Consider the following 144,179-nt stretch of genomic DNA (forward strand, 5'->3'; position numbering starts at 1 on the left):
AAAACTGAAAAATCAGACAGCTCAATAAAAGTATCATAATGGCTGTTTTGTTGTTTTGATGAAAACATTATTAAACCGCTTCCGATTCATTTGTGTTATTTGGATTGTTTTGTCACGAAATGGCAGTTGGCAAAAAAAATAGATATGAAGAAATGGAATCATGTTTATTCTGTTACGAGGCCGCCAGGACTGACTCCAAATGAGTGATGTGTTCATTTAGAAATGTTCTTTCTACAGTAACAATTATCTCGGATGTCAAAGATTAATGGTGTGTAAATCAACAGAATACTCTAGATAGGTTCCCAAACGAAAATGAGCGCAGTGTAATTGAATTTGAAGAAGTGCATTAACATTTTTATTTATTTTTAAGTGGCAAAAACTAAGACTCATTCACTAAATCTAAGATGATAGCCATTTCCACATAACTTGCTTAAAACTTTTTATTTATTTATTTATTCAAGAAAATGATTCTAGGCTATATACCCATCAGCATTCTGTGATTGCTTAACACACACACCCACACAAACATGCACGCATGCACACACACACACACACACACGGAGACACACGTCCACACCCACACCCACACAGGCACACACAAGCATGCACGCACGCACACACACACATACACACACACAGACCCACCCCCCACACACACACGTACATGCACACACAGACCCACACATGCGCATACACACAGACACACACAACACTTGTACCACACACACACACACACACACACTGACACCACTGCACCCACCATTTTAACTGAACCTTTATTGTTCATGGCATGTATAGATATTTCAGTCATGATGTGATTTAAGAGGGCAAATAGTCCCTCTGAACATGAAAGGCTTATTAAAATTCTGGCATTGTGATTGTTGCTGGCACAAACCAGCATATGCAGGAATGAGATTCAGAACCGCTGCCCTAGACAAGACCACTTCAAAATTTTATTCATTTCTTTGCGCATTACTCACACCAGCCTCTTGGTGGCGCCGGAACATTTCAGACAGGGGCTAAGAAATGTCTTTTTTTTTTTTTTTCCCCCTTTGCGAAACAACTATCATTTTTCTTCCCACGTAGAAACGGTGCCGTTACATTTGTCTCGGACCAATCATGCAAAGCGAGGCTACCCGAGAAATGTAGAACGGCTTACTTTAGTCTGCGGCGACTTCGTGCTCGTACGGCGCCGCTATGCATTTATTTATTTAGCCATCTCTCTGGGGTTCTGCGGCGGTTTCGTTTTCCGCGTGATTACGGATGCAGATGCGCGGCTGCGACAGCGAGGGACGTGTAGGCGCAGGTCACCGTTTCAACGCCCGTACCGATGAGGACTATAAGGAGCTAGCGTGAGGCGACCCGATCTCCATTTCAGAAGATGGAATTCAGGCGCGCATCCTGTTTTTTTTTTTTTTGTTTTTTTATTATCGGTTATAATGTGGGGTTCTCTGACAAACTTGCAGGCAGCTTGCACGGTGTATTCGGCTGATTAACAAAGTCAGGTGAATTTAATAATTACTCTCAGCGATGTCTCTGAAGCAGTACTCTAATCACACTAATCACGCGTTAATTTGGGTTACACACTTGTAACAGCTCATCAGAGAAGGTTTTCCTTGTGGATGAGGACTGTACTTATTATTGCTGTTGCACTCTGACAACAGTTAAATTACCTGTAATTAACTTTTTTTTTTTCTTTAAATAATGAATTTGAAAGTCGTAGATGGGGCTCTGAACTTTCACAAATGATGTAAAAACAATCCATTCTAATAATTTTTTTAAAAAGAATAATAATTACGCGACATTAAAATAGATATAGAAGGTGTGGTTACAGTTCACAGAGGCTTTTATCCCGAGCGGTTAGCACGTGGCACTTCCTTTAACACACAATGCACTTACAGCTGGGTATTTTACTGAAGCGATTGAGGTTAAGTGCTTTGCTCGAGGGTACCAGGGCAGCACTCCCGCTGCGCATGAAGCCCACTGCCGCGCTCGTTACTTCTGACTTACGAACGCCGCCGCCAAGTGCGCGTGCGGTGTCAAATGTGACTAATCGGGGATAAGACAGCACGAGCTCTTCAAACAGACTTCATGGCAAGCACCGCTATGGAGAAAAAATTAATAAATAAAATAAAGGAAATAAAAAAAATAAAAAAAACAAATCCCCGAAATACTTGAATCACAACAGCATTATAGCTATTTGAAGTGGCTAGCCTGCTGAGAAATAGCATCCGTGGAGTGGAATTGTAGGAGAGTGTGAATTCTGTGAGAACACGTTTGATTGCTTTGCCAGAATGAGAAGCTACTTAGCTGAAATGTTGCTACTTAAAGAGTTCCATAACTGTAGCACACTTCATCCGCAGTAAACAGATCAGTGTTAATTCTAATGTATTGGATGTTTTTATATGCTTTCCAAAAAAAAATTAGAGTTGGCTTAAAACTGACAATATTATTTAATAACTGATCAAGTGGTTCAGATTGTTTCAAGGAAGCATAAGCTTGGAATGTAAATAAATAAATATATAAATAGAGCATGTATTATATCAAATACTCAGTGCAGCAATATTGCCCTCTTAGTATGAGCTTGAGCTATGTTTTTTAGTTGACTGGGAGTCTGCTTTGTCCTGTTAAAGAAAAACACACGGTCAAAGGACAAAGGAACTCTGCAGACACTCCCAGCCACATGACCACAGCCCACAGGCTGCAAGTTTTCATCAGTGAATATAAATATGAAAACATGTTCTTGGCTGGCCGAGTCAATTACCTGACCTGGATCCGACTGAACGAACATGTGTTTCACTTGCTGAAAACGACTGAAGGCTAAAAGTCCCCCACCCCCAAAACAAACAGTGGCAGAAGATGGCTGCGGTACAGGCCTGGCAGCGCGTCGTCAGGGGGAAGGTAGCCAGCATCTGGTGATGTCCGTGGGTCGCTGACTTCAGGCACACATCAAATGCCACCAAGTATTTAATATTCATTTGGGAAATTACTTTCGGACACCCTAAAACGAGCAGACTGCATAAGAAAAAAAGGTCTGTAATTCCTACACGCGAATTTGACTATAATATTCCAATTACACGTGCCTGAGTGCTTATTTCAACCACTGAAATATACAGTATCACAGACAGTCCTGGTAGTGTGGTATTATAGTGCATTTAAGACTTTCTCAGACGTTTGCATGTTTGAAAGGACGTGCAATCACGCCCCAGTTTTGACACAATTTGTGGTTCATTAGACTGGGAGACAGAAACGGCAGTCCTCAATGGCTTTAAAATTAGCTGCGCCCAGGAATGGGGCAGAGTCGATCTAGTCAGGCTTTCACTGGAAGCTGTTGCTTACGGATCTCCCAGCAACTCGCCAGGCGCCTACGGGTCACGTGCTATCGGCTGCCATCGACGTGGCTCTCCTCCGATCGGTGCTAGCTCTCCTGTAGCACGTCGCATCGCTTATAGTGTATTAAATGTTCCCTCGCTGGTGAGTGTATCTCGGGAGCGCCCGTGCCGTCCCGCAGCGTTCCATACGTTGGCGGATTAAAGGCCCAAAATGTGCTGTTCCAGACTGGGGAATCGCCTCTCTCACCCATCATCCATGCAAATAGAGATTTCTCTTGTTTATGAATGAGGCGGGCTGTGCATTCACGATTTCTTCCCCGGGGGGCATAATTATCGACGGGCTTTAGCCGAGAGATACGGGCCTGACAGGCCGCCTGAAAAGAGATGCATGCGCGCGAAAAGCGGAGGAAAAATAGCGGTTGCCGTTTCTCAATCCGCGCGTTCCTTCCTTCCTTCCTTCCAGAGGAAGGCCCGCCGCTATCGATCATGAGAAAACTGGAGCCGGGCTAGTCATATCAATGCTGATATACTGCCGCCTTCAGTGTAATGTAAGATTTATATTACACACCGGCACCGACAGCGCCTCGTATTTTTTCCCTCCTGTTTTCCGCTCCGCATTTTAAAGCTGTTCTCTTACAGTAGTTAGGCCTCAAAATCCAGCGCCTGAACCCGTTATACTTCAGAGCGCTACATTCTAAACTGAACTCGCACGACATAGATACTGCTCTGAGAGGGTTTAATGACGACAGTTTACGTGATATACACAGTATGTCTACATAGTTAATCGTATTTTTTTTTTTACATTCTGCCCCATTAAGAGCAGGGTAAGCTTCCATCCATCCATCCATTATCTATACCCACTTATTCCTGGTAAGGGTCGTGAGATGTGCTGGAGCCTATCCCAGCATGCAATGCATGCGCAAGGCACAAATAGGGTTGGTTAGGGTAAGGGTTCAACCAAAAATATGTAAGATAATTAATAAACAAATAAATGAACAAATGCACTGGTAAATGCATCAAGTTGTCATTTGACCTATTTGAATCATGAGCCATTCATACCTCAGCCACAGTATGCTTATCTGAATCTTAAGTGACTTTAACCACGATGACTACACACACACACACACAGGATGGAGGCTGTTATGCAACATGTCATGTGACATGCGCAGTGTGTGCCGTGAACTCTGCACCACGATTCCAGGGGGGTTTAAATTGAAGTCAAATGCGGGGGCGGTGGTTGGCCAATCAATAATTAAGCACCTGAAACAGAAATAACAGGAAGTAATACTCTCTCTCTCTCTCTGCTGCTAATGCTCTCCCTGGAAGAAACACGAGGTGACAGATGTTCTTTTGATCAATACAATAACTCTGAATAACTGATTGTGTGTATGTGCGGAAAATAATGAAATGCTAAATATTGAATACATATTTCTCCCTGTGGCGGGCGCGATGGCGGGATGGCGGGATGTACAATCGCGGTCGGCTTTTATTTATTCATTAGCCCTGCGTTATTTTGGCGGAGATAAGTCCCCCGTTATTAGAAAATTCGCACCTTGGAATGGAGAGTCCCAGTTGCTCCATCCAATTTACAAGTCTCTATAGCTCCGACTGATGGGCCCTGACCTGATACACTCTGCCGACGCCTGATTAGATTTCGCTCAAAAGCGCCTGTTCAGCTGCGAACAATGCGGCAGAAAAACTGAACCCGGGGTGCTGATGAAAAGCGGGCTTGTCTTCACTCTTTCCGAGGTGTGTATCACATGACCCCCATCTGACTTTCGTTCTGCTACACTAGCGTTTTATTTATTTATTTATTTATTCATTTATTTATTTTTGTAGTTAGCTGCGCTGTCTGGTTAGCAGTCACCGTGGGACGACTGCAACGTCGCCAAACCTTAAAACACGGTAAACCGTAGTTACGTCTGTCTTAGGAAAGCTATTTCCACAGGTACTGGTGCAGTTGTGTCTGTGCCATTGGAAGCATAGATATTCACATTATTGGCAATACAAATCCTGGGTTTACATTTGTACTGTTAGCAGCTAAGGGTTTTGGCGCGTCCGCTATGAGTTCAGCAGCCGAATCACCGTGTGCATACAGAAGAATCTATAAGCGCCTGAGAATCTATGACTCATCAACAAATTCATTATAGCTGTAGGTCATTGTTTGGTTAAAGCCCCCCGCCCCCCCCCAACATCAACAGCAAAATAGCCCTTTGTAAAAGAAACGATTGATAAACTAGCAGCCTGACCCTGGTTCATGTAACCACTTTTAAATTTTTTTTATTTGTTTGTTTGTTTGTTTGTTTGTTTGCTTGCGTGCTTGTTTAGCTGTTATCGCCCAAGATTTCGCACCCGCTCTCCGTTAGCATCGCTGGCGCACCGCGCGCTGTTATTTACAGTCGGACAGCGCCGCGCGCCGCATATGGCGCGGCTGCTACAGGTGATCAATAAAGACCGCGGCCCCCCCCTCCTCGTAATGCAGAGCGGTGGAGGGCATTATGGGGACTCATGTACCTCCCGCGGGATAATGACTCAGACTGCTACGAAACGTACAGCGCGCGATTGGATTTACGAGGGCGGGCGGGGGACGGGGGACGGGGGACGGGGGGGGGGGAACAGAAGGAGAGATTAAAGTTATAGATTGGACGTATCAGTCCGCACGGCGGGAGACCAGTCAAATTATATTTATTGACTCCGGATGGTGCCGAGAAAACTGGTTCATTACGGAATCTAACAGATGCTATGAAGAATGGATGTTAAAAAAAAAATATATATATCTATATATATAAAAATAAAAAAAGATGCCAGATGTGGAAAGGAATGATTCAGAGGTGATATAAAATGTGCATGTTTACAGATGTGTGTGTGTGTGTGTGTGTGTGTACGGTGCAGTCCAAATTTATTGGGACAATATAACAATTTATGTTGTTTTGGACAAATTAACGTAATATTAAATAAAGTGGTAATATCTAGTACCCGGTTGAAAATACTTGCATTTGATGACAGCCTGAAGTCTGCAACTTATGGACATCAACAGATGCTACACAGGTACCTTCCCCTGTTGATTCTCTGCCAGGCCTGTTCTGCAGCAATCTTCAGTTTCTGTCGGGTGATTTTTGCCTTCAGTCTTATCTTCAACAAGTGGAACCCTCGCTCAGTTGGATTCAGGATGGGCGATTGGCTTAGCCAGTCAAGAACATTCCACTTAAATGACTTATATAGGCTCATAGGAAACGTTACCAAATAAGACATTTTTGTCAAAGGTAAGGGCACCTTTTTAATGAAACCTTGACGTGCATGGAGAAACAGAAACCGATAAGGAAGAATTTGTTGAGTTTTTTTTATTAAAAATAATTATAAAAATATAAATATAAAACAATATGACTCAGCATTCAAACAACATGAATTCAGTGTATGACAAGTGTTCTATAGGGTACACATCCTTATTACATTTTTACATCTATGTGATGAAATGAGTTCACAGTTTGATGAAGAAATCATTTGAACCATCCACATGATCGTTCCCTGTCGAAGGAATAGATAATGAACAGTATAGGGCAGTCATTGAAAAACATTTTATACACGAATCTATTTTTAAAATCTGGTTTACAGTAGAAGCTTGTTTTTTTTTTTGTTTTGTTTTTTCTTTTGTTTACATAAACATTGATAGTATACAAGACTACCATTGCTCTCTGTAGTTACAAAACACGTTGTCCACACTATAGTCCACACAAAAAATCCTAAAATCCGAAGGCATCGTTTACCAATTACAAAAAAAAAAGCAAAAAAGAAAAAAAAAAAAGCCATCAGGTAAAAAACCAGTGTGAAAAAAATGTGATTTCAGTAGTTGAATATACTCAAGTTTCCACGGGTTCTATTTTAAAAGTCAAAAGAGAAGCCCCTCCCCCGCCTACGCATGTATAATTCTTAAGGGGGGGCGTGTTGTAGGACCGAGCCGGTTACGAAGCTTCCTCATTCCAGCTGAGCGTCTCGCTTTTTAATCTGTGGTCTTGGCTATGTACATGTCGGCCAGCTTTTTGAACTGCGGGCCCCAGCCGCTGAGGTAATCGTAGTCCTGGTCGCCGTCGGCGACGGCGGACTCCAGCGAGCTGAGGGACTCCGCCAGCGAGCCGGTGCCCTCGTAGGCGTAGGTGGCCAGCGAGTCGTAGGGGGGCGCCGTGGGGTCCGCGTCGTTCTCCTGCAGGCGGCCGGCGATGAAGTCGCGCACGTCGGCGTTGTCCTTGATGGGCGACGCGCGGCGGAAGGGGAACAGCATCTCCGGGATGATGTCCCGCCGGAGCTTGTTGCCCTCGATCACCTCGGGGTTCCGCAGCGTGCCGATGTCGAAGGCCTGCGTGTCCTCCTCCCCGCCCCCCTCGTCGTTGTAGCTCACCACGTTGTCCCGCACGTCCTCCTTGGAGATGATCAGCGGCTCCTTCTTCTTCTGTCTCCTCAGGGCGGCGAAGAGAACCACGATCACTGCAACACACACACACACACAAAAACATTAATATGTATGCGTTTACTGTGTATATAAAATACATACACATGTTTAATACACACAGGCACATTGATATAGGCATGCATTTACTGTACATATACAATACATACACGTTTAATACACACACAGGCACATTCATTTGCATCTACGTATTTACGGTGTATATACAGAACATACATGTTTAATGTACACATTTATATTAATCTGTACAGTGCATTCTTATATAAATACAGTACATATGCATGTTTAATACTCATATGTACATTGCTATGTACAGTGCATGCGCAGTACGAGCACGCATTTACTACACACATTTGCATTCAGCTGTACAACGCGAGCACGCGTGTTTATATTAAACTGTAAAAATGTGCCAGCACTGCAACCCACTCTGAGAAAAATAGGGAGGGAGAGAGGGACGAAATGCATCACAATCACCACAACACACATTTATATTTATATATACAGTGCACACGCATGTTTGTCGTACTTTAAAAATGTGTTAACACCACCATTACTCAGAGAGAGAGAGAGAGAGGGGTGGGGGGGAGGCAATGGAAGAGCTATAGCCAACATGCGATATAAATTGTGTGTGTGTGTGAACCTTTTTCCAATACAGCCAGAACAACACACACAATGAACTTATTTAGAAAGCATCGCTGGTGTAGCCATTCCTGCAGCACAATGCAATTATTGCTTTTTTCATGAAAATGAAAAGACTCCAGAAAGACACCAGATGGTGACTATGAACAAAGTGCCGATGTTGTTCTGCAAAAAAAAAAAAAATTACAAAAATAAATAAAAAAATAAGAACTTCTAACAAGCGTTTCCCAATCGAGAACATTCCTCCCATGACAACGAAAAGGCAAACGTGGAGCAGGTGCGCCGGCGGCCACCCACCACCCACTCAGGTGTTAATTACAAGGTCGGGCAGACGCCTGGTGGGAGGCCTTTTTAGAATCATTTTTTTTTCCCTTTTTTCCTTTTATTTTCAAAACCTCTCCCACGGAAAAAAGGAGACCCGGCCTGGCGGGCGGGGCCCCGGAACGTTCCGGCTCGCTGCCCTTCTGTCCGCGCTGGACGGGAGGTGAATGAGACAGTTTGTCAGGGGGCCCGGGCGAGACGACCAATCGGATAATGAGCAGCTGTCATGATATTTCGCACTCGAGCCGCGGGTCCATTGTTTTCCCAGCACCTCCTGCAACCCCCCCCCCCCCCCCTCCCACCACCCCCCTCCCCCTACCCACAATTCAATCTCTCAGATTGGATCACATCTGAGCAGAATGAGCACTGCTGTGAAATGGCTGCCTATTGAGGAAGGTTCTGGAAGGCAGAGAAGCCAGGGGTGGAGGCAGGTAGAGGTGGGGTTGGGGGGGGGGGGTCGGGGGGGTGGGGGCTAGGGGGTTATGGCTGCTCAATACTCCATTTACTGCTGCTGGTGCACTGCTTGCCCATTGTTACCAGTGTAGATTTTAGACAAACAGAGAAGGGCTGCTCTGGGGAGAGAATTGAAGAAAAGACGGCAATGGACTGAGCTGCCGCTATGCATTCTAGTTCTGCTGTAATTTCACACGTATTCACACACACACACACACACAAAGACTCATATGTACGCGCAACATGAACTACACGCAGGCACACGTGCACACACACGCTCTGCTCATTTGCAAGCAAGCCAAGCATATATTAGGGGACTACTATTTATAAATACACTATATCACACGTGTAAGTTTGCGGGGAGACGGAGAGAGATGTCACCTCCAATATTTTCATATGAATTAATTGCTAGACGAGCTACACTACATGAGACTAGGTTATCCAGCATTGTGTCTCCCCCAAAGTTGAAATGAAACCTACACCTATGCAATATATACTGTATATATATATATACTACACGCACGCATATCTATAGTACATGTGTATACACATGACATGCGTGACCTTGGTTGTATTTGTTCAGAGTGCATGTCTGCTGTAAAACAGGCGCTTGTGTATTTGAGAGGCCGCTGCACTCCAGAAAATAGAAAACAAGCCCAGAGGATCGTATGTACACAGGCTAAGTGGCAGACCGGTGGCTCTTTCAGCAGGCACATTAAATAATTACATCAGGAATGTCACAATGCGCCATGCGACCTGCAAACCCCCCCCGCCCTCCCCCCCCCGGACCGCGTAAGCTCCTCTGCAGGTCGGTGTGCGTCGAGCGCTAAACGCAATTACCCTCCTCCATTTCGCCCGCGGACGGAGGGGAAACGAGATCAGCGGTAACGCTAAGTGCTGCGCGTTTAAGCGGCGACGCTACCTCCGGCCGCCTTTCAAAAAAAAAAAAAACAACGGCCACGCTTTCAGCCCGCTCCGCGCGTCCGGGTACAAAAAGGCCAAAAGGGCAGCTTGCCATTTTTCGCAATTATCCCCCTTCCCCACCCCCCCCCATCTCCGGTCTTCAGTGAAACCTGTAGCCTTTTAGAACCCTGCTGTCTGGCTGCCAGTTTGACATTCGAGGTGGGGGGGGAAAAAAAAAGGCATATTTTTGCAGACAGACACATGGACGGACAGATGGACAGACTTTCCCCTGGGTGACCGAGCATTCTGAACGGAGGGATTAGTGAAGATTAGATGAATAAATAAATAAATAAATAAATAAAACAACAGTGAGCACACCGCTTATTTGGGGAAAGCATATCACAACACGCATCGCTTCTGTTTCGATGGCACGCCCACATTGCCTGCACACTCTTAAATAAGAAAGCTGTTAAAATGGGGTTTCTATTTAAGCAGAGGGGGAGAGAGACAGACAGAAGGGAGGGCAGGTTAATGGACTTTCTTCAGATGGCGAATCCCTGAACCAATTCCAACGGGTTTGTCTCGACCTCTTTGCTTCCACCTGGCTTAATCGTGCCTGTTCCTGCTGTGTCACAAAAAAAATCCACCGACCGAGGTTTCCACTCAAATCAGAGTTTCATGTTCCACAAGTTTTCAATGATATTTCAATGGCAGTCCGGACTACTTTCAGTTACAGGGGTACTTCTGTATGAATGGCTCATTACTTTCAAAGTATTCCCTTTCCAATGACCTCTGAGTTTTTAGGGTATTTTAAAATATATATATATATATATATTTTTTAAAACCAATAAGCTGTCCAATTAGCGAGAAGAATTGACTAATTTTGCTCTCTGCAGAAGTTGAAAATCATTTCAAGGACACCAGATTTCATGACTTGCCAGGGGGAAAATATTTTCAAGGGATGTACAGGGCCTCTCCACAGTGGACGGGGGAAGGGGAGATAATTGTGTAGAGGGTTGTGGATAAGCGTAGGGTAGTGTTGGGGAGGGTTAGGGTCGGCGTTGAGGTTAGGTAAGGATTTTAAAGAAAGAATTCCCAACGTTTTGCATAACATATGCTTCTTGACAGGTTAGGGTTAGGGTTGAGGTTGAGACGGTGAGGCATTCACTGAGGAGGATGATGACGCAGAGTAAGATGGTCACCAGGACCCCGGTGCTGAGTCCGTGTTGGCGTTAACGTTAGGGTCAGGGTGGGGTTTAGGGTTAGTGTTAGGGTTAGTGTGGAGGTTGGGACAGAGAGACACTCACTGAGGAGGATGATGACGCAGAGTAAGATGGCTACCAGCCCTCTGGTGCTGAGTCCGGGTTGGGGTTAGCGTCAGGGTCAGTGTTAGGGTTAGGGTTAAGGTCAGGGTTAGCGTTAGGTTTAGGTTTAGCGTTAGGGTTAGGGTCAGGGTTAGGGTTAGCGTTAGGGTTAGGGTTAGTGTTGGGGTCAGGGTTAGTGTGGAGGTTGGGACAGAGAGACACTCACTGAGGAGGATGATGACGCAGAGTAAGATGGCCACCAGGACCCCGGTGCTGAGTCCGTGTTGGCGTTAGCGTTAGGGTCAGGGTGGGGTTTAGGGTTAGTGTCAGGGTTAGTGTGGAGGTTGGGACAGAGAGACACTCACTGAGGAGGATGATGACGCAGAGTAAGATGGCCACCAGGGCCCCGGTGCTGAGCCCGGCGGACAGGGCGTAGGCCTCGGCGCTGCAGGACTGCACGTTTCCACGGCTGTCGCAGGCACACACGCGCACCGTCAGCGTGCTGGTGCTGCTCTGGATCGGGTAGTCGTTGTCCGAGATCACCACGGGCAGCAGGTAGGAGCTCTGCTCTCTCCGGCTGAACCCGGCTCGCCTGGTCAGGATCCGCGCCGTGTTGTCTGCAGGCGAGAACAGAGAACACGGTCAGGGCCGGCTCTGCCCAACGTGGAACACAGCGTGTGCGATGTTACTGGTGTTACGGTCGGTATTCACCTTCATTGTCTGAGATTGTGAAGTTGGGATTCTGGGTACTGAGGCTGAAGGCAAATTTGTGTCCGATGAGAGGATCGTCTGTGTCGACCGCGCTTATGGTCTGTATCAGCTGTGAGTTGGGGGAAAATTTGTAAAAGGAATGGCATCAAAATATGGCATTAGGGATGCTGGCATCAAAATATAGCATTAGGAAAACTGGCATCAGACTATAGCATTAGTAATGCTGGCATCAGACTATGGCATTAGGTCTTACAGCACTGGTGCAACGCCCCACCCACACCCCACTGGCTGAAAACTCATTGGAAGTGCTGCTAGAAATAGGCAACAGCATCTCACTGGACTGAGTTCACAACAAAGCCAGTTCATATGACATAAATAACATTAAGAATACAAAAACTTGTCGGTTATCTTTCAGTGTAGGCACAGATGTAACGCATGCACTGTATAGATGTTGCATTGATATAAAGCTGTTAAATACACTGTTACCGGCATTTAGCAGACACTCTTATCCAGAGCGACTTGCACAACTTTTTTTTACGTAGCATTTACATTGCATCCATTTATACAGCTGGATATATACTGAAGCAATGCAGGTTAAGTACCTTGCTCAAGGGTACAGCGGCAGTGTCCTGCCCATAAATCGAACCTATGACCTTTCGGTTACAAGCCCAATTCCTCACGCACTATGCTACACTGCCGCCACGCTGTGTACACAGTCGTTTGTGCTTACAGACTCCTACACAGGTAGACACTCGCTAGTGCGAGCGCTGGTACTGCGTTAAACTGTGCCGAAATAGTAAGGAAGCAGAAGGGCGGGAGAAGCCACTCGAATGTAACCGATCACCTGTCCCACTTTCACTCTCTCGCAGACGAATGTAACCGATCACCTGTCCCACTTTCACTCTCTCGCAGACGAATGTAACCGATCACCTGTCCCACTTTCACTCTCTCGCAGACGAATGTAACCGATCACCTGTCCCACTTTCACTCTCTCGCAGACGAATGTAACCGATCACCTGTCCCACTTTCACTCGCTCGCAGACGAACGTCTCGTAAATCATGGCGAATTCCGGCGCGTTGTCGTTGACATCCAGGACCTTAATGAACACCGGGACGCGAGCGGCCTGCCGTCGGTTGCCTAGGAGAGAGCAGGCGGGAGTCCGCGGTTACAAGGGGGAACGATATCGCGGAACGGCAGAAGCCATTAGGGTAGCCCTTAAACTAATCTGTGCCTTTGTGATGCAGGCAAATCATTTCACACTCCAGAATTAATTCACCGAAAGCAAAAAAAAATACACCTTAAATGTCTTGAGATGAAATATTAATTGATGGCAAAGCTAGTTGCATTGCGCGCCAGCGTTTTGTCGTCGCTTGGTAAAATTTTGGCGGCGCGTTGAAATTCAGCTCGCATGTTGGGCTCAACCCTGTGGGCAGGATCTGCACGAAGGCGTATTGGCTAGTCTACTTTGGCGTAACGGTTAGGCTACACATACTGGTCATTCCTTACGAGAGACTGAAAGTCAATAATTATTATTATTTTTTTTAAAATAATACAAGTGTTTTGGATGGCAAAAACATGCTGCAGCAGAAATATGTTCAAAAAAACATTATTTACTATACTTTTCGTGAATGCCTTTTTAAGTGTAGTGTAGTCATAACATAACACATGGTTCTTGAGATTAAGACCAAAGACACACGTGGCCTACAGGGAAAAAAAAAAAAAGAATAGTTGGGTCTCAGGAGGACGAGTAAACTTAGAACGCAATTTCATGCCAAACACTCCAAGGAGAGACTCACTTATTTCCGTGGCGATGACGGAAATGTTGTGCCATTTTGACATCTCCCTGTCGAGGGCCTGCAGGGTGGTGATGGACCCGTTGTTGGTGTCGATGTTGAAGAGCCGGTCCAGGTCGGTGTGTCGGTCGATGGAATACCTGGGGGGGGGAGACGTGAGAGGTGAGCCTTACTGCGCAACGACTGAGGTTTGGAGGAAGTTGATCAACTAGCAGCGGCAAAAAGGCAGGAACCTGCCCTCTTTTACTAGCCTTGACGAATAATAATTAAAAAAAATATATATTATGATTATTATTCTTATTACGATAACACTTTACAATAACGTCACATGAATTGGCATTAAGTAATGTAGTTAACTACTAACTACTGAAACGTTAATATGTACGGCTTTGTTAAAGTATTCATACACCATTAATTCATCTTAACAACTACATTAGTTGATGTCAGCTCAAAAAATTATCCGTGAGCCACAATTAAAAGTAACAGAATTGTGATTACTTGCAAGTGGATAATTAAAATAATTATCAGACCTGTTATTATTAATCAAGAAAAAATAATGAGAACAGGTTGATACCATAAGTCGCTGCTATTTTTCATTCTTACCCTCTAATCGGGGCTGGTTCAAACCTGGGACACCAGGTGAAGTACATCTCTGGCCAATAAGTGGCAGTAATCGATCAATTACCTATCGGTTAGAAAAGTAAACCTGCAGTACTACTGGCTTCAAGGGCCAGATTTGAGTATCTGTGGCATAAGTTGTCAAGGTAATATTGCAACTTCCTCTATTTCAAAGTCACAAGCTCGAAATAGTGCAGCACATTATAATATCCGTTTGTTTATCTGACATTTATATAGTTTAGCTTTAGCTGCATTTGCGTTGGCTCAAATCTTAAAGCACATGTCTTTCACAATTTGGTGACCAGCAATCACAAAATAATTTCCGAAATTAAAGAATTTTTTTATACTACCATTTTAAAAAAAATAAACATAAAGGGGACATACAGTACATGTGCATAATTGCATGAAAGCTAGTCATATAGCTGAGCAGAATCTTATTTGAGCTGTTTTTGAGAGCTCAGTTCTCTTAGTAACAATACAACAGTGTAAGAACAACAGGGTTCTGATACATGGCTGATTGCTGGCAGCGCATAACATCCTGCCATGTGTCCGTGTTTTTTCGAAAGCGGTCTCCAATCCAACCACAAAAAGTGCAACATGCTCTCGATGCCCTACGCAAGCCGCCAAGCCCACGACTCACACATTCCCGCAAGCGTTTGCCAACATAATAATTTAGAAAATGATATGTAATTGGGTGTTAAGTGGATGAATCTGGTTAATCATTATGCATCGTTTAACATGAAGGTGGAGAAAGTACTAAAGTAATTGTTATTGTCTGTCAGCATGCTGATTACCTCACTTTATTTATTTATTTGTCTGTGCGCGTGAGTGTGTGTGTGTGTGTGTGCATATGTGTGTGTGTGTGTTTCTGTGTTTATGCGCACACGCGTGTGGGTGTGTGAGTGTGTAGGTGTGTGTGTGTGTGTGTGTGTGTGTGTTTCTGGTAGCCCTAAGCTTCGGATCTGGGTATGAGTCTCCCTCATGACCTCTTGGTGTTGGAGCTGAGGCTTTGGCTTTAGGAATCCTAGATTCAGTCGAGCACAAGCCTCTGGAGACTTTCGATACTGATGTTCACCTCTAAGGTAACGCCATGAGCGAAATCCACACAACCGGACTGGACGCAGCACTTAGCATTACAGCACGCGGCTCCAGCGCCACTCACTTGACGGGATTGTTGGCGGCGTCCGGGTCCTGGGCGGTTACCACGCCGATGAAGCTTCCCGCCGACTTGTCCTCGTGCACCTCGATGACGTACGGGCTGACGCTGAAGACGGGCGGCTCGTCCACGTCCTGGACGGTGATCCGCACCGACGCCGTGTCCTTAAACGGACCCAGGTAACTGAAGCGGCTGTCCAGGTGGGTGTTGCTGGCCTCCACTTTTAACGTGTACACCCTTTTTGCTTCATAGTCCAGCGGCTGCTCGTTAGAGAGAGAGAGAGTGTACAAGAGAGTGTGTTTGTGTGAGAGGAGAAAATAGAGAAGGAAGGTAGTGAAAAAGAGGTTAGGGAAATAGAGAGGGGAGGTTAAAGGAAAATATATTTTTCAGGAGACTGCTTTTTTTTATAAGTTTCCCCAATCACTGTGCTCAACAACAAGCTGCACTCTCACAATTGCCTTTCTTATCAAAGCCGTAACAGTACCATAGCTAAATCTTACACCCCGAGAGCAGCATCAGATGCAGAACATGTGCTATGGCACTAGCCACTAGAATAAATGATATCTGACTAATACTCAGACAGAAAGTCAGAGAGAGAGAAAGAGAGAGAGAGAGCAAACACTTTTACCTGACAAGACCTTTGCTTATCAATTTCCTTTACTCTGGCAAACTTTCACAGCTCATATTTTACATATTATCTAACTGATATCCTCTTACTATTCAATGGCTATTGACTGAAAAAGCTCTGAAGGACTGGGAGTGAAACCTGCAACCCCCCACACAGACACTTATGAGACCCATTAATTATCTGCTAATGCCACACAGTGCAGGGAGGCATAGCCGTTCCTCCTCGCACAGGTTCAAATGAGAGCTGGAGCACTTTGTTTTTCTTCTTTAATTATTAAATTAATTAATTAATTTCTGTTTCTTTTTTTTTTTTTTTTTTTTTTTTACTTTGTGATTGAACTTCGGTCCGACACAATTATCCTGAAAAGCTTTTAACACCCCCGTTGTCCACGGGTAGAGCTCATGACGTTCTGAGAGTTCTTTGAAATTGCCTGGCACACAGAACCGACTTATCACCGACACAGGCACCTTTGTAAAGTTAATAGGACAATCATTTGCTGGAAAGTTTCGGGAGTTTAAATTTCTCCACACGTCTCTCTCCACTCTCCGGTCGTCGTGTCCTTCGTGGAAGGCGGAGGGGGGCGAGGGGGGTTGAGGGGGGTGGTGAAGGGGGGCGGCTCACCTCTCTCACGGTTATGACGCCCTCCTGCGTGGCCCTGTCGGTGAAGATGGCGAAGGCGCTCCGCCCGTCTCCGTCCACGATGCTGTACTGCATCTCGGCATTCTCTCCCAGGTCCGGGTCGTTGGCCCGGACCCGGCCCACCGCGGAGCCCACTTCCGCCGACTCCGACGTGGAGAGGTGGTAGGAGCCTTCAAAGACAAATCTATTTGTACTGTGGATTCAGGCTTCATACTAATGCTAATAATAATGCTAATGCTAATAATAATAATAATAATAATAATAATAATAAATAAATAAATAAATAAATAAAAAATCTTCCCAGAATGCTGTGCTCTCAATGCTAGACTGGGAAAGAAGGGGGATAGCAATCACAGCAGCATTAAAGAGCGGGCTTCAGGGAGCACTTCCGAGTTCCTCTGAATCTCCGTTCCTCTCTTCCCCACTGCGTGTCAAATTATATTGCTTCTCTAACTAGGGGGGAAGCCACATTGTGAAAAGAAAAGAAGGAAATAAAAGAGAGACAAGGTAAAGCATTCCCCTCTTCTTTTTTTGTCTCAGTGCAGCTTTATCTAGCCTCTCCCGCTTAATCACACCTGGACACACATCCCTGAAGTGGTCAGCTCGACAGAGGAGCATCCAGGTAATGCGTTCGGCTATAACCGCAACGGGGACGGTCACAGCTTGCCGCTGAAAAGCCAGGCAGTTTACTGATTAGACCTGGAGCTGCAGTTTGGCGACTGTAGCTCAGAGATTGCAGACGCGTGTGGATTCAGAGACGGAGGCTGCATCTCTTTCTCACGTAGCATGCTGGCACACAGCTATGAGCTAACACTTTACACTAAAGTCACATGGATTGGGATTAACACATGTAATTGTTGTCTGCTAACAACTAAAAAGTTAATCTGTACAGTTTTGCTAATGTATTAATTCATGTTAACAACTACATTAGTCATGCCAATTCATATTGGAATATAAAATAAATAAAAATTAATGAATGAGTTAATAGTTAACTTTCATTTATAAGTAAACTTAATTAGTGCATCCTATGTTTGAGTAATGAAAAGTTAATTTCATGCTTAATGCATTTGTACATAAATTCATTTTAACAACTACATTTGTGAATGGCAATTAATGTGAACTTATTATGAAGTGTTGCCAGTTATGCTAAGTAGCATAGCCCAATTCTAATTGACAATGTCATATAGTACCTATTATTAATTTATGTATACATTTATTATGGGCATAACAACACTATCCACCTTTAATTAGCCACACACACTGTTACTAAAACCCATAATGCAACATTCAATTTATATAAATGAACCGCAAACTCAGAACACTGTATGAAGGAACAGAAGAAAGAGTAATTAAGCTCACCCGAAACTACAAAAAGGAACAAGCAAACCCTTTTTTTTATTTTTTATTTTTTGCATATGAACATCTGATTTGTTCATATGCACACGCGTTTCTTTGTGTTTTTAAACGCGTTTAAAGCTGATAAGCCTGAAACTCTAACACCATGCTGTTTCTCCCAGTTCGTTCGAGCAGCGATGATTGACGCTCTCCATTTATAGCCTAAACCACATAATTTAGCCGGAATGAAGCGTGCTATTGTCTGCCTATGAAAGGCCCACAAGGCCCCCCACCTGTTGCAGCGGGTTTCTGAAATTGCAGACCTGTAGCAGCTTTTATCCATAACGACCAAGGTAAATACATATGTGCTTCTGTGCTTTGAACTGCATCCTCTTAGCAACCGTAACGGGCAGTGGGGAATTTCAGAAGCTTTTTCAGCTCATCACATGCTAGCGGGGAAGACTGTCTGTCCTGTTTCACTGTCGAAATGCTTGACTTCCAGCTAAAATTAAAAAAAATAAAATCAAGTAAACAAACACATAAATAAAATATGCATAATAGCGATTGGTAGCATACTGGAGATCGACCTAGAACTTCCACTTCAATTTCTTTCTCATGCTCTTGAACTGAATATCTTTAAGGCCCCCATAAATAAATAAATAAATAAATAAGTACTAATAATTACACATGAATATGCTGAATTGTTTAAAAAAGTGTCCTGATGGCAGATTCCTAAAAAAAGCCAAAGAAAAGGAAATGGGTAGAGCAGATTCCGGGGGTGTGGGGATGGCGGGGGGGGGGGGGCCTACTGTGGGGGAAGCGGGGGGGACTGTCGTTGACGTCGGTGAGGGTGATGTTGACAGTGGTGGTGCCGGAGAGGCCGCCCATCTGTCCCGCCATGTCTTTGGCCTGGATCACCACGTGGTACTTCTCCTTGTTCTCCCGATCCATGTTGGGCAAAGCTGTTCTGATGGTGCCTGCAGAAATGGGAACATCACAATTTTTTATAGCACATCAGTGAGCGATGTTGCAGCCAAGCAGAGCAATAAAGCTCCTCTGTGTTAAATTAAATCCAGCAGAGTTCATTTGAGCCCAGTAACGAGGGAAAAAAAAACTGTATTTAGTGGACCATTTAGTGCGGTAGAGAAGATATATAGTGAGTCCACAATGTATTGTGGGTGCTGTTTTTTTTTTCCCCACTGATATCATGATCAAGAAGATGCATGGGTAATTTGCGCTATCCGGCACCATCTGAAATACCAGTGGCTGGAACAAATGCTTTTATGTTTCTTTTATATTTTTTCTCTCTACGCACGCACTTAATGCATCGAAAATAATTGCCGAACCATTCCATGACAAATGTTGCTTTGAATGCATTTCTGTTTCAAACTTTCAATCAATTATTTCACTGAAAGCGCTATTTGTATTGAGGATTTTGGCCTAATACTAATGCTAATAACAGCAATAATAATGATGATGATGATGATAATAATAATAATAATAATGGAAGCTATCTGTCGTCAATGGTTCTCTAAATATTCTTATTTATAAAGATAGAAAAGATCTATCTATGGAAAAGAAACAAAATTAGACTAATCTACCCACACAGATACCGTGTCATTTTGATTGAATTAGGGCGTTTATCCACGATGAGCAACTGTGCAAAAAACACTCGCTTGTTTAATTATGAAACGCCATCCGTCAGACGTACAGCGGTGCCCGAAGCTGAAGGGAAGAGCCATGCATCATCCCGCTAACCCGCCAAACAAACACCGCGGAGCGGTCCCGACGGCCGTGCTCGAACGCGGACGTGCCGCCGCGCACAAATAAACACGCTCAGACACGCCTGTCTCCGGACTTCTCCACAGCCTTCGCTCAACGATCTGCTGGGGAATACCGGCCCGTACGTTACCCCATACCTGCCCCCCCCCCACCCCCCCGTTGTCGCATTACCCAGTCCCCCAATGCACGAGCCTGTGTTCAATCAACACGTCTCTCTCTCTCTCTCTCTCTCACCGTGACTTGACAATTTAATTACCGAAGATTGTTTATTCAAACTAAGTCACCGTGGGCCTCCGCGCTTAATGCAACGGCTTACGAATGAAACCCAGCACTTATCTTTTTCTTCATGAATGCAGCTCAGAACGCATGCGTTTATTGTTCAGCCCGGGATACGGACCCGTATCGATCGAATCCGGGTTGGATTAATATGAGGGGCGGTGCCTTTGCTCCGCAGAGCAGGGTACTTCATCTGAATTGCTTTATTAAATACCCAGTTGTATTTAAATCGATGGAGTGCAAAAATTTTAATTTTGAGGAGCGAGCCTGGGTACATGCAATGCCCAACCTACGCATTGCGCAGTAAGCATTTACCCTTCACGTCCTTGGTCCACCACCCCGACCCATTACAACACATTGCATTCAATTTAGCAGATGCTGTAATGCAGGGACTCCTACAGTGTTAAAGAACATAAGTGCATCAATCTGTGGTACATGGGCGATGTGCCAGACCCGGCCACCAACACTCCCAGACTACCAAGTGCATACACAACCCCGCTAAAGCAAAAATGCTAATTACCCAAGTGCAATGTTATCCAAGAACCACAATTCAAATTCTGAATACGCATGAATTGCATCCAAAAAGAAATTAAACCAGCATAGAATGTACCTGTGTCTTGAAAAGGACACTGCATGTGTTTCTTTGAGAGTATCACACTGAGAAATGCCATTTGCCATCTTTGTATCAGAGCTTGTATAACAGGCACAGCTATAAAATACGACTTATTTGAAAACCATACAATACCACCATAATTGGAATTAGTACAAAAGACAGCGGTGCTTGGGTTTGGGGATTGGCGGGAAGCCTAGTTGAAGCAAGGGTCTTCAGTTCTTCAGATTGGCCCCGCTTTCCCAGCATGCTTTGCATGTGCACAATTCAGCCCACATTTCCCAGCATGCACTGCACGCAGATGTCTTCAGCCCACGTTTCCCAGCATGCCATGCACACGCACATCTTCAACCCACGTTTCCCAGCATGCTTTGCACATACCTGTTTCTGGCTCCACTGAGAAGTAGGGCTGGCCCTCCAGGATGCTGTACACCAGCTTGGCGCTGTTCCCGTAGGTCTCGTCGTCCGCGTCCGAGGCGGTCACGTTCAGCACGTACGTCCCTGCGGATGGTTCGAGGAGAGAAGAGGAGAGCAACAGGATGAACGCTCAGCCCAGAGAGTGATTCCAGAAGAGGACTAAAAAGGGAAAATGAAGACTAAGAAGTAAAGAAAAAGACTTCATTATGTCATCAGCATCGAGTGAGTGAGCTCATTCACTGTCTCTTGTGATCTAAAGAAGAAGAAAAAAAGGGAAACTAAGACTAAGTAGGAGAAGTAGAGAACAGGACTTTACAATATGCTGCCAGTATTGAACTCATTCACAGTCACTTGTAATCTGTTCTCTGCTTAGCGTGCATGATGCATTTAGACACGCATATCACCGCCGTTATGCATAAACCAAAATGTACAAAAATGTTAAGATGCAATGAAAGTTCTCATTGGCCATATGCTATCTTAGTTTCGTAAATTCTACCAGTTATACAGTTGGTTCAAAACCCAAATTCAAAAACGCAAGCTGTTCTTAAATTTATGTATTTTTTGCTGTTCCTGAGAATTCCATTTTGTTTAACAGATGTGAGTGAATATAGGTTAAGTGCGTCTGACGTTGCTTAAAACTAAAATAAATACAATGTACAAAAATTATAAGTAAATATTTATTTGAGGTACACAAGTTCAGGTTTATATATATATATATATATATAGAGAGAGAGAGCGAGAGAGAGAGAGAGAGATCAATAGCTATCATAGAGAACAATGGCTCTCATGCGGAACAGAATGCATGGCAGAAGTACACTTGTGGTAATGAAACGGCTCCCACCACAGTGTAAAAACCTGAAAAAGATGGAAAGTGCAGCTGTTGAATATGATTAGTTCTGCAAAAAGACTCAACATTTTATTACTTTTGAGAGCATTTATTTATTTATTTATTTTGTGAGAGCAACTGTATTACCCAGAAGTACCCACAAGCCAGAATGACTAGGTTATGTATGTGTAAGTCTGAGTTCTCCCCTAAAAAGGTATTACACTCTCTCTCTCTCACACACACACACACACACACACACACACACACACACACACACAAAGTAATATACAGGGGTGTGTGCAGGATTTTATAATCAGCCTGTCATGGGGGTGCCAAAGCAAAAAAAAAGAGATTAGCAGGGCTGGGGAAGGAGGTAATGTGTAATCACAGTTAGTAATAAAAACATAAAATAGAATAAATTATTCTTGACTTAGCCAGGCCCTGGCGTGCTGTTTAAAGTCAGAGTCGTTTCCCTAGCATACTCCCCCATTACTTTGCATGTAGGCTACTGCTTTCAAATTAGCATTTGCTATGTCTTACTGATTTTCACAGTTTTGTGGGTTTAAGTTAATGTCAGTATTTGTAATAAAGAATTTTAACGATTAACCAGATATGGTACAGTAGAGAATGCAAATTGGAGAGCAATGATGTCAGGGTAGCCACTATGAATAAGAACGATGCCCTTATTACACTAAGTCATAGATGCATATTCTAAGCATATAATTATTATATTTGGGTAAGAATAATAAAGTAACTAAATAAAATAGGGAGATGGTGATAAGTGTCCCATATGATCGCAAGCTCCAGTGCGCACACATATACAAACTCGCTCATTAGAACATAGCGTATAGCCTATAACGCAGAACCATACTCTCTCATAAGAACATAGCGTATAGCCTGTAATGCAGAGCCATACTCACTCATAAGAACATAGCGTATAGCTTATAACGCAGAACGATACTCGCTCATAAGAACATAGCGTATAGCCTGTAATGCAGAGCCATACTCACTCATAAGAACATAGCGTATAGCTTATAACGCAGAACGATACTCGCTCATAAGTACATAGCGTGTAGCCTATAACGCAGAACGATACTCGCTCATAAGAACATAGCATATAGCCTATAAGGCAGAACCATGCTTGGTCATAAGAACATAGCGTATGGCCTGTAATGCAGAACCATGCTCGCTCATAAGAACATAGCATATAGCCTATAACGCAGGACCATACGTGGTCACAAGGCGGCAGGCAGCGCTGTACGTTTTAACAAGCTGAGATGTGTAACTGTGCAGAAATGGGCTGCGGTTGGGAGCAGGCCTCCCCGCTCTCACTCTCTTTCTCCCCCGTCTCCTCCTGCTCGAGCTCTCCGCTGTCCGCCTTCATTACCTCCCCGTCTCTGGAAGGCTGGCAGGAAGCCACAGGATAACACAGCGAGCGGTGGAATTACCGGCCATCTCTCTGCTCCCGGGGTATCTTCAGGTCTGAACTGACACACTGAATATATGACCGGATTTGTTGTTTATTATTTTTGTCTGTCGTGAAGTTTCTTGTTATACTTTATTATTATTTTTTATTTTATTTTTTGTTACTGTTCTTCCGGATTAAGGTTCTCTGCTTGTGCGGCTGTCGGTCGGTCTTAGTCTTAATGCCTGTGGTGCTTGATTTTCACACAACAAAGTGTCAACATTTTTACATAAGAACATATGAATGTATGAGGATGAGAACACGTGATTAAGCTAATCTAGAAACACCATTTCCCTACAAACTAGAGAGCATCCAGCACTCAATAAAGTCTGGAGGTTCTCTGCCTCTACGCCATGACCTGGACAGCTAATCCACCCAATTATTGTACACAAATAAATAATAATAATAATAATAATAATAATATAACTTTCTGTGTGGACTATAGTCTTCACACATCCTCTTTGGTCTACAGACAGATTTCAGATGCTGTTACAGCTGTTGTAGCTCAGTTTGCAAACACCACATACCCACGAAAATGAGTTGCATGTTGCTGCTGAAAGCCCTTTTTTATGAGTTTGAAAAACCCTGATTAAATCTGGCCCCATTGTGCTCTGTCTTCCACTTGCAGCAGAGAACGTAAAAGGTGGACATTCCCTTATTCCAACTTTGTGTTTCTCTATATTTCTCTGCAATAGCGCTAACGACAACAAGCAAGTGTAAATTAGCTGCCCGTGTGTATGCTCGCTTATTCATCAGTCAGAATTAGAAGTTCATTTAGCAGAAGCTTATCCATATCAATTTACATTGAATGAGAACACAAGTGCATCTGCCAGTGTTGTGTGCACCGACCTGGCTAACAGCATTACCGGTATGCATAAGAAAATGTTGTTCAAACAACATGAAGAGTAGACTAACGCTAAAGACCAAGGCAAGTCAAATATAATTGCTATGGCTCTGTCACTCTCTCCTGAACTATGTCATGCCAGTGCTTTCGAACCATTCAGACTGCGTTTAAAACAATAGCACTGACTGTGTGAGAATCCATTTCTCATAACGCCTACAGTAAATAAAACATCTGTTCACCCATTCTCATGTACTTACTTATCTATGTATTTATTTACTGCGGGCCATCGGGGTGGAGAACAATCAGACTATGCAAGGCGGAAGATGCAAGGCTGAAGCCTTCATTTATTTGGCCACAAGGGTGGTGACCAACCACCATTAGAACACATTACGGTTTCCTTTCTGAAAGTGCCTAGCCCCCCTCCCTCCCTCCCTCCCTCCCTACAAACAGCGAGGCCTGAATTGTTATGCTCAAGACACACACTTAAGAACACGGTACGGTTTCTGCTGAGGATCCAAAGATGTCCACCCGCAGCATGTTAAGCAGTGCTTCATTGACAAGCTGTGATTATCGCCACACTATTAAGTGCGCTGGTTTTAATACAAGATCTCTTCTTTGGTTGTTTCTGTGGATGACAATGTCGTGTTTTCTGCACATATCGTATCGTAGGCTATGCATTTCTGGGGGTCTTGCTCTTTCACAGAACATTCACAGACAAACAACGATATCGGAAATGGCAACTGTCCCACATAGCTTAGTGATGCGCACCAACATCAGTAACACATTCTGTATTCATCCTTGGGTGTCTTGAAAATGATACAGATTAGATTACCCAAGCCTATGACTCATGACCACAAAATACCAGTTTTCACTCAAAAAGAGGTAAATCACAAAGCCCTCTATCAGTATTAAATCTTAAGTAAAAGTGGATTGTCTTCATGTCTGCCTTTAAGATAAAACATTAAAAAAAACAGAATAGCAGATCAAGGCTGTCCAGTAGCTGCATTAAGAAAATAGTCACATTAAACTTCATTCACATTCACATCTTTAGGAAAGATGAGGTTAACAGTTGAAACATTTCAGTAGTTTTATATGCTGAAGGCAACCTTACTTGAACAAATTTCAAGATATTCCCATAAGTATATATGAGAACTCTTTGTAAATCAGGCTTTCGGGCCATAAACACACACACACACTATACATGGGATTTTAACAAACTGGCTTTTAACAACATTGTTCATATTATACCTGTAAGGCACAGAGAAAGAGCAATGTATTAAATACCACCTCTGTCCAAGCATAGTCACAATAAATTCACCAGAACTATTGCAACGGGTGACATTTGGCCTCAATCTAGCTTCCATTCATAACAACAAACACTTTTCCCCCAGCGCATAGTTAATTTGCTTTGTAGCAAGATAACCCCTGCCAGAACAATGCGATGGAAAAAAAAGAAAGAAAAACATTAGACAATATCATTGCACTTTGCCATGCACAAAGGCTTGCAATTCAATATGGCTGTAAAACAAATAGATGAACAAATCCCAAGCATGGATTCGATTATCAAACTTTGTTTGTGGTATAAATAAATGTTCTGTTTGTAAATAAATCAATAAATAATTTAAAGTGTGCCAGAAATTTGTACAAGCTGAATTTTCATGGAAGATGATTCACCGCGTAAGCTGAAGATATCATCGGCACATCACGGGCTTGTCACAAGAAAACTAAAGGAGACGTTCAAACTAGCATCTGCACAATGCCGCCATGTTCCATCTCTGTTGGAATGTTTCACAAACGAATCGCAGTTTTGTTTCACGAATGCAGTCGTATGATAAATGGCAATGTTTCAATGGCTCCTAGGCTTTCCATTCGCAGAGAACAGGTCTGGCGAACGCTCGTAAAATGGCAATCGTGTTTTCCTGAGTGAGACCATGGAAATATTTGCGCTTGTGGAAAGTGTTGGCTCCTTGATCCCCGCCTCCCCTGTACAAGGAACGCCAGCGCCGTACCTGTCAGGTGAGGGTGGGTTCACGGTAACCAATCATTGTGTTTTTTTTTTCTTTTATTTTTGCAAATGACTTTGGTAAAATGGGTCTCAGACAAATATGGACACGATTATGGTATGTGTTTACTTCTTCTGATTCTGCTCTTTCCTGCATCCCTTATGATCTGGGGTCATAACTCACCACCATCCTCAATGGTAATTTTCCCGTTTTTTTAGGCTAAATCCAAACAAATCAGCGCTTTTCACCAGGGCCCACAGTCATTATGAGAAGGTACCCGAGTCTATCATTCATGTTCAGACTACATCTTTGCGTGGTCCGTAAGGTGGCCATAAAAAAAACACGGCATCAATTCATTCAGAAAGAAAGTCCTTGTCGGAAAGATCAATGGCCTCTTCCTGTATTGCAGAACATCACTTAGTACAGAAATGTGTACCGCGGTGACAAGGCAATTATACTGCAAGATGTGAAGATATGATCATTACTTTGATCTCCTCTCTGCTCATCTATTTCTACTGCCCTTTGAAATTGCTTTTATAATCTTGCCACGAGATCTATTTCATTAGCAACAACATTGCATACATTGAAAAAAAGAAAATGTTGTAAAATTTGAAAATAGCCTGAACTCTGTACAAAGCCAGGCCTAATGAGTAAAGTAGTCAAAAGTGTCAAAAGTGTCATTGAACTGGTTGAAAGTTTTTTTTTTTTTTGTTGTTCTTCGTCTTCAGTTTTTATGTTTCTGTTTGCAACAGGAATAAAATAATATAGCTTTACAAGAACCAAGCTGCAAATCAAACATGAACATACACAGATTGCATTCATAAAAATAATACATAAATTGGAATGGAAATACAAACATACAAACAAGAGAGATAAATAAATGAACAAAGCAATAAATACATATTCTGTTCACTAAAGTGCACTAAAATAACGACCAAAATGAGGTTGTTTTTTGCTGGCAAAATTTCCAGTTTCCCTCTTTCTTTCATGACACTCATTTCTTGTCCTTGAGAAGCTTAATGAGCTGATTTTATGTTTTGTGTTATTTATGTATTTATTTTTGTGGATCTTTATTTATTTATTTATTTTTTTTCCTGTCCAGTTTACCATCTATATAACTGACAGTGATTTCTTGACTCTGCTTGTTTGTGAATGTCTCAATCCACAGCGTATTGGATTTCTCTCTCTCTCTCTTTCTTTCTCCCTCCCTCCCTCCCTCCCTCCCTGTCCCTCTCTCTCTCCCCCCTCCCTCTGTCTCTCTTTCTCTGGGTTTCTAGACGGTGGAATTTGTCGCACCGATGAATGCATCTTACTCATGTCGGCACCCGTTAACACTGTAATTATGCTCAGCAATACACCCTGGAAAATAGTTTAGATTTAAGGCCCAGATTATGTTTGATTTTCAGTGATTCTTCTCAGAGAAGCAGATGGTGAACCCCTGCTGGTAATGTAGACAGGATAAGCCAATGCACAAACTTGTTGTTCGGAAAATTCAAGTATTGATTTTGCATCTGGTGTATTCTCTTTGTGTCCTCGTACGCCATTCTATCCCAAAAATACCTGACAAGCTAATAGAGGCAGGTTCTGTGTCTGGTGGTTCACATGGAATGAAACCCACTCAAAGCTCCATTTTAAGCCGGTAAAGAACACCATTAAGCATTGATTTTCATTCTTATTTTCCATTCTTCAGTTTGTTTTCATACTAGTCCCCCAAGGTGGAGCTTTTCACCATGGGAGTCGAGGTTATCTGACGTGGGTCGAGATCCAAATTTAGAGCCTCATTTCCGGTTTGCTCTAGTGGGCATTGGTGGCCCAGTAGTAGAGCTTCCACCTGCCACGCCGGCGGCCCGGGTTCGTATCCCACGAAGCCAATGCCCCAAAAGCCCAGCCACTGGAGATGCGCAAGCCAGTGCATTCTAGTACCGGTCCCAAGCCTGGATAAATGGGAGGGTTGCGTCAGGAAGGGCATCCGGCGTAAAAACATATGCCAAATCAAATATGCGGATCTGATCCGCTGTGGCGACCCCGAACGGGAACATCCGAAAGAAGAAGAAGAAGAAGAAGAAAAAAATTCTGGTTTGCATGGGTTTGTACCACCAGGGTTTCTTAAAGGATTTTAACACATTTGACATAGTTCATGTTCTTCTGAGGTGAACTTGGAGGACGGGTCAAAAGGATGTTTTGCTGCTGTTCCCAGTGGGGATTCTTGTTTTTCCAGTTATTTTCAGCCAAGCGTATTTGGATAATATCTGATCCTTCTCGTGTGGTGTCAAAACTTGAAACTTGTCTCCATTTTTTGTCAAACAACTCCTGGATTGTAAGATCTAAACATTTGATATTGACTGTTACCAATTTTGATCCAGACCATGACAGAACATGATGCTGGCACTGTCTAAGCAGTTGAAGACTTGTCAAGTGGCAGAAATACCTTGAAACCGAAGTGGGATCTGCCATAATGTAGTGGTTCAACAATGATACAAATATGCTAATTCTTCTTCTTCCTCTTAAATTCAGTTTTGGTAACCCACTTACCAATCTTCAGATCACACGCGCACACTCATTGTACGCAGGCCTACTCGCACACGCACACACAGAGACACACACGCAAACACACATATATTTAATATATTTTATGTCATTTTTTACAAATAAAAAATGACATAAAAATAAAAATAGAACATATACTGAAACAAGAACAGTTGGAAGAAATTGTTAAATGTTTTAAATGCATGCAGTGACTTCACTATTGGATGTCTTTTAAAAATGGAGGCTATCTAATTTTCTTTTGTAAGCATGTCATGGCCACAAGAAATGTCAAAAAGTGCACAGCCAGAAAATAAGTAAGCAGGTAAATAAATAAATAAATAAATTTGTAATCTGTTATGTGACATTTCCTTTTGACAGAACGAAGTCCGCAGCGTCTCATGCATATTTGTACTGGCTGCGCTGGCCGCACGCACCGTCTTCGCCGTGACCTAATGAAGTCCTTGGCAGTCCGTGAGACCCCTGGCCGCCTCGCGTCGGAGCGTCGGAGTCTCCGGGAATACTAATGAACGACGAAACATCTGCCGCGTTCAAATTTTTTGCGTCCTTCCCAGAAAAAAAGAGTCGGTCCGCCTTCACGGACTGCGGCTTTGATTAACGGTTTCCGCGTTCCATCTCGCCGATGGCCGCTCTCCTGTAGGACTTGACCGTCAAAAAATGCCTGTGTCGAACCGCATCGCACCCCCCCCCCCCCAAACCCCCCCCCCCCCCCCCCCCCCCCCCACCCACCGCGCCATAATACAAGCCCGGGACTAAAATTAAAACAGCATGACTACTTAAATTCTATGGGATGATTATTATGAGTGTAGGACACCGTGTCACTACTCTCTGTAGAGGACAGTGCTGAGGAAGAGGTCTTAAAAAAAAAAAAAAAAACAGTTTTCTGCTTCAAGGGCAAGGAAGGGAATAGTTGTTCAGGTGTGCTGTACAGCGTAGCATGTCAATGACCTCTACATGGCTTCTTCATTAATGCTTATACTGTAAGAGTCACTGATTCTTTTTACTGTCGCTAACACCCTGTGACTGTCACTAACACTGTTCAACTGTCACTAACATCCTGTGACTGTCACTAACACTGTTCAACTGTCACTAACACCCTGTGACTGCCACTAACACTGTTCAACTGTCACTGACACCCTGTGACTGTCATTAACACTGTTCAACTGTCACTGACACCCTGTGACTGTCATTAACACTGTTCAACTGTCACTAACACCCTGTGACTGCCACTAACACTGCTCAACTGTCACTAACACCCTGTGACTGTCATTAACACCGTTCAACTGTCATTAACACCATAGTCACAACCACACTGTGACTGTCACTAAGATCCTTCAACGGTCAATGAGGTCCTAAAACGGTCAATAACACCCTGTAACTGTCACTAACACCGTTCAACTGGCACTAACACCTTGAAACTGTCACTAACACTCTGAAACAGTCACTAACACCCTGTAACTGTCATTAGCACCATTCACGCGTCACAAACACCCTGAAACGCTCACTAACACAATGCACCTGTCACTAGCAACCTGCAACTGCGACTAACCCGCTTCAGTTGTCATCGTGACCACCTGTTTAAAGTAGGTGTTTTTTCTCTCACTCTCTCTCTCTCTTATTCTTTTAGACTTGGTTTGAAAAATGTTCAGTTTTTTAAAAATGTTTTATAGAAGGCTGGCCAAGCTCTGACACATTTTCAAGATCAGTCACTTCCCACTTAGCAGAACCCACACAGCACTGGCCCGAACGCTCATGGGAAAGCAAGCCTACATATCTGTCAGAGGAATAATCTCTATTCAATGCACAGGCACTGTTTTGACGCTGCCGGCCAGCAGCAAATTGTTCTCACGCCATGAAATCTCATTTCCCAATTGAGCTCGGGCATAATTACAGGGACACCATTTCTACCTTTTTTCTGCTAGCTTTAATGGCATGGCTTTATTGTAGTAATCTTTAATGTCCATTATACATGCAGAGTCGCGTCGGCTATTTTAGCAGAGGCTGAATTGCCTGGGTATCCGGATCAATCCCGTCTACTTTACAGTAGTGTTCATTTGGCTGGCTGAAGGTAATTTTAGTGAGAGGATTGAGCGCTGAATTAGAGTGACAGATTCGCCACCCCTGTTTGTCGCGGGAAAGTACCGCGGGACTTTAAAGGGCCACGTTCCTCAGAGACGAACTTCAGGTGAACTTAGCGACGCTGGTTGTGGGCCCTGCCGTTAGCGAACCTTTAAAACTTCTTTAAAAATTAATTTCCGTTTGCCAGTTAGCGTTTGTGGGACAGATGCTGTCTTTAGCCATTCATGAATTAAAGATACTTGAATCAGTCCAAGAGGGCGCAATGTGGTAAAATGCCTCTCTGTCTTATATTCTATTCAGTGTTATTCTTAGCTGAGTGCCCTTAATCTTTGCCAACTGGAATGCCAAGAACATTTTAATCATTAGCAATCCAATGGAGGTCATGCCCACTCTATTATTTAAATAAAAGTCATATATATATATATATATATATATATATATTTTTTTTTTAAAATGTATGTATATATATTCATGCACACGTGCTGTACATATGCAACAGCCACTGTTGGCATCAGGTGTGGCTTGGATTCGGACCTCCATGGAAGAAAATACCACGCCAGCCACAACACTAAAGATTAAGTGTTAGCGCTGCGCTAACCACTACACTAAAGACAAATTCACCGTTAGCGCTGCGCTAACCACTGCGCTAAAGACGAATTCACCGTTAGCGCTGCGCTAACCACTGCGCTAAAGACGAATTCACCGTTAGCGCTGCGCTAACCACTGCACTAAAGACGAATTTACCGTTAGCGCTGCGCTAACCACTGCGCTAAAGATGAATTCACCGTTAGCGCTGCGCTAACCACTGCACTAAAGACGAATTCACCGTTAGCGCTGTGCTAACCACTGCGCTAAAGACGAATTCACCGTTAGCGCTGCGCTAACCACTGCACTAAGGACGAATTCACCGTTAGCACCGTGGTTACGCAGCCTCAGCAATGTATCGCTGCACGACTCCCCACAGACCCCCAGAGTGTGCCCTCTTGCTCACAGGCCACAGGCCATTTATTCTCCCCCCCCCCCCGAGTCAACTGCTGTACAACTGCTGCATTACCACTTCCGGCGGCATTACCACTTCCGGCGCTGTGAGAGACGGCAGCCTTTCCAGTTGCTCCACAGCACCGTGTTTGTTTGGTTCAGTTTTTGCTATTATTGCTATTTCTTTTTATTTTAAAATTGTATCGTAAGTTTTCTGTTATCTTTGCTATTCCTGCTCGTCTGTGTAGTGTGTTTTTTTCTATATCCTGTGGATATGTGTAACCTATCAACACATCCAAGAACCAGCTCGCTTGTGTATTCAAGAGAGGAACTGCTGGCTCTGAAGATGTCGCAAGCCGGAGTAAGACATCACATTCCGGCAGAACTAAGGAGGAAATACCGAGGCTGCAAGGCTGGCGCTAAGGTTAAGGCTAGGCTAACGGACAAGCGAAGGCGTTTTAAACCATCGATACCCTCCATAATGATGGGGAATGTTAACGCACTGGCGAATAAGATGGACGAGTTGTCAGCGCTCATCAACCACCAGCGGATTTATCGGGAGAGCAGCTTGTTTCTCTTCACGGAGACGTGGCTAACCTGCTGCACACCAGATACTAACGTGGACTTGCCGGGTTTCAGCTCAGTGAGAGCCGATAGAGACACGAAAGCCTGCGGAAAAAGCAAAGGTGGGGGTCTCATTTTATACATTAACAACCGATGGTGTAACCCAGGACATGTTAATACGAAGGTGATCTTATGTTGCCGGGATCTAGAGCTGCTAGCCGTTAGCCTGCGGCCATACTATCTACCGAGGGAGTTCAGTCACGTGATGGCCGTCTGTGTTTACATTCCTCCGAGAGCTGACGCAGCCACTGCCTGTGAGAAGATACATTCAATCACAGCTAGGCTGCAGACACAACATCCAGAGGCGTTTATCGCCATTTCAGGTGACTTTAATCATGTCACCTTGGAATCCACACTGACTGCATTCCACCAGTTTGTGGATTGTCCCACAAGGAACAACAGGACAATAGACCTACTTTATGCTAATGTGAGAGAGGCATACAGGGCCACCCCCCTCCCCCCACTGGGGAAATCTGACCACAACCTGGTTTACCTGCAGCCACAGTACACCCCCCTGGTGAAAAGACAACCAGCCACAAAACACACTTTTAGGAGATGGTCTCCTGAAGTGGAGGATGCCCTAAGAGACTGTTTTGAAACCACGGACTGGAGTGTGCTACAGAGTTCGCATGGAGAGGACATAGAGGGACTGACACACTGCCTGGCGGATTACCTTAATTTCTGTATGGATGTGGTTGCCCCTGCTAAAGCTGTGCGTTGTTTCCCTAATAATAAACCTTGGGTAACACGTGAGGTGAAAAAGGTCCTCAACAAGAAGAAGGTGGCCTTCAAAAATGGGGACAAGGAGGCAATAAAGTCAGCACAACGCGAACTGAAGCTGTGCCTGAGGGAGGCGAAAGAGAGCTACAGAGGGAAGGTGGAGCAGAGACTGCAGGCAAACAACATGAGGGAGGTCTGGGATGGTGTGAGAACCCTCACAGGCTACAAAGCGAAGAGCAGTGTAGAGGGGGGGACAGTGGAGAAGGCGAACGAGCTCAACAATTTTTTCAACCGGTTCGACCGGTCCCCTCCACCCATCCCCCACCCCCCTCTAACCAACTCCAGAGCTGACCCCTCTTCCCTGCCCACCTCCCATCCCCCTCCCTGCATCACTGCGGACCAGGTCAGGAGTGAACTGAGGAAGGTTCGCCCCAGGAAAGCAGCTGGCCCGGACAAGGTGTGTCCCAGGCTGTTAAAGACCTGCGCCGCTGAACTGGGGGAGCCTCTACAGTACGTCTTCAACCTCAGTTTACAACTAGGGAGAGTGCCCACCCTGTGGAAGACATCCTGCATCGTTCCGGTTCCGAAAAAGAACCGGCCAAGTGAGATGAATGACTACAGACCGGTGGCACTCACATCACACATCATGAAGACACTGGAGAGGCTCCTCCTCAACCTCCTCAGGCCTCAGGTGCAGCATGCTCAGGACCCGCTACAGTTTGCATATCGGACAGGAGTTGGGGTGGAGGATGCTATCCTCTACCTCCTGCATCGGGCCCACTCGCATCTGGACAAGGGAAGTGGCACGGTCAGGATTTTGTTTCTGGACTTCTCGAGTGCCTTCAATACCATCCAGCCCCTTTTGCTTCAAGACAAACTGGCTAGGATACGAGTGGACCCCCGCTTGGTGTCATGGATTACCAACTACCTCACAGACCGGTCACAGTATGTCAGGTTGAAGGACATCACATCTGACACTGTGGTCAGCAGCACAGGAGCACCCCAAGGGACTGTGCTGGCTCCTCTACTCTTCACCCTATACACTTCGGACTTCAGCTATAACTCTGAGTTGTGTCACATTCAGAAGTTTGCTGATGACACGGCCATCATGGGGTGTATTAGGGGGGAACGGGAGGAGGAGTATAGGAGTCTGGTGAGGGACTTTGTCATCTGGTGCCACACTAATCACCTGCAGCTCAACACCTCAAAAACAAAAGAACTGGTCATAGACTTTGGAAAGTCCAGACCACGCCCCCATCCAGTCCAAATTGAGGGGGTTGAAGTTGAGGCTGTGGGCAGCTACAGGTACCTAGGGCTGGTGCTGGATGACAAGTTGGACTGGTCCAACAACACTGACAATCTCTATAAGAAGGGCCAAAGCAGACTGTACTTCCTGAGGAGGCTGCGATCGTTTAACATCTGCAGGAAACTCCTGTGGATGTTTTACCAGTCGGTAATAGCCAGCGTCCTGTTCTATGCTGTAGTGTGCTGGGGGGGCAGCACATCAAAGAGGGACTCCTCCAGGCTGGACAAGCTGATCAGGCGGGCCGGCTCTGTGGTCGGCGTGAAGCTGGACTCCCTGGTGACAGTGGCGGAAAAGAGGACTCTAGAAAAACTGCTGGCAATTCTGGACAATACCAGCCATCCCCTGCACACTGTCATCAGCAACCAGAGAAGTATGTTCAGCGACAGGCTGCTGCTCCCGAGGATCAACACGAACAGACTGAAAAATTCCTTTGTTCCCCGTGCCATCAGACTGCACAACTCCAAAGTTGGAAGGGAGAGGAGGGGGTGGGGGAGGATAGGTTAGGTCTGAGGTCTGAGGAAGTAGAGTTAGGCCTGATCACCTGAACATCATCATCATCACACTGAACAGTCTCATTATTTATTGTTTACTACCTATTTAATTAAACTGGAACAACCGCTGCTATTTTATATAACCGCTGCTACTTTATTCTTTATTTATTTTCTTTATTTATTTTATGTATATTGTTACTATCTCTATGTTTGATATTTGATGTGTGATGTTTAATTTGTTAACTTTTTGACTTACGGTGCTGTACTCACTGGAAACCTGAATTTCCCTAAGGGAACTTCCCTACGGGATCAATAAAGTTTCTATCTATCTATCTATCTACAACCCAAACCCAACACTAACAGTGATGGAACTTAAACATCCATTATTCTGATGTCCTTGTCTTCCAGTGACTATTTCCCACACCACAAGCCGCACAGTGCCACACGGGGGCTGGGGCTGATTGTAGAAGAGGCGCTATCTCATACTAACCGCAGCTGCGAGCCTGTGTGTGCATGCCCACGGCTTCCTCAGGAGCTATTCTCCAAGTGAATTCACAGGCTGGTCTGACTACCAATAAGGGCGAGCGCGGTGATTCACGGAACAAGAGATTGTAGCGGCACAGAAAATGTGTGTAAAATATAAATAAATAGAACCGCATTCCCAGAAGTAATCCTCCACCAAACGGGAAAGGTCCTTCCAGTTTTGCCTCATTATTAATATTAAACAATGAAAAGCAAACCTCGGACTAATTCACATCCAATATTTGAGCAAGCTGTTTGTCAGCCTTGAGTTTTAGTCATTCACCTCCTGAGGGCCCTGTGAGAATCTATTTGAAGATATATTTGTCGGCTGAGAAATTCGACTGGACTGAAACCAAGGAGACGCGCCAACACTCACCGACGTCTGACATCTCGGGCACGGTTGCCATGTAGGTCTCCTTGGAGAATTTTGGCTCGTTGTCGTTGATGTCGTGGATCTTGATGATGAACTCAGACTCGGGCTCCAGGGGATGGTTGGTGAATTTGTTGACTGCCTGAGCCCGCAGTGTGTAGTAGGCTTTCTCCTCCCTGTCCAGCCTCTTGGTGGCGTGAATGTCTCCCGAGTTTTCGTCGATCAGAAACAAGGTGCCGGCCCCGTCTCCACTGAGAACGTACTTCACACTGCCGTCCCCTCTGTCCTGGTCTGAGTGGAGCTGTGGAGAGGAGACAGCAGTGAGACTCTCAATGATATAGACTACAAGTTTGGAGACGGCAGTGAGACTCTCAATGATATAGACTACAAGTGTGGAGACTGCAGTGAGACTCTCAATGACATAGACCACAAGTGTGGATACTACAGTGAAACTCTCAATGATACAGACTACAACTGTGAAGACTACAGCGAGTCCCACAGCAACATAGACTACAGCCGTGAAGACTAGAATGAGTTTTACAGCAATATAGACTACAGCTGTGGAGACTATAGTGAGAGACTCACAGTGACAAGGACCACGGCTCACATAAACTCACAGTCACACAGACTACAGTATATAGCTGTAGAAACTAGAGTTAGAAGGGAGTAAAGCCAGCCTAACCCCTACCCTTCACTATGATCAGAGCTCAACCTCTCCTCGCAAAGGGCAGGAGACTGACTGCCAAACATCAAAAGCGACGATGCTGTACCAAAGCCAACCTTTTACAGTCCAGATTTCCTTCAAGTACAGTCCTTTTGAAATGTCCTTTTCCAGGGGACACCTATTGCAGTGTATGAAGAGCAGTTAAAAAGACCTTTAAAACTGGGGCAAGCAACTTGGTGTCATGACTTTTACGTCAGCTGTTAGCCATCTGTCCATAGTGGTGGAAAGGGCAGGACACAGGGTACCCTACAGCCATGGGGAAAAAAACGGAGCAGGCGACTCGGGGCACATAAAACACATGTTCTACACCTACAGGAATGGAAGCGGGTCCCATTTAAATAAGCAGATAAACAAATACACCGAGTTGCCATTTGCAGTTACTCTCTCCGTGTCCACTCATTATCTCGCAATGAATTTTATTTATTTGCAATCACGGTGTCCTTCTCCTTGGTTGTATGCATTACCATACTTATTTTCTGCACTATCCTTTTATTGCACAGCAATTCACTGAAGTGATTCAGTTTAATTCCTGCCTTCCAACCCAGAAACGTACGGCCTCTTGATGGCAGTTACAACCCTTCCTCCCGTATGGCATGCTGGGAACATCTCCTATCTGAAAATAGCATTGTTAAGGAAACAAACATTATAATAATAATACGTTGCTGTCTAAATCTGAGCAGTTTTCTGTGGTTCTGCGGTAGGTGAAGCTAAGACAACGAGTGGCAATGATAATTCAGGGTGAAAATATTGCATGTTTCTGAAAATACGTATTTTGACCTTCCCTCCTGTTTCTTCTGAAAATTGTAACTGCCAAAGTCTGTATTGAACCGTTTCTACCTGTTTCTAAGCAACGTCAAATTGTACACAAAGTCATTCCCCTCAAAGTGATTGCACAGCCTCTTGTTCTGATTGAGACCACCACCTGAAGTTGACCTGAAGTCATTTCCCCACCTGATTAAAGAGAAAAAAACATGGCAAGACATGGGCCACAAACAGACACACAGAAACCCACACGCACACACAGACACACACAAACACACACGCGCACACACACATGAAAGCACATGCACACAAATGCGTGCACACACACAAACGCACACAGACACGCACACACACACACACGCAACCCATACTCGGACACACATTGCAAAGCACAATATGAAACCCTTGAACAATTCATGTGGATCATTCAAATGTTCACACTGCTTGGAAATGTTAATGGCATACAGATGCTTTAAATGAAATGTTTTACATGCAAACATCACGAAACCGAAAGTGGACAGGTGCTGTTTGTTCAGCAACCGCAGACTCCTCTTGTAGCCGACTCACTTAAAAGACAGCGCCGGTCAATCAGTAAGTCAGAGAGGGTGATCGTTGTTTTTCTCAGCTCATCGCTTCATCCAAAAAACACGCCGGGGCAACCCGGTAATGGACGGGGTCGTTCGAAAGCCATTCGCGCGCCCGGTGATTTTTTTTTCCGGAAGAGCCAGGTGCAATCATGGTGCCGGTGGGCTGAAGCGCGGTCTCCCTCGAAAAAGCAGCGTCACCTCTACCTCATTACGGCTGATTACCGAGGGCTTCGCCGCTCCGAAGGAACGGCGGGAAAACGCGCAGGCCGCGCTGGAGGCCGCCGCGTTGCAAATTACAATCGCGGCGTGCCACGGTAGCCCATAATTATGCCACTTAATCACATGCTCTGTCATTTTAGCGCTGGGCTCCCGGAGTAAAAAAAAAAAATATTCAGCCTTTTTGGAAGGCGCGAGAAGCTTTTTACCCGTGGCTGTTAACGATCCCTCGCTTCTGCCCGGCGTAATAAATAAATGAAAAAAGGTGAAGAAGAAGAAGGAGAATTAGAAGACAATCTTCGGTGGCACACGGACAGGAGACGCTGAATAGAGAGTGGGTGTTTCACGTATCTGGACAACTAAAATGGACTCATATCGCGGCTGAGGGCCGGGAGCTTACGCAAAGCACAGCCTCCTGGAAGTGCCCTGTGAAAGATTATTCGACATGGCTTTTAATCCATTTCGGGTCTTAATGCATACCGTCTGTAATGCTGCCCCAGGCATAGTCCTAAAAATAACAACAAGGCAAGAACAGAAGCTGAGGTGTGTGCCAGGTCTCTGCCTCTGTTGCTTAGGGCTGCAGTTCAAATCTTGAGTGATTTTTTAAAAATGTATTTTTATTTATTCCCCTTATAGGTCGTACCTGTTCCTGGATCATTTGTTAAAAATTTTTTTTTTTTTTTAATTTGAAATAAAATACTAAACAGAACACTAAAGAACAAGCAACTACTACTACTACTACTACTATGGCTACTACTACTACTACCACTACTACTACTATGGCTACTACTACTACTACCACTACTACTACTACTACTACTACTCCTACTACTGATAAGTAAATTTCTATACAGATAGTATATAGCGAACAACAATAATTAAGGTTCAAGGTATTGCACGGGTACTCTAAACTTCAGTAGAGACAGAGGGTTTTGTATTTTTATGATTTATCTCCTCACTCATTTTTTACGAAGCAGAAAGACAAGCGAGCAAGTGAATGATTTTTCTGCAAAACGTGATAACACAGAGACACTGTAAAGACGTCACAGACCTATTAATACATGACTATATTTTACATAGCGGGGGTACTGCTGGCTTTCTGAGCAGTCCTACGGTTGTTCTCATAAGGTGCAGGCAGATCTGTACGAGCAGCTAGTCAGCCTGCTGCGCAGGTAGCTCAGTCAGGCTTGAAGGAAAAACACTGAACTCCCATCTCACGTACTGGTGAACCCAATCGCAGCTAACATTTCTCATGCGTTAAGATCCATCTGGCTAAGATTGCTTTCTAGCCCCCCAACCCCACTGGCTGTTATGACATTAACATTATTAGCTATTAGTATATATAAAACGTTAAAATATGATGTTATCTATGCATGTTTATTGCCAGCCTGTGTGCTTAGGCTGAAAATAACCACTGCTGCTCACAGGCATGCAGTTTATTGCTGTGATGTCTGCGTCAGGTGATTATGCTCATACAGGTACAGTATCTGTATACACTTGCTGGCTTTTTTTTTTGTCTTTTAGCTATGCTCTGTTTGTAAAGTGTATTGTTTGAAGGGTATTCCCTGGATGACAATTAATGTAGTTGCTCATTGAGCTTCCTTGTCCTGCAATGTGCATCACTTCATTAAACGTTTACTTTTTTTTTGGGGATGGGGGGGGGGGGGGGGGGGGGGGTCTGTGATGTGCAACACTCAGCTCAAACTGATTTGGATATGTAGAGGATGCTACAAAATTGACTGTTGCTACAAAATTGACTGTTTTTTTCTGCTGGCCCAGTCGATGAACTACATATTGTGTGAACAAGCTTAAATTCAGCCGAACATTCCAGAAATAAAGGACTGGAATGTGATTATTATTATTATTAGCAGTATTATTATTATTAATTTGATAGACACCACCTGGAACTTAGATTAAGCTGAATAACTTTCAGAATCCTATCAGATCCCTAATTAATGCTAATCTCTTTTGTTCTGAGATCCGGGCCCCGATGAAGTCAATGAGCTCTTCGTAATATCGCTCCAGAATAATACCCTGCTCAGGTGTAGCTAATCATCGACATCGTTCATCCTTTCCATGTCTTCTCTTATTACGGGATGATAAAAGACTAATTTATATAAGCCTCTGCGCGATTTATGGATTTTTCTTTTCCAATCTTTCGGCTGGAAGCGCATAGCGTGTGCTATCATCGGAGGAGAGAGGGCAGAAAACGGATTGTGTTTCATCATGTAGGAAATAGAAACCGGCCTTCTGTGTCTGGGTTGTGTATACAAGGGAGTGCACAGAGAACCCAGAGAACCGTGTCTTGTCAGATGCGCTTGTTGTCTGGAAATAAAGTGAAATAAAATAAAAATGTTGTATTTTAAATGTATCACCTCTGGCCAGTGCAGCCATGACATACTTGGATATCTGGCCGTCATTGATTTTGGAACCTTTGAGAATATGAATTTTCAGCGGAATTATTGACTGAACACGGAGAGCGGAGCACTTAAATGCCTCCGCCTGGCTCAGTGGCCGGTCCTATTGACCACTGTGACACGGGGAATCAATGCCCTGCCGAGCTGGACTTGGTCTCTGCACCTCACTACCTGGCACTCCTCGCTGAGGTCAATCAATGGAGGTCTCGGGCCCTTAAGGCAGACAGTAAACTGGCACACAGTCACCTCCAGCTCCTCCACCGCACAGGATGCAGGTTAGGACCCATGCGGACCTGCGCTACCCCCGAGCTCCGAATCACCCTCTCTTTCTCAGGAATCTACTATACTGCCCTGGTGGGGGTGGCAGTGTGGCATCATGGGTAAGGAACTGCTCTTTCAACCTGAGGTTTTTGAGTGCCATTCCCAGGTAGGACGCTGCGGTCACTTGCAGCATAGGATTCAGCACTGTGTAATATACGATTCTTGAGATCAACACCAGAAACTCCCATGCAGCGGGCAAAAATCAATTTCTGGGTGTTAGGAGGATGCATCCATCTGCATAAATGAATACTAAAGAAAAAACCAAAAGTTGTGTAAGTTGATCTGGATAAAAAATGCAACCCTATCCACAAGTACGCCCCCTGAGAAAGATTGTACAATCCACTGATTGTTCAGTCATCAGATAAATAATACATAAGTACAATATTTGAGCAATTGTGAATTGTGTGTGATTCTGATCACTCTGATGGCTGTGCATTTCAACAGTGAAATGTGAAGCAGTGAAATGTGGGAAAATTTAAGAATTTAACTGTGGAAACAGTTCAAGAAAAACAAAAGGCACAATGAAGAACAACACAAAACAAGGGGTCCAAAACTCCCGTGCCTATGAAGACATCTCAACCCACAGTCTGCGATGAGACTGGATGAGAACAGGTTTTATCCCCGAAGGCACATATATACACAACTTCAGAAAACAAGGAGACATCGGGCTGTCTGTTGCCTCAAAGCGTCTCACGAGCCCAATCAGTACTTCATCCCAAATGGCTGTTTCTGGGTTTGAAAATCCACGCCATCTGTAGACACATTAGCCACATTCCACAGGCCTAATTTACTGTTGATTTTTTTTTTTTTGTCTCCCTGCTTTTTTTTTCATTTCCTCCAAATCGCTCTACGCCAGACACCCGCCGTTTCAGAGCCGGGTCCCACGTCTCCGTTTGGCTGCTCGGAAATGCCCACTGGCTAGCTCTGCATGTCCTAATTACAGACCGGCTGGCCCCGTAGGTACGGAAAACACATTACGTTCATTTCAAATTATAATACGCCCCGGTTGAATTACAGTCATTACCCGTGACTCGTGCCACGCGAACATCTTCGGTCATTTAGAACAACTTTCAAAGCTCTCTTCTGGGAATTAGCGAGTAAATCTGTTGTAATGTCTTCCCCCTCCAGATATTCCTGATGAAGAATCTAATGAATTGTCATTTTCCTAGGCACACTGCATACATTTTAATTTCGTCCATTAATGGACGAAATTAAAATGAGCAACATTAATGTCGAGTCTGGGAACCGAATCGGCAAACTTAAGGACGCAAGCTTGGATCCATCACCGATATTTGACGCCTCCATTTTGTATAAACACTTGAGGTGGATTGTGAGTGAGCATTCATAAAATGGAGGAGCATCAAGCATCAAAGAGTAGTTAGGGCCTTGTTATAGTGCAGGGCGGTGTGTACTTCTCATTCTATAACTGTCTGTGTCAAAAAAGCACAATTCCTCTGCTATGCAGAGACCAAGAGTTTCAGAGTGCTTCCCAGACAAGCTATGAATAATGTCTTTGGAATAATGAACAATATGGCTAATAATAATAGTAATAATGATAATGAATGGTAAACAATAAAGTAATGAAAGTATATAAAATAACATACTGGGGTGCAAGTCTGTTATTAGATTTATTTTGGAGCAGACACATTTGCGGTTAATAAAATCATTCTAATTACACAGAATAGTTTGCATTTGGTGCAGTGAGGTGCCGTCTGCTTACATTTCTCTCAGTAGGGCAAAATTAGCCTTTGACTGAAGAGCAGCCTGATGAATTAAAAATCCACATCCTCTCGGTCTCTCTCTCTCTCTCTCACACACACACACGCACACACATGCACACACACAGGGAAAGGCAGTGAAGTCATTCCTATTCCTGTCAGTGCTCTTTGGTGGGCATTGCTTAGTGCTGCAGAGTGGAGATAGGCAAACAGAGATTGAGCTCAAGACGGATACAGAATAATTATTGTTGCGGTCTCTCTTTCTCTTGCCTCTCGCTCTCTCAGTCTCTCCGTTTCTTATTCTCTCCCCTTCCTCTCTCTCTCTCTCTCTCTCTCTCTCTCTCCCTCTCTCTCTCCTTCCCTCCCTCTCTCCTTCTGTTTTTCTCTCCCTCTCGCTGTAGTTTATGCCTCACCGATTTATTTGTGTTTGTCATTCTAAAACCTCCCTCTGCCTTTCATGTTGTTATTGAAGTTTTTGTAGGACTTTTTGCTTTGATTGCGGATTAATTTGAGGATTCAAGCAGTGGTATTTAAAGGATTCGTCAGCCTGTTAGTTGCCACTGAAAATCATTCAAGTTATTACTTATCACCATGAACCACATTCTTTTTTTTTCTTCCATTTTTTTATTTTATATTTTTTTGTCATTAGTTTTCTCCCCCGCCCCATTCCAAAGAACAGAAAGCTGTAGCTCAGCTGGGAAAATCATTCTCACCTATTGCCTGACACTCATTTTACCCTTGCATTCTGCTAAGCTTGTGCCTGCAATGTTTATGAAGGGAGATGTGCTCTTGCAGTTTTCAACTAGCATCTCAAAGTTCCTGTAATCAAAATCAAAGTTCCTGCAATCAAAGAGACATCTTTAGGCTTGTGCTACTATGCTAAACATCGTGAATACCTTGCAGGTTTGATTTTCTGTTTCAGTTTGAAATAAGAGGCACCCCATCAGTCTTTTCTTGTTTCAAACAGGCAGAAGGCAGACAGAAAAATAGAGCAGAAATCACAGATTAGAAGGTGTCATGGCGGGGCATCAAGGTGCCTGTGCAGGTGATGGGGCGGGGGGGGGGGGGGGGGGCATTGTATACAGTTTGAGAATAGACCACCCTACAGACAACTTGCCAGATTCCCAGTCATTAGACGTCACTGGTTAAGCAGAGAGTCAAAGATGCCATTTTCTGTGATTTCTAGCCTCTCCACCGCAGTATCTCCACTGGTTGAGGCCTCATTGGACAGACTGGGGAATAGCAGTTGGCCGCATGTAAGCATCCAGTTGGATGTAAGTTTGAAAGTTTGAGAGACCAGTCAGATGCAAGTAGGTAAGTAAGTACAAGTGACCAATTGGATGTAAGTATACAAGTATGAGTGACCAATTGGATGCAAGTATGTAAGTATGAGTGACATTTGGATGTAAGTATGAGTGACCAGTTGGCTGTAAGTATGAGTGACCAATTGGATGTAAGTATGAGTGACAATTTGGATGTATGCATAAAGGTATGAGTGACCAGCTGGATGTCACTAGTTGTGTAATATCCAATCACATATTAAGGATGTGAGGTGTCTTTGTCATAGTTATTTGCTGAATCATATAGGTGTACCCCATTTTCATAAATTGTTCTGAAAGAAAATGTATATAATAAACAAAAGCATATTGTAAATGCAAATCTATTTAGCAGATTCACATATCCAGAGCAACATATTTACATTTTGTATTATACAGTCCATTCATGCAGCTTAATATATTTTGAAGAAAACACACTGCATATCTATGATATATCATAAAAAGAACAGAATCCTTTCCAAAGTTACTTAACTTTAAGCAACCTTAAAAAGTAAGCCTTAAACCTGTACACGACTGACTGGCTATGTGACCCTTACTTCCTATTTACCATTCACTCTTTTCTCACAAACGATGTGACTGTGTAAGTAAATGAATAATTTACCAGCCGACGAGAACTGAATGCTACAGTTCGAATTGAATTCTTGTCGGAGATATTTGTTTTTCGGTTGAAGGATCGCGGGTTACCAATAAGGACTTGGCACCATTATAATGCGTTAGCTGTGAGCTCCGAAACAAAACAATGCAAACCAAAAAAACAAAAAAACAAACAAAAAAAAAAAAAAAAAAAAAACATAATTTTTTCTCTTGCAAAGCTACAAACATCGCAGATTGTCAGCATGCTTGGGGTTACGGGCTGATGTCACCAAATGAAATCCGGATTTGTATGTGGGAGGCAGACACAAATTCTTCAGTTTATGGGTAATGAGCATGCCCCGGTGGATTGCTAGCACTGGGTTTTTACTGCGGAGTCGGCATCCACCTGGAGGCTGAACCTTACACTTATTTATTTATTCTTCTTCTCCTCCTCCTCCTCCTCCTCCTCCTCGCCATGGGAGATGTGCTATGGTAAGTGGAAAATGGACTGCATTTATATAGCGCTTTTATCCAAAGCGCTTTACAATTGATGCCTCTCATTCACCCATTCACACACACACACTCACACGCCAACGGTGAAAGGCTGCCATGCAAGGTACCAATCAGATCGTTTGGGAGCAGTTAGGGGTTTGGTGTCTTGCTTCCTTGGGACACTTCGACACGCCCAGGGCGGGGGATCGAACCGGCAACCCTCCGACTGCCAGACAACCGCTCTTACCTCCTGAGCTATGTGGCCCCGTGTGCTGGGCACAGAGAGGAGTATCCACCCGTGTACTTTCTGTGCACCGGTGCGTGACCGGTATCACGCAGGTTAATGGCGTTCGGTTCACATCAATTTCCGTTTTTGGGAGTGGCGCGCGCCAGTGTGGGCCCTGGGGGACCCCCGAGGTAAGCAAAGCTTCAGCAGTCAATCGCGGAACAGTTTCATGCCCCTCCGAGCCGCACGAGAGAGAACACCTCCGCCGGGGTTCAGCTTGTTACCCTCTTAAATTAATTGCAGTCTGTCTCTTCACGATGACTGATTTGAAATGTGTGTTTTTTTTTGTTTTTTGTTTTTTTGTTGTGTGAGTTAGGAAACTGCAGGGAATTGGAAAGCCGAGTGAAAGAAATAAGATTTCTAGATTAGAGGCGAAAACCAACTTGAAAGCAATGACCTTTCCCCCCCTCCATCTTTCTTTTAGAAAAGCCCTCATTTTATTCTTTCCTGGCTTTCAAAAAAATAAAAAATAAAAATAAACACATTACCAATGGTTAACCTTGGGTACTTCAGGAGAGAGAAAGAAAAAAAAAACATGAGACTTTAGTGATTGGACAGGGAACAACAATTGGTTGTTAAGTCTGAAAATGTGGAGTCATTGAAAGTTAAAATGGTTGTGGATGAATGCTTCATTTGGACACATTTGGGGGCCTGTCATTTAAGTGGGGTAGGGGGCAGAGTACATAAAAAAACAAAAAAAAACAGCCAGTCGAGTATTCCTTTTTAGGGAGCGCTATTTGCAGGTTAATTTGGAATGGACGGGCATTTAAATTTAAGTTTGTGGGTGGGGGGGGGGTCTATTCTCTTAATTTTGTCATTTACATTGAATGAATGAGACTTTGAACAATGGTACATTTAATAGCGGTGAAAACATAGCCTAATCATCGTGGATTGGGGTTGGAGGTAGATTGCGATCACAGAATTGGGGTGGGGAATTTGTCATCTGAAGAAACTGTGTTGTTCTTTATTGTTGTTTGTTATTTGGCGGGGGGTAAGTGCCCACCCTCCGATTTTGGCTCTTGGTGATTAAGTGGTGGATGGTTTGGAGTGGGATTTGATTTGGTTGTGGGGGGGGGGGGGGGGGGGTGCATAGTCTATGAGAGCATTAACACACAGCAAGCATACCTCGCCCTAGGGAGAGCGCAATAAGCGATTGGTACTAATATTTTAAGAATTAATCTATTTTATTTCCACGCACGCGCAGTAAACATTCCCGGTTTTATTGGTTTCATAAATGGAATGTGGAAAATGCCTGGCCCGTAAACCGAGGCGTGCCGTGGTTAAATAACGCGGGTGTAGAGTTGGACCGCTCCCTCTGTCGCAGGCGACAAACTGCTCGGTCTCTTCTCCGGCAGATCCGCGCAGCGACTAGAGCGCGTGCGTCTCTTCTCCGGCAGATCCGCGCAGCGACTAGCGTGTGTGCGCTCTGCTCCCGACGCAGCGGAGGATGTTAAATTATCTTTACGAGCGCGACCGTCAATGTCAATGATTGCTTCTCGCCAGGTTTCTAAAGTGCCCTGTCTGTCGAGGAAGGTACTCCGGAGCAGCGAACACACGCCGCCCGCGCGCGGGAAAGTTTATAGATTTCGCCGTAGCGGGGACCCGCGGGCCAACCTTTATTCGATGCCGTCCCTGTGTCTGGCTGCCATTTTAAGTGGGAATGAGATTGGGACGAGAGGAGAGGTAAACAGCGATGTGTGTCATCGCCGTCGCCACATCCGAAAGGCTCGGGGGGCCAGACGAACGTCAAAGGCCTCGACAGGAGAGGCCGGGCGCGGACCCGCGATGTTCGCAGACGCTGAAAATCGATCAGCTCGTGGTGGCTGCAATCAAGAAGCTCGCGGGACTCAAAAGAATAAAACTTTATTTAATTTGCTCGCTCGGTTGATTTTAAGTTTTCTTTTTTTTTTTTCTAAATCATTTTTTTTTTAAAAGATCTCTTTTAATGCTGTTGTTGTTGTTGTTGTTGTTTTTGTTGTTGTGGATCCTTTTCACTTCGGTCCGGCGAAGATGAGATCGCTAGCCGTCGTGTCTGTTAGCGGTCATATTCCTCACAGCGAATGACACTTGTTTACCAGCCGCGGTGAAGCGAGTGATAAACGGAGGCTCCTGACGGAGAATTGGCTGTCAGCAGCGGTCACCCCGATACCCCCCCCCAAACTCCTCTCAGAGATGATAACTGCGGGACCCCTGGAATAATGGCTGGCTTTTGCATTAGCGGCGGCGGCGGAGGCTTTGACGAGCGCCCCTCTGATCTGGGGGTGGGGGGGAGGGGGGGGCGAGCCTCGGCTCTAAACCGCCGCGTCGCCGTCGGCGACTTTCATCATCGGGGACGCGGGTCGCCGCGGTCTTTCAGGAGCCGCTGCCGTGAAGGAGTAATGGCTCCGCCCCCCCCCCCCCCCCCCCCTTGTGGGCGGGGAGTGTGCCGCGGTGTACTGCCGTGAAACACGCATCGTCGAGATCAGAGCATGTACTGCGACAATGTTCAAGCAATTAAACAAATCGTCGGTGCCTTTCAATTGCGATACGTGTAAACAAACAAGCAAAAATGTATGCGTTTCTGTGATTCGCAGGGTATTTCGTGTCTTTAACATTCGGTTTGTGGTTGAACTGGCTGTAGTCACTCCAAACATAGCCCCTCCGTCAGAGTAGATGTCCTAGGCACTGTGTGTGTGTGTGTGTGTGTGTGCGTGGGTGTATGTGTGTAATGTGTATGTGTGTGTGTGTGTATGTCTGAGTTCTTCCACCCCCTTCTCCACTGATTCAGGCTCATACATCACTGTCCCGGGCAGCCTGATTTCTTTTCTCTTCTTTCCCTTGCATAAGTAAAGTGTCCTCCCAGAGGCATTCAGAGCTGTCTTCAGCTCCTTACACCCCCCCCACCCCCCCCCTGGAGGAGCGGTCAGAGAACCCGACAGCCACTCGAACAATCACATCGCTCATATAAAGCAGTTAATGCATAAACACGCAGGGACGACCTCTGACCTCCGCTCTCCGGCACTTAAACGTCACCATCAGCGAGTCGCTGCGAGAAGAGACCGCGAGCCGGGCTAATCCGAGAGGAGCTGTCACATGTTCCCAGTGACTCACCAGCATGCTAATTAACGTGGAGCATATGTTTGGATTCACTCAACACTTGTCCTTAGCTGTGACTTACAATTAATTAAAGTGCACCGCTTGCTTGGAAACACAGCTTGAGTTTGGCAGCGGCGAAAAGAATGGAAAGAAGAAAGCAGGTACCAAAATAATTTGTTTGCGCAAATCAAAATTAAGGATGAACTTAGACTGAATCCAGGCTATAGATGTTTTGATCAGTTCTGTCATTGACTGTAGGATTTTGGCCGGTTCCAGCCACTGTACTGGATACTGTCACTGCAATAGTTATCATGGGCTTTTTTTATTTTCATTTGCTGCAACAACAGCCAACCCTTTTTGGATAACGATATATTTTACATCTCTAGGCCAATCTGACGTGCATAGGAAGCCAATTAACTCGCTTTCTATGATAACAAAACAGAAAGAGTCCAGACGAACAGCCGATAAAAGCCAATTTGAAACCCAAAACTGTGATTCTGGGAAAGACTGGACAAATTCAGCCGGGAGCCCTACATGACTACAGCCTTAACTTGAAATTCAAAAGCAAGTCGCTCGTTCGTCGGTTTAGAAAGAGGATGCTGGGAGAATTACGGTGAACGGTTGCCGTCCAAACATCTGCTGGATGCCGTTTCAGACATCATTATCTTTGTAGTGGCTTTAAGCGGAGCTGTCCCTGTGTGTGCAGGAAATGGGATGACATTCGCCCCAGACTGCATCGGCGAATCGAGGCCAGTCTATTGCTCACGCAGACGTTTGCTTCAGGAAAAATAAAGTAAAATATAAAAAAAAAAACTTCTGTTTTGTTTTATTTGTTGCTGCATGCGATTACGTGTAAAGGGATATGAAGCGTGTGATAAATGTGTGTATGTGTGTTATCCGGGGTACTGGTTTGAAACTGGGGGCATCTGTTCCCCTAAGGGGTTTGTGCTGCCTTATATTGCCACCACAATATATTTCACAGAATGGTCCATTTATGATGTGTATACAGAATGGGGCACATGAACTACACTATGTACTACAATTAAAACAATGGCACTACCAGCTGAGAGGGGATGCAGTGATGCAGGGCACTTCATACTGATCTTGTGTCCCCAGACAGGACCAGTTTTATGGAAGAGGTGTGACCTCATAGATCTGAGACCCTTAAAACCAGATACAAAGAGGTGGAATTCAGATGTCCATCACTGAATGATATGGGGAAGCAGACATGCTGAAGAGCTTTTTGTGTTTGAAGTTGTAATCAAACAGTCACCATGCCGACGAGTGCGTATGAATGCAATGGTGAAAGCAGTTAAAGTCATCTTAAGAACGCTGTTGAATCTTGGTTGGGTTTCTGTCAATCAAATGACAACCGTAGCTAAGTTAAAATTAGCTGGATATTATTTTACAAGCGTAGCATTAAGCCGGGCACCCACCGCACGCGTATCGGCCGCGAGCGCACTACGCGCGTATTACGCGCGTAACTGAAGCGTAGTTGAAGTACTGTTATTACAACGGCAGCGGGCGACGTCGTCTCCACCAGATGCGAACGCGTCGCGTACCGGCTGCGAAGCTCGCGCGACACAAGCGAACTGAAGCGTAGTTTTTCGCTTCAGTTCTATTTTTTCGGCTTGTCGCGCGTCACGATGGCCTGTTTATACACAGAAATATGCTCTAAAATGCTAGTTATACATGCTCTGATTTATATTTCATCCTTATATTACTGGGGGTGTGTCCCTAGTTACCTCCCAGATATTTTATAAGCACCAAAAAAAATACAAGCCTTTTCGTTTTGTAAAAATAAATAAATAAATAATTGGAACCTGGGGAAAAGGCAAACTTAGTTTCGCTGTCTTATTTTGCGGAGGGGGTGGGGTAAATTTGAAAATACACCACAGAAAGACGTAGGCTATTGAGTGACGTAGAAGGGAATGCACCGAGCAGCGGTTTGTTAGCTCGAGTATTGGAAGATAGTTTTTAACCAACCATTGCTCAGCCTATTTGACTTCTCCGATGTCTTCGTTCGCCGTGCTTTCAAAAAGGGCTTGTTAATAAAAATCAGATTATTTAGTGGTCTTGCCGATGAAAATGCACCTATTTTATAAATGAAGTTGTAAGCAAGCCTTTATTGCACTTGTACTTCAAAGCTTCCGGTGTTCATGGCGTTGTGGTGTTCATATCCCTTCAAGATTAAAACTGTTACTGACTTTTTCATGATTAGCTGATTTTACTAAATCTGATCCTATAAATGTTTGACGTGAATGGCAAGACAACACGGGAATTCCCAATGGTTGATTACGGATTATTTATTATTATTATGATCATTACATATTCTTCATGAAATTGGCACGCTTGTTAACCAAGCAAATAAATTAATACAGTTTGAGATTGATTGTTATGCAGGCTACGTTGCGATTTAAGTTATGGTACTTCTTGAAAGCGTTTACTTTCTCACGTAGGCTATTTACGAGTTAACGAAATATTACCAAATTAACAAACTGAAAAAGGTCTCTCACCAAAGTATTCACTTAACCCATAATCAACAGTCGTGAACAAACGTGAAATGCACGATGTAAAAGCCCACTGCAGACTGCGAGAGCTACTAGGAATATATAGCTTTTACGCAAGCCTTTGCGCGACACAAACGGAACCAGTGGAGACACCCTACGCGTCGCGCCGTGCTGCTTCGCCCTGCTGTTTACGCGACGCATACGCGACGCGTGCGGTGGGTGCCCGGCGTTAGATGAAGGCTCTGACGTGTAGCTTTCAAGCTTGGTATGGTGTTAGATGCTGTAATCAAACAGTATTGACACTTGCTATGTGATTAGCTAAGCAGTGACTGTTGCTGGAGAGCTAGCTGGCCAATGCCATTACTTGCTCAGATGAAAATAATAATAATTCACTGTAACAGTGAGACAATTAGGGCTCATTTATTATTTATTCAAATCTTGGTCCCATTTGAAGTCACTGGAGCAGTTTCTCCTTCATATATGCCACTGCTAGAGGAATTCCATGGCACCTGACCTCAGGCCAGCCGTGTCCGTAAAAATCCTTTGACATCATGGAAAGTAACCATAGCAGCCATTAAGGTACTAGACTCACAGGAATGTGAGGCAATGTTGAAAAAAAAACAAATAAAAACAAAACAAACTGCCACCGTCAGATAAAAAAAGGACGACGGCTCACCTTTCCGACGTACTGGTAGTCAGACCCCGTGTATTCCTCCAGCAGAAAGAAGTGATTCCACATCCAGCCCCGCTTGGACCGCTGAAGTATCCGCCCGTCGTCCGTCGCCGAGCCGACCGGGCCGTCGCTGCTCTGGGGCGAGAGCGTCGCCGCGGAGACGGGACCGGGGCCGGGACACAAGAGCGCCAGCAGCAGCAGTAAGTTATTAATTGTCATTGTATCCAATGGTCTGGCGGCGTCTGTGAATAAGGAATCTAAAGAGGAGAGGATCTGCGTGCCGGAGGACTGGAGTGCACAATCGGCATCAGATCTGGCATCTTAGTCCGCCGCCTCGATTCTCTTTTTGGCCCCCCCTGGAAAGAGCGAATCACAACATCAGGGCACAGAATGGCGGGAACGAGAGAAACGTCATTACTAATCAGCACAGTCAAGGCCGTTCACACACACACACACACACACACACACGCATGCGCACACGTCAATACTTTTTATCCCCTCTTCGTTGAAGCCCCACTTTAACCTGTATGTTTGATTTGCATAAGCTTGGACAGAGTTAAAGCTTCCGTGGGTGGAATCTTCGGCTATGACGCTCTCACTCTAACTTCCCCAAGTTGTATTTTTTTGAAGACAAGCCCTTGCATATGAGTCTAGAGCGATGGGGAGACACAACATCCTCTGCTATGCTGAAAGGTTTGGGAAACAGTTGATTGGGAAATTCTTATTCCTATGCTGGAATGCACAGTGACTCATTTGCACCTGGGTAAAAGCACCTGTTGTCTTTTGTTTGGCAGGCAGTTGTGAAGAAAATGGCACAAGCATCTGTATTTCAGTCCTTTTTTTTAATTTTTATTTTAGTTCTCTTAAGCCCACATATTTAGAAATGTTGCGGAACAGCATTGGAGAAATTATACTTTAAAAGTCCCCAAAACCCGATGGCGTTACTCTGGCGCATCTAATGTTAAGGGGAACTCTCACTCGCTGCACTTTTTGCTGAGCAAATTACATCAAAGAGGTGAGAAAATGCATTATTCGAGTGTTGCCGAATATGGTATTTGCATTCAGCACCGTCCCTAACACACACACACACACACACGGGCACGTGCACATGCACACGCACACAGACTCGAGTTCAGAAGTTCATAAGACAGTCTACGTCATTTGGCCAAAAAAAAAAATGGGACCACCGTAACTAAAAGGTACGAGAAATTCTGTTGGACTCACGCACACTATTCGATGCGTCAGATGATGCAATCGCACAACGCAGCAGCTTCAACGAATGAACTGCTGGACATGACATCATTTTTTTCTGCTTGCTCATACAGTATGTTACCGATGAACCTTCAGTTCTTTTCGTGACAGCAAAGATGGCTCAGTGCAGGTCATCGTGACAGTGGCGGTGAACACCTATGAACAATCTAGACAATAGCGCACGCCCAGTTCGTGCTCAAAAGCGCTACTTCGCCTCACAGAAAGCGTGTTCTGAACTGCGCCAGTTAGAGAGCGAGAGAGAGAGAGAGAAAATAATTACAGTAGCAGCACACACAATAGGTACAGCCCCCGATGAAAAGCAGGTTGGATGGCGTTCGCAATGGCTGGCTGAGCTGCTGTCTCCGGGAGCACTGGTCTTAATAGGGGATTCAGGGATGCATGCATAATGTATGGGCTTTTGGAAGTTAATCCTAATAAATCTTTCCTCTTTTCTAAAGGAGTGCATTTTCCGTGAGGTTTGTGTAAAGGCCAAGGTGTCAGAGCTGCCCTGACAGCCATTCATTATACTTCTCAGGGGATCTCCACAAGACCAAGACCAGATTCATAATTTGTACTTTTTTTTTCTTCTTCTTCTTCTTCTTCTTTTTTTTCTGAAGTGATCCAGGGGAAAAAAAGGAGAAAGGGGGGGAAAAAAATTACAATGTCAATGGAGTTTTTTGAATTAACAAAGAAACGGCTTGTGTCTTTGAACAAATTAGTCTCATCAGCCCCATTGATTAATCTGAAAGATGGAGTTGCGAATTAACATTATCCTTTAAATGCAAATCAAACGGTTTAGTTAATTAGATACCAAAACGATGCATTATTCACTAGCGTCGCCCTCAATGGAACCGACGAATGTGATCCTTGTAAATGGGGGCCGGGCTAAAGTGAAAGTGAGAGAGATTAATGTGCCTTAATGCCAGCCTCCCCTCCAACAGAGGCCCGCACTGCAGGGGGGGGGGGAGGGGGGGGGGGGAGTTATGTGACACTCCCACGCCGAAATTGTCTGGGTCGCGCGGATTTCACTGCTTCTGACGGCAATTTTCTCTTCCTTTCGCCGTGCTGAAAACCGATCCATTTACGCGAGAAGCTGAGTGCTACAGACTTCCTGTTTAGCGCCATATCACTTCCTGTTTAACGCAATGTCGCTGCAAGGTCGCCTCTGCTTCAGAGCCACATGGATCCGAGGAACACTAGCGCTTCATCGCGGAAACCGTGTTGGTACACCACAATGTGCTGTACAGCAGTACATCGCATTCAATATACCGACCCAATCAGTGGCTGTTTATTCACACGGAAATTAGCGGCTCGGAAGTGGCGATAAAATTTGTATAAAAAAATAGCCCTAGACCTACAAAAAATAGGAAAATGTACAAATACGAGGGAGTTTGTTCATTATTATTATGATTATTATTACTAGTGCCTGGTGGTTCCTTGCCTCACGGCAAGGTCCTGGGTTCAAATCCAGCCTGGGCGCCTGAACGTTCTCCCCGTGTCCGCGCGGGTTTCCTAAGAGTACTCCGCTTTCCTCCCACATGGGTGGACATGCACGCGGGCTAGGCTAATTGGAGACTCTAAATTGCTGGTAGGTATGAGTGTGTGTGTGAATGGTGCTTGTGCCCTGCGATAGATTGGCGGCCTGTCCAGGGGGTATTCCTGCCTCTTGCCCAATACATGCTGGGAAAGGCTCCAGCATCCCCTGCGACCCTGCACAGGTTAAGCGGGTACAGATAGTGGATGGATGGATACTATTGTCATTATTGTTTTGTGTCAATTTGGTATGTCCACTTGGAGTCAAGCTAGTGTTTATACTTTGCAAGCATTCTTACTTCTTGTAAAAACTGTGTTTTTTTCATATCTGTTCTTGTATAAGTGTGGTACGATTCAACAGCACTCAATGCAAAGACAATTAAGGCTGAAATGAGTTGGTTCAGTAGTAATTTCTTTGGAAAGAAGAATATGTTTAAGGGAAATTAGTTCAGATGGTTTTGCATACACATACACACATGCACACACACATGCATTACCATGACTACCATTTGTAACAGGTATCTCACTATACACTGCCACCTTATGCAAATGCTGAATAAATCCTTGAAGATTCTTTAACTTTTAATTATATCCCTTGTGTTGGAAAATGAAGTCCCATATACATGACAATGGTGCTTATCTAAAGGAATAAGCCCATTAGTAACCCAGACACACAGGGTAGACAATTAATTTCATGAAGAAGAGCTTGGATACAAAACTGCACTGCAAAAAAAAAAAAAACCCATGCAGACGGCATGCTGATTGGATAGGTCCCGGGCGAGGTTCTGTCCAATCCCAGCAGAGACCTCATTGATCTATCTCTTCCCCCGCCGTTGGGCAGGGGGCCCTCGACATTTTGTTTCCACGCAGGGTTCTAATGGGGGTGGCAGGTACCAGCTGGGCACCCGTTCTGCGCCGATCCAATAAGATGCCCGCGTCCTGCCAATCCAATCTGCTCTGACTCGGGTTCGAGGGCTGCCTCACCACGGTGGATCTCTGCCCGGGAGATTTCCGTCCAAATTCGCCCAATCATTGAGTCATTGACACTTTACCTCCCCATAAACTTCCATGAGCGTGTGACCGACAAACCAAAACCCGCTGGACTGTGTGCACATATGTGTGTGGGTGAGAGAGAGAGAGAGAGAGAGGGAGAGAGAGAGAGAGCTTGTGTAATGTTGCGCTCTCTCTCTCTCTCTGTCTGTCTCTCTGTCTCTCCCGCTCTCTGTAATGTGAGAGCGGTTGTTTGTGCATTTCCCTACCCAACACGACAGGATGTCTCACTAACCAGTTTTCATGTCAGTGCTCAGACACTTTTATATATTTAAAAATATTTTTTTTTTCTTTATATTTTTTGTTTCTATCCTGAACCAAGGGTGTATCCTTTTATCTGTTTATTCATAAGTTCATTCTTCTACCCGTTCACCTGGCAACCATCCACCTATCCACCCATCCATCTGTCCATGCCTCTCTTAATCACTCTATCACAGATGTCGAGAAGAGGACAGGGTGAGAGACAGGCCAGCAATGTGGAGTATTACACAAAGATGCGCAACAGAAAATTTCTATCCCTTTGAAATACACATGCTTAAAAACATTCTATATAAATTTTGTTCTAAATACTTCATATATCCGTATATGAACACAAATATTCCACTCTGTATATATCTAGAAAGATCCATGTTCTCTATTTTATAAAGACGTATAAAAACTGCACATAAAAAACCTGTACAATATATAATATTTTACAGCCGATATCTCAGGTTGAAGACTGCAGTTTTTTTTTTTTTTCTCCTTTACTTGTGCATTATATCTAAGATAGACTTCTCTTTCTCCCCGTCAGCCATTTGTACTGAGGAAGCATACCAATTCGCTCATGTGGAGATAAGCCAAACTACACAGGCTCCTCTAAAGAAAGGGGACCAGACCCTCTCCAGGTCTTACCGCTGCTATTCTGCAATGCTAACCCTTTAACATCGCTGAGGGCTTAAGTTATTGTGCAGACCATGCCATGTTTCCATAAGTAATGTTTACATAAATAATGTTTAAACACAAATAATGGATTTTATGTGAAATAAGGACCACGTTGTTTTGTCACCAAACTGAACTTAAACTGTCATTAATTTACATGGATGATCCAAACACACACACACATGCAGACACAATACGCACACACACACACACACACATACTTCATATGTCCTCCTAAGACCTGACAATTCATTTTTGTTTTAATCTGACAAATCATATATTCTTCTATGCTGAAGCATACAGTACAAAGCACATTCAATAAAAAATAAAGTAATATTTTTGAAAATATACTCACTTTTTATATATCAGCAGATATATCAGCATGCATAAATAGCTAAATTACTTCATAAACACATTCTGCCAGTGAAAAAAGTTGACCACAGTGATCTGTGAATGCGAAGACTGCCTTTTTTTTGGAATACATTTTGAATACAAACATTAAAATGAATAATTCACTTTCACATGTGATGCACGATGATCTGCACTGTCTGAAAAAAGGTAGTAAAGTAGATGAATAATATGGTTTCTCATAAATTTATTTCATGAATAAATAAAAAGCAGTAATTTGCGTAGGATCTTCTGCACAATACCCGTCTGCTTGTGCGACAGATAGAGAGAGATAGAGAGAGGCAGCTGTTTCAGAAGAGTATTCTTTCCAGGAAGGTGTCCTGTCTCACAGCTCTCTTTCCCTTCACAGTGCTAACAGTGCTAAGTCTGTCTCACACAATATTGCTGCTAATATGCAGTGTGCAAGTTCCCTGCAAGCTAAGCAACTGGACATGTGTGCTGTCATATCTGGAATTTGAACTAAGATTTCTGCACAATATAGTCTGATCCCCAATATCATTTATTGGGGGGGGGGGGGGATTGGAGGAGTTGGTGAATTCTATCCCAGCATGCAGTGGGTAAGAGGTAGAAATATCGGATGGTCCACACACTATTCACTCACGGATTCATACAATGGGCAAATTAGCCCAATTAGCCTCACTTCATGTCTTTGGACTGTGTGATTTGATTGCAGCTTACCCATCTCTAACTCCTGTGATGCTTAGCTAGCCATGTCTGATAAACCTTGTATAAATCTCTTTGGCTGAAAGCATCTGCTTACGTATATCGTGACCGTAAATTGTGAATGTCTCGGGGAATGTCTGCAGTTCTCCAGGCGCTTATAAACATTTATATCTGTGTAATAACACGTGTAGTACAGTCGGTCTACTAAGTGGGACTGTTGCAGCTGTTTAATACTGTTCCACGGGAGCGACTACCAGCACTTCATTGCAAGTACTCCACCATCCATCTTCCTAAATCAAGGGTGTAAAACGGAAGCCCTGGAGTGCTGCGCTGTCTGGATGTATTTGTGCTTGCCTATCAATCAGTTGCCCATTAAGGCTATGAGAAAAAGGTGTGTGGGTTATATTTTTTTTAACCAATCGAGACATTAAATGAATCACTGGTGCACAATTAAACAGACAAACAAACAAAAAAATGTATACTGTGGCTTTGGAGGACTATATCATCACACCTGTTCCCTAAATGATTCGGTGTCAACTATTATCTGACTATTATTGCATAATTACTATTGCATTGTTATTATATGACCATTATCATACTTCTGATGTAGAATTAGAGAGTTTTGATTTAGTATCCAACTGACTGACTGATGGATTGATTGATGAATTGATCGATTGGTTCAGTAGTTTGTTCTACAGGTTTGAGCTCATTTTGTATAGCGTCCAAAGGAGGTGTCTGTATTCAAACCCTTGACAGAGGTCAGATTGATCTAAATGCTGGATTATGTCCTAATTAGTGGTTCTTATCCCTGTATCTCATTCATCTCCTATTTTATAATGGTGCCAGACAGTCACAACTGAAATGATTCCTTTGATCTGCAGTACAGACTCTTTTCGGGTTTGAAGGTCACATTTAAAAGCCAAGGTCAGTCAGCAAGCTTCCACTGAATTTTAAGATTAAATATGTTGGCTTGCTAAAACGACTTTAGAGTTTTGTTGTTTTCATTTATTTCTCTATTTATTTAGCCTGCTTTTCCTCTCCCGGCTGTCTGGTAACACGTCAAACATGATTTGCTCACGCGATGTTGCAGCCAACGCGAAGAGACCGCTACGTCTCTGCCTTGCGTTTGTCGATAAACGTGTCGCTGCGGAAACCCCTCGAACAGAGGAAAAGCTACACGCCGTTAGATATCGAAGCGTTTCCAGTTACCACGGCTGCATATGCCCTGTGTGGCCATGTGGCTGACAGCCATTTTCCTGAAAGTCAGGAAACCGTTTGTGGCAATTAATCCGGTCTGATTATCGTGATTGAATTTTCTAATTATCATTCAAGACCGTCCTTGAATTTTTAATAACGTGCTGGATATTAATCTTGGATGCGGCAGGACTGTTAAGGATTAGTCCACTGTGCCTTTTCAGAATTCCAGCACTCGTTAAATAATAGAGATGGAGGGGGGTGGAAAAAATCCTCGCCAGATGTTCCAGACTTACACTTAATTATCTTGACTTCATTTGCGTATTAAAGGTCTGTGCTGTATTAAGATTTTTTTTTTTCATCCTTATTTATGATTTTTGTTATTGTTAAACAGAAGCTTCTGCTTCTGGAACAAGTTATTAAAGTAAGTTCAATCTCATAAAATAATGGTGTTATTTTTTTTTTGTTAGAGGTCCATTTTGTTTTTGTGGTGTGTGTATGTGTGTGTGTGTGTGTGTGTGTGTGTGTGAGCATGCATTGTGGAGACTATGAGACTGTGAAGTGAAGGTTGACAGAACAACATAGACAAGATACAATAACAAAGACATGCATTCATGCACACACACACACACACACACAATTGAGACTGGCCATGTTTTGCAGGAGCAACTACTCCACTGCAAAATGGAGTACCTATAACTTAGACCACATTGTGCTTCATTTGATTGATACTTTCTGTAAAATGTCTAGCTCTTTCTTTTTTTTTCTCCCAGGTGTTCTATTTAAACATGTCTGGAACGTCAGGCCTCTCCAAGAGAGCAAATCACATGCTTGCATCCCAGAGAATAAGCAGTGTATCTATCTCACAACTTATCTGAATTCACGTGCCCGTGCGCACACGCATTGGGTCCATGACTCATTAAGGGAAGAGAGCAGAGATTTAATTGGCGCATCACCACGTAAATGCAGTCATGACGTGACCCAGACTGTATGATCTCGTCGTACAGGTGGGCGTGGCGATGCGGGCTGTGGTTTCCCAGCAACAGCCAGGTGAGACCAGTATCGATCAGGAGCAGAGGTGGGAAATCTGCACAGTCTTAATTAATCATGGGATGGATCACAGGAACATTTGATAACATAACAATCTGGGAAGCAGGTCAACAGGATAGACCTCCGCCTGTATGCATGTGTGTGTTTATGACACGTCAGTGCATAGCATGCATACATGGTTGTGTGCGTTTTGAGTGCACAAGTTCTGCTGCGTGTGCGTGTGTATTACATGACCGTTGTGTGTCTGCATGTGTGTGAGAATTTGAGTTTGAATGCGTGCCATGATGAATTTTGAAAGTGACCTGCGGGTCAATGTTTTTGAGGCGAAACATTGGGTTATTTGATATGACAGTTAGCTGCTGAGAGGCTGGACTCAAAGCTGGCCAGAGATACAGAGAGGGGCGAAAACTGCCAAAGGTACCACCGGCCCACACCAGTCCGGCTGAGACTGTCACCACTAGGTGGAGCTCGAGGTCTTTCAGACACTGCACTGCCGCTCGGCGCCACAGATTTTACTGATGTTTTTATTCTGCACTGTTTATGAATCATGTCGTCCACTGAAAAAAAACTTTGATAGGGATCAAACGGAGGCAAACACGCACTGTATGTAAATGACTGATGAACTGACTGTCTTCCAGTACTGTGGAATCACAATAATAATAATAATAATAATAATAATAATTATAATAATAATAATTGTTTTTTTTTTACTTTATAAAAGAAAGCCTCTATTTGGAATTAAAATCATTGTTGAAGGAGGGAACAATTTGGGGAATGTGTTATTCCTAGATTTCGTTTGTTGCTCGACATCTGAGACAGAATTAATTGCATCCCTGATAAAGATGAACAGAATATGAAATGGATATTTGAGCAGGAGCTGAAGCACAGTTATCAAAGTGTGCTTAAAATAAACGAATAATCTGCCTCTGTGATAAGGACGATATTGAGGCAGAGGCTGATTGGTGGAATCTGGGGTGATAATGCCTGAAAACTGATATCTGTGAACGTGAAATCAGCCAACTCAACATCCTTACTTTTTTATTCTCATTTTATTTTAATTTTTTCTCATTTTATATTCCATTTCAGCAGCTACACATTTTCAGTTTAATTTATGATGATTCCATTAGTCAATATCATGCTGCCATTTTGGGTTAGTTTGTACCTTGGTACGATTTAATTTCCACTGTTGAAACTTGATACTGATGAATTAATCTCAGTCTTATTACTTAACCAACCAAAAATTGAAAAGCATACTGTGGAAATTACTCTCATTACAAACAGCAAACCACAAACTGCATTGGTTAGAGTATCAGCTGTCATATGCATAATGCAGAGAGATGGAAAGGGAGAGAGAGAGAAAAAGAGAGTGTGTATTGGAGTATCTATGTATTAGTGGTGGGGTTGTGGGGTGGTAGTTATATTCTGAAGTGCTCAAAGACAGCTGTAAACCTGACAATAAGTCAACAGACTGTGTGAGTGTGTTTGTGTGTGTGTGTGCGTACGTGCGTGAGTGTGTGTGTGTGTGCGTGCATGCGTGAGTATGTGTGTGTGTGTGTGTGTGTCCTATCCCCTTTGCTCCCACACTAATCTGACGTGCCTGTATAAATTCACATGACTCCCTACACTCAGGGAGTACATGGGCTCAATGGAGGGGAAAAAAAGAAGAAAAAATCTAAATATCACTCTAAATTCAGCGTACAACTCCCCTGCCGGGTCTGTCACTGTGGGTCCCGCACCCCCCCCCCCCCACTCCCCCCCCCACACACACACACACACACACATTCAGCCCGCTCTGCTCGCTCCACAGAAAGGTTGAGTAAGTGACATTTCAAAGCAGCCTGTGTTTCGGCGCTAATATCCACGCGCACGTCCCTCTGATGACTCTCCCCGGTGAGAGCGGAGCGGAGCGGAGGGAACGAGTTTGCGTGCCGTTAAAATTTAAAAATAAACGATAAAAAGCCCACTCGGGGGTCATTTTAAAGACGCTTCAAAACACAGGGTTTTTTTTTTTATTTCGCAAGGAAAGTCCGAAGTCACGGTCTGCCGGACCCGACCTCGGCGCCGGAAAGGCAACCGCGCGCGACCCGCGGATCGTCGTGTGCGGCGCGACGGCGTTTTTTTTAAACGACCGGATCCGACGTTTGCTCGGCCGGGCTGAAGAGGAAAAAAAAACCCAGAGAGCGCGCGCGGCGTACACAACGGCACTTTGTTCCGCCGCGCTCGGCGGCACCGCCGGTCCGAGCCGCGCAGCTGTCGGGGGGGGGGGGGGGGGGGGCAGGCCGGGGTCCGAGGGACTCGCCAGGGAACGGCGCTGAGACGTGCCGAGACTCCCAAAAAAAAAAAACGGAAAGACAAAAAAAAATAAATAAATAAAAGTGAAATATACTTTCAGAGGCTTTGAAAGAGAAAGAGTCGGTCGGGAAAGAGCCTGTAAAGGGCAGTGCATGTGTTTCCAGATGACAGAATGCCTTTGATGGGTATAACCTCCCCCTCCTCTCCCTCCCCAACCCCCACCCCCACCCCCACTCATCAACACCCCCCCCCACCCCCAATAGCCAACACACTCCCCTCAATTTGCATTTCTCTAACTATGGAATAAACAGGAAGAGCTGCCGTCCCAGCTGACTGCCTGGAAGAACGAACTGCCTGCGATTCAGCCGCAAACGGAGTTTCCCAACTGTACCCTGTGATCCTTGTGTGATGCTCAATCGATACCCAAAAGCAATAAATAAATGAGTAAATAAACAAATAAATAAATAAAGCTGCCGAAGTAAGAACCCAAAGCACGCGTGGCATGTGGAGAGGATGCTCCGGTCCTCCCACTCTTCCGCGGCAAAGTCATCGCAGAGAGATGTGATCAATACCCATCAATGCCTCAGCGTATGCGAAAGTATTACTCTTCTCACAAATGCCTGAACGTGCTCTTTTTTCTTTCACCCCATACGGAGCAAAAATAGCAACACAAAAAGACACACGTGCGCACTTAAATCAATAGCCCGGTATCCTAGCGCCTTTTCCCCGTCGCGGAAACAACTTCAGCGCGGCGTTTTACAAACTCGCGTAGGCTGTGACAGAGAGAGAGAGAGAGAGAGAGAGAGAGAAGGCAAGAACATTTGTCTCATCAGTAATCCTGTCTTCCTGGATCCGAAGAGCAGAAGGAGAGAGAGAGAGAGAGAGGACTCTCGGCACAGACACGGTGACAGTGCCCTGTGCAGCGTTTCGTTCTGAAATCTGAATAAGCGCCGTGAGAAAGCAGCCTTACCCTCGGCGTCTGAGAGCTCACTGTCCTCTTAAACGCATGGCAGAGCGAGTCCTCCTGTCCACACACCGCCGCTGGGCTCCGCACGATATGCTCTGCTCTCCCCACCGCTAGATTCCAAGACTGACTGCACAGTTGCGTTGTGAGTCCAGCTGCCTGGCGCTCTCTCCCTCCCTCCCTCCCTCTTTCTCTCTCTCTCTCTCTCCCCCTCTCTCCCCCCTCCCTCTTTCTCTTTCCCCCTGTTTCTCTCCCCCTCCCTCTCCTTTCCTTCTACTCTCTCTCTCTTTCTCACTCCCTCCCCTCTCTCTCTCCTGCCCTCTCTCTCTCCCACCCTCTCTCCCACCCTCTCTCTCTCTCTCTCCACCTCACTCTATCTCTCTCTCCACCTCCTCTCTCTCTCTCTCTATCTCTCTCTCTCTCTCCCCTCTGCTGCAGCACTTCTTGCTTTGGGTGTCAGAGAGACTGAAGCGGAGAGGTCTTTCTCCTGATTGGCTGCCATTCACAAGTCCCCGGCATAAAAAAAAAAAAAAAAAAAAAAGGAGACGAAAGAAAGAAGAAAAAGCACTCCCTCCTTTCGCAGAGGGAGAAAGAAGGAGAGAGCAAAAGAGTTGACCGAGCTGCGGAATGGAGGATGAGGAGGTTAGAGCCAGGATGTTGGAGGAAGGAAGGAGAGAGAGAGAGAGAGGGGGAGATAGAAAGAGAGAGGGAAGGGGGGAGAGGAGCACACATATTTCCATGTGAATGTAGCGAGAGCGTTCACAAGCAGACGCCTGGCTGCAGGCTTGGCGAAGAGGGCCCGGTGAGAGATTGAGTCTCTGATGCCGGGCGCCTGCAGTGAACGGGCCAATCTAATCTGCTGTCAGAGACGGTAAAAGTGGGAGAGATTCGCCCATAACTTGTGAATCATTTTTAGGCGGGATGGAGCTGGGTAAGAGACCGGGGGGAGGGCAGGAGGAGGGGGGGGGGCTCCTCTGCGACTGTGAGCGAACATTTCTCTTTCTCCACCCTCCCCTCTTCAGTCGTTATTTTTATTTTATTTTTTTTATTAGAAAGCATTTCAGCGCATCTTTTAAGTCAACCTCCCGCAATCTATATTCACAATCGGGGGTTGTTTTGAAATACGATACAGCACCTTAATTCTGCGCGAGGGTAGCGAGGGAATGTAAAATATCGCAGGCTCATTCAAAAGCCGGAGACGGAGAAAGAATAAATCTGGGCCGTCGATACGTGTACTGTGCATACAGGAAGCGTCTGATAAAGCGCCTCACGCGATGACTTTGAGATGCACGGCCTGTCCGTCAGAGCTGGATGCAGTAAATTATTTACCGGGGGGGCGGGGGGGCGGGGGGGCGGGGGGGGGGGGGGGGGATTTCGCAATCGTGCTTTTCCTCTACGGACGTTTCATCTCAACGTATCATTGCGAATGTATTGTTAACTATCCAGAAAATAAATAATAATAAATAATAATAAATAAATAAATAAATAAAATAAGTATAAGTCTACTCTTTGGTGTTATGTTACCTTTTTATTAGAAATTTTTATTATTCATTTTATTTGTGTCATGTCTGCAATTTACTCTTCTGCTCAACAAGCACCCCTGTCAAACGTAAGCAGGGCCACTAGAAGAATGACATTTCATGTATCTTTGCCACAAAATTATCTTTAATTTTATTATTATGTGTCCCCCAGAGAGGTTAATGAGAGTCTAATGGTTGTAGACTATTAATTATTTTTATTTTTATTTTTTTTATGGATGTCTATGAATAAATAAAATAAAATAAAAAAAACGTAAATTGTTTTCTGTGCAGAGAAGTCCCTTTCGTCCTACATTATTAAGCTCTGGCTTAATAAAACCAAGGTTGGCATTTATGCTGATCATTTTACAGGCAGCCTACTCAATGAGAACATGCATGTACAATGAATCAGGAATGACACAAAGCTCCCATTGGCTGAACTATGGCTGTTTGAGATGAGGGATGCAGTCTGATTGGACAATATGACTAGAGGTGATGCTGTTGTGACCGAGGTTTGATGGCTGAAGGATTGTGCCGAACACTGTCCTGTAATGAACAGGACATTTCATTGTAACACTTTTACAACAATGTCACTCCAAGGGCACAATTTCACAAGATGGAGAGCAGAGAAAAGCTGCCATATACCAAGGACCACATATGACCCCTACAAAAAAAAAAAAGTTTCCACGTATGGACTTTCAGTATAATGACATTCTTAATTCTTTTTTTTTATTGACAATGTCCTGATGCTATTTTTAGCTCTTAATCATGCACACATCAACAATATCAAAATATTGTCAATAATCCATATTCATAACTCATAATGTATTTACTTCAATTATTTTGTAAACTGTGTTAAGAAATATATGGCAATATAAAACAAATTTAAAATAATTTCATTCCCAGTTGCCATTGATCTTAGTGGCATATATTCATAATTAAGTATTAAGAAAAAAACAAAACGACAGTGGACAATGTATCTGAAATGCATCGATGTAATAAAATGTACTATTTAAAATACTGCAGCATGTTATTTAGTGTATGGGCACATGTGTTCCTTGGATAAGGTAAGCAAACGCAGGGGTTACAGGATAAACTTTTTTTCATTTCTCGTTTCTACCATTTCGCAGACTTTGGATCGTTCTGAGGACCCAGTTGCCCGTCTCCGTTTTCACTTGGCCGCCCTCTTAATCGCGTCACACCTGTTTGGCTGAAGCTGAGATTTCGCTGTCATCGGTGCGATTTGGAACGGAGCGCTGCGGGGTAGCGGTAGCGCCCTGCAGTCCACCCCTTGACCAGTCGGTCTGGAGTCCTCCTCGGGGGTTTTAAGAGGGGCCCAGCAGCTTATTCATCTCTGACACAACGTGCAACTCGTGTTCCTATCGAACTGCACATGTAATTAAGATCTGAGTTTAAAGGGAGGACCAGAATCATGTGGATGCAAAGCAGCAGGGCTATATTATGTCACAGATGGCATTAAGACACACACATATATATATATATATATATATTCAAAAGATATGCATGTAGGCTATTGGAGACTCTAAATTGCCCATAGGTATGAGTGTGTGAGTGAATGGTGTGTGTGCCCTGCCTCTTGCCCAGTGCATGCAGGGATATGTTCCAGCACCCCTCATGACCCTGCTCAGGAATACCAGGTATAGAATGGATGGATGGATGTATTATATATTTCAGCTCCTAAGCATCTTCCTACCGGCCCTGCCAACTTCTCTCAGCAAGGCTGATCCCAGATCAGTATGATCAGACAACAGCTGCTGCACAGATCCAGACCTGCTTCAGTCTTCAGTCATCGGAGGTCAGCTGTATTAAGGAGAGGCTTTTTACTGCCATCGAATGCTTTTAACTCACCAGTGTTTGTACTGTTTGTGCAGAACATTTAATAAAAAAAAATAATAAAAAAAACAAAGTATAGTACTCCATGAGATGAGGACACACGGCCAGTCACGTGGAGGAACCTTTCATTGCATGCGCGTGTGTGTGTGTGTGTGTGTACGTGTGTGTGTGTGTGTGTGAGAGTATGTGTGTGTGTGTACGTGTGTGTGAATGCGTGTGTATGCTTGTGTATGTGGGTGTGCGTGTGTGTGCGTGTGCTTGTGCTTGTGTGTGTGCTCACGTGTGTGTGTGTGTGTGTGTGTATGTGTGTGTGTGTGCGTGTGCTTGTGTGTGTGCTCACGTGTGTGTGTGTGTGTGAGAAAGTATGTGTGTGTGTGTGCGTGTGCATGTGCGTGTGCTTGTGTGTGTGCTCACGTGCGTGTCTGAGTGTGTGTGTTTTCTTCTTCATTTACCCTTAAAATGCTACCCTCCACCCCCCCCCCCCCCCCCCCCCCCATTAAAAAGGAGTAATAATATGGAAATTAAGTCATTAGTGCTAATATTCTTATACATGTTAGCTGACCTTTAATTCCCAAAAGATAAGAGAGACCTTCTTCAGCTCCATGATAAATGTCAGTACTGTATATTTTGTTACAACCAATTATTAATGCATTCAGCTACTGCAGTGGCCATTTGTGGTAGATGTATCTTATGTATCTTATCTATATCGCTGCATGAAATATGCATCTGTGGATTGGATTCAAATGTGAAAACAAATGTGATAGCAATAATAATAATAATAATAATAATTAATAATAATCTCTCTCTCTGTCTATCTCTCTAAATCCTTCATTTTAGGGATAGTTCAACTCTTGATTGGAAGAAGAAGACGAAGAAGAAGAAGACTCACACACTAAAACTGATTTTGATTCTTCATAGTAGAGCCCAAACACACTTTGGTCAGATTGAAAAGAGGACTCAGCTGCAGAGGACAGAACAGGAAGCAGTTCCATTTTGGAGAGATGAGCAGAATCCAAATTAAAAAGTTCTGAATGTCAGTGTTCCGCTGGAGAGTCTGCTCAAGTGTTTTGTGCAGAATATGCAGCAAAGAGACAGGATGGTAATTCTGTAGATCAGAGGGATAGGTCAGGGGTTTGGATGAAATGTGCAGCATAACAAAAAAACATGCAAAAATGGACGATTTCACATTTGTCATAGTCCTATAACATAACGAGAGAAAATTAACTTCTACAGTGCTGGTGTTAATGTACTAATTCTAACATAAAGCTTAGCTGCCACCAGTAAAGCCTTCATTAAGCATATTTAACATGTTTATTATCACAGTGTATCACACTCGTAACAAAGTCTTTCATTTTTGTAAATTTGTTTAGTTTACTTTCAAATTTACTATAAAAAATTCCATGTCTGGCTGAATGGAAGCAAATCCCTGCAGCAATGCTCCAACATCTAGTGTACAGCCTTCCCGGATGAGTGGAGTTAGTTATAGCAGCAAAGGGTGGACTAACTCCATATTAATGCCCATGATTTTGGATGAGATTTTGAATGAGAAGGTGTCCACAGACTTTTGGCATCATACTTCCACTCACATAGATGACATTTCTGTCCATGTATTACCTATTGGACAGAAGCACATGCATTTATAAATAACTGTGATCCCACAAATGGAAAGGTAAAGTGTTCCAACCTCAGGCCAGATCCCTATGGGGTCGGTCATTTGCATTACAAAACAAAAATGGAATCCTTTCCGTAACTGAACAATAAAGGAAACCCTAGTGATCACGTATGAACAAAGGAGGCCGCACGCAGGCATCGTGCTTCTTCCCGCGTCCTCGGGGGGGGGGGGAACTGGTTGCGCCTGTGACCTCGCGCCCTCCGGTCACGTACCGTTTCGGCTACTGCGAGGAGAAGAAAGCGGGCAGCAATCTCTTTAATGCAATATCAGAGAGAAACAACAGAGCACCTCCGGTCACCAGAGAGTATGGAGAGAGAGAGAGAGAGAGAGAGAGAGAGAGAGAGAGAGTAAGACGCGTGTCATCCCACGTTGTGACAACCTCGCTCCGAGACACGCCACAGCCAATTACATTTGTGTGCATTGGACTTGATAAGAGCGAAAGTCACGGAGGGACTGTGTGTGGTTAGTAAACTGGCACTTGAAGGTGCTGTTCAAAGAGATGCCTCGAGGAGATGACGACGAATCAACGCGTGCACACAGTACTCGGGTTCAAGCATTCGAATGATACTCCAGATCTATAAATTACGTGACATTGCCCTTAACAAAAGCACAAGAACAATATAATAATAATAATAAAATAATAATAATGATAAGCCTGCCATAAAACGCATTCACTTTTATGCAACACTGTCATTTATCACCTTTTAGCTGTAGTTTACATTGTTGTTTGCAAGATTCTAACAGCTTGGGCATTAAAATAAATTATTTATTTGTGTATTTTCTTCGTTTTTTAATCTATTTTTTTTTTTAATTTTATTTACTTTTTTTACCTCCAGAGAATAAGGCAGGTCTAACCACAGTAATGGAGGGAGGTGCAGAGGTGGGTTCCCTTTGAACAGTCCATTCTTCCTTTGGGCAGCGGGACACACTCGTGAGGTGTATCCGGTGAATGCTATCTTCCGCCTGCGCTGAATGGCGCTTTCAGAAGGCGGAGAGCTTGCGAGAGGAAGCCCGGCGTAAAGATCAGAGCCTCCGTGACTGTCGAACCCGCAGCCACGCTCATTCATCGGCAATTGACAGATGAAATGAGAGCGTGGATGATAGTGCCTATGGAGATCAGAGACCCGCCTCAATGAATAGTGCGGCGCATTAAAATTAATGTCTCCGCAATAATGAAACAATAATTACCTGACATGTCTGACTTGAGCGGTGTTGGCAGCAACTCTTATCTGGTGTTATGATTGCGATCTGCAGAGAACTCATTAAATGTGCTGCAGCCAACATCAAAAGGGAGAAAGTCTTCCGCAATACCTGTGGCTGTCGCTCCCTGATACCGAGCCCGTCTTTGGCTAATGCTCCCATCACATGCATGGATTCACCCATCAACACACGTGCACACGCACACGCAAGTATGCACACACACACACACACACACACACACACACACACACATTTGATATATTTTTATTCACAAATTGTTTATATTTTTCACAGGTTCTTCTTAATTTTTCAGATAAATATGGAAGCAGACACATTCAGCATTCAAATTATAAATAAATAAAAAAACTGCAATTTTCTGTAATATCACTTATTACTGAATTACAGACTTATTTGGCAGGGCATAAGAGCAGGCATTCCCCTGTGATTTTGGAAATGAACCAAAAATTTAAGACTTCAGAAATATCACTGGGCCTCTTGTGCTCCCCTCCGCCCATCCCCAGTCAATCTGAAAGACCGAAGAGCACTTAAGATGGCAGTGCACAGCTTCCAGTATAAAACCAAAACAAAGTGCCTGGGTCTGCTTATATATTTATTTATTTATTTATTTAATAAGGCAATTGATCAATGTCAGTCGCATTTGATTAGGGCCACATCGGGGAGGCGAGGAGCCTTCAGGAAGTCTTAGGCCTGTCCGAAGTGATGTCATAAGCGGCAACACACACTCAGCACGTCTAGCATTGGCCCCGATCGTTCCCATGCGCAGAGTTACAGTATCATCTGCGCAGCTGCAGGAATTACCACTGAGCCGGGGGGCAATTACCACTGAGCGGGGGAAATTACCACTGAGCTGGGATGCGATGTCTCTGCAGGGTCGACGGCGCGGCCACACGTGGGATCTGAACAAGCAACCTCATGGTTACAAAGTCTATCTCATGAGGAGCTTAATGTGTGTTGCTTCTAGATCGGGGGGGGGGGGGGGGGGGGTGGGTTGAAACATCTGTCCGCCACACGCCAGTGGCCAACCCCAGCCCCAACCCCCCCCCCCCCAAAAGCATGCTGAGAAACACCTTTTTTTTCTGTGCAGGAGAAAATTAACATTGAGTATAACCCGGGGTTCTGCCTCCCAACCAATCAACAGCTTCTCTTAGGAAATCAACACCCAGAGGTAGGATGAAAATGAGAGGAGCGCGGTGGGAGATAAGAAAGAAACAGAAGAAAAGTTCAAAAGAAGTTATAACCCGCCTACGTGTTGCAGTATATAATGGACTTAGACTGTGTCAGAGAGGATGTGGAGCTGATCCAATCATAAAACCTGACACCCAATAGAACCACTTACTTGTCAGAATTGGACTCTGGAAGGTGAAGAATTATGAAACTTTTGACCGTAACCGTTCTGTAAAATGTTCACGGAAATCCGCTCCGTCGTAAATCAACTCTGGTAGAGTAACGTGACCCCCGATGGGCTCGTATAAACTCTGGAGTTGTCAGAGTTGAGCGCTGGGCATGGTAGCAGCAGCGCGAGTGCTTTGGTAGTAAGTGTCTATGAGGTTGCAGGTTTGATTCCTGTGTAGAGCATAGCCATTGTATCCTGGATGCATGTTTTCTGATATGTAGTGTTTGCAAAATCAAACTGTGTGAATACAAAGAGGCAGCTGAACATGGGGACTGGCAGGGGGTTATCAGAGAAGAACGTGGAGTGTTCATGCATTCACGGTTGCCTTCCTGTGGGATATGGGTCCACCTCAGGGCTGTTTACCATAACTTTGTGCTGCTCTATATCCAGCAGTGAACATTTAGGCAGCCTTTATCACTTAGATGGGATCAGATCCATGACCTTCTGGTTTCAGGTCAGCTGTGCATGTGGCTGGACATTTCAGTCACCACTTCATTGTTGGGTCGTAACCCAGATCTGTCCCAAATCTGCCCCTGTTACAGATAGAGGGTGTGTGTGTGAGAAAGAGAGAAAGAGGGTGAGATAAAGAGATAGGGAGAGAGCGAGAGAGAGAGATGTATTTCAATTGATTTCTGATGCATTGGCAATATATACATATGTATTTACTACCAATTAAGTGACTTTAAATTTGAATTAGAATTTGAGAGAGAGAGAGAGAGAGAGAGAGAGAGAGCGATGTGTGTGTGTGTGTGTGTGGTGAGGTATTTATTTTTATTGTTTTGTCAAAGCACTTTCTTGACAGGTACCTTGGCCACTTCCTCTCTTTGGTGCAAAGACAGACACTCCCAAACAACAGGGGGTGGTCCGAATCCCTGTTCCCTTCTCATTCTTCAAAACGCCAGCCCCGTACCCTTTCTGAAATGATTTCCATTGTCACTTTCAATTCCCTGTAGAATCCAGTCTCTTTAAAAAAAAAAAAATGAATTTCATAAATAACTGTGTGGGTGCTAGGGGCCATGACTATGCTAGAGACAAGCAGCAGGTGAGACGCGTGACAGTATGGGGGTTACAGAAAATGGCAGGGCCAAGCCGGCCCATTGTACTGTACAAAGGGCCAAGGTGGGACTAAAGAATCATTTCTCATTTGAACTTCTCACTTTGATGTACTCTATCACGCGGATGAAAGGCCAGATCAATACCGTCGTCTTGGGGCAAGGATACTCTAATAAAATCAGGGGGGAAAAAAAGATGCAGGGTCTTGCTCTCTGTTAAATTTTTGCTGATGGTATGCATGCGTGTGTGTGCGTGTGTGCGTGTGTGTGCACGTGTGTGTATTCGGTATACAGTGTGTATGGATACACACAAGTTTTGTTGACAGAAAGTACATCTATGCTATATATCAAGCTATAAATTTTTTCATTTTCAGCTGGATGATCCCCAAGCCTAATGATCAATAGACATATGAGTCACAAGTGGAACTTTTTGGATGGCACAGGTCCCATTATGTCTGGCATAAAGAAAATACAGCATTTCACCCCGGCGACTTGTCATCATTGAAGGAACCATGAATTAGCCTCTGTGCCAGAAAAATTCTGAAGGGGAATTTCCAGTCGCCTGTCTGCGAGCCGAAGTTTGAAGCGCAAATGGGTTACTCAGCAAGTCAATCATCCGAGACACAAAAGCTAGTCTACATCTGAAGGACTGAAAAGAAGTTTTGGAGAGGCCCAGTCAAAGTCCTGACTTGAACCCAATAGAGATGGACCTGAAAAGAGCAGCCCGTGCTTGAAAACCTACCAATTTGTCTGAATGAAATAAGTTCTGCAATGAAGAGTGGGCTAAAAATCTCTCTACTGCGATGAGAAAGACTGATGTCAAATTATAGCAAGCATTTTGTTGCAGTTATTGTTGCTTAAGGTGGTACAACCAGTTGTTCATTTTAAGGGGCCAAATATACTTTTTTTCACATAGGTGACATGTGCGTTTCATAACATTTTTTTTCATTAAATAAATGAAACAATAAAAAAAGTATTTTGTGCTTACTTGGGTTCCCTGTCCAATATTGCATTTTGTCTCAGGATTTGAAACCATTCAGTGTGTCACGTATGGAAAAATGAAGGGAATCAGGAAGGGGGCATGTCCTTTTTCACAGCACACTATGATTTAACTGTTGCAGTGGTCAGTGTTGCCATATTAACGTTTGATGGCCATCTAAAGTCAGTCAAAAGGGCAGATTTGCAGTGTGTGTGGTGTTCTGTCTGCATGACTATGTAGAAAAAACACTGCAGCTCACATTTCACTTTTTAAATTATTATCAGAAAGCCATGCTACCATACTATTATGCACCAATTAGCAATGAAGCATTTCTTTTTTATTATTAGATTTTTAACAAAGTGATTTGTCATTCTGCAGCTGCAAGGTTCTCCCACCTTGGAGTCTGACCCAGTGCCTGCTGGACCCAAGAGCAATACACTGAACAGAAAGCTTTATTAATATAGAGCTCAGTTTGCCAAGATTTCAGCTGGCAGACCAGACCGGACAATGGCTCAATATCAGACTCAACTCTGCCCACCCTCCTAACAGCAGTTAACTCCGCCCACTCCTACTACTCAACTTTAACCCCACCCACCCTCCTTACAGCAGTTAACTTCACACACTCCTTCTACTGAACGTTAACTCCACCCACCCTCATACTAACAGCAGTTAACTCCGCCCACCCTCTCCTACCAGCAGTTGTAAGGCCCCAATGACTAGATGACCAAATACAGAGAGAGAGGGAGAGAGAGATAGAGAGAGAGAGAGAGAGGGGGAGAGAGAGAGAGAGAGAGAGAGAGAGAGAGAGAGAGAGAGAGAGAGAGAGAGAGAGAGAGAGACCGGTATTTCTGATGTCTCTGTTCCTCGTGCGTTTGTCGGAGGTATTTACACTGTTTTCACACGATTCCACGGTTCGTAATTTTGCGGTTTATTTTTGGCGAAAGCGACTTGGATTGGAAACCGAACTCGGCGGCTGCGGAACAGGCAGGGCAGACGGACTGGAAATGAAATGTTAATGAATTCCACTTCCTCCTCCTTTCCCGTGCCGGTCGGACTTCCTGGCGGAAAGCAACGCGGCGAGCGCGGAGCTAGAGCGTCAACTGCGACGGCGCGATGATATGATTGCATTCAGTCAGCGGAGTGGGCAAAGAAACAAGTCGTTTAATTAAGGAAAATGGAAACGATTCAGCCACAGTCAAGAATGAGTGAATGAATGAATGAATGAATGAATGAATGAAGGAATAGTTATTCCCGTTCCATATTGTTTTCAAATTAATAAACATTCATTTTGAAACACTCCTAAAACTGGCGGTAAAACAAAGAACGGGTGGACTGAGAACAAATGAGTTCAGCCTAGCAGTATAGATCCTCCCTGCCATTGTTATTTTTAACAAGCAGTGTAGTTTACCATGGTAATAAATGTCCCCATGCTACGTGCTACAGAGATAATATAGCATAATATAATACAGATTGAAGAGAATGCACTATAGCTTCAAAGAATGAAAGTAAATTCATAAATGTCAGTTGAAAAAAGAAAACAATTCATACAAGTATGACTCACTTGTGAGGTAGAATGCCTCACTTGTTAGTTATTATCTCAGTGAATGTCTTTGTTGGAGTCACCTCGTTAGTTATGATTTCGGTGAATGTTGTGACATTTTTTTGCCCCTTGGTGACATTCACAGTTGGGTGAAATGTGCTAATCATCTTCTCTCAAGGGTACAACAGCAATGTTTTATGCAAAGGCATGCTTGGTGGACTTGCCCAGTGGACCCTTTTGGCCCTAAATCCAGAGCCCTGACCCTATGGCTAGATAAATAAATAAATACATAAATAAATAAATAAATAAACAAACAGAAAGGACCTCTTTCCCCCTTCCTGTCCTTTTCGTGCGTAAGATTGCAAGAGGAGATCATTTTCCATACTAACATATTTCAATAACTTTTTTCTCATCTCTTCTGGAAATTTCTTTGATCGTTACATAGTGTGCTTGCAGAAAATTTGTGATGACTACTTCACTGTGATGGTAGTATTCAAAATGAGTGAGGTTTACATTCAACAGTGCTGGCTGCACTCAGCTGAATTTAATAACCAATTAAATTTGGTTAATTGGTTGATTGAGCAACTAAGGGAGCAATTACTTTTTCATACAGGTGATACGGGCATTTGATAATTTTTTTCATTAAATAAATTAAATAATAACCTAAAAATGTGTTTTCTGTTTCCCTGTGTCTTATATTACATTGTGTCCAAAGAGCTGAAACCATTCAGTATGCCAAACAATGATAGATGAAGTCAGGAAGGGGGCACTTTTTCACAGCACTGTACACTTTACCCGAGTACTGTTCTCCTGGCTGGTCTGGCGAAAATCGTACAAGCCCAGACCCTGTAGCTGTTCTCAAGGTTTCTGTTCATCAGTGAGGCTGTGCTTTCTTCTACCTGAGCATGTTCCTTGTGTTTGAAAGACAGCTTGTAGTGAGCGACATATAAACCTGATTTAGTTCTGCACAGAAGGACTGCAGCCTCTTCCTCCAACACACAAAGACTGTCTGCCTCCCCAACACCATTAAGGTGAAGACTGCACTAGCTTTGCACGAAGCTGTCAGAGGTACTTTTTTTCCAAATGTATTTTATTCTATATGCAACATGTCATATCCGGATACAATAATAAAATATTGAAGCAGAGTGTAGTCTTCAGCACATGGGGCTGGTTTGACAATCTCAGAGACAGGTTTGACAGTTTGCATTGGCGATGTTGCGGGTAATAAGCATGTACCTGAATTTGGGATTGACAAAGCTGTCTCCTGCTTGGGCAATCTTCTACTCTGTGCTATGGGTCTTTGGGGAAATGGCTGATTGGTTGGTCTCCATAAACGCTGGAATGATCAACTTTTTGCACTACCTATATTGGCCATGTGATGTATTTAAGTGTCTGTGCATGTTAAACAGTGTAATTATTCCATGACACCTACCATTGCACAAAATAAATAAATACATTCACTATGTTTTGGCATGTTACAGGTCCCACAAACTTTTGCATGTATTGTACAAATACATGCAAAAGTTCAATTCATATTAGTTTCTTTTTTCTTTTCTTTTTGTCATTTTTTATTTATGAACTCCACATGTTCAGGAGAGCTGAGTATGATATCTGAGTGTTCCCGTACCTGCGTTAAAGTGACATCGCTCCTTCAGTTTACACTAAACGCAATCCTTCATTACCCGGACCGGTTCGGCAGGGCACGGACAGGTGGAAATCAACATGGCGGAAAGCCCTCTGAGTCAATCGTCCATCATTTAGGGTCTGTGAGATGACAAAGGAGGTCTTCCAGCCTCAGAGTGTTCGTACTGTGGGGCCTGTGTGTGGCATTTCACTGCAGATGAGCACGTCTGCTTAGCTCAACTCTGGGGGGGGGGGGGGGGGGGGGGGGGGGCGAGTGAGACCGTTTCGGAGCGCGCCATAGCCACCTGGGGCCCAGATAAGAGGGGCTAATCCACCACCTAGGGTGGTAGCTGTTTTTGGCACTGTGAGTTAATCCTGTCCCTTGTCAGGAGCCTGCCCCCCACCCCCCGTCTCCCCCCTTGGGTCATAAGGGCCAGGATAATCAAGGGAGAATTACATGGCTGTAATCCAGTACAATTATGAAGCGATATGTGTTAATGATAATGTAAACCAATTGCCATTGTGTGCCATTCGCTAGCCTTCAGCCACAGAGACCTGAAAAAAAAAAATTGGAGCTGGGTTTTCCCATGGCTGGCATGGTCAACTTTCAATTAGTTTTGCTTGTTACATAGTTCAGCTCTCTCTCTCTCTCTCTTTCTTACTGTCTCTCTCTCTCTTACTAACTAAATGAAAGAGGGAGATGGTGATTTGTGCGGGTGGTCATAGGCATCTTCTGGCACCTATGACTGCACATCCCTGCACACAACTGACTGACATCTTGAAATATCTCACTCACTGTCTGCGTCTCTCTTCCTCTCTCTCTCTCTCTCCCTCTCTCTTTTCCCTTCTCCCCCCAGGAGTACCACGATGTATTCGGACTTCCAGCTTTCAGACGATTGTAGTTTAAATCAGTGTTTTTATTTATTTTATTTTTTTTTGGATGAGCGATCGTCATTTATCCCTCCACCCGAAGAATTTACACACGGCGTGCTCTCGTCCTCGTCCTGGATGAGGATCGCTGCTGGTTTCTGAGAGTACCCAGGTGTTTAAACACCCTGCCGGCCTTCCATTGGCACCGAAATAGACCCAGTAAGCCGTCCCGGTCCCGGAGACAGCCTGAGGGGGGATTTGGTACCACTCACCCACCAGATGGTGTGCTGGCTACCACTGCTTTCAGGGGGATTGTGGGAATGAAAATCTTTGTTGGATGACTCAGTGTTAAATTACGAGGTGGCTCGGCGCGGGCCAACTGCTTCCAGCGAGCCCCGCTCAATCTGGTGAGTTACGGCAGCATAGCGGTCGAGCCGGAGCCGTTAAAAACGGCAAAAAATAGATGAATTAAAGTAATAATAATAGCGAGTTATCAGCCCGAATGGCATTAACTCAGCTCCTCCCATTGCCATTAATAACTGTGAAGGTAATAGGGAACGTGGCGAGATCGTGACTCGCTAAAAGAAGGCAGGACACCTTCCATCTGACAATGCAATCTGCTCACTCCAAAGTGCTGCATAGATCCTCGCATATTTACATTTTTTTGACGTGCTTATTGAGAATTCTGATGATTAAAGTGAAGCGTGCGCATGCACACACACACACACACACACACACACACACACACACACGGACACACGCACAAACACACATACTCGCATGCGCACATGCAGCCAGATCGTCAGCGTGAAATCGACTCTGAATGAATACTTTTAAAATCTAATAGCGTACATTCGGTCAATACTGCGCTGAATTAAATTATTTATGATTTATCACTGATCATTTTACTGTGCACTGCACTCAACTCAACCAATGCCAAAGGGGGAAAAAAAGGCCTTTCTGTCTCCTTTTAAACTGTCTTTTCATAATGGGCGCATAAATAAAAAATCATGTTTAACTAATTAAATTAAGGTTGCAGAATTATGAAGACAGAAAGAGCTAGACCAGAGTCAGAGTAACGGGTCTAATAGCAAGAGTCAAGAGGTCATGCTGAGTGATTCCTACTGGATTCCTGTCTTAAATAAAATATGAATCAGTAAAATGTAAATAAAAATGTTTTAAAAAAATACATGATATATTACATCATGCCTTGAACCATTTACATATTTACATGCGTTGTGCTTGTACCAACATGACCACAGTGTGTTGTGCATTAATTAGTGTCAAATTTCATTAGAGAAGGTAGCATTTCTTAACCCTTTGAAGGGCAGATTTTTTTGCGTGATTTTTTTCATAATTTTTAGTCAGTGTTGTAAAACTCTATTGCTTTCAATTTCCATTCGTCATTGTTACATCTGAAGAAAAATGCATTTTCAATGTACAAAAATGCCAAGTTACCGACACATACAAAGCACTGTCTTTACGTCATTAATTCAAACTTGCAAAATCTAGGCCTGCCGTTAAAAGTACTGATATAAAAATTAGTCCAAGTTACAACAAAGAATATCGGCCATCTTAGTTCACACAAATTAAACAAGCTGTATTCAAAAGTGGCCCTGTGTTTTTTTCATCTTAGGTAAAATTTATTTGACCCAGAAGCAGCAGACAGTACGTTAATGAGGCAAACATATGTCTGGAACGGTTTGTACAATGCAGTATTTATTTAATAAGCCTAAATATATAAAGTTTTTGTCTGTTTTTATTTATTTATTTAATTGTAATGGGATACCGTGTACACAACACATCTACTAATTGTTTGTATGTTGGTATAGAATCTTTAGGGGTAGCTAACATTAATTTAGAAACATGGTGGTATCTGTTGTAATGTTATACACTCGGTCAGTCAACTAGTTATCAAGCTTACTAAAGTTAAACTGGGTCAAAATGCAGAAAGCGAAACTGTCTAAGGTGTGGGTGTATTTTATCCAAAATGATTCAAACAATAGGATGCGTTTTGCAATAAAAAAAAAAGAAGTTTTTTTCATTTTGACGACTTCTTGTTCTTTTAAACTAAATAGATTCAGGTTTGAAGAGTGTTGTCTTCGCAGGGGTATCATTAAAATGAGAACGATAACCATCCCTAGTCATGCAACAATATTATGTAGGGTATTGTGGGCGTGAAGTGGTAGAAAATGGATTTCAGAAATATAAATGAGTTCCCACAAAGATTACACAGTTGCAAAAACAATAGTTTCAGTTTTTTAGGAAATTATTATTTAGCAAGCAAGCAAACCAGCGCAATGAGTTAGAGATTTGCCTTAGGGGGGATTTGAACCCAGCCTCTCGCTTGTCCAAAAGTACCTTAGGCATTCGCAATATCAGTGAGCTACTAGGGAACTAGCCGTGGGGGCCAGAATTATTATTTTTTGTATACGTGTTCAGTTAAGAACGTTCTAATCACATGTTTATGACCTCGCATCTCACATCTGTTGATTCAGTCACAAAGACCCTGCAGAATGCTGCATACTGAATTTGACTAACAGTCTTCTTTACCTGTACAGAGAGACTCAGAGCAGATGTGAGGTTGCAATCCAGACTTTACACAAGCAATGAGCAATCGCAAGGCTGGAGGAAACAGGCAAGGGTTCTGCTGGTGGTTCTGTGGAATGGGTTGCATTCATACCCTTAGAAGGCAAAACTGGTCCCAGACTTTATGCCTGGGGTTTATAGTCCAAAATATTACACAGGGGATGTTTTTTTGTTCTAGCCCACTGCTGAAATCCCTGATTCACTTGACTAAACGACCAAACCTGAATACCATGACAAGTTCATTAGTTAATGTGGTTTCATATTTGTTAGGCTAGAAAAAAAGCTCACACTCACATGGGTATGTACATGGCTTTGATTGGTGCCAATAGTAGACCACCAATGTATATTTATTTATTTATTTATTTATAATTGTACCTGATATTTACTTGATTGAATGTCACACTGGTTGATTGACAATCCCACTCACCTGGTTCCCCAGGTCTAAATTAAACTCTGAGTACAGGTGAAAAATGCAAACTTGCAGCACTATTATTAATATTACCAGGTAAATCCCATAAGAATTATTCAATATATCTCCTTTTATCAGGGTGACCTGGCCAAGAGGCAATGAAACTGACTGCAACAGGTAAGATACAAATACAATAAGAGCAGATTATATATATATATATATATAAATATATATATATATATAGAGAGAGAGAGAGAGAGATAGAGAGAGAGAGAAATAAAAATGAACATCCATAGAGACAAATATTAACATAAATCTACTGAAAATAATTTTCTTTAAAAAGCACACTGCTCAGGATTGTGGCACAGAACCATGTTTTTTTTTTTTTTTTTCCCTCCTCCTTTCTTTTTTGTCCTCCACTCGTGTTCAGTCCTCCTTCCTGCGTTTAATCACTGTTTTCCGTGGCCCCCGCGCTGCCTCTGAGCCGCTCAGACGGAGTCGGTCTGAACCTGCGGGAAGTCATTACGGCTCTGCGTGGGGGGCTGGGGGGTGGGGGTTGGGGGACCAGTTGTCTCCGGCACCACGCGATGAAAGCTGTCCAGATTGGCTCCACAAAAAAACAAAACAAAACAAAAAAAACAAACGACATTAGCATTCAATTACACCAAAAGGACGGTGGCGTCCAAACGAGCGTTCCCCACATGAAAAAAGAACGACTCCCCTTACCGCGAGAGGGTGACCTTCTGTCCCCCCCCCCCCCCCCCCCGACGAGGTGGCACGGCACGACCCGGAGAGGGGCCGCTGTCCGTTCGTCCCGCCTGCCAAAGCTCCCTCCTCCCTGGAGCTGGGGAATCACAGCGGCCTTTTCATAAATAAAACAGAGGGAGAGATCTGACCTCTGCTTACTCCAATTAAACGCCCGGGCTCTGTCCTTTCATGGAGAAACTTCAAAAAAAAAAAATGTGTATTAGCATATGACAGCGCCGGCATATTGTTTGTTAAAGAACACGGCTGACGTGTGATCATTTGGACTGTTTTTTTTTTTTGGGGGGGGGGGGGGTTACAGAGACAGCCCTTTATGTGATAATCTCTCGTAATTGGCCCATTACTAAGGGACGAACTTCAAAGCACCCTGCAGAAATTATGAAGGCACTGATGTTGCCCAAATGACATTCTGAACTCGCTTGCCGCTTGTTATGCTCTGGTCGATTTTTTTCTTCAACTTTATCCTTGGATGTTGCGATCACAGTGACACGACAATCAAATTAATGGAATGAAGAAATGACTGTTAACCACAGTCCGCATAACCCCCCACCCCACCCCCCCACCCCCAATATGAACACTACCGAATAGCCTCTGTTAGATTTATTTATTTATTTATTTTGCAAACCGTTAGCGTCTGTTGCGTACGCACAGCTATTAGTCAACAGGCACTGCGCTGGAAACGGTCTTCGGTTGGAACGCCGCGTAGCCGTATCATTTGTGACACGGAGTCACTTTTAATCCGTCTTTGTTGCGTGAGAACGACGAGCCCGTCGGCATTCTTATTTTGTGCTCGTGACCCCCAGTTTGGGGGCCAAATTAAGCGTTCTTCATCGACTGCCTCTCTTCCCCGTCTTGCTCGCTATGCGTTTCGCTGCTTCGTCTATGCTAGTTAATGCGGTGCTCGTCTGCGATTAAACCACTTTCTTCACCTATGCTCATGTACATTAACCACGGAATGGTTTCCAGACACAACTCCATTACGTCGCCATGATCAAAATGATGAGAATGGGCTCACAATATGTAAACAAACAATGACGTGACTATTTATTCGAAAACGATGGACGTAAATCAACGTTAAAAAGCAAATTGCTTTAATAATGTATTTGTTTTCTCTATTTACCATTCATGAGACGTGTCACTAAGGAGCAATACAAAATTAATTTAACTTATCAGCCTCAAGCTGTTAACAAGGTAATTAAAATGAATTTTAGCCTACAGTGGAGTTATTGTAATCCTTCATGCATACAGCACTGCAGTAAGTCATTTTCCCACTGATTCACAGCAAACAATTCTGTGGGTATTTAGCATGGGCAAATTATTATTATTATTATTATTATTATTATTATTATTTTGTTACCACCACCACTGATGATCAGTGCAAATTTATGAGTTATGTGTGTGATTTAGCATGTGGATGGATTTGATGGAAATTCAGATCTACTGAGGGAAAGACAGACATAAATTAATCACATCACGGGGAATGTTCAATATGGTAGAGGGCGTTCACCACAGCTGTAAAGTGCAGATACCTTGATTTCCTCTCATTTTTTTATTTATTTTATTCTTATGATTATATTATCTATCTCACAAAATAGAGATAACCAAATGCAGGGATGACAATTGCTTGACATAAATTAAGCTGAGATCTGTACATAATCATTTGCATATCTTGCCAGCTACGACCTTAATTATGCATTCTTAAGATTCTCCCACTCCCCCCTCCAAAATCCCAAATGCAAATATGTTGTTTTCACATTATTCTTGTTAACGAGCTGCAAGAAGTCCTAGCAATGCTGCAAATTAACAATACAAATAATGAAATGTATAATTTCTAATAAAATAAATGTATGCACACATCATATTTAATAAGGTTCACACTGGTTTCACAAGGTTCTCATTAATCAGTGTGTTTGTTTAGCATTTTTCTATTTAAAATGGTGCATTGATGAGAGACACTTCTTGCCTTGGTTTCATAAGCCTGTTGTTGTCAGCCATTCCTGTAATTCCACTATCTCAGCTGGAGTTTAATACTTATTGACCACCAGAAGATAGTTCCTTAATCAAATATTATTATTATTATTATTATTATTATTATTATTATTATTATTATTATCACCTTCTTGCTTTTATGTGGTTTCTCAACCCCTCGGGAGCAAAATATAATTGTAGTTAGATGGATTGCCCTTATTGTTACATGCTAACATTAGCTGTAGTTCATATTACTCTGGTCCCGCACAAATTTTGGCTGGCTTTCGTTCTGAGATTTTGTTTTAGTGAAAAGCTAGCTAAGTTAGTTGATTATAACCCAAGTGATTCCGCACCGGATAGTTCTTTTTTGTGTTATTTATTCAACGCTTAAGATTAGATAGTGCCTTCTTTTTGCTAGTTGTTCAGAGCCACCCACGTGTTTTTAAGTTGGAGCGAGATTCTTGATTTTGAGGACCAGCTTGCTGGACTCCACAGTTCACAGTTGGTAGACTTCCAGGAACTGAGTAGCATGTCCTTTAAGGAATTGATGTGCATGCCACAGCTGGGAAGGGAGGGTAGGGAATCTAGAGTAAGTTGGGAGAGATAGTTGGGTGACAGTGGGGCACAAGCACAGTCCAGTTATTAGGAAGATAGACAGCACAGTCTGTTTTCAAGTGAAACCCGTATGGTGTGTTGCCTGCCTGGTGCCTAGGTAGGAGATCTCCTGGAGCGTGCGGACAAGCTCCTGGCCAGAGCGGTGAGGGATCCAGTAGTCATGGCTCATGTAGGAACTGATGACATAGGTAAGGGTAGGTTTGAGGTTCTGCAGGACAAATTTGTGGAGCGAGCAGAAAAGATTTGGAGCAGAACCTCCACGGTAGTTTTTTTTTTCTGGAATACTACCAGTACTACGTGCAAGCAGAGGGAAGCAGGGTTTTTTTTTTGAGGTTTAACACCTGGCTACAAACCTGATGTAGGAAAGAGGGGTACAGGTTTATGGGGCACTGGGACTCCTTCTGGGACAGGGGTGACCTGTACAAGCATGACTTGCTGCACCTGAACCAGAGGGGTACTGCTGTATGTATATTTGTGAACATTATTTTTTAACATCATAGTACTAATAGTAATACTACTACTACTACTACTACTGCTACTACTGCTACTGCTGCTGCTACTACTACTACTACTACTACTAATAATAATAATAATAATAATATTCTATTCAGTATGTGCTTTTCAGCACCCAAAGCACTCTATTTGCCTGTGTGTTTGTGTGCATCCATTTGTGTCCATTTGTACCTATGTGCCTAATCTCCTGTGAAATTGTATGAATGTGCCTGTGTGTCCATGTATACCTATGCACCCATTTTCCGGTGTATTTGTGAGCATGTGTTTGTGTGTATATGACAATCCATTTTTTTTAATTGAACGGATGTTTATGGGAACATTTTTTTCAAGGAGACTCTAAAGCAAGAACAAAAACATTGTCTGTGTGTGTCTGTCTGTGTGTGTGTGTGTGTGTGTGTCAGTGTGTGCGTGTGTATGCATGTGTGTGTGTGTGTGTGTGTGTGTGTGTGTGCATGTGTGTGTGTGTGTGTGTGTGTGTGTGTGCAATGCCATCTGTACTCATTTCCCTCCAACCTGCCCTGCACAGGCACAGCCATGCGTTTGCGTGGGAAGAATGCTATTCAGCACTGTCCTTGTGTCAGTGTGCACTGGATCTACAGATCAGCATGCGAGCAGCAACGCCTTCCCCCGTCCCAGCAGAAAGCTCCTCTTAGGCCCCTGAGAGTCCCGCTTTCCCGCCGTCCCGCTCTTATTGCCCAGCGGCGGCCGCTTTCGATTTTACACTCCGCGCCGCGCGAGGTGGTCGTCTGAAACGTCTGATAGGGGAGGCCCGTGTGTTGTCACGGTGACACGGTGTCCAGGGGATTCCATTTGATGTCTGTCATCAAGATGGCCCAGATGGGGCTCAGTGGGGCCACAGTGGTGGACTGAAGGATTGCATCACACCTGCGGCTGCCAGGGTACTATCACCAGCAGAGGGCACTCCTGAGTAGCCTCAATTCAATCTCTCAAATTACTCCTGTACACAAAACATTTTCGTTGACTTTAAATGTCCATATATGTTCCATTGAGCAGATGTGTTGTATTGCGTTTTTTACAAAACATACTGAATGCAACATGTTAAGAATATACAATCAAATAACTAAAGCCCATTGATCTTAACTTTAAGTGACCGACACACTATATTTACTTTCTAGTTTTAATTTTTGATGATAGTATTTTCCCCTTTGTCATGCGATACAAATTACATTACTTGCACTAGTCTGTTTCGATCAAAAACACGTGATTAGAATGTTCTTAACTGAACACGCTGATGCTGATGTAACAATCACTGCTGGAAATTGTAAGCAATGGAGTTCAAGAACACTGATCAATCCAGGGTGAATGAATGGTTTTGTTAAACATACCATTCTGGTTAGAATGTGAGTCAGGGAAGTAGCAGATGGGCAGTAAATAGACCAGAATTTTTTTTTTTTTCAACTGCAGGTGTGCCCCCCCCCCCCCCCCCCCCCCCCCCTCATGTATTCTGCGTTGATCTACAAACACACATGGAATCACCTCAGACAGCTGAGTGAATGCTCTCATTCCTCGAAGGTACTCTCACATCTTGAAATGCAATAAAACTAATTTTGCAGCGAGGGCTTCAGATGGTTATCCAGGTCACTCCTGATCCAGAAGAAACTTTGTTTTATTTATAATATATACTTTTTAAATCACGCGTTAATGAAAAGCATTACTCTTTAAAAAGCAATCACAATTTTTTGCAACAATGTCTCTAAATGTTTAAAAAAGTGACATTCCAAAAATGGTGTGCTTTTTTTTACACTTGGCAATGCTAAATGTGGAAAAATTGAGCAGGGTTGCAACTTTTATTTTTAAAAATGGTGTCCCATGATAACACACACACAGTAAAATATTCAGCGTTAAATTTACTCTTGCAGTGCACAGGCGGTCCCTGCTGGACCCATATAATCTCAGAGCTGAAATAATTCTGGATATTTTACTGTGCCGTAAATGTACTCTAGTCTCCATTGGCCAGGTTAAAGAGGGGCTCTGATGCTTGAGGAACCACGGAAATAACGTTAAACAATTAACTACCGTTTTTTATCAGCGCGGTGCTTTTTTTTTACAGAGACAAGGTAGGCAAAAGGCCAACAATAAGAAAAGACAAAAAAATAACACGCAAAAAGCTTTGTGGGAAAACAGAGGAGGCCGACGCCCGCTGCAGACCTCGGAACCCGCGCCCGTCCGATACCCCGTGCTCGAGGAGGCAGCGGTTCGTCGGCTTCGTCGCGGCGCTGGCGCGGAGGACGCTAACGCGCCCCGCCTGGCTCGGATGAAAGGGGAGCGATCCCGGGCCTGCGACTGGGCCGAGCCCGTGATGCGGGGGCTGGCACCGACACCAGCAGAGAGCCCCGGAGATCGCACGGGCTTTGATGGACGCTCAGAGGCCAAATCCCTGCAAATAAACAAGCTGTTTTTTTTTTGTTTTTTTTTTTCCTTTTCTTTCTTTATTTATTTTTTTTTTTGGAAGAATTTCTTTTTCAGGGTGGCTGTCTTCCTATCTCACAAAGGCAACTCATTCTGTATTCATAAAATAAGAAGGAAGCTGAAAAAGTAGACCCTATTTCCATAATGAATTGAGACATTTTTTTAATGTAGACATTTCTGTCAGAGTTCTACTCTCTCTCTCTCTCTCTCTCTCTCTCTCACACACACACACACACCTGCAAACACACACACACACACACACACACACGTACACACACACACACACTTTATTTTGCTCTTGCTTTAACATGTCCTTGGAACCTGATGGCATTTGACAAAACGTTCCCATGTGCCTTGAATAAAAAAAAATACCATTGTCATATACAAAGAAAAAAAAGAAAAGAAAAAAAACCTTTGAATACAAAAATGCAGCAATCATTTTTGCTGTTGTGCTGCTCTCTCTCTCTCTCTCTCTCTCTCTCAGTCTCTCTCTCTCTCGTACATGTCACAGCGACTCTGAACACAGATCCAACAAGTGCAATTTTATATTTAAAGCGACTCATCTTTATTTCTCCTGCGGTGTCACCGAGCCGACGCTGTAATCTTTGCCGCTTGTCCTCTTTCACAGAGGAGGCTTTGAATCATCCGTCGGTGACAAGCATTCACAAGTGCACACTGGCTTGCTAATCCTACGCACAAATCTTTCCGCCGATTCTCTCCCGATGTCTGCCTCTCCGTCGCCGCCCTCGATGGGCTGCTCTCTTCCACTTCATTTTCGTGGAGGACGGAAACCATTTTATTTTTATTTATCAATAAAATTCTATTTTAATACGCATACCGTTAAGATTCTGGCCATCAGTACCGTGCTGTGGCACTAAGTGTAATGTGTGGAAGTTTAGTGTAAAGCTAAAGCTATAGAAACAGTCTTAGCTGGGAGCAGCGGTTGTACCCTTGAGCGGGGTGCTCAGCCTGATTTGTTTCAGCTAATATCCAGCTCTTGAGCTGTATGAATGGAAACTGACACGGCTTATGTGGTATGTAAGCCGTGTAGGATGCTTTGAGGCTACCTGAAAACAAATAATGCAATGAAAATGTCAACACAAACAGTGAAGTAGGCTGTGACTGCAGACAGAAGATCAGGGTGAGGGAATAGCTGACAAACAAAAATGTGTCAGGAGAATAGTGCAATGTGATTGTGGGTATCCATGACAATGGTTTTTGCCCCACCCCTTTCGGAAGCTCCTTGGAAATTGTTTGAGCCCAAAGTCCTGTTCCACTGCGAAAAGTGTGAGGAGAACAGTTCTGTTTTCAATCAGTTCCACTGCTAAGAGTCTGGGGACAACAGTTCTGTTTAGAGTGGGTTCCACTGCTAAGAGTCTGAGGAGAACACTTCTGTTTAAAGTGGGTTCCACTGCTAAGAGCCTGGGGAGAACACTTCTGTTTAAAGTGGGTTCCACTGCTAAGAGCCTGGGGAGAACAGTTCTGTTTAAAGTGGTTTCTAACAATTCTTTGGTTCTCCTATTGCGAGACAATAGCAACCGACTCGCACATAGAATCAGCTCTAGACCTTTTTTTCTAGATTTATTGTGCACAAACCTAACGATGCAACAACACACAGCTAGCCGCGAACCAGCTGAGCAGACAACTGACCAGTTACATTTGCTCTGCTAAAAATGTGGCGATTGTGTCATAAAAAAGGCTGCAAGGCTGCTGTGTGAAAGGGCTGTAATTCATACCCGGATAACCCAGAACCGATGCAAATATTCTCTGATCGAAGCTGACAGTCTGAACTTTAATGTCGCATTCATTGTTTCATTTCAGATCCAATGTTCAGGAGTACAGAGGCACAAAGAATGTCAAGCCCAGAGCTGTATAGGTGTGCCTATTGTAATAAAGCGGCCACTGAATTTATATACGGCATATGTTATTATTTTCAGTATGTTGCAGGCTAAATAGGGTGGTATCGTTCATTCGGCACGTGACGCAGCTGTAGGTGAAAGACGTCCCCCGAGCCCAGGCAGGGCACCCCCCGCCCCCCCCCCCCCCCCCCCCCCCCCCCCCGCCCCCCGCCCCTTCACTAGGCCCATCGAGTCCCGTGACAGGCGTCAATCACCAATCAACCAGGAATCGGGAAATAACAAATCTGTTCTCGTTCGAGCTGTCCGTATCCATTAGCGCCCCCCGTGACAGGCGAGCGGGGGGCGGCGGCGGCGCGACACGCGCGGGGGGGGGGGGGTCCACGTCCAGCCGTATTTAAATCTGCGCCTGGCGGAATTTTAATACGACACGCAGGAGGCGCCCGGCGTGCGAGACATGCTAATGCCGGGGATTGATGGACGGCGTTTTAGGATTATTACAACTTTGCCACTTTTTTTTCATGCTTGGGAAACATTTTTTTTTTTTTTTAATTGATATCACCCTACATGACAATTTCACAAGGGCAGGTGACTCATAGCATCCCCCCCAATTCACCCCCACCCCCTCCCCTCCCTCCAAATCTGAAAGTCCTGTCTGTCCACAGAATCTAACCCTGAAACTTTGTCTTATTTCCGTTCTGCTTCAGAATCTACTGTGCAGACCTGAGCATTATTGAGAATTACTGGGGAATCATGTCCTTGATGGTGTATTGAATTATTTGAGAAAAAATATATTTTATAATATTGTGATTGTGAACTGGAGACAATGCAGAACAATGCAGGCCTTGGACAGAAAGGGAATGAATGAATGCATGTTTTTTTTTATTTTATTTTTTAACATAGATTATTTTTTGTCACTATTAATATTGTTATTGTCTATTGTATTTTCTGTTTTCCACTTAAGCATGTTGTAACTATTCAATAGAATGTTTGGTCCACGTACAGTCAAATGTGATGGCTTCAACGCACTGGTGTATTGACTGCCCTTATGTGATTTTAGCATAATTCATAATTCAGGATGCTGGAGTACACTGGGGTGAATGGATCCATACGTGTCAGTAGAGTCAAAATGAGCTCATAATCCCCTACTCTATCTAATCCAGGGGTCTAATCTTACCCGAAAAGGGCTGGCAAGGGTGCAGGTTTTAGTTTTTTAGTCCTGGATTATGGCACTTGATTCAACTAATTAACACATCATGGTCTTCAATCAAAAAACTCTCGTAAGTAGAATCAGGTGCTGTAGTGCTGAGCTAAAAGAAAAAAACCTGCTCCTGAACCGACTCTTTTCGGATAAGATTGGACACCCCCGATCTAACCTATCCTACCTCTTCAAAAAAACCATGTTGTATCTATCTGTCCTGTTTGTCAATATGATTACACGGAAGTCATGATGAATGCGTGATGATACAGTTCTAAATTTAACAAAAGGTAAAATTGTTTTCCGTGAGTGCTTCTGGAAAGTGTCATTATTTCCAACGAGCCGAATCGTTCGCCTCCTTGCTTCCCCTCAGAAGCTATTTTCAGATGAGCACCCCAGTAACACCTACACACCGATGGTAACCTGTGCGTCATTCCTCCCCTTGATTTCTGTTCCCCCGCCTGGCTGTCAGACAACCTGAAAGGATCAAATAAGATTTCAAAGACATGATGACACTGCCCAATTTGTGGACAAGTCTTCACTTGTTACCTGATATGACAGAAAAAAGAAGAAGAAGAAAAAAAAAACCTGGATAAAAAAAGAGGTGAGTTTTCTGATGGAACACCATAAAAGAGCATCGTTTTAAGAAAAGAAAATGCCCACGAAACGCCATTCTTCCATCATCACGTTAGCATAGCATTTTGAGAGGAACAGCTGAAAATGTTCCTTAATCTGATTATATATAGTTTATACCTTTCGTGAAAATAAATAAATAAGTAAATGTCTGACTCTTCTAATGTTATTATTTGTTATTTAAAAAAAAAAAAAAACTATTTAATGTTTCCAGTTGTGGACATATCTATTGATAGTCTTTTATAGAGATTCGTTTTAATCAGACATCCTCAATGGCCTGTCAGTCTCTATTAAAGTGTTCTAAATGGTGCAGAGGGCTGGGCGGCCTGCATAGTAATGTGTGCGCGTTTACCTTGGGATGATGAACAGATATAGCCTTCCAATATGCGCAAATTAACTGTCAATTTATTGCTGGTGATGCCGGGCTACAACAGAGGATTGTTTAATGCATGTTTGTGTCTTTAACTCATTTGAAAATTAATTGCTTCCCCCACCCCCCCCCCCCCCCCACTTAATTAGCTGTTATTTTCGGCGTCTGCCTTTTTTTTTTTTTTTTTTTAGTCATCAAAAAGCAATTAAGCAGCATTGCTGCATTTCTCGCATTCAAACGAGGTAGAGAGGTCTCCAGGACACCTTCACGTAAAGTGACTGCGTGATGATGAGAGAAGCCCCAGAGCCAAATTCACACTGATAGTGTCAGGATGAACCGTTCCAAGAAGGGGAATCTGGAAGCACAGGCTGTGGATAGAGACTGGGAGAAAGCCACTGAGCGGGAAAACCACTCCCAGGAAAAAGCTCAGTGTGTGTGTGTGTGTGTGTGCGTGTGTGTGCGTGTGACTATGTGTGTGTGTGTTTGTGACTATGTGTGTGCATGTGTGTGTGTGTGTTTGTGTGTGTGTGTGTGTGTGTGCGTGTGTGACTATGTGTGTGCATGTGTGTGTGTGTGTGAGTGTTTGTTTTCCAGGGCCCGGAGTGTATGGCTGTTTGATCATGGTCAACATTAAGTAAATGAATAAATGCGTAAATGGAATGCAGCCATTCCATTGTACAGTATTAACGTGTTGAGTGCATCGTTGTGAATCAGTACAATGCAAAGCAGAACAACAGCATAGGCACTCTACATGAAAGGCAATCTAAATCATCTGCTATAGGCATCCACTGTAAATCACATGCCAATGCATTTTGAAGGAACTGCCAATGCACTATGAAATTATTGCCCAGCCAGCAAATGCAAAGTGCACGACTGCTCCATAAAATCGCACCGTGTCATGGAGATACAACCACCTACACTGGTGAGTTTCTTTAATTTGATTAAAAATAAATAAAATAATAATGTGAGCAGTCTGAACCATAAATGAAGTGTGGACCCAGAGAGAGAGAGAGAGAAAAAAAAAGTGTTTTAGTGTGTTTATTCTCATACATTTTAATTGGATCATTTTAATGATTCTAGACTGAAAGAAACAGGGTGATCGTAAAAATATAAAGGAGATGCATATTGTTCTTACATTATCCAACAGGGGACAGAGGAAGCCATATTTCTGAAAATAATGTGTTTACTGTCGGAAAATGACTGCTCTCAAATCACAGTTGGTTGTTCAAATGATCCTAAAGAACAGTATGTATCCTGGGAAACAACCAGGACATAAATCTGTGTGCAGCCCTCTCTTATATCATGTTCATTTAACCTTACGAAACCCACGTAATTTAGACCATTGTAGAAACAAGAAAACTTCCTGTTGATTGATTGATTGATAGTATGATTGATTGATTGATTTTTGATATGATGCCACCCAGCTAAAATTGCTCATCCCAGACTGTCAAATCATATAACATGTGCAACCTCAAGTGGATTTCTTTTAAAACATACACTTCAGCATTTGACCCTCGCTAAGAGAAAGTAAATAATTGATTTTAATTAGATATATTCTTAGATGCATTCAGATGAGTGATGGACATTCAAAATAATTGTCAACCCAGTGTGGGTGATGAGAGTGCAATGACACACGGACCCCTAAATGACTGACCCCCCCCCCCCCCCCCCCCCATCCCGGGGTGATGCAAGCACCAGTTGTGTGTGGGCCTTTGCAAGAATGTAGACCCTGTGGACACTGGCATGGTCCAGCTTCGATCCCTTCAAACCGTAAAACACTGCCTAGGCAGAATGAACCACCCAGCAAGCCAGTTGGAATCCTGGAGTGTGTGTGTGTGTTTGGATTTGATTTTGAAATCGTAAATACAATAGCAACACTGTAAAATAAAATAAAATAAAATTTTATGGTGAAATCCTGGCTACTGGGTAGTCAGAACTTAACTTTATAAGTAATGGTTTCGATCAGTTAAACATATGGTAGCAGGCTGTATATCTATCAAATGGTAAATGTCTTTCAGTGTTTCCCCATAAATAATACAATTATAAACTGTACAATTTCACATATGTACAGTGTCATACCTTCGCTATGTTACAGACTTTACAGTAAAATTCACAGACATGTTTAACAGCGAATCAAGAGAGAACACGGACGCCGACTGCACGTTTGGTGAAAATAGAGCAGCGGGTTTCTTCTTTCCTGCATTATCTGTCAAAATCACTGGAGCATCTCTCTTGTCAAGCGGGTTATTTCATAGTGTTCTGGGTGCTAACATCATCACCTGCAAATTGTAAAAATAAATAAATAAATAAATACAAATTTCAATTACGTTTTGAGTGAAATCACTGGAAAACACATGAGGAGAGGACCTGGAAACTACATTAGTAGGTATGACCCACTAATGATCTGTGAAACACTTGTATCCTACATTACAGGAGTGTGTGTTGCTGGCAAATTATTATTATTATTTTTTTCCCCATCCCCAGTTTCAGCCGCTGTGTCTCTCTCCAGTCACCTGCGCAGAGCTGTGCTCTTTCCTTTGATGTACTCTCCCCAGGGGCAGCGACTGTCTCCCACAAAGAGCGGACGTACGGAAGACCTGTCCTTCAACGGCGATAGCTTGTAGCCTGTAGGCAGCAGTCATGTGACTGGGCGGAGCTGCAGAGTTAGTGATGTCACTGGGCGGAGCAGCAGAGATAGTGATGCCACTGGGTGGAGCAGCAGAGTTAGTGATGTCACTGGGTGGAGCTGCAGAGATAGTGATGTCACTGGGTGGAGCTGCAGAGTTAGTGATGTCACTGGGTGGAGCTGCAGAGTTAGTGGTGTCACTGGGCGGAGCTGCAGAGTTAGTGATGTCACTGGGTGGAGCTGCAGAGTTAGTGATGTCACTGGGTGGAGCTGCAGAGATAGTGATGTCACTGGGTGGAGCTGCAGAGTTAGTGATGTCACTGGGCGGAGCTGCAGAGTTAGTGATGTCACTGGGTGGAGCTGCAGAGTTAGTGATGTCACTGGGTGAAGCTACAGAGATAGTGATGTCACTGGGCGGAGCTGCAGAGTTAGTGATGTCACTGGGTGGAGCTGCAGAGTTAGTGATGTCACTGGGTGGAGCTGCAGAGTTCCTGTGCATGACCATGCCGGTGCTTTCCCTCACAAAGCCAACCTTGCCCCAACAGTGCAGCAGACTCCCAGGCAGCGAATGACATCATAGGTCAGGTTCGTACTAGGTCATACTAATAGGCCGTCATGGCAATGTGCCCAGTCTTGTCTGTTGTTATTGGATGATAATAGCACATTTTACACATGAGTGAAAAGGTTATATGCATGTGATTGTTTCTCCCTCTCCCTCTGCCATTGTAACCAACCTCGATCTCCTCTGTCTATCTTGTTTTCTCTCTATCCCTCTCTCTCTCTCTCTCTCTCTCTATCTCTCTCTCCATCTCTCTCTCTGTCACACACACACACACACACTCTCAGTTCTCACCACCCGCTGTAGTGCTCTGTGGCCCTGGCTGTGCAGGAGCCATACCAGGCTGTGATGCTGTCAGTCAGCAGCTGTGCTCCTACAGAAGTTAGAGAGAATCAGTGGAGGCAGGCTTGACCTTCTCAGACTACAGTGCATTCCCATCCGATAACTAATCTGGAGTGTAACACTGACAGGCTTTCTTACATACGGAGGTGTGCCAAAAAAAATGAAATAAAGTGAACAGAAATGTAAAAATTAATAAATAAAAAAAGCAAAGAATGCATTTTTGAAAAGTTGGAAGTTCGGATGTGGTGCCACACAAAAGAAAGAAGGAGGAATCCATTTTTTTCTAAATTATATTTATATTTCTTACCTCAGGTAAACGAAGCTTCCGGCACCCCACCTGGGCGATGCCTGGTAAGGGTTTTGCACCAGAATCCAGTTAATTTGAAAAGCTCAGTAGGTAGAGACTTATTTTTATATTTTATACTGAGCCCCCCACTATTCTCCCAAGTTCACACACACGCACACACACACACATGCACAAACACAGACACACACACACACCCACACCCACCCCCCCCCCCAGATGAATGTGGGGCCCATCCACACACTGGAACAGTGCCGTAACCAGACAGAGCCTTAACTGATACCAGACCACGGGACCCGTCCACCCTCTGGAACAGTGTCTAAACCTGACCTCGGGGTCCATCCACACACCGGAACAGTGCCTTAACAGATGCCAGAAAATGTGGCACATCCACACTCTGGAACAGCAACTTAACATATACCAGACCATGGGGCCCATCCACACACTGGAACAGTGTCTTAAGGAAAACATTTCTGTTTTTTAAATGACCTCAAACATATTATTTTTCATTTGTATTATTGTATTGATGATATTTATCTTGTTTTCCATCAATTTTAATTTGGTTTTCTGATGTTTTCAAAGGTACCAATGGCTTCAATTAGGGTTTAGGGCTCAAACTAGGGTTCAGCTAGGGCTAGGGTTAGGGTTAGGGTTAGGAAAACGATAAGTCTGAGGGTTGAGGCAAGTTTACCGTTGTGTTCAGCAGCTTGAAGAAAGGTTAGGACATGGGTTTGTTAATGATTTTGAATGAATCAAAAAAATTCTGTAGTAGCATGTGTACCTATGACCATACAAAATGTGTAATAAATGCATATTTTTTAAGGAAAACATTTTTGTTTTTTAAATGACCTCAAACATATTATTTTGCATTTGTATTATTGTATTCATGATATTTACCTTGTTTTCCATCAATTTTAATTTGGTTTTCTGATGTTTTCAAAGGTACCAATGGCTTCAATTAGGGTTTAGGGCTCAAACTAGGGTTCAGCTAGGGCTAGGGTTAGGGTTAGGGTTAGGAAAACGGTAAGTCTGAGGGTTGAGGCAAGTTTACCGTTGTGTTCAGCAGCTTGAAGAAAGGTTAGGACATGGGTTTGTTAATGATTTTGAATGAATCAAAAAAATTCTGTAGTAGCATGTGTACCTATGACCATACAAAATGTGTAATAAATGCATATTTTTTAAGGAAAACATTTTTGTTTTTTAAATGACCTCAAACATATTATTTTGCATTTGTATGATTGTTTTCCATCGATTTTAATTTGGTTTTCTGATGTTTTCAAAGGTACCAATGGCTTCAATTAGGGTTTAGGGCTCAAACTAGGGTTCAGCTAGGGCTAGGGTTAGGGTTAGGGTTAGGAAAACGGTAAGTCTGAGGGTTGAGGCAAGTTTACCGTTGTGTTCAGCAGCTTGAAGAAAGGTTAGGACATGGGTTTGTTAATGATTTTGAATGAATCAAAAAAATTCTGTAGTAGCATGTGTACCTATGACCATACAAAATGTGTAATACATGCATATTTTTTAAGGAAAACATTTTTGTTTTTTAAATGACCTCAAACATATTATTTTGCATTTGTATGATTGTTTTCCATCAATTTTAATTTGGTTTTCTGATGTTTTCAAAGGTACCAATGGCTTCAATTAGGGTTTAGGGCTCAAACTAGGGTTCAGCTAGGGCTAGGGTTAGGGTTAGGGTTAGGAAAACGGTAAGTCTGAGGGTTGAGGCAAGTTTACCGTTGTGTTCAGCAGCTTGAAGAAAGGTTAGGACATGGGTTTGTTAATGATTTTGAATGAATCAAAAAGATACCAGATCATGGGGCCCATCCACCCTCCGGAAAGGGTCTGAACAGGGACCACGATGAGTCACCCAGAGCCAGGCGATGACTTCCTTTCCCCAGTAGAGTGCGTGGCTGGGGACGGCGACGGAGGGAGTCAGATAAAGACAGACCGCAAAGACTGAAGCCAGGAGAGCAGTGCAGCGCATTACCTTCCTCAGTACACGCAGAACAGAGCGTTTTTTTTTTTTGCGTTTCGGTGCGTGATCTGAAAGCCTCCTCCAGCCCTGCTCAGGTCCCGTATGCGTAGCGGGCGGGATGACTCCCCCTCACTTTCGCCGTCGGCGGCTGCGGCCGTGGCGGTGTGCGAGCTCCCATCGGCATTTGCGTCGTGCGCGTGAGCGCGAAGGCCGTCAGCGAAGGGAGCGATGCAAATAAATATTGCAGGGGATGCAGTAATGACCCGGGATCACGGTGGGGAAAACAGGTGAGGAAATAAAAAAACAAACAGCAACAACAACAAAAAAAACCGAAAGGTCAAATTTACATTTCCTCTGAGTTTATTTATTTATGTATTTATTCATTCATTCTTCCATTTATTTAGCTTTGTCGATGATTTATAAACATGTGCCTGAACACGAGTGCCCTGACTTAAGATATAAACCCCGACCCAAAGTTCTACAGGTTGACAGTTGGATGCGAATGACTTTTAGGGGATCTTTCTTTCTTTTTTTTTCTTTTCTTTTTCTCTTTTCTCTCTGTCTTCATCGCGGTCACACTGGGACCTCTAAAGTGAGGATAGAACTCCCCTAATCCTGCGGAGCCAGAGATGTTCCCAGGCCTGTGCTCCATCATCGCTCTTAATGACCTGAACCGGATCAATTATCACACCAAATTAATGCTGGTGACAATGCGCTCCAGGGCCTAGGCTTTGCAAGATTAACGAATGGCCTCTTCCACCCCTGCTCTGCTCTGAACATCTACCAGCCTTTATAACACATTATAGCACATTTTACACACCAGTTTACACAATTCTCTCCCTCCTCTCCCTCCCTCATATATCTCTCTCTCCCTCCCTCCTCTCTCCCCTCGTCTACCTCTCTCTCTCTCTCCCTCCCTCCTCGCTCTCTGTCTTGCTCTCTCTCTCTCTCTCTCTCTCTCGTATTCTTTCCGTTTTTACGAAGCGCGTGTTTGTTCGGCCGCTATGGGCAGCCTTGGCAGTGTGCGGCTTTTTCGATCGCCTCTGCGCCTTCCCTCCAAAGGCGGCGGTGACAAAAAGAAAAGAGGCGCGCCTCGAGCAGGTTGCAATTCAAACTGTGAAAGTTGTCTGTTACCCAGCATGCCGATGGAGAGCCTCTCAGAGCGACGATGGAAACCAGTTTACCCCCACCGAGAGCAGCAGAACCGCACGTTTTTTCGTTTTTATCTTTTATTTTTTTAAATCACAGAGCTCGCGCACAGGTTTAAGGCTCCGCGGTTGAAAGAGGGATGAGGAAAAGGAAGAAAATAAATAAATATCTCACCGCCGTGAATAATTAATGGCGGGGATGCTTCGCGTTTTTAATGAAAGTTATCTGAGCCGCTGCCCTTGCCGATCACCATAATGTCGTTTTGGTGGATTTACGCTTGGGCAGTCATCGGAAGTGGTGGGGCCACACGCGTCAGATGGCATTAAATCGCCGTAGCCTAGGAAGCCGTTGCCTACGATACGATGACTGAAGTTATTTATTTCCACTTCCCTGGGTGCTGCCCCCCACCCGAGAACATTACTATCACCAAATGATTTATCCCCGTGCCACCTTTCCTCTTGATTCAAACTGAACTTACGTACAGTAACAACAGGCGAGGCGATTTAGCACTGCAAGTTCTGTCTCCCACACGTGCAGACAAGCACACACGCATACACACTCGCACACAATGTAATTTCTGAATTCACATTGCTACTACATGCTGCACAATAAATAATTTCACAGTCAGGTGTGATACTTCCCCCGCCCCAGACTCCAAAGAATGTATCAAACATATTGGTTGTAATGTAGCGCAGTGCAGTTGTAAGTAATGTAATTTAATTAATTTGCCAGTGAGTTGCTTCTGATGGATACAGGTGTAGGAGATATTCACTTTAGCTTCTTTATGAAGAAGCTAAAGTGACTGATCTCTCTTGTTGTAGCAGGGGTAGCAGAGTGGAGAGAAAATGGAATAAGTACGCGAGATTTTCAAAGTTTTGAGGGAATGCCGGAAATCGAACTTCAAATGCGGTTTTCAATTATGGCCCCTTCTTTCAAAAGCGGCCTGTTTGTAAGCATCCCTCACGCGCTACCCTTTGAAGTCAAGTGTGAATTAATGCATCGGCGAGAGGAATATTTAAAACGAGAAAAAGAAAAGAAAAAGACAGGGCGTCAGAAACGAGGATGACCTGAAAACATTTTTTTCGGAACACCTCGGTAGCGCTAGCGTGCTACAGGGGTTTACGGGCTTGATTTAATCCCCGGTACAGTCTCACGAACGGCAACAGAAAGAGACCTGCCTTTGCCAGGCAGCAGCGCTCTCATTAAGCTTGTCTCGGGTAGTTTTGACAAGCCAGGGGTATAAAGGAAAGGGACTGTCACTTCTCTAAATTGGAAGTGACTTTGACAGAAACAGCATAAAGCCCTGGAGGTAACGTGTACTTTCCTAATTCAGATCGACATGTATTTACAGTAAAGTGTACGCACGTTCAGCATTGAAAGAAGAAGCGATCCTGAAAAGGTTATGTGCATGCGCTTGCTGTTTCTCCCTCTCCCTATGCCATTGTAACCAACCTCCATATCCTCTATCTGTCTCGCTCTCTCTCTATCTCTCTCCCTATCACTAGCTGTCTCTCTCTCCTTTCCTCTTTTTGTCTCCATCTCTCTCACTCACTCCCTCCTCACTCTCTTTCTATTTATTTCCTCTCTCTTCCTCCCTCCACTCTTTCTCTGTCCCTCCCTCCCCTCTCCTTTTCTCTTTCCCTCTCTCTTTCTCTCTTTTTCTGTTTCTCATGCTGTTTGCTCTCTCTTACTCTGCCTCTTTTTCTGATTATACATATTCTCTGTCACACACACACATGCACACACACGCACACACCCAAACACACACACACACTCTCATGCACACACACACACACACGCACGCACACACCCAAACACATACACACACACACACACACACACGCAAACACACGCACACACGCACACACACACACACACTTGCAGATACAGATATGGCCGGGCAGTATCTTAGTATGGGAACGGCAGGCAGGTGAATAGATTTACAAAGTGACTAATGCCTGTGAGGAGCTGGAGCTCATCTGAAATCAGAGCTCTTTGTCTTAGTCAGGCACGATTTCCTGATTACTATCTCCTGAGCTCACCTTTCAAAGTGCCTCTGCTATTTGGGTGACATTTTGTTTTTGTGGTTTGCTGTGTCTGTATACTGCACACATTAGTCCTTCCTTTATTTCAGATCTCTGACTCTGAAGTGCGTGCGATCAATCAATTAATTAAACGTTCCTTTTGCAGTCATTTCAAATTCAGCCAGTTTATTGGCCTGAGTAATAATAAATAAAATAAAAAGAAAAGGAAAAAAAAAAATCCTCTTTAGAAAATAAATTCTTGGAACTAATCAGACCCTCTCACAGCCCTATCAAATATGTAAAAGCAATATTTGTGTGACTAATAAATGAAACAGAAATGTTTCACAAAGTTACTCTTATTTCCATCCAGCGCAGAATTATTCATTGGCTTATAATTGCACCCCAAGCTTCCGTGAAATTGCTAGTGCCATTGTGACACCCTCATTCAGTTTGACTAAGCAGCACTATGGGCAAAGATTATTCAAAGCAGCGCCCTCAGATTTGATTAGGGAGGGAGGCCAGGGGAGGCAGGAGGCCTTCACATCTGGCTCCCAGCATGCCTTGCTCCTGGGCACCTTATCTCAGCTGGGCCAAGAAACTCTTCCTCCGGCTCCTTCCTCTTCCTCTTTCCGCACCCATGTGTCCTCTGTTCAAGTGCGGCTGATGGATGGGTCTGTGAGGGTGATGAGGATAATGATGATGATGATGACGACGAGGTTTATAATCATGCCAACTGATGTATGGAATTCCTTATGGTAATGAAGATGATGGTGATGATGATGAAGATGATGATGATGTCAGGAATTCATATTGATGTTGATGATAACTGACTAATGAAAGTAATTATGGTGATGATGATGATAATGATGGCGATAACTGATGTAGGGAATTCATATTGATGTTGAGGCTAACTGACTAACGAATTTCATTATGGTGATGATGGTGATGGTTATGATGATGATGGTGATGATGCAGATGATGATGATGATGATGATGATGATGACATTGATGATGAGCAGATGATAAATCGTATGACCAATAGTTTTATTTTGTTCTGTGCGTTCGCTCGACAATAGGCTCGAAGGCCTAAACATTCACCTGGAATTAACCTGGATCGAATTCCAATAAGAACCTCAGGTGTAAATGTACCCATGTCTGCGACTGGGATTTCCCTTCCCAGGGTGCCAGGATATTCACAACATGAAGTGATGCATTACAGGATTAACCCTTTAAGGCACTGATTCATCAGCAACAAATATGGCATTAGCAAGCAAAGCTGGCAAACTGTATAAATGCAATGACACATTCACTTAGCATTCATAAATGTCACTACTTCTCCCGTGTCATATTTTCTGAACCTCTTCAGCGATTATAAGTTATCCAATGTGACAAATACAGCAATTTGCCTGTGTAAACAGTGTGATGTACAGAGTTGAGAGTATATCTAGCTGCAGGAAGACATGATCTGTGTTGATGGCTTCTGTATTGTCATTGGGAATTTGAAATTTCAGATAGCAATAACCAGTAGGAAATGCTCAATGTTAAAACCATGTTTAATACTTAAGTAAAAAAAAAAAAAAAGATATATTAATACATTAGCATTTTTAGAAAATCTCCCACTCCAAATACCACATTAAAATCAGTGAGTGACTCATGAAGCCATGGTCACCGTTTTGTATAGAGTTCAAAAACACTGAATGCTTTTGTCCTTGCCACCACTGACCCTCGCCGGTGAAAACCCTCCATTTGATCTGAATCCAAACGAGAGAGAGAGAGAGAGAGAGAGGTTCCCGGGCAAGGTGATGTGCTCGGTCGCCGCCACGACGCGCTCGTCCGTTCCACGGCAGCGCTGCCTGCTGGCAGAGCTCTCTCCTTTCGTGGGAGAGAGGAGGCAGTATCACCAGTAATCATGGCCCCCGGGGCCTCGGTACTGGAGAGAGGAGGATTACCGCAGCGCGATGTCAGAAGAGCTCACGGGAATTCGCTCAGAATTCCACCTTGGCGCGCGGGATAGAGGTGGCCGTAGCGAAACGGGTATTCCCGGGAGGGGAGGCGGAAGGGGAATCTCGGTCGGGAGACCAGGCGCTCACCGAGGAAACGCTTTCCCGAGGAGTCGAGCGCGATTCACGTTAAAGTCAGAGCCGGACGACCCGGCGATCAGCACCTCCGGGTTGCAATTCCATCGTTTTAGGCGAAAAGGTGGTCCGGTGTGTGTGTGTGTGGGGTAATCTGTTTGAAATGTTAACTTCTAAAATAGGAAATAGGAAAAGGCAATCCATCCTCTTTGACACTTTGAGTAAAAGGATGCATTGAATGAATGGACCCCCAGGGTTCTGACTGAAGTTGTGAAGATTAGATGAGTAGACATACATTTTAATGGTGATCCTGAAAGACCTGAAACCAGTTAAATTTTATGTCTCCAAAATCCACACATGCATTATGACATAAGGTGTGGATTTTGGTGACTTAATTCTTCTTCTTCTTCTTCTTCTTCTTCTTCTTCTTCTTCTTATTGTTATTACCAGTCGCTCATCTCTGAAAAAAGCGTTAGAGTTATTTTGAGGGTGTGATATTTTGCGGGGGGGAGAGGAGAGGCCGGGGGGGAACTCAAGACTATCTCCACAGCTGTAGCTTCTTATGAAAAGCAGATCAGGGCTTTAGGACTGGAACACACAGGTTCTGGGACTTAAACCCCTCTGGGGTTTCCGGCAGAATGACTTTAGGGGCGACGGTGAAACAGTCGAAATCAAGTCTGCTCACAGAGCGCATGCATAAGAGACGGGCGCTCCTGGCTTCCAACGCAATCTCAGCGAAACACCGCGTACGTTAAAAACGCCATCTTGTTTTTAATCACGCGGCGTCTTGTATTACACTGTAACGCAGCCAGGTGTGTCAGGGGCTGGAGGTGCAATGTGCAGGTGCCGTTCCCTCGCCTTCTCCTTAATGTTTGATAAATAAGCAAAGGCTGTATTTCCGGGTGCACTCGCATGTGGATCCTGCATTTAAAGAAAAAAAGAGAAAAGAATGCAAATTTAATATTTATTAAAATAAACATTAGAAATACTGTGATATGGAAGGCTTTCAAAATGATTTGAAGTCTGTCATTCAGGTACAGTGGAGGCTTTTCCCCGCACCTGTCACCATACCTGGCGCTGATAGCTGATGGATTCACATGAAGCTGGACAGTCCTGACAGTCCCCCCCCCCCCCAACCCCCCCACCCCCACGCCGCCCCCCCCACCCCCACCCCCGCATCACAGAGCCTAAATGCCTGCAGGCATATTTACATTCTGCCATTTCTGAGGAAAGCCACTGCTTTATAACATTTTTTTCCCCCTTTTCTCCTAATCAGATCTCATTAGCAGGTGGATGGACTGTCTGTCAGCTTTGGGACGTATCAGTCATTGATGACCTGTCTGTCATTCTGATGAAGTGCATTTATGTGCATATACGAGCATCATATTACAGCGCATTCAATAGCATCGGTACCCTACGATATGCAGTGCAGTTTAAATTATTATTATTATTATTATTATTATTATTATTGTTGTTGTTGTTGTAGCCATGGTTGCAGCTTTTATTGTAAGAACCATAGCAGCTTTCAATATGACATACATTCATCCTAAACTCGTAGGCTATTGTGTCTTTAGGTGAGCTGTGGAACTTATTTGCCACTGTGGAGAAGTGAGCCTTTTTTCTCCAACGGGTGGCGAGGCACACGCTGTCCAAGCTGGCGGAGACGGAGCCCCTCCTGTGAATAAATGTTCACGAGGCTTCGTTAACGTGTCAAACCTCCTCCTTCCCAACTATGCGCTAATCCGGTAGCATCGCCTATTTACTCCGAATTCTGACCAGTTGCAATGCAAGGGCCGGGGGATCTAAGCCTTTACATCTTCTAACAAAATCATTGCCATTGCCATTGCCAGCTAATAGCCAGCAAAATGTCCCCATGAATTGCCACTGTTATAACCCTGACAAACCATCCCAGCAACACTGCGCTAACATTTTGTTTTTGTGCTAACTGGGTTCACTGCTGCCTGAAAGGACGACGGCCTTCCAGATAATAGCGGTAACCCTCAGATGACGGGTCCGCACAATGCCTGGCGGCGAGCTAAAATAGCCGCCGCCAATCGGCTGGAGAAGGCGCAACCTTTTTGGCACGCGGGCTTCCCGTCATCGCCGCGGCAACAGGAGCGCCGACTGATCCAGGGGCGCCGCTCACATCGGCCCGGGGGGGGGCACACCGCCATCTTCCGGACCCCCACCAAGAGACAGCGAGTCCCATTCAACTAGCGACATGTCAGCGAAGGACCCCTGAAGACAGCCAAACAGTTTTTTTTTTTTTTTTAATTGAGTGCTGAGTCCCGTAAGGGGGGGGGGGGGGGGGGTACCTGGCATGTTTATCGAGGCCCGGTGTGGACATGGAGCCCCGTCGCCTATTCCTGTGTGAGACAGACAGGGGGATACAATCAGACCTGATAAAGGCACAGACACGCACCGCTCTGTGCCCCTACCCCTCAAACGACGACCAGCCGACATCCGCCTTTTCAATACTGTATGAGATCACTGTCACTGAGTATACACACACACACACACACGGACACACACGTCTGAGACAGAGAGAACACACACACGCACACGTCTGAGACAGAGAGAACACACACACACACACGTCTGAGACAGAGAGAACACACACACACACACGCGCACACAAACCCACACACACACACTCACACATGCATGCACACAGATACACACAAACACACATACATGCTCGCAAACACACAAATACACATACACGCACACGCACGCACACACACACGCACACACACACACACACACAGCTTTAACTCTGAGCATGTGGTCACGGTTGATTCCTGCAGAGCTTTGGCACACTGGCTTTTCACTTTTTAAGAAGTGCAGTGCTTTGGGGACAACTATCAAAACAAATTCAAATTATACCCCGCTGTCTTACCAAGATTCCCTCGGCAGAACCGCCGGACCCCATGTCTGCACTTATGGCTCTCCTGACATTTCTCACGGCGAAAAGAAGCAGGATTCTGAAAGCTCCACCTGTCACATCTATCCGAACAGCATCTTTAAAAAATAAAGCCCTGCTGCAGCTCAGGGTTATTGATTACTCACACTGGCCTGAAATGAACACACCTGCCTCACTCTTTTGAGTGGGTCAGGCGGGGTGAGAAAGACTATTTAAACTTAATACAGAGTATTATTATGATGTTTCATCGAAAGGATGCGACAGTAGTATTTTCCATTTTTTTCCGATTTATTTCTGTAAGCAATGGGGTCTAATCAGCAGAATGGGATTTGCGTAAATCACGATCTAGCATCCCCAGCGTTGCCACAATTTATGAGAATGAAAGTTGGGCAGGTTTGTGGTTGGTTGCAGATGTTCTCTGGTGTATTTGTACCCTATTGAAGACCCTATGAAAACACAGGCCTTGTTACAGTACTCTGAGGCCACCCCCCCCCCACCCATAATGCCATGGTGCACAGTTTTTTCCATTACACGATGATCACAAGTGCACTGAGCTGGTAGTGGGGTACACGTTTAGAGCAGGGCCACTTAACCCTGATCCTGGGGGTTGCAATGTATGTTGATTTTTAGTGTTACTCAGTGCTTAATTGACCAATTAAAGCGGTTGATTGCATAGTTACTTCACCTAATTTATGGGATGTGAACTGAGTGGTGATTACAGGGTGAGAATGAGAACCAGTACACCCTCTGGTCCTCTGGGACCAGGGCAATTGAAATCGCACAGCCACAAGTCATGTTCACGAATGCTGTATTTACAGACACCGTAAAACATGCCTGTGAGGTACAGATTATTTATCCATACATTTATCAGATTTTTATTTTGAGATACATATACACAAACCATCAATTACCCAGCCATCTGCGTGACCACGTGCATAATGCTGACGAAGAACATTTGTCGTTCAGTGTAGTTCAATACAGTTCAAACGATCAACTCAGCACTTCCAAGCGTAAAGGAAGCTGACCAATAACTAACTGTACAAAGGCTCATCCGTTTTATGTACTTGTCACTTTTATTGATTGGTGTTGCGCACACACACATACACACACACACACACACACACACACTGTAATTGTATATTGAAATGTAAATCTGCACTGTAATCAAGAAGAAAGTGATTAGCAAATGAATGCAGCAAATATAATTAATTTTTGCAGAGTATATATACAGAGTATAATTATTTTTGAGCATATAACTGTATTGCTCCTGTCATCATATTTACCAAGGGTGTGGATGATTTTAAAGGGCACTGTATGATCACAATCGATAATATTATCTTTTGTCCCCAAAATAATATGTTCTGTTGGTTATATGCATACATATTTACATATATACTGTATATATCCTGATGTGAACAATGTTTTAATTTGTGTGCTAGTAGTTTTTCTTTTTTCTTTTCCTTGGCCCATAATGTACAAAGAATATAATCAACAGAGAGAGAGAGAGAAACCTGAAGACAACTTAATCTTTGATTTATGTCAGTGCACACCAGTGGAAAAGGATATGCCTGTGCTGTATTGATAGCCCCCTGAAACAGCATGATACTCCAAATGAGATCAATTTCATTATGAGAGCAACATAGGCAATGACAGGAAGTCTCTGCCTTTCTTGGAGGGGGTGGGGGGAGGCAGGGGCGGACAACGTGTGGCCAGTGTAAGTCATCTGGGGGGGGGTGGGGGGTGGGGGGGGGTGGCTCTCTAATTGGCACCAGAGATTAATGAAGGGAGAGATCAGTAGCAGTGGGATGTCAACCACCATAACAAAAGAAAGGAAGAAGAAGATGAAGAAGAAGAAGGCCAGGCGTGGACCATCTGAGCATGCCCAGGTCCAGTTCCATTCCGGTGGCACTAGGCTCTATAAATTGGGTTTGTTATTGATTTTGGAAACATGCTCCTTGGGACCAGTCTTTATAATTTAAACGAGGAAAAAAATATCATCAGTTTTAAGATGTGATAACAAATGCAGACCTACATTAGATGTAGACACATTATTATTATTGTTATTATTGTTGTTGTTATTATTATTATTATTATTATTATTATTATTATTATTATTTTCCTTTACCAACACAAAGATTAAACCATTTCAAAATACATTTTATGGGGGAGCATGAAAACAGTGCAAGATGAAGTGTTGAATGTGTCTTTCATGTGTCTGCTGAAAGGCAAAAATAAAACAATAACATTGTCATGACGGCGTCATTATTTTTCTATCGGGTTCGAGTATAGATTCTCTGGCAGTTTTATTTAAATGGTAATCTTAAATGCCTCTACCTTTTTCAAAATGATTTTACTTTTACAATTATGTTTATTTATTTATTTTTACTCAGGAAATCGCCACAGTTAATTATAAACAACAGGCTTGGAACAACCCAATCTATCAGCCTCCGTAAAATGTGTTTCTAAAGCGTTTCATTCGCAATGCCGGCGTGTATTTATCTTCTGCTAAAGGAGGATTATTGATGGCGCTCATTGCGCTCCATTTTTTTCTGTTTTTTTTTTTTTCAAATTACAAACCTGTTTTGAAAATGGTTCCATCATACGTGGCGCTCTTCACCCCCAGCAGCCAGCGCGGCGGCACAATGGCGGCCGACAGGCCATTCATCAGACGGTTAATTATGACAACTTATCACGCTCCGAAAAAGCTGGGGGAAAAAAAAGCTGCGAAAGTAATCGTACTTCATTACACACTTATTTGTGCTGATAGATTGAACTCATTTACCTGCCGCGTTCTCTGGCAGGACTGACGTTGCTAACATTAGGGAGGGTTTTTTAAAAAATTTTTTTAAACGATGCTACGGAGGACACGTCGACATAAAAAGTAAACGCCCGCGATCAAGAGGAGCAACTGACATGTTTAATTGTGTGTATTTTATATGGTAGAAGATGAAGAAGAAGAAGAAGAAGAAAAAAAAGTCAAACAAGTGTATGACATGTTAAGAAATGGGCCTTTGTTCAGAAATGTAATCGAGTGCACCTGATTTGAGGGATGGGGCTGATTTATCTGAAAGCCCATTGGACTGTAACCGACTTTTGGGCTGGTCAGACAGCTGGTAAGGCTGTCTGGCCTCCTCCGCCCTGAAGAGGTTTTTTTCTGGAGAAGAACGGGGATGATTTATTCAGTTGTCTTAATGAAACATGAGGGGAAAAGCCTTCGTTATTGTGGATTTTTCCCTCGTTGTGTCCCCGTCTCCTGTCTCTCAGAGTCTACGAGGCCTGCCCTGTGTCCGACTCTGACTAACCGTAGCCGGGTGTAAAACAGTTGGCCGGTGGGGTAAAATCCACAACTGCTTTGTTTCTCTCACACAGAGCATTCTCTTTAGTGAGCCCAATGTTGGATTTATGCCCGAGGCCAGTTGGTAGGTCTGTAAGCAGTTAGTTTGACATTGACATTTTTGCTAATTTCACAAACCGCTCTTCTTATATTTCTGTATGCATAATGACAGGAAAGGTCATATAAGACAATGGATTTAGAAGTGAGTGGGGCTTAGCAAAAACTCTTATTCAATACCAGTGGATTAAAGGTAAATTGATGAAACTCAGACAATTCAGAAAATCATTTAATATAGTTTAAATTAACCAATTTTCTTTCATTTCTTCTAGATGGACATAGAGACATTCTTACGAATTAAGAAGGAAGCATCATGGTTTTTAAATTGTGTTTAAATGCAAGTGAAACTATTTGGACAATGATTTGGAGAAAGACGATTGAACAGTGTTTCTGTGCTATTTGGAGTCAGTTTGAGAGGGAGAATGATCTCTCTCTCTCTCCCCCTCTCTCTCTTTCTCTCTCTCTCTCTCTGTATGTGTATGCGCGTGCATTTCATTGCTGGTATCTCCAGTTGAGAGTCATAGATCAGTCGGGGCTGCACAATAATTTATATGCAAATCGGATGGCATCTATTAGCCTTTCAAAAATCAGTTTAGATTATTGGAAATCCAGAATAATACTGCCACCTAACCTTAGTGCTCTGTTCTCAAAAAATGAAGCGCATTGCAATAAAATCCATTCCTAATAATCCCAGCATGCATTGGGCAAGCGGCTGGAATGCAACCCGGGGAGCCAATCCATCTCAGGGCACGCAAGCCCCCCCCCTCCTCCAGCCCTGCCCTCCCCTCACATGGACCCGGGAAGAACAAGCAAAGCCCAAACAGAAAGGCCCAGGATGTGAGGCTGGCAGTGCTACCCACCAAGCCACCCCTGAAATAAAATTTGTTTGAATATTTATTTATTTATATATTCTGTATTTGGGGCGAGGGTTAGGCCCACAAGGGAAATCGGATGATATTTCTCCACAGTGAGGGAAGAGACCTCTAGCTCTAAGGCCTTATTTACTGACAGCAGGACGAACTGCGAAACCTCAGCTGTGCTGAACGTCTTCATTTAGGGACAGCCCGTTGTATGCGTTTTGAGCATTTGATGTGTTTTTTCCCCCTTGCGTCTAGGGAACCAGCATGGGGTGAGATTGAATTTCCTTTCTTTGAAACCCATTTTACTTCACCTCCCTGTGTTATTACACACGTAGCTTTGCCATACTGAAATGCATGCCTGTCATATGTTTGCTCTTGCCAAAAGAGATTTGGGACCCTGCTCAATGCATCCAGAATGGAGTTTCTGGATTATTATTGTGAGCTGTAAGTAAAAAAAATAAATAAATAAAAAATTGAAAAAAAGAATAATATTGTGTATATATACAGCTGTGCAAAATAAAGTTCCTGTAACATATGACAGGCTTTAACTGTTGCTCAGGTGTTTCCATCTGTTAACTGACTTTCTCACTGCTGACAATGGGGGAATCAACACAAAATCAGCAGTTTCTGTAAAATGGTAAGACGTACAGTATGTGCTCGTGCTTGTAAATATCAGGAATTAAAAGATGACTGCGTCTACTTTTGTCTCACATTCTTCATAAAATTAAGTATATTTTGCTAATTTTGCCTTTAGTATATAGCAAAATTAACAACTTGATCTCTACCATACATTTGGAGGGCACTGTACATACTGTGTGTGTGTGTGTGCGTATAACATCATACCATGTAAATACATGAAAAACATATACACATGTTTAAATAAACATAAATAAAGATAAATCAATAAATAAACATTTTTACTCCAATTTAAGGATAGAATCGCACTGAAGTCTCAGATTCACTGTTTGAATGTCATATCATATATAATAACTGTCTTCAGTTTCTCAACTGTTGACACTGAAAGTGGAAACAGGGTTTGGCCCTCCTCTTACCTCACACGGTTTCTTCATTCCGGTATCCCAGCATGCACCATTAGATCTGAATCTGCTATCCTCATTATCCTCAACTCAAGACTTCACACGATAGGAGGCTGAGCCTTCTCCAACTCTCTGCCCCACGCCTCCGGAACTTTCTCTCCCCCTCCCTGTCAGAAACACTCCTTACTTCAGCACTTTTAAAACTTTTTTTCCCCCCCCTTAGTTTCATTCTTATCCACCTCTATCTTTTTTAACTAGCTGTGAATCGATAATTCAACTCGCATTTAACGGTCTTGTTGATAATGTGCGTTGTTGTTGTCGATGTTTTATGTCTTGTTATATTATATAACTGGAGCTTGTAGGTTGGAAAAAAAAAAATCTCCATAGGATGGAATATAATCACCCCTGTTTTATTTTTAAAGAGACAGAGCCAATGTTTGTAGCAGTGAGTTTGAACACACATACAGCTGCAGGAGCATAGGTATATTGAATCATGTGAATAAGGTCCCCTCTTGCACACTAGGAGACCTATTACTTGAATGGCAACAATCCTTGCCCTGAATAGCAATCCAATTAAGGTAAGACAATCATAAACTGTAAAAAGTGTCACACTAACTGTCCTAACTGTCAGTGTGTGGAGCACCTTACCAGGCAGTGTAGTGGAAGGCGGATGACCTCAGGGTGTTCAAGGCCAGACCTGATGCAGTGCTAGATGCTCTCAAGTCTGTAGGTGAACGGTGAGTACAGAAGGGCTGAATGGCCTGCTCTTGTCATTATGCATTCTGATGGTGTTTTGTTCTTATCTTTTTACGCCTCTTATCTCCATGTTTTGTTTGGTTATGTAAGCCTACTCTACTTTAGATTAATTCCATTGAATATCAATCCTTTGCAGGCTTGATAAATCACCGGGCAGCGTTCGAAACCATGTACTTGTGTTCTTCCTCGAGCGTATTGCAGGAGTGGAAGTTAAACGGCCATGTGATCGAACGCGTTCGAAGCTCAAAGAATGCAACAAGGCAAGAATGCAAGACTTCACCGCAAGTTCTCTGCGTGCTCTTGGGAGAACTAAAAAACAAAGAGTGCTTCAAAGCAGACTTTTCCATACTTTCCCTTCCCAGAAGCCATTGTGTTATCAGCTCCGTATTTGAGGGCAAATAAGATTTTTTTTTTTTTAACTCAGGAGAATTGTGTATACAAGTGCAAATATATGTTATTTATGGAATTTTTGTAATGTCAATGTGTTTCTTGTTAAGGTTAGAGGTCAGTTGCGCTGACCTCAAAGTACAACAACTTTGTTTCAACTTTAACAGATCCAAAGCATTCTTACACTCAATAAGTATAGTGTTGGAAGTGTACCTGGAGGTGTGTTCTTATAACAACACGAGAACGCAGAACACAAGCACACAGTTTTGAACACAGCCAGAGTCTTTGTTCCTTCTGCACTCACATTATTGTCTTTGGTTCATACACAATGTGGTTCATAAACGCCTCCCACATGTGCTTACTTTTTTCGTTTTCAGTTTGGGCAGGCAGGGGCAGCCTCTCCCACAGGGATCAAAATTGGCTCTCCCACTGAAAGGGAAAAAGGTGAAACGGACCACAAAATAAACAAGCAGCGCACTGTGGTGAGGCTGGAGTTGGCAGGTGTTTGCCAGCTTGCTTGCCGATGCACTTATGTGCGGTTTTCGATTGTTGATAATCCACCCAGAAGTGCTTGTTTTTGGAGTCCAGCTTGAGGTGTTCTGTATAACTATGACACTGTGTGATGAACTAAGTTTTGGCCTTCACCCAGTCTGCGCTATTTGTTCAATGAACTGTTTTTTTCTTGTGATTCCACTGTAACTGAGTACAAAGCCACCTGATTCCATATTCTTGTGCATGCTTGAGTCTTCTGTGAAGAACTTGAACTTGAAGTAATTTACATAGATGTAAATTTCAGTAAAGCTCATGTAATGTTCAACAAAATATGTACAATCATTGAAAGAGGTCTTCTGAAAACTGGTAAAAATAATCATTAAAAATCAAAAATTCTCACTGATGTGCAGATAATGTAAAAGGTGCTTAAAGGGTTACACTCTTTCAAACAGTTATTCAACCCCAGGATCCGGTTTGACGAGCTAATCTAATTCACCGCTCATCTCTCCGTCGTACTGAGCTTCTCTCAGACGAGATTACGGCAAGCCCTCCCTGCCATCAACCTGTCGCAGGCCGCGAATCGTCGGGGGCGTGTGAAACGACACCTGCGCGAGACCCCCCGTGGTGTACCCTCCTCCGCTCCTCTGTTTAATTACCCGGGCTGTGCTGCTGCTGCTGCTGCTGCTGCAACAGCTGACCGCAATCGGCGATAGCAAAAAAAAAGAAAAAAAAAACGCAGCACCTTCGCAAAAAAAAAGCCAGGACCAAAAAGCCGGACATTTTTTCGAGTTCGGTCGCTTTTTGCGGTTCCGTTCTCGGTCGCGCGTCGCAGGGCTACGCCGTGAAGCCCGCATAACGTTGGCCTTCTCGTGACGTCACACGCGTCAGCGCGAGCCGCAACGGCGTGTGTCGCAGTCCGCCACCCTGAGCGTCCACGTCACTGCAAGTCTTTCAAAGCGCCATTTTTCAAAAGCACAACCGTTTCCAAAGCGATTGTGGCCAGCATTGGCATCTACCAAAGGCTGTTATTAGCTGCCGTGGCTGATTATGACAGGTGTTGTGCCACATTTATGACAGTGTAATGTCAGCTTTAAATAGTGTCACATTACAGTTGTGTCACGTTTTTTTCTTCCATAATTTTAGTTTCTTACATATTTATAATAATATGCCAGCTGCAAAATAAACTACACAAAAATACACAAATATGGTACTGTATATATATATATATATAGTGTGTTTATTATTTTATAAAAGTTTTAACCCAGAGTTAAAGGCAAAGCATTGCAGAATTTAAATGGAATCTGATCTGCTCTCTTTACAAGCTAATTTCCTTGCATGTCTGATGTCACAATATTATTATTATTATTTATTTATTTATTTTATTTTTTACCAGACGTGTCAATAGTGCATGTGTAATAGCTTTGCATCACTGTACATTTATATTTAGTGTGTACATTTATTCAATTTGGCCGATTGTTAAACTGTAATTTCCACTTTTACTGTTGAAAACAATTATACGAGCTCCGCGAACGCTGCTTGCTGAGTGATCTCGAAACAGACACAATAATGTGAAATTATAATTGCAGATGTAAAAACATGATATTACTGAAGCCCTCATAATGTTCAAAAGCTCCTTTTCAAGCCTGCAATTTAACTCTTTTCTATGTAAATTAGAAACAACTCAAATGCCATGTTATGCATTTATTTCTGCCACAGTTCAGATGAAGTTATTGTGCTCAAGCCTCTGAGAAGCACGTAGCACACATTAGCATGTTTTAACATCTCGGTAAATAATGTGCAAGCGTTTGGTCCCATTGTTTTAAAAAACAGGGCCTTCCTTACCTTGGGCTAGATATCTAAAGCTCAAATCCCGTAGGGCCTCTCTGTCTGCTGGTTTTTGATGTAAGCCTGCACCTAAGTGCACTTAATTTAAGTCATCGATTAACAAAAGAGGCTGCACACCTTGTCGCCAAGGTCTAAATTAGCCGCTGATTGAAAAGGAAAGTCCACAAACCAGCCTGTGGCCCTCCAGGACAAGAGTTTGAGACTCCTGACTTCAGATCAATCCTCTGATCACTAATCCTATACAAATGCCCATCGATGGTTTAGTCTCATGCTGTGGTGATTATTTCTATGCTTAAATAATTACATTATGTTGTGCTTAGGTATAGATGCTTCTAGATACTATTTATATATTTATTTTCCTATAAATGCCATCTATCCCTGGATGAATCATTTTTGTATGTTTCTGGCTCCTAGAATAATTAAATTTTGGGAAACGGGCTGACAAGGAAAATTAATTTAATTTTTCAAAGGTTCCACGATACTAAGATCATTATGTGGCGGATTTCAAACCCCATACTGAATTTCCTCCCTCAATCGGGATGGTAAATTTAATTAACAGTTGCAGCTGACATGGCCCCAGAGAAGGGGTTTCATTCAAAGCTATCTAGTCTGTTCTAAATGTCCCCGACTGAAACCGGATCAAACCAGTTAGCTAATAGATGCTTCTGTTACTGTGACATAAGAGGAACAATTGGCTGATCCAAATGATGGAGAAAAGGGTATCAAAATGTTCTTTTTTTTCTTTTTAATGTTTAAATCTTTTCAACAGGAATATATCTCAGCTGTTTCAAAAATGACTGTTTTAAAGCAATCGATGACTCAACATTAAGTCCTCAGTGACTAATGAGAAATTTTGTTATTTATTTATATACTTAGTTTTGTTTTCCACTAGTTCTGCAGTTCACTTTTTTACTAAATCTATACGCCGTCCACTTTTCTTCTCATTATGAGAGGACACATTCAGTCGTCTTATTCGTTAAAAGAAAGAAATGCGAAGGAATGAACAATGCTGGGTTTTTTTACAGCGAGAGTGAGGAAATATGCCAATATGAATCGGGCTGGTAGACTGCCTTTCCAATTTCCCCCGGAGATGAAAGGACAATCGGCCCACCTGCTCACAAACGAGTCGCTTAACAGGGGAGCGCATCGATCCGCCACCACCAAACACATCCGACTTCAGCCATTCGCTGCCAATGGCGGAGGACCCGGTGAGCGCGTTTGCAGAGGGCATTTTTCTGCTTTCGGTTTCAAAAAGAAAAAGCAGGCCAGCTCTGAGCTAACATCAGGCACCGTCAGGCCAAACCGCTGTCAGAGTACAGCACGAACAGAATAACTCAGTAGAGGAACAACACTTTGCAGTAAAATATTTTGATGAATTTTTTGGTGCATTATATACATACTTTGTAGCTGAAGAAGACAAACATACAGTACACAGTAGAATGTCCAGTAGTTAATTTGACTTAAATATAGTTCATATGAGACCAATAGGGACCACATGTACACCGTATGAGTGTTAATTTAACACTGAACATGGTGTTTGATGGGTTTGGGGTCAGGGTCCTGTGCAGGCCAGTCAAGTTCTTCCACACCAAGCTCGGCAAGCCACTGAGCTCTTTAGTACAAGCCATTCAACTGCCAATGTTAGTCTAAGGGGAGTGCATGGCTGTGTGCTTGATTATACGCACCTGGTAGCAATGGGTGTGGCTGTTATTTATGTTTAGTTTTTTTTTTTCTGTGGTCTCAGGGCTATAAAATGCTTCTACTATGACTGTTTGGTAGTCATCAGGTATGTATAGCAGGGCATGCATTGTGTCCCAAAGTGTCAATGATTAGGTATTTATTGGTTCTGCAGACTGCTAATGGCAAAGAGTCAATCGGAGAAAGGCATTTGATTGAGAGTGATGGAATGATATATTCATAGAGCACTTAGAATGGAGTATCAAAGCACACGGCCCAGGACTTTAATTAGAGCGCATTCGTGTTTTGGCTGCAAACACACTTCATTATTACGGTGAGATATTGCGATTCCATGTTCGGCAGACGCAAGCAATTCCCATACATTCCAGTAACTGATATACCTGTGATAATTATTCATTAAAGGGACCTGCGCTGTGAGCTGCGTTGTTCCATTTTGCTCAGACATGATTTAATTTTAGAATAATATACACATATCATACCCGTTGATTGCACAAAGCTGAAAGCAGGGTATTTCAAAATAGCATGTTCTTCCCTTTATATTAATGGCCAAACATCATACAGCATTGTAGTAAAAAAAAAGAAAAAAAGGAAAAGGATTAATTTGTTCACAAATAAGAATGACATAATTACAAATTCTTCTTCTTATTATTATTATTATTACTCATATTGGGTGGAAGCGAGAAACTGTGGAAATTGATATATTCATCTCTGAGTGTTTCAGAGCAGGTCCTTTTCAGGAGAAACTATCTCTCTGAAGCACACCTTTATTTATGCTAGCGGGCCTGTGCTGTTCCTTTTGCTGGAGTTCTGCTGCAATCAATCAAGGACGACGTAATACAGCTTCCTTAGAGGGTGGGGGGTGGGTGGGGGGGGGGGGGGTGCGTGGGGCGGGAAAATCTGCCTTTTATTCTGCAGGCTCCATTTGTGACACATATATCAGAGGCCGGTAAAAGGATATGGAGCATTATTCCTCCGGCTCTCGACGCACCAGTCGGTAAATTATGCATTCTCTAATTCCACAGTTTTACTTACCCTTCTGACACGATGAATGAGTCCAAAGACTATTCAAAGAGCAGGTCTGTCTTCACATAAAAAAGAAGGCATGTTTAATGTGAGTGGAGGTGTGGGTGTGTGCGTGTGCGTGTGTGTGCATGTGTGTGGGGGGTATGTGTGTGTGCGTGTGTGTGTGAGTGTGTCCATGTGTGTGTGTGTGATTGTAAAGGAGGGAGAGAGAGAGAGAGAGAGAGAAGAGAGAGAGAGACAGAGAGAGAGAGTGGAGAAAGATTGTAATGGTTTAATTCAGCAGTAATATGCCCCTCCACTCTCACTCAGCTGTGTTTAATGGTTTCCGCCCCTTGTCTCAGGTGTGGTGTTACAATGGTCTCTGCAGCTCTTTCACTTTTATTTGTGTGCCAGAGAAGGGTTATCCTTCATAAAAGCTGCATTACTCATTCATAAGCATGACATAGCACATTCATTAGCACTGCATGGGCATTCATGTGATGAATTATCTCATAACTGTGAATGTAAATTGGCATAGGTCACACTACGGGACAGGCACATGCAGAGGCACACTCTCAGAAATAAAGGTACACAAGGGTACAAATTCTGTACAAGTACAGAACTGTACCTCTAAAGGTCCTAGTGACAAGCGATCGCACCTTTCTAGGTACTGAATGGTACCTTTTTTTCTGGTTAAGGTACAGTTCTGTGCCTTCAAGGGGTACTGCCACAGTGACAAGCGATTGTACCTGCCTAGGTACTGACTGGTACCTTTTTCTGAGTGTAGGCCAAACTGTGGCTTAAAGCCCTGCCCTTTGCCCTTGTCAATCCTAAAGTCCCCTTTTTAAAGGAATTTTAAAATGCATATGTAATAATGCAAAAAAAACATGGCATTCATTGTGTAATAAAAAAGGGTGGGAATACAATAACCCACCCAAACACCCTGATCAGAAAAGGCCCTGGTCACTCCATCTAGGTGACTTGTTATATCTCTAATGACTGACGTCATCGATTTGTTCCTAAAAGGAGACGAACCTGGAAAAAAAAAAGTAGTACATGTTTAAGGTTGATTTACCCAGCTAGCAGGACCACGTCATGCCAATGTTTACGGCACATTCTCAAATTGCACACCCTTTGTGAGTACGTATAGGCTGAGCACTACTCCAAAAAATAAATATTTGGAACCACCCATTTTCATTTATGGACACGACACAGAGTTATTGTTATTCCTTTTTCAGTGTTAACTGAACTATTCAAGGTTTTCTGTGAGATGAAGAGGAATCAGGACTTTATATTTGCATTTAGGCTTTTAGCATACTCTTACGCAGGCAGTTTACTATTTTTAGATGAAAATTAGCATACACATCAGGCTATTTACTGAAGCATTTGGGGCTAAGTACCTTGCTCAAGGGTACAACAGCAGCACCCCACCTGGGGATAGAGTATGCAGTTTCTGAACTATAAAGCAGCACACTACACCCTTCATTTTTCACTGTGTGTGTGTGTGTGTGTGTGTTATGCATATACTATGTAGCAGATATTGCAGGCCACTGAAATGGCACACAGTTCCTGAGTTATAAAGTGATACACCACGCCTGTAATTTGTCACTGTGTGTGTGTGTGTGTGTGTATTATGCAAATACTATGTACCCAATAGTGCAGGCCACTGAAATGGCAAGCAGTTTCCGTAATGCTGTTAATGATGTACATGCTGACTTTTAAACAGACCCAAGGCAGATCTTGTCTTGATCGTTACTTTGCTTTTCAGGCCAAATGGTCCTGTCTTACTGATTGATAGCACAAGGAGATTCTTTTGATTTTTATTTTATTTATTTATTTATTTTAATCTCCTCATGCAGTTTGTTTCAACACAGTCTTAATGCAGTAAAGACAGGAACATTAGCCACCGCTAAATTAAAACTATCCATAACACTAATTAAAAGCAAAGAGTTGCTGATCAAATGGGCCAAAAATAAGCATTTTTCTTGCCTGTGGTGTCAGGGATTGAAGGCCTTTATTCATCAGTGGCTTTAGAATGGAAGTACTCTTTCTTGTGATTTAAAAAAAAAAAATTTTTTTATTGAAGATCAGCCATCAAAACAAACATCCCTTGCAAAAATCCCTCAGACATGGGAGTATTATTGTCTCAAATATTAATAAATCAATGTAACTCATCCACAAATAAATGTAGCGGATTCACAAATAAACACAATGGATCCACAAATAAATACAGCTGATCCGCAAATAAATGCAACCGATCCACAAATACATTTAGTCAACCCACAAATAAATGTAGCTGGTTCACGTTTGTGCATCGCCTGTCGTTTGCATTTATTTGTTGATTTGTGAGACAGTCTGAGTGGCTCGATTTATGAAAAAAATTACAAATAGTTTTCACCGAATCCTGTCAATCAGATTTTAAGCCAATCATCCATTCGCTAACGGCCACATTACTCTGACCATTCACAGCACGTATACAGTTCAGGACTGTGTTGTGGAGCAACAAGACAACCACTCAGCTGGGAATATTGCTGTAATGGCCATCGCTTGGATCAACGAAAGAAGCCTTCGAACCTTGAACCGAAGTGAAACCTCATCACCTTATATTTGTACTATAGATTTGGAGAAGGACTGTGAAAAACACGGTAGCTTATGGTCAAAATTCCTGCCCGTAAAGACTTGCAGCACATCTTCTTATACTTAACTAGTTAGCTTGCTAACTCTGTAGCACTGTAGAAACTTTCATTTTAAAACATAACTATAGGTGGGGCTAGTGTCAGTATGCTACGTCAGCAAGATGTTGTTTGCAGTACTTCATTGTTGGACGTAACTTCAGCTAGGACATGCCTCCTAGTTTGACTTAGCATAGGTTAGGTCAGAGTAATGTTCACTGTGTGAACTGGACATAATATGTTCATGGCTATGAATAACTGTTACAAAATGAGTATTGTACCTTATCGGACCTATGTTTTGTAGTTGTTCCAATTACCTCTGATATGCACTTATTGTACGTTGCTTTGGATTAAAGCGTCTGCCAAATACATAATCAGTCATTACGTAATGTAATGACTGTTTTCAATAAGTGCACTAATTAGCAAGCAAACCAGCAAGTTCAATATAAGATTACTAGTCAACTGCAGACTGATGTCAGGATGTTTACACTTATATAGCATGCTCACTTCAGCTACTTATATTTAACTAGTTAACTAGCTATTAATATTATTATTATGTTTAGCAGTTATCAGTAGAACAGGAAGCAATTGTCTATGGTGCCTATTCCCACCATGTGTTATTCTGTGCATCTATGACTTTGCCTCTCTGAATTTGATTGGTCTTGCCTGCATGTAGTTCCATTGTCATGTGTCTAGTATGCAAATTCTACATCTGTAATGATATAAGCACATTTCTTTAGTCATCGAGACCTTAACCTGTTATAAAAAATATATATAAGTTTGCTTCATGTGTTACTAATCTCGATATTTCACAATAAGCAATACAAACAGAATGGTACATTAACCCATAAGTACTACTGTCACAGTTTCTGTGCAGGTAGATCATTTTTCTGTGCCTGCACCGGCTCAGTGGTTAGCATTCCGATTAGCCACTCGGCTAATCGTTATTTTTGGTTCCTGTGGGAGGATTGTTCCTGCTTGAACATTCCATGCATTCCTGCAGGGTTACCTCTGATCGGTTTCACCTGTGGGTTGCTCACACCTTCCGCTGATTACCAGCCACACCTGTGGCTGGGTATTTAAAGCGTCAGTAGGCAGTGGAACGGTGCTTGAGTGCAACGTGTTTTGCTCTAGCCAATTCCCTGTCGTATTTCTGAGCAAGGTGTAAGGAATTTAAGAACAAAGAAATTTAAAAAGAATTCTGACTTCAGTTTGTTTGTTTTTTTTTGGGAAAAAGGTATTAGGACGGTATATGTCCAGATTCTGAGGCCGGCGGTTTTAAGGGGTTATTGTGTCACCGTTGGGGCACAAACCTTTCTGCCCTTTACTAACCAGTTTTCCCCCCTGGTTTTAGTTGGCCTCAGAACATCTTCTGTTTGTTTTTGAAAAGACATTTTCTTTTTCTCTGCTTCGGGTCGAAGTCGTTTTTTCTTTTCTTTTCCCTGTTCCTTTATTTTCTTATATATTCCTTCTTCCTCAGTTACCCGTTTAGGGGTTTATTCATTTTTTTTGGGATACGTCCCTTAGGAGTATAGCACCCCCTTCTTATTTCGTCTCTCACGAGACTCAGTGGTTACTGGAGTGCCCCTTTGGTAACTTATAGATCCCGTTTGGTCGAGTCTGGTCTTCACACTTCCCCTCCCTCACAACTACTATAACACGCTCTGTAACAATACGACAGTAATATATTGTGCATTGGATGCCCCACTAGTAGTAGTCTCGTTTTACTTTTACATTGATTCACCAGGGGAGCTCTTAGTCATCAAACGGTGCACAGAATTTCACTTATGAAATATTCACATAAGTTGCCTTCTGTAATATATTTTGACATTTTGCCTTTTGCGATGGTTTTATTCATGCCATTTGCTGTTTTAACAATTTGACCGAAGACAGTGAACCATTTATGACTGATTGTTTCAGAAATGGAAAATAAATCACTTTTGAACAAGCCTCATTGAACAATTCCTCCAAGATTTGAAACATAATATTGGCACTGTCTTTCTCAATTTGCTTACTTTGATAAATTTCTGCAACACCAAACAGGTCAAGTGGAGGCTGCAGTAGTATTGATTACATTTTTCTCCATAAAATGTTTGGAACAGACTATATATAAAAGTCACACTTTGCATCTGTATAAAATCAATAGTGCATCATAGCAAAAATAACTGGAGAGAGAGGGGAAAAAACACATTTTTACTTATAATTCCTTATTTACTTATAATACTTATTTTCCCCATGTGCTTTGAATAAGGAACCTGAGCAGAGAAACCTGAGCAGAGAATCCAGACCAGAGGAACCGGGGAACTGGGACAGAGGAACCAGAGAACATGAGCAGAGGAACTGGAGAACCAAAGCAGGAGAACCAGAGCAGAGGAACTGGAGAACCAAAGCAGAGAAACCGGAGAACATGAGCAGAGGTATTGGAGAACCGAAGCAAAGGAACCAGAGAACATGAGCAGAGGTACTGGAGAACCGGAGCAAATGAACCAGAGAACATGAGCAGAGGAACTGGAGAACCGAAGGAGAGGAACCAGAGAACATGAGCAGAGGAACTGGAGAACCGAAGGAGAGGAACCAGAGAACATGAGCAGAGGAACTGGAGAACCGGAGGAGAGGAACCAGAGAACATGAGCAGAGGAACTGGAGAACTGAAGGAGAGGAACCAGAGAACATGAGCAGAGGAACTGGAGAACTGAAGCGAAGGAGAAGAACTGGAGCAGAGTTTACATTTTTTTTTTTACACAATTCCATTTTTGTTCATCTCTGTGATTGCCATAATTAGTGTTCTACAAAGCAGGGTTTTGTTTTAATCTATTAATTCAAAACTGTATAAAAAGTATACATAAAAAACTAATGAAATTAAGTACGTATAATTAAATAGGCTAGGGATTCTGAAGAGATTTGTCACTGTGATAACAGCCTGTCACCTCTGATAACAAAATACATTCATTGGAGGAAGTAAAACCACAGCAAATTCAAAGCAAACAAGCTAGCAAATGACCACAAGGCCTTCCACGTTTCCTGGGTGTACTGTGTCATCCATTTAACATTTTTTCCATCGGTTCTTCTATAAAACAGTTACTTTCAGCCTCCTTTCTTTTGGTCCTTCTCTTTTTTCTTCAGTTATTTTATTAAATGTACGTTTCTTTTTTTTTTTTTCTCCTTCCAACAACTCAATTTGTGAAATGATGTAAGTTAATAACACAATTTGCAGTTTGAAGCTAAACTTGTTGGAACCAGAATAAAATGGCGCTATTTGTCACAATTATTACATTTCCATAACCACACAATGCTTTTTTTTTTTTTTTTCCCCTGCGAAGCAATAATGTACCTTCAAAGCAATATTGTATCTTCAAGTATAATAATGCAGAAGACTATCGGGTACGCTTCTCAAAACAGAGTGCATTTTAATGGTGGGTGGCATCACGCTTTCCAAATTAATTTTGTGCTTTATCGCAAAGGGGAAAAAGAGGGAATTGAGGGAATACTGATTGCAGGAGCGCTGGGCAAACCAAATAAGCCACGTTGGCTTTTTTCCTTTGACTGGCTCGGAGACACTTTAGCCTGTAATCTTCAGCGGCTTCCCCATTCATTACCGCAAGCCTCTGCACTTCCTGCGTCGCCTACGTCGGTCAAAGCCGTTTTATCAGTTGCGCGTCCTTATCGAATCACTCATAAGTAACCGCGAGAGCCCGTGTTTTCTATTTATCGACGCCACATTCCTGAAATACACATACACATACTCCCAAAGGTGTTTTATTTTATTTTATTTTTTTATACTCAGCGGACAAAAATAATGCACTTTTTTTTTTCCCACGGTGGGCAGTGCCGTCAGGGAAACACAGTCCTCTGATGCTCGTTGCCTGACATCCTGAAGCAGACAGGAAACCGGCCTAGATCGCCTCGGGGATTTATTTATTGATTTACTTATACTTGCGGCCAAGATAAGTAAGATATGCTGTTTTTCATTACGGCCACCAGGAGGCGTGTGTGCGTGTAATCGCATGCAAGGTTCCCTGTGAGAGGAGCAAGAGAAACGTAGGAAACAATAACAGATGACACTGCTACCGTGGAATTTGAGATTGTTGCTAATTATTCAATATAAATCCCAAATGTCTAAACTTGGTTTGTATTTCCCAGTCGCAAAAGAAGGACCCTTACCTGCATGTGTAATCAATCAGAAGGTGGGGGGAGGGGAGGGGGGCAGTGCATTACTGTACACATCCTCTGAATAATTTAAACCAGGGCTGCCCAACCCTGTTCCTGTAGATCTAACATCCTGATGGTTCTCATTCCAACCCTAATTTGGCACACCTGATTCTGCTAATTAGCAGGTCAATGATATCTCCAGCTGTTGAACGAGATGTGCTCTGTTAGAGTTGGAGAGAAAACCTACAGGATGGTAGATCATCCAGGAAGAGGGTTGGGCAGTCCTGATCGAAACCCAGCCAAAAAAAACCTTCCTCCAGTGCCCTCCCAAGCCTGCCTGTGCTCACACACTGTGCTTCCTTAAGGGGTGGGGGGGTTAATGCCCCCTCATTTTCAATCTGAATTCAAACATGCCCCATGGTAAACCACAGCCTTTTGATCAAGTGTTCCAACCTGGAGCTCTGCATTTATCTCCACTTAAAAGTTCTGTGGCATGAATAGAGTATAAAAGGATATTGCGAAACACCCACTGTTCTTTCAACGGTATGATGATGTACGGCGTGTTCATCCTTCCATCTTCCATAATTCTGTAATTCCAAACTCATTATATGCATCTGCATATACAAGATATGCAGCTAAGCAACATATGTACTCATGCACTCATTGTTCAGAATGAAAATTGCATTTGGTTGAAAAGTGAAAGGCTTTCAGCCATTTAGGACGTCGCCAGGCTACATCTGGGTGAAGCCTGAGCTATACTAGCCCGTTTACGTCCTAATGTCACCTCAATCTAGAGTTCCACCGCTGTAGACGTGGATTCTAGCTTTAGCTCACTGGGAGGTGCTTTCTGTGGTGTTTTTTATACGCTAAATAGCACAGCACAGCACCGTATCCACGCACTCTCTGTACCTCAGCCCTCTAACTTCTGAGAAAACCAGCATGAAAGAACACACTGTTGAAGTCAGTGGATGGGGGGGGGGGGGGGCGCAGTAAAACGTCCAGTGTTAAAATCAACTCGCACAGTTTACGTGAGTTCACCATGGCCAGGGTGGCCTCGTACAAACTCTGTCAGAGCTGAATGTACACGGGACATTTTACTACGTGATTACCTCCACTGCATGTACGTTTGGAATACAATGACACACGGGTGCTCTTCACTGACAGTAAAAAGCAGGAGTCGGTGCAGAAACCGAAGGAGCAATGTGGAAACTCACTCCTGCCAAACTTCCAGAAAGTCCTTTAATTATTTTACTGTGTTTTATTTATTTATTTATTTATACCTCCAGAACAAGGTAAAGGTTGAATGCAATGTTCAGAGCAGAACATATCCAGCGCTTTTCAGACCTGGTAGTCAAATGTTTTGGGCAGCATTTGATCCATGGAGGGCTGTGATACCCGTAGCCCGCGGCATTCGGGCGCATCCCGCGCGCACCCTGTTTATCTGCGTTTTAGCCTGCGCGCGCGCGTACGAGAGCGGTGGCTCAGCCACGGCGGTGTCCGTGGCGACGAAAGCGTGGCGGACGGGCGCTCCCCACTCCTGCGGCGCGCGGTAAACGCTTCGCCTGCGTTCGCCCGCGTTCGCCGTCTCGCAGCCTTCAAACGCTCAACGCCTCAACGGGGGTTGAGGGAGGGACCCACCGTCCGGCACCCATCCCAGCACCCTGTCCCACCCAGGTCTTAAATGGGCAATGCTTTGACGGAAGGATGCGACGCTAGCTGGTCGGCTAATTAGACTTTGAGATACGGGGCCCGTGGTATGCATCTTTCAAGTTTGATGCGGGTGGGTGGGTGGGTGCGCACCACAAGTTTTAATCCCCCCCCACCTCTTCCACAACCAACCTGCTAATTCAAACCGACCACCGCAAGATCTGGACTTGCACGTTTCCATCTCCTTGTTTTCACCCTTTATTATTCAGAAGGCCGGCGCGGCAGAAGGCTCCTTTTGATCAGCCAGCCGCCGGCGTTTGTTTTCTTTTCAAAATGGCCGCGTCTCAGCCCGCGGTCTCACCGAGGTCCGTTTTCATCTCCTACGGCCGCCGCGAGGGGGGGAGGGGGAGGAGGAGGGGGGAGGGGGGGGGGGGGGGGGGGGGGGGGGGATTTGGAGTGCTTTTTTCTGCCCTCCCTGCGTGTGGGAAGGCCGCAATCCTAATCAGGGGGGACGTCTGGATCAAAAGCGGGAAAATCTGAGGCCGACACATCAAAGGCTTCGACGGAAAACATCACAACGGGTAACATTGGTAACACTGGTCTTATTTTGCACCTTCTACATAAACACTGATAGTATAATGAACCGTCCTCATGCATCTGACTGGGGCGTTTCAGGCCTCTGATTGGCGAACCTGCTGTTATCTGCAATAGCAGGCATATCAGATGTTTCAGACTCTCACTGCACAACACAAGCAGCACGCTAACAAGCCCACATGCAAAACAAGCAAATCTCCGGCAAATGCACCTTATCTGATTGGACATTTAAATTGCATGTTAATTGCAAAGAAAATGGAAAATTAAAAATGGAGACACACACACACACACACACACACACACATCATGTATCCAGATGATGGGCTAAAAATGAATAAACAGGCAGAAATCTCATAGCCAGCTCTTTTTCTCAGCTTGGGCTTTTTTTTTTCTTTTCTTTTTTTTTAATGTGATGCACGACATTACTGACATCGCTGATTAGTTTTGACCTAAAACAGAGAGAGGGCATCCCTCCCTTTCGTAAGCCGTCTGTAATTGGCCGATAATGCCCCTGCCGTCAGTTCCAATGCCCGGAGTGACATCGACTGACCGATGGGCTCTCCCTCCGCTCCCAGCACTTGGCTGAAAATTTTGAAGGCTGCGATGACAAGGTCAGGGTCCTCTCCCCCTTCAGACGCTGGGATCTGTCGAGCTGCGGCAGGAAGGCCAGGGTCACGGCCACACAGAATCATTATCAGGTAAGGCCCTGTGGCAAATGGGTTTGTCCCGAATCGCGCGAGGGCAGAATAGCAGGCCACAAGTTGTAAACAGAAGGCGTCTGTCTGGAGAACACGATGCCCTTTGCTTTTGGTTCATTTAAAATTATTTTTTTTTTTTTACAAATACTTCCAAGAAAAATATCACCATCCACAAAGCATGAAGCAAATGTGTAAAGGAGCATCACAGTGATGATTCTTTTGTTTCTTCTTTGTTTTAATGATTTATGATACTTAAATGTTTAATAGCCCTTCGGGGCCCAAATGAGATCATATTTCCTGTCAGCGCGATGCATTTAATATTTGAATCAATAGCTGTACATTATTGATTTTTGTATTAGCATGTTCACTTCCATGGGCTTTTTTTTTTTTTTTCTTTTTTTTTAAATCAGGAGCCGCAACATCTGTTAAAAAAAGAGGGAGTGGGGGAGGAGACACGAGCAAACTAAGACCCCCCCCCCGCCGACTTTCGGCTCCTCAGCCTCCGACGCCGAGCGGAGGACAACGACGGGACGCTCGCCGTCTTCTGCGCGTAAAATAAAAACGAGTGCGCCGGGAGAAAGCCCTGTAAGCCTTCTGCGTGCAATACGATTTCAAAACTGCCTGTAGACGTGTAACAGGAAGAAGGGGCGAGAGAAAGAAAGAAAGAAAAAACTATAAAATGGGAGACAGGGTTCATCAGTTGAAGCTTTTTTTTTTTTTTTTTTCGTTTTTTGGCAAGTTGTATAAGCTGAAGCGTTGGGTAGGGCAACACGATACGGGGGGGCGGCCAGGGGAGTGTGAAGTAGCGTAAACCCTGTCAGGCTAATGGAAGATGACAGGAGTATATTATATTCCGAGATGAAGTCAGAGCTTCGGTGATATGATTGGGTTGCCATGTGATACACAGACGCTCGCGCGGAGAGATCAAATTCCACCACCCTCTGCTCACAGGAGCCTCCGAACCTCTCACAGCAGACATGATATTACAGCACTGCTGAAAAAAAAAAAAAAGAACGCAAGGCATTGTGTTTGTTTTCTCCAGTTATCTTCACAGCGTAATAATAATAATAATAAGAAGAAGAACAAGAACAAGAAGAAGATTTTAGAAAGTTTTTTGTATTTTTTTTTTACGAGATGCAGAATGCAATACAAAATACAAAAATGCACAGAAAAGAACATGGATTGACTTCAGTTTTATTTCTGACAAGTTATTACTATTATAAACAGGGACACAGGGCCAAAATAGCTTGTGTGTCTGTGTCTGTGTCTGTGTTTCTTCTTATTTTGTTTATTTTTACTTACCATATATCAAGAGCCAAGACTTCATGTTTAACAGAAGTACTGTTGCACTAATTAAGTGATGATTTCAGTGGTGATGCCAATGTGTTTAACTATTGAATACATATAATATTTAATAGTAACACCGGAATTTCTTACACTGTTTGTGACCCACATGTTTTTGCAGGTGGCCTTTTCGGTTAGAAAATCCATGCCTTCTCGCTGAAGAAGTCTGTTAAATGGGGATGTGAGTTCACAAATCCTATAATGAGTGGAGATACAGATGCAGAGCTAAATCACTTGGGTGAGCCAATGATAATGATTTTGCACTGCACAACCACACATTATGATTGGTATAAAAATAAATGACTCCCTTGATATATGGCAGGGCTTGACTCCATTCAGAAAACTGAGAAGTGGATTACTTCCGTCGTATTAAACCAACTGAAAATATGGCAGAACTGTGCCGTGCAGGTTTAGGAATAGGGCTATGGATGATACCTAGCTAACAGGACAAAAAGGATTACATGTTAGCTGGATATAATTCAGTTATGATATGTAAGCTATAGCACTTCTCACATAGAATCCCTGTTCTAAGTTAAAGTTCGGTGCAGGTTCAGCTGTAAGATAAAAAGGACAAGAACAGTGTTTTTGCATTCAATTAATAGCATTTATTAATTAACCACAAAAGCACTTCAGCCCAATGTGTGCTTGGCTAATTACTGCAAAATGGTGGACAAAAAGACCCACACCATTGAAGAACTTCTTTAATGTATGCATGACCTTAACTGTAGCAACCAGTGTAATGCTTCATTGCGTGTGTGTCTGATTAATGTATGGACCACCCTCAACATTAATGCGAGCACTGGAGAGCGCTTAAAGAAGCCAGATCACATGAAACTCATCCGGGAGAAAAAAAAAAAAAGAGGTTTTTTTCCCAGTTGGGAACACCGCTAATTAGCGATCGCCATCCATTCTGTTATTACATCTTTGTGCTGGAAGTTTGGCTTCATCTCTACATTGGCCAATTAACAGGGGAGGCCAGTGCCTTTGAGGTTTTCTAATTTACCAACCGTATCATACCATGCAACATAAGGTCATGTTCTGTAGCTTACGTAAATATGTGTCAATTAGAGGATTATAATGCAGAATGTATGATTCTGCACCAATCAATTTTTCACCTTAGTAAATATTGTATAAACTAGAATAGCGTAACATTCACTGCATAGCTAATTTCATTACAGCTAACATTTGTTTTGTTTTTTCATTTTATATATTGTTCTACCGTTAAATAGAACACTCTATTGAAAGTAAGAGTGAGTATTTTTATATCTCCCAATTACCAGGTCATACTTATTTTCACATCTGAAATAATAACGACTACTTTTGATTGATCTGAAAATCAATGCCATGTTGAATTGTGACTCAAATGTTGGTCACAATGCTGGTTATGTCAGGTCACCATTATATGGAGGCAGCTCCATATATTGGGTACACCATGAATACAGTGAGTTTGTTTGTCCTTAAAAAATATATATATTTAAACTCATAATTTACTTAAAGAGCTTAAGTGATTCATTTAGCGTGCTAGCCAGAGTGCTGAAGCGTTTGTACCAAAGAACATCAGGTACGGTTTTGTGCTTAACTCATGCACACAAACGGTGATTCAGTGCATTCAGGCTGCTGGTAAAAAATGCCGGTCCTAACTTTAGTGAGACGCTTCTCTTTGAAAGGCCTCTGCAGCCTCTGTTTCTCTCCCGATCCCCATCTCCATAAAACTACGAAGATCATTTCTTGTGAAGTGGCTGCCTTGGCTTTGTTCCCAAGGTTAATTGAATGATGTGTCCGTGACATTACATCACACCCGGGCCCCTCCTGTCAGGTGCCCGCTCCTCGTCCTCGCTGTGGGCCAGTGGGCTGTTAGGAGGACATAAATTAAACCAAATGGACCTTTCATAAAGTATGGAGAATGGGCTGGCTGCAGATTCGCACAACCTCTGCACCCTGGGGATTGTTTATTTATTTACCGTTATTTTTATTTATTTATTATTTTTCTTAGGCTCTCTTTTCCGAGGCTCTCTGACCATCCTCACACTTCTTCCAGCCTGCAGTAAGTGTTTGGTGTTGGTTCCTGTTGTGCAGGGTGGTGTGTAAAAGGCTTGTTGCTGTGTGTGGTGTGTGTGTCTGTCTATCTGTCTGTCTGTCTGTCTGTCTGTCTGTCTGTGTGTGTCTGATTATGCATGCATTTTTGTGTTGCTGTGTATGTGCGTGTGTGTGTGTGTCTGTGCTTGTGTGTGTTGCCGTGTGTGTGTGCATGTTTGTGTTGCCGTATGCATGCACACGTGCGTGTGTGTGTGGACAGGGGTGGGTATAAGGTCTGTGACGGGAATGGACCGGGCCTCGGTCTGAATGGTAATGACTTGGCACAGAACCCAAGTGGTTCTGGAAGATAAGGTTCCCTCCGGGACTCTTGCCATTCAGGCCCTAAGCCTGTGCCAGGACGGCGGGCGGGAAGGGGAGGTGGCATGCCCAAATTCGCTTGGCGGAAACGGAGGCCACCTCAGAGTCCCACCCCCCCCCCCCCCCGCCATGACATTGGCATCATCCAATCCTAACTTCTGCTTGTGTGAGGGTCAGGACCTCAGCTCTGAAAGCACGTCTCATGAATGTGGAAAGGAGCCTGTTACTTACCCGTGCTCACGAGCCCCGCCGCCTCCCGTGCCCTTGGGCTCTTGCTCTGTAAACCAGCGTCCAATCAGGTCAGAGTGTAATAACTGTTTCGTATCTGTCAGAGTTACGACCGTCGGCCGTTCTGCTGCGTAAATAAAACGCCGCCGCCCCGGCTGCCCCCGTGAGACGCGTGCACCCGTGAGGTCGTTCCGCCGTTGTCACGGAAACGCAGTCGCGCTCGCACAGACGGGTGTTTTGCGTTTCCTGGTCGCTGCAGACTGGTCTCGGAGCCTCCCTGTGAAGGGGGGGGGGGACCTGCTCGCGTTTCGTCCAGCCCGCGTCCCACGGGACGGTCCGCTCGTCTGGCTCTCAGCCCTCTCCTTATCTGACAGCAGCAGCGGCTGCTCCTCCAGCATCCCATCAGCCCCCACTTCCCTGCACCGGCCCCAGAGTCCCACAGCCATTTCCTGTGTGTGCCAATCATTTAGAAAAGAGGGAGAAAACAGGAAGTTTCAGCAACAGCACTAACCCAAGAAAAAAACAAAAACAAAAAAAAGTATAATAATAATAATTATTATTCTTATTGTTAGTATTATGAACAATGAACAGTAGTGGAGAACATCAGCATATGTGTGTGTGTGTGTGCGTGTGTGCGTGTGAGGGATACAAAAAATGTGCTATGGCCTGCATCAAAAGTCAATAAATGCAAAATAGTAAAGTAGGGATGGGCAGTGCTGGAAGTGTAAAAAAAAAAATAAGAGCAGGAACTAGGGTGGGTAGAGCTCAACTGCAGGTGGGGAGATAGCAGTCATGCACCGGGGGGGGGTTAGGCTGCGGTGGGGGGAGCTTTCATTCTTCGGGAGGTGCTGGAAAGTTTTCGTAGACCTCATGAGAAGCAGCAGAACTCTGCTCTAAATTGCCGGTGCTCGTATGAGCAAATGGAAGAAGTTCTGGCATGGCGTACCGGTCCATCCCAGCCCTCTTCAAGCACCGGGGAGGGCCAATTACGCCTCGCTATAGCGCCGCTGTACCGGCTACACCTGAGCGCCGAACACGTCCGCTGAAGTCAGCACTTTTTCACTTAGCGTTTTTTTTTGGCGGTTCCTCTGCGCAGTGACTTGTTAAAGCGCCTCTGTGAGTGGCGCTGATGCCGAGCGATCGGCCTCTCACGACAGGCTGAGGGAGTCGGTCCGCAGGCCCGCGGCAGACGAGCGAGCGCCCGTCCTCTCCTTCCCGCGATTCGGCTCCCGCTCCAGCCTCAGCTCTCACTCGCCTTATTAGCTCAGTCATTATCTCAATCTGAATTTTATATTTAAAAATACGTCAGCTGCAGCTGCAAAAATGTCTAAAAAACTATGACTCAAACTATTTTACTTCCTATGTGACACACAGTACTACAGGAGAGCCAGCGACTATTTTACACCCTACAGGCCACACGGTACTACAGGAGAGCCAGTGACTATTTTACACCCTACAGGCCACACGGTACTACAGGAGAGCCAACGACTATTTTGCACCCTACAGGCCACACAGGTGGAGGTGGGTGACAGGGGCCCTCAGAATCCCTGGTGGGGATTGCATAGTTGTTTACCACATAGTCATTACCAATAAAAGAAAAGTGTGGAACATTCTCAATTAATGGTCGCACACATATTTCTTGTTTCTCTTTCCGTCGACAGTATTCAGATGGTTATGCGAAACCGATTGAAATTTATGCTCACTCACGTGAACGTTGGTGGAAACGTACTGGCGAAGCGAAGGATTAAAAAGGGAGGGTAAAAAAGGGGTGATGAAAGCAGGATTGAGTGCAACGTTTATGGGAGGGTAATTCTCCTGAAGCGCGCTACAACGATTCACTTGACCTCACAATAAATTGTGTTTTATTCAATTACTTCTTGAAGGGCGAGCACAACCGAAGATAATGAAGTACAGCTCAAGAGTTATTGACATCTGCTCTGTTCGCTCGGCTCGTGGAATGCAGATTATCTCTTTGTCGTGAACCGGTAAATAATTCGCCGGTGACCCTGAAGGCAAGGAGAAAATCAAAGTTAACAAAAGTTAAAAGTAAATAAATAAAAAATTAAAATAAAAAAAAAATCCTGTTCCTGGATTTTCTGAAATTGGAGAGCACAGTCACTGTTTGAAATAATATTGATCCGGACATCGGCGAAGCAACAAACCTGAGTAACTCAAGGCGGGCAGGTATCGACCTCCTGCCCGATCACCATCAGTCGGACGCAAAGTGGGGTTAGTTATTCATACCGTATAACAGCGAGGCTGTAAAATCTGTTACTGTTGCCAGGCAAGGGGGGCTAGAGGGGGTAGTGTAAGAGATGTATGAGGGGATGGGGGGGGGGGGGGGGTGGATACGGACAAGGTCAACAATGCATTCTGTGTGGATGTTACGAGTGCATATGATACAAACGCATTAGCAGGGAACACCACTAGAATGAAAGTGGTCTTGCGGTTAGCACTTGAACCGTACCTGCTTTCTGTTTTCAAACCATTAAACGAGAGGTCTCACAAGGTTTTGTGAAAAAAAAAACAAAAAAAAAACACAATCATGTATTGCAGTAAGTGATTCACTGAAGAGAATACGCCAATGACTTTCACATCATTCTTCTGAGAGAAAGCAGGAATATCACCCCCCACACACACACACAAATGCACACACACACACACACACACACACACACAAACGCATACCCCGAGAAATGTGAAGGTAAGTGAGAGACGATTATGGGGAAATTGGAAGAATAATCATTTATCCTGTTGACAGTCTATCAGACCTCACGTCCCACCCTGGCTGCATGTGGTCATTACAGTGGGCCAATTGCAATGACTCTGCAAGGATTTCATCTCGGAGTTTAGACCATCCAACACTATTCAAACTGGACCAGCTATTCGTAATCTCTGAGTTTATGAACTGCCCCACACCTAATAGAGACCAGGGGCCTTGTGATGTCTGAACTTGAGGATTAAAGTGATCCATGGAACATTTCTCCCCAACCTTTATATACTGAGTGAAACTCATTTTCTAGAGCACGCAATGCATTCACTCATGGTAATCAAAAGCATTCATTTTGAAAGAATATGTAAATAAATAAATAAATAAATAAATGAATCAGTAAATCATCTGGAAGGGGTTTTTGGCATACATGACATTCATCACCAACCAAAGGTCAGTATAGAAAAAATATATAATAAAAAATGTGCGTGCACGTGTGTTGTGCATTTCTGTGTGTATGTGTGCTTGTGTTGTGCATTTGTGTGAGCGGGTGTGTGTGTGTGTGTGTGTGTGTGTGTGTGTGTATCTGTACGCTCATCTGTATGACACTATGAGGCAGTGGTTCACCTTACCCTGTCCCTGTGGCCGTCACTGCCGGAGAAAGAAAGCAGATCTATCATCAGTAACCCCAGTGCCAAAGACTGTCTCATCTCTCCAGAATTACAATGCATACGTCTAATTTCAATAACACATGAGACTGAGAGGCCCCAAAAGACTCCCTAGTTAAAAAAACTCAACCCTTTGTTGACTTCACTTCCCAGAGTTCAGGCCTGCGGCTCTTATGACACTGACTGTGGGTCCGACTGTGAGTCTCACCGAGAGAGCAGCTAATCTGCCGCGCAGATGTGTGATGCTCATGTGACTGGCATGCATGCATGCTTGGGCGATGTAAAAGGTCTCCAAGGTTACGTCACATGCCTTTATGATAAGAGCAGAATGTGTGAGGTTCCGCAGAGCATTATTTTTAGCAAAAATCGCAACGCTACAAAATAAGCAATTTAATTATGTACAATGAGGTTTGGAAAAAAGGAAGAGATGCTAATTATTATCGCTTCCAAGCAAAACCCTTGAATGTCCTTATATTTTTATTATACATACTGAAGCCAACCTCCCCGCCCCCAGCTTTCTGTGGTACTGTCTGCTGTGCTATGCTCGCTGTCTCACAGCTCAGCAACTAATAACAGTTATTTCTCACAGTTCTGTGGCTTAGAATTCTTTTTTTTTTTTTTTTTGAGATTTATCCCTCCAAACATCCATTTTCTATCTGTTTTCAGGTCAAGGTGAAGTGGGGGTTGAGGGAGTGAGATTGGGTGGGGGGCAGGGGTTGGTATCCCAGCAGGCATTGGGTGAAAGGCAGGAATACATCCTTGACAGGTCACAAATCCACTGCAGGGCCAACGCACGACTCAACTCACATATTCATACCCCAAGGACAATTTAGGCTCTCCAATTAGCCTAACGCGCGTGTCATTGGACTATGAGAGGAAACCGGAGTAGCCAGAGGAAACCCACGCGGACACGGGGAGAACATGCAAACTCCACACAGAAAGGCCCTTGGCTGGAATTCGAACTCGGTACCTTTTAGCTGTGAGGCTACTCACCGCAATGCCATGCTGCTGTACTGGCAAATTATTTTTTTTTCCATTTTTAATTTATTTTTCATGTAGGAGAGTGGATTGGAGGAGAGAAGAGGCAGGTGGCAGAATGGCAGAAGCACTTAAGAAAGAGTATTTTGGCACTGGAGATTATTAATAATTATGATTATTATCAATAATAATTATAATATATATAATATAATAATAATAATTTTTATGGACCAGATGACTTATCGGTTTTTTGCGACTGGAACAGGTGCTATTCCTAATTCTGTGAAGGATTCACCTTTTGAGATGTATTAGTGACATTTGATAAATTTTTTCTGTGAGATGAAATTATTTGAGGTACATTCCTGTATCAGGAGCACAGGAACAGTGACAAACTTGAAAAAATCTGACTTGCAACTTTTGTTCACGAGTCCATATAAGCAGCCACTATGGACCAAGGCACCATGTATGAATGAATGCAATGTAAATGCTATGTAAAGAGTTGCAGAGTCACTCTGGATGAGCTTGTCTGCTAAATGCCCGTAATGTAATGCAATGTAACTATACAACTGTGGTCCTTGGGTTTTCTTGTGAATGAAAATGAATGTGCTTGGGCGCAACAATGGAGCTGAACGTAAAATGGAGCAGACTGACTGTGGCTGACTGAGGGTAACGGCACTGCGATGGGGAGATACCCGATCCAGAGGACGTGCACGTCGGCCTTGGGACTGCGAGCCAGCTCCAGTCCCTCAGGACACGAGCCGTCACGGTCGGGGGGGAACTGGACTCGTGACTGCCGGGTCTCAGGTCATTTCGGGGGTGAAATGATTTACCCTTAACGCCCGAGTCGCCATCCCAGCGTCCTCTCAACTGTATAAACGGGTAATATGTAAAAGTGTCATCTATGTAGGTCGCGGTGAATAAGGGTCTTCGCTCAGAAAGTACATCGTTCTTTACCGCCTGTCTCCACGCCGGGGCGTATAGCTGTAGTCACGGTGGACCGGTCTGTATGATGATTGTTGCTCGGGCTCCATTTTGTAAGCAGCTGTACACACCAGTTGCACACTTTCTGTACTGTTATACCCTCTCAACTTTACCTTTCTGTGAAAAAAAAGACCAAATTCAAAATAAGGGCAGGCTGTCTGATCTTTGTTTACATATATAATATATAATACATAATATAATGCCTGTGGAACCTGACAACGAAGTCATGCATCTAGACTTTCTTCAAATTTCCATTCAACATAAAAAATAACAGCATTAAAGCCTTTTACCATGCCATAAATCGAGCTGTCAAATTCCATATGAGTCACCCTTTAACATACAGAATACCCTGTAAGCGGTGTGAAGCTGAAAACAAAACAAAAAAATGCTCAATCAATCACAAGAAAACAGACCTACCCCAGCGTCAGTCTAAGTGTATTTGTCATTTCCCTTGACGCACGAATCAATCAAACTTATTCATTTATTTATTTATTTACTTACTTGTTGTTTCAAAAACTCAGCTATTGACAAGTTCGGTGGTCTCTGAAATTCAGAAAAAAAATGTGCTGGTGTGTCAGAAGCATGGCTAAATGTTGAGTGAATCCAGGGCCTAATTAAGAGGGGCTGATCAAAGCATGCTTTACCTGCTACTCTGAGAGCGCGTCTGATTGATTGACTGACTGACAGGTGTCAATCAATCAGACAAGGGCAGCAGTGTAGAATAATGGGTGAGGAGCTGGTCTTGTAACCTAAAAGGCCACAGGTTCGATTCCCGGGTGGGACACCGTTGTACCCTTGAGAAAGATACTTAATGCGCACCGCTTCAGTAAATACCCAGCTGTATAAATGGATGCAATGTAAAATAAATCATTAATAATAATAAATAAAGTTGTGCAAGTTGCTCTGGATAAGGGCGTCTGCTGAAATACCAGCGATGTCGTGTAAAAGCGCACGTCATGCCACGTTTGCCACACGGGGTGTGCCTGCTGGCTGCGTACGTACTTACAGGAACCGCATCGGTACCGCACGGCACGCGACAGGAAGTGCGAGGCGAGCGAGGGAAGGAAGCGGCGTTTCGCGGGCGATAACTCAACGACAAGTCCGCCCGGCTCCCGCCGTCGCTGAGAGGCAGACTGTCTCTCTGCCTCAACAGTCCCCCAATCACACCCCTGCTATCAATCGGGCCAAGGGTTGTGCGAAAAAAAAAAAAAAAAGGAAAGGAGTTTAAATCCGCCCACGGGCAAGAAAGCATTCACTGTGAATCCTGCCAGGGAGAAGAGCCTTTTTTTTCTCTTCTTCTTCTTCTTCTTCTTTTCACAAAGCTCTCCCTGGCAGCATTTGATGCCCCAGAGCTATATTTTTCCCCCTGCGGGAGACCGCTCCTCCTGCTTTTTCTCCCCGCGACGGGACAACCGTCTCCCCCCAAATGACTAGAACCCGCGCCCCTGTCGTCCGGAGCCCCGTTTTCCTGCAACCGAGGGTCCCTAATTATCCTGGTTCCGCGATGCGTGGAGGTGCGCGCGCGTCACCTCGCAGCCCAACGGGTCCTCAACCTTAAACTTAATTGGTGTTCATTATATATGAAGGTAGCGCGCAGGCAGGGGAACTTCAGAGCCTCTAAAGAAGAACGCGCTCGCTCGTCTTGTTTTCCTGGTATAAAAAGGCTTGAAAGCGTGAGCATTAATGATGGAAATTTCTGCTTTCGCGCAAGGCTTGCTTTCCTTATTGATGGCCGGCGCTGCAGTGAAATGCTGGTCCGACGGGCTCTAATTGAGCCGGTGAGTCACTGTGTCTCCAGGTCCATTACAGCTAGGCCTTGATTCCGTCTGTTTCGTAGATTCGATGCGCCAAGGCTAAACTGCGCCTCGATATTTTCAGTGTGTACTGCTTGCAAACACATTTTCAATCTCCAATGTAGACACTGAGGCTGATACAAAAGGTAAGAGGTGCAGAGAAATTTCAGTACCGAGGTACTCAAATTTGATCCTCAAGGTTAGCATAGCTGCTGGCTTCTTCTTTTGTTTTTCCTTATAGTCTATAGTCCAATAAATGTCACTGGTTCAGCAGAGGTTACACGCATCTGGTGAGTCAGGTTCAAATCAGTGCCTGATTGGAGGGCTGGAGTGAAAACCAGCAGTTCTACTGGTCCCCTGACTTAAAGGTTCAAAATCATGCCAGTCCTGTGCAGTAGCATACTTACTAGTGTTTTGAATCAATAATGGCCTTTCGCATTCAAATTTATCCAGTAGACGTGATGGCGCATACCACTTCCTTCCTAAAATTCTGACTTTAACTATCTCAATCTGAACCCAAACTGAACACAATGGCAAAATAGTAGGCTCAGCATAAGTTGTTTCAGCCAAAAAATTGACATCAAAATTATTTCTGACAGATTTAGTTTTAGCCAAATTGTACAGGTCTTTAGACATAAGACAAATGTCTTAAGACATTTTGAGCAATTTATTGTATATTTTATTTTTGGCATGCCTGCAGGTAAATATATGTTATCATTGGGAATTTTGTTAATGTGTGGTATCGTTTTAAGTAAAGGTCTGCTTATGTTAACAGAGTGATGGACACTTAATGCCCTGAGGAAGCATGAATCCCACTTTTCGGTTAGATAATGGTGAATGATTTTGCTGCTAGCGAGATGCGGCATCGCCATTTTGCAAAACGTCGCCTTTTCTCAGGACAGCTGGTGTTCGTGGTGCATCCTTACTCCTTATCACTTTCCCTGAGTGGGGTATTCAGTCTTCAGCAGAATGAGCCATGGTATTAAGAGTGAGTTTTTAAAAAAATGAGATATATATATATATATATATATATATATATATATATTTTTAAAAATGCAATTGCAGAGGGCATCTGTGGTTTAAAAAAAGAGAAAAAACTTGCTGTCATGGCTGGGTGTAGATGCTTCAGCAGGTTCTCATTTATATCTTTGCACATGTTATTATTATTATTATTATTATTCATTTCTATTTTTTATATTATTATTTATTTCTCCGGCCCCGGGCCTTCCCCCCTCTGTGCAGTGCTCTGACCCCCGGCCCCGGGCCTTCCCCCCTCTGTGCAGTGCTCTGACCCCCGGCCCCCGGCCTTCCCCCCTCTGTGCAGTGCTCTGACCCTCGGCCCGGGCCCCGTGTTTCACAGGAACGAGGGTGCGAAGGCGCTGCTCTGTGACGGTGTGATTAAGCCATGGCCTGTCATCGAACAGCAGCGACCGCCGCCGTCTCGCACGCCGCTGCTGCTCAGAGAAGCCACTGTACACAAAAAAAATAAATGAATAAAAGACAGCTCGAGAACCAGCAAAGGAAATTATATCTTTTTTTTTTTTTCTTCTATTTATTTTTTATCTTGTGTGAGCAGGTGGCTTTTGTCAAGGTTTGGAAGTCCAATTTAAGAAGTGTGGGAGTTCTAGAGATTCCTGACACATTAATCATTTAAAAAAAAAAAAAAAAATATTAATAATAAATTATATCCCAAAGTCTAAGCCCCGCAGACTTTTAGTCATTGTCATTTTAGTTTATTTTTTTAAATCTATGAACTTTAGAAATTAAACCTTCATCCTGGGTTGTTTTAATACAAGAATGTAGGTCGCAAAAGTCTCAGTGAAGTTTAAACAGTTTGATCGGTTATTTTTGTACTGTGGATTGTTAGAGTACTGAGCAAGTAAAACCAGAAAACTTAACCCTCTGGGGTCGAGAGCTCCGCCAGCAGAGCTCGACAAGATGAAATTAACTTTCGTTTCTATTTGGATGATTAACTTCACGTGCTGTTATCATACAGACGCAACAAAAACATTGACAGAAACCTTAGAATCGCGACTTTCCAATGCGCCCATTGGCAAATAATATAAATTGTTTAAAATGTTCCAAATTTGATTAATTAGATCATGTATGCTTCGCTAAACTTTACTCATTACTATGTGAATTTCGCTCAGCAGGAAGTCTGCCCAAATCGCATTCACATGTTAACAACATTTTAATTACTCTCCATAGAAGGAGACTAAAGGAGGGGCGATGCGAGATCCATGTGAGAAATGCCAAGTCTGCGAAAGCGGGATAGAATGTCACAGAGTGTCGCCTAATTCACTTCTTTTGAGGTGAACATTTCATTTAATTTGGGAAAATGGTCCTTCCGGAAGCCGACACAATTTTAAATGAGTAATCACATTTTCAAAAGTTCCTATGGCTTCAATTACGTTTTAGGGCTCAACTTAGGGTTAGGGTTATGAAAACGATAAGTCTGAGGGTCGAGGCAAGTTTACGGCTGTGTTCAGCAGGTTAAAGAAAGGTTAGGACATTGGTTCTTTTTTGATTTTGGACAATCCAACAATTTTGTATATACTAGTATAGGTACCTATGACCATAACAAGATGTGGAATATATACATATTTTTTCAGGGAAATCATTTTTTTTTTTAAGGCCTCAAATATATTTTTTAGCATTTGTACTATGGAATTCACAGTCTTGACTTAGTTTTTCCACAATTTTAAATGAGTAATCACATGTTTTCAAAAGTTCCTATGGCTTCAATTACTTTTTAGGGCTCAACTTAGGGTTAGGGTTATGAAAACGATAAGTCTGAGGGTCGAGGCAAGTTTACGGCTGTGTTCAGCAGGTTAAAGAAAGGTTAGGACATTGGTTCTTTTTTGATTTTGGACAATCCAAAAATTTTGTATATACTAGTATAGGTACCTATTACCATAACAAGATATGGAATATATACATATTTTTTCAGGGAAATAATTTTTTTTTAAGGCTTCAAATATATTTTTTAGCATTTGTACTATGGAATTCACAGTCTTGACTTAGTTTTTCCACAATTTTAAATGAGTAATCACATGTTTTCAAAAGTTCCTATGGCTTCAATTACGTTTTAGGGCTCAACTTAGGGTTAGGGTTATGAAAACCATAAGTCTGAGGGTCGAGGCAAGTTTACGGCTGTGTTCAGCAGGTTAAAGAAAGGTTGGGACATTGGTTCTTTTTTGATTTTGGACAATCCGAAAATTTTGTATATACTAGTATAGGTACCTATGACCATAAAGGGATATGGAATATATACATATTTTAAGGCCTCAAATATAATTTTTAGCATTTGTACTATGGAATTCACAGTCTTGACTTAGTTTTTCCACAATTTTAAATGAGTAATCTCATGTTTTCAAAAGTTCCTATGGCTTCAATTACGTTTTAGGGCTCAACTTAGGGTTAGGGTTATGAAAACGATAAGTCTGAGGGTCGAGGCAAGTTTACGGCTGTGTTCAGCAGGTTAAAGAAAGGTTAGGACATTGGTTCTTTTTTGATTTTGGACAATCCAACAATTTTGTATATACTACTATAGGTACCTATGACCATAACAAGATGTGGAATATATACATATTTTTTCAGGGAAATCATTTTTTTTTTTAAGGCCTCAAATATATTTTTTAGCATTTGTACTATGGAATTCACAGTCTTGACTTAGTTTTTCCACAATTTTAAATGAGTAATCACATGTTTTCAAAAGTTCCTATGGCTTCAATTACTTTTTAGGGCTCAACTTAGGGTTAGGGTTATGAAAACGATAAGTCTGAGGGTCGAGCCAAGTTTACGGCTGTGTTCAGCAGGTTAAAGAAAGGTTAGGACATTGGTTCTTTTTTGATTTTGGACAATTCAAAAATTTTGTATATACTAGTATAGGTACCTATGACCATAACAAGATATGGAATATATACATATTTTTTCAGGGAAATAATTTTTTTTTAAGGCTTCAAATATATTTTTTAGCATTTGTACTATGGAATTCACAGTCTTGACTTAGTTTTTCCACAATTTTAAATGAGTAATCACATGTTTTCAAAAGTTCCTATGGCTTCAATTACGTTTTAGGGCTCAACTTAGGGTTAGGGTTATGAAAACGATAAGTCTGAGGGTCGAGGCAAGTTTACGGCTGTGTTCAGCAGGTTAAAGAAAGGTTAGGACATTTGTTCTTTTTTGATTTTGGACAATCCGAAAATTTTGTATATACTAGTATAGGTACCTATGACCATAAAGGGATATGGAATATATACATATTTTAAGGCCTCAAATATAATTTTTAGCATTTGTACTATGGAATTCACAGTCTTGACTTAGTTTTTCCACAATTTTAAATGAGTAATCTCATGTTTTCAAAAGTTCCTATGGCTTCAATTACGTTTTAGGGCTCAACTTAGGGTTAGGGTTATGAAAACGATAAGTCTGAGGGTCGAGGCAAGTTTTCGGCTGTGTTCAGCAGGTTAAAGAAAGGTTAGGACATTTGTTCTTTTTTGATTTTGGACAATCCGAAAATTTTGTATATACTAGTATAGGTACCCATGATCATAACAAGATATGGAATATATACATATTTTTTCAGGGAAATAATTTTTTTTTAAGGCCTCAAATATATTTTTTAGCATTTGTACTATGGAATTCACAGTCTTGACTTAGTTTTTCCACAATTTTAAATGAGTAATCACATGTTTTCAAAAGTTCCTGTGGCTTCAATGACGTTTTAGGGCTCAACTTAGGGTTAGGGTTATGAAAACGATAAGTCTGAGGGTCGAGGCAAGTTTACGGCTGTGTTCAGCAGGCTAAAGAAAGGTTAGGACGTTTGTTCTTTTTTGATTTTGGACAATCCAAAAATTTTGTATATAGTAGTATAGGTACCTATGACCATAACAAGATATGGAATATATACATATTTTTTCAGGGAAATAATTTTTTTTTAAGGCTTCAAATATATTTTTTAGCATTTGTACTATGGAATTCACAGTCTTGACTTAGTTTTTCCACAATTTTAAATGAGTAATCACATGTTTTCAAAAGTTCCTATGGCTTCAATTACGTTTTAGGGCTCAACTTAGGGTTAGGTTTATGAAAACGATAAGTCTGAGGGTCGAGGCAAGTTTACGGCTGTGTTCAGCAGGTTAAAGAAAGGTTAGGACATTGGTTCTTTTTTGATTTTGGACAATCCGAAAATTTTGTATATACTAGTATAGGTACCTATGACCATAAAGGGATATGGAATATATACATATTTTTTCAGGGAAATAATTTTTTTTTTAAGGCCTCAAATATAATTTTTAGCGTTTGTACTATGGAATTCACAGTCTTGACTTAGTTTTTCCACAATTTTAAATGAGTAATCACATGTTTTCAAAAGTTCCTATGGCTTCCATTACGTTTTAGGGCTCAACTTAGGGTTAGGGTTATGAAAACGATAAGTCTGAGGGTCGAGCCAAGTTTACGGCTGTGTTCAGCAGGTTAAAGAAAGGTTAGGACATTGGTTCTTTTTTGATTTTGGACAATCCAAAAATTTTGTATATAGTAGTATAGGTACCTATGACCATAACAAGATATGGAATATATACATATTTTTTCAGGGAAATAATTTTTTTTTTAAGGCTTCAAATATATTTTTTAGCATTTGTACTATGGAATTCACAGTCTTGACTTAGTTTTTCCACAATTTTAAATGAGTAATCACATGTTTTCAAAAGTTCCTATGGCTTCAATTACGTTTTAGGGCTCAACTTAGGGTTAGGGTTATGAAAACGATAAGTCTGAGGGTCGAGGCAAGTTTACGGCTGTGTTCAGCAGGTTAAAAAAAGGTTAGGACATTGGTTCTTTTTTGATTTTGAACAATCCGAAAATTTTGTATATACTAGTATAGGTACCTATGACCATAACAAGATATGGAATATATACATATTTTTTCAGGGAAATAATTTTTTTTTAAGGCCTCAAATATATTTTTTAGCATTTGTACTATGGAATTCACAGTCTTGACTTAGTTTTTCCACAATTTTAAATGAGTAATCACATGTTTTCAAAAGTTCCTATGGCTTCAATTACTTTTTAGGGCTCAACTTAGGGTTAGGGTTATGAAAACGATAAGTCTGAGGGTCGAGCCAAGTTTACGGCTGTGTTCAGCAGGTTAAAGAAAGGTTAGGACATTGGTTCTTTTTTGATTTTGGACAATCCAAAAATTTTGTATATACTAGTATAGGTACCTATGACCATAACAAGATATGGAATATATACATATTTTTTCACTGAAATAATTATTTTTTAAGGCCTCAAATATATTTTTTAGCATTTGTACTATGGAATTCACAGTCTTGACTTAGTTTTTCCACAATTTTAAATGAGTAATCACATGTTTTCAAAAGTTCCTGTGGCTTCAATGACGTTTTAGGGCTCAACTTAGGGTTAGGGTTATGAAAACGATAAGTCTGAGGGTCGAGGCAAGTTCACGGCTGTGTTCAGCAGGTTAAAGAAAGGTTTGGACATTGTTTCTTTTTTGATTTTGGACAATCCAAAAATTTTGTATATACTAGTATAGGTACCTATGACCATAACAGGATATGGAATATATACATTTTTTTTTAAGGCCTCAAATATATTTTTTAGCATTTGTACTATGGAATTCACAGTCTTGACTTAGTTTTTCCACAATTTTAAATGAGTAATCACATGTTTTCAAAAGTTCCTATGGCTTCAATTACGTTTTAGGGCTCAACTTAGGGTTAGGGTTATGAAAACGATAAGTCTGAGGGTCGAGCCAAGTTTACGGCTGTGTTCAGCAGGTTAAAGAAAGGTTAGGACATTGGTTCTTTTTTGATTTTGGACAATCCAAAAATTTTGTATATACTAGTATAGGTACCTATGACCATAACAGGATATGGAATATATACATATTTTTTCAGGGAAATAATTTTTTTTTAAGGCCTCAAATATATTTTTTAGCATTTGTACTATGGAATTCACAGTCTTGACTTAGTTTTTCCACAATTTTAAATGAGTAATCTCATGTTTTCAAAAGTTCCTATGGCTTCAATTACGTTTTAGGGCTCAACTTAGGGTTAGGGTTATGAAAACGATAAGTCTGAGGGTCGAGGCAAGTTTACGGCTGTGTTCAGCAGGTTAAAGAAAGGTTAGGAGATTGGTTCTTTTTTGATTTTGGACAATCCAAAAATGTTGTATATACTAGTATAGGTACCTATGACCATAACAAGATATGGAATATATACATATTTTTTCAGGGAAATCATTTTTTTTTTTAAGGCCTCAAATATATTTTTTAGCATTTGTACTATGGAATTCACAGTCTTGACTTAGTTTTTCCACAATTTTAAATGAGTAATCACATGTTTTCAAAAGTTCTTGTGGCTTCAATGACGTTTTAGGGCTCAATTTAGGGTTAGGGTTATGAAAACGATAAGTCTGAGGGTCGAGGCAAGTTTACGGCTGTGTTCAGCAGGCTAAAGAAAGGTTAGGACGTTTGTTCTTTTTTGATTTTGGACAATCCAAAAATTTTGTATATACTAGTATAGGTACCTATGACCATAACAAGATATGGAATATATACATTTTTTTTTAAGGCCTCAAATATATTTTTTAGCATTTGTACTATGGAATTCACAGTCTTGAC

General features: G+C 43.2%; 1 protein-coding gene across 2 annotated transcripts; it reads right to left on the bottom strand.

Moving 5' to 3' along the window:
* Window positions 1-6,900: 6,900 nt before the first annotated feature.
* On the bottom strand, window positions 6,901-63,344 carry LOC118226520 (cadherin-10-like). 2 transcript variants are annotated; one of them, XM_035416235.1, is made up of 12 exons: window positions 63,173-63,343; window positions 51,847-52,199; window positions 36,159-36,453; window positions 21,345-21,464; window positions 19,105-19,272; window positions 16,943-17,130; window positions 15,700-15,953; window positions 13,923-14,059; window positions 13,142-13,263; window positions 12,126-12,234; window positions 11,780-12,031; window positions 6,901-7,811 (listed from the first exon to the last, which is right to left on the bottom strand). In XM_035416235.1, exons 2-12 carry the CDS (start codon window positions 52,060-52,062, stop codon window positions 7,330-7,332), a joined length of 2,343 nt encoding a protein of 780 aa, XP_035272126.1. In that variant the 5' UTR covers window positions 52,063-52,199; window positions 63,173-63,343; the 3' UTR covers window positions 6,901-7,329. The 2 variants fall into 2 exon arrangements, with proteins under 2 accessions (XP_035272126.1, XP_035272127.1); XM_035416236.1 differs by lacking the exon at window positions 6,901-7,811 and having other exon boundaries at window positions 11,890-12,031; window positions 13,099-13,263; window positions 63,173-63,344.
* Window positions 63,345-144,179: the final 80,835 nt, after the last annotated feature.

This window comes from Anguilla anguilla, chromosome 4 (assembly GCF_013347855.1).
Source record: "Anguilla anguilla isolate fAngAng1 chromosome 4, fAngAng1.pri, whole genome shotgun sequence".
In the NCBI taxonomy this organism is placed as follows: Eukaryota; Metazoa; Chordata; class Actinopteri; order Anguilliformes; family Anguillidae; genus Anguilla; species Anguilla anguilla.

Excerpts from the sequence above, each read along its gene's own strand:
- LOC118226520 (XM_035416235.1), bottom strand. The coding sequence starts at position 52,062 with ATGACAATTAATAACTTACTGCTGCTGCTGGCGCTCTTGTGTCCCGGC. Across the intron at positions 13,264-13,922 it reads CGTCATCGCCACGGAAATAA|GCAACCGACGGCAGGCCGCT; the intron begins GTGAGTCTCTCC and ends GCTCTCTCCTAG. Across the intron at positions 12,235-13,141 it reads AGCGAGTGAAAGTGGGACAG|CTGATACAGACCATAAGCGC; the intron begins GTGATCGGTTAC and ends CCCAACTCACAG.